The sequence below is a fragment of the Thunnus maccoyii genome, chromosome 13, assembly GCF_910596095.1.
Source record: "Thunnus maccoyii chromosome 13, fThuMac1.1, whole genome shotgun sequence".
Classification (NCBI taxonomy): domain Eukaryota; kingdom Metazoa; phylum Chordata; class Actinopteri; order Scombriformes; family Scombridae; genus Thunnus; species Thunnus maccoyii.
Window position 1 is genome coordinate 9,136,011 of NC_056545.1, and position 144,179 is coordinate 9,280,189.

The 144,179-nt window shown below is 37.4% G+C and overlaps 3 protein-coding genes, 4 long non-coding RNA genes and 4 other non-coding genes across 25 annotated transcripts; 6 read left to right on the plus strand and 5 right to left on the minus strand.

Annotated features, from left to right (window-relative positions):
• Positions 1-7,166: 7,166 nt before the first annotated feature.
• Positions 7,167-45,087, minus strand: st6gal1 (ST6 beta-galactosamide alpha-2,6-sialyltranferase 1). Of its 5 annotated transcripts, XM_042430398.1 has the most exons (12): positions 45,006-45,087; positions 43,904-43,977; positions 36,644-36,730; positions 36,314-36,484; positions 35,759-35,836; positions 15,308-15,514; positions 14,460-14,822; positions 14,025-14,289; positions 13,550-13,647; positions 11,559-11,660; positions 9,922-10,096; positions 7,167-7,972 (listed from the first exon to the last, which is right to left on the minus strand). In XM_042430398.1, the coding sequence occupies exons 4-12, from the start codon at positions 36,332-36,334 to the stop codon at positions 7,686-7,688; spliced, it is 1,596 nt and encodes a 531-aa protein (XP_042286332.1). In that variant the 5' UTR covers positions 36,335-36,484; positions 36,644-36,730; positions 43,904-43,977; positions 45,006-45,087; the 3' UTR covers positions 7,167-7,685. The 5 variants fall into 5 exon arrangements, with proteins under 5 accessions (XP_042286332.1, XP_042286331.1, XP_042286334.1 ...); XM_042430397.1 differs by lacking the exons at positions 43,904-43,977; positions 45,006-45,087 and adding an exon at positions 41,481-42,024; XM_042430400.1 differs by lacking the exons at positions 35,759-35,836; positions 43,904-43,977; positions 45,006-45,087 and adding an exon at positions 41,481-42,020.
• trnae-cuc lies at positions 44,405-44,476 on the minus strand. The gene has a single exon. It is a non-coding gene; the product is annotated as a tRNA-Glu (tRNA).
• On the plus strand, positions 45,020-45,091 carry trnaw-cca. The gene has a single exon. It is a non-coding gene; the product is annotated as a tRNA-Trp (tRNA).
• Positions 45,092-45,886: 795 nt separating this feature from the next.
• ncf1 (neutrophil cytosolic factor 1) lies at positions 45,887-64,982 on the minus strand. Of its 7 annotated transcripts, none has more exons than XM_042430950.1 (12): positions 64,797-64,982; positions 61,304-61,394; positions 60,997-61,077; positions 57,939-58,014; positions 53,884-54,049; positions 53,665-53,723; positions 52,488-52,610; positions 50,901-51,008; positions 50,693-50,810; positions 50,018-50,122; positions 48,122-48,297; positions 45,887-47,958 (listed from the first exon to the last, which is right to left on the minus strand). In XM_042430950.1, exons 2-12 carry the CDS (start codon positions 61,373-61,375, stop codon positions 47,798-47,800), a joined length of 1,245 nt encoding a protein of 414 aa, XP_042286884.1. In that variant the 5' UTR covers positions 61,376-61,394; positions 64,797-64,982; the 3' UTR covers positions 45,887-47,797. The 7 variants fall into 7 exon arrangements, with proteins under 7 accessions (XP_042286884.1, XP_042286878.1, XP_042286883.1 ...); XM_042430944.1 differs by having other exon boundaries at positions 61,304-61,381; positions 64,797-64,981; XM_042430949.1 differs by lacking the exon at positions 64,797-64,982 and adding an exon at positions 64,586-64,724 and having other exon boundaries at positions 61,304-61,381.
• On the plus strand, positions 63,740-72,458 carry LOC121910033. Of its 2 annotated transcripts, XM_042430942.1 has the most exons (3): positions 63,740-63,893; positions 66,230-66,494; positions 69,492-72,458. In XM_042430942.1, exon 3 carries the CDS (start codon positions 69,614-69,616, stop codon positions 72,221-72,223), a length of 2,610 nt encoding a protein of 869 aa, XP_042286876.1. In that variant the 5' UTR covers positions 63,740-63,893; positions 66,230-66,494; positions 69,492-69,613; the 3' UTR covers positions 72,224-72,458. The 2 variants fall into 2 exon arrangements, with proteins under 2 accessions (XP_042286876.1, XP_042286877.1); XM_042430943.1 differs by lacking the exon at positions 66,230-66,494.
• trnav-cac lies at positions 65,258-65,330 on the plus strand. The gene has a single exon. It is a non-coding gene; the product is annotated as a tRNA-Val (tRNA).
• trnav-aac lies at positions 66,072-66,144 on the plus strand. Its single transcript has one exon. It is a non-coding gene; the product is annotated as a tRNA-Val (tRNA).
• A 1,253-nt stretch (positions 72,459-73,711) lies between the features above and the next one.
• On the plus strand, positions 73,712-80,089 carry LOC121910896. 3 transcript variants are annotated; one of them, XR_006099755.1, is made up of 3 exons: positions 73,712-75,266; positions 75,394-75,438; positions 79,210-80,089. It is a non-coding gene; the product is annotated as an uncharacterized LOC121910896 (long non-coding RNA). The 3 variants fall into 3 exon arrangements; XR_006099753.1 differs by having other exon boundaries at positions 73,712-75,438; XR_006099754.1 differs by lacking the exon at positions 75,394-75,438.
• LOC121910895 lies at positions 75,626-79,061 on the minus strand. The gene is made up of 2 exons (XR_006099752.1): positions 78,027-79,061; positions 75,626-77,813 (listed from the first exon to the last, which is right to left on the minus strand). It is a non-coding gene; the product is annotated as an uncharacterized LOC121910895 (long non-coding RNA).
• Positions 80,090-97,415: 17,326 nt separating the features above from the next.
• Positions 97,416-99,470, plus strand: LOC121909789. Its single transcript, XR_006099520.1, has 3 exons — positions 97,416-97,460; positions 98,353-98,496; positions 99,389-99,470. It is a non-coding gene; the product is annotated as an uncharacterized LOC121909789 (long non-coding RNA).
• Positions 99,471-103,617: 4,147 nt separating this feature from the next.
• LOC121909788 lies at positions 103,618-110,545 on the minus strand. 2 transcript variants are annotated; one of them, XR_006099518.1, is made up of 13 exons: positions 110,331-110,545; positions 109,773-109,792; positions 109,619-109,635; positions 109,439-109,496; positions 108,411-108,906; positions 107,446-107,465; positions 107,292-107,308; positions 107,112-107,169; positions 106,084-106,579; positions 105,119-105,138; positions 104,965-104,981; positions 104,785-104,842; positions 103,618-104,252 (listed from the first exon to the last, which is right to left on the minus strand). It is a non-coding gene; the product is annotated as an uncharacterized LOC121909788 (long non-coding RNA). The 2 variants fall into 2 exon arrangements; XR_006099519.1 differs by lacking the exon at positions 110,331-110,545 and adding an exon at positions 109,920-110,299.
• Positions 110,546-144,179: the final 33,634 nt, after the last annotated feature.

Genomic DNA, 144,179 nt, shown 5'->3' on the forward strand with positions numbered 1-144,179 from the left:
ATACAGTATATGTCTGTTTTTTCCAAATTTCCTCTGCAGGATAATAAAGACTGAACTGAAATGAATCTGACAGACCAGCAGGTGGCGTCCTCGTAGTTTAATCTGAAATGCTCAGATCAAGTTACATATGTGTAGGGTAGGAGTATTTTACATGGAGAGAAGCATTAAAACACTGATAAATTTTTAAAAAATTACAATTCTCTTTAAGGAAAACCTCCAGATCCTTTTAGTTGTCAGTTCTTTATTAACTGATGGCCTCAGTTTTAAATACAAGTATTTTCTTCATCCCAACATCACAACCTCCTGCTCACACACAGAGAAATGTCTGACGCAACATCTGAAACATAAAGTCATTAAACAAACATCAGGTAAACAATTCACTGACAGCATCCAGGAAGATATAAATCCTCCCTCAAACACAACGAGGAATCTCCAAAATACAACATTAATAATAATAATAATTCATCCAACAGAAGCAGATTTGAACATTTACAGTATTGGTTTTAGACTCTGAAACTGAGTCTGATGCATGCAGGGTTAAAAAATATAGTTATGAAACCAGAGAAGCAAATTAAAGCTACTTGTGACCCCATTACTGGTTAAACTGGTTCAAATCATGAGTCGTGTGCAACCACAGAGGGAGTTTTAGAGGCCTGAAGAGGTAAAGTAGCCAATATTTCAGTATAAAAAAGAAGAAAAAAAACCCCACATAAATATATTTTTCTTTCTTAACCCTTTAATCATCCTGAAGATCCTGACCGACAGTCATCACGTTGAAAAAATATCAAGTTTTTCATCATCTTTCACTTATACAAACTGTATATTTGGCATTCACACTTCGGTTCTTGATGCTTCCTGAAGAAAATGGGACCAGATGGCAGTGATGGGAATTCATGCTCTAAAAAAAAAAAAAAAAAACCCAACAAAACAACAAAACTAAACAAAAAAAATGTGTTTCAGTTGTGCTCTCAAAGGCCAGCTGTATGTTTGTAGGGCAGCTGAACAGATTCGTTTCTTTACTTTTTTTTTTTTTTTTTTGGTTCTCACAGCAAGTGAGCTCAAGAGTTTGTTGTTGGAAAAACTGGAAAAGAAAAACAAGAATACATTAAACCTCCACATGAAACCACAGTTAACAGCTCAACAACCAAACCCTCTCAGAAACCAAGAGGATGAAGGCAAAGCAGAAAAAGTGCATCTGTGAGCTAAAATAAAATGTCAAAAAAGGTGTCAAACAATCGTAGACTGATGACGGCTGAGATGAAACGAGCAGGAGTTGGGACGAGAGAGCGACTGCATAGAGAGAAAATGCTTTTAATCTGAAATGCAAATGACATCAATTATTCAAGTGTTTCCCTCCTGGGTAAACAAAGTCCGCAGTCGTGGCAAAAAAAAAACAACAACAACCCAACATAACCTGAAATGATCAGAAAAAACAACAGCGGGACTTTTGCTCACGCTCTGATTCACTCGGCTTCAGCGTGAGGTGAAACTCAATGTGCCAGCGTGTCTTTTAAAACATCAGCATGGCAGGCTTAACTGTTCCGGGGCCCCGAGGGTAAAACATTGGCTGCCGGGCCCCCCCGTTGACCCCTTTAGGGTCAATGCACACGGCAGCTTCATTAGCCTGTTGGCCCGAATATATGATGATTTTTTTTTTTTCTGAGAATTGCATCTGAAAAAGCAGGTTTGTATTATATTTGAGCACTAGACATTTATTATATATTCACATCATCGTTATATTCTTTTTGAATGCTGGTTTCTACAGAGAGTGTTGCATTATGGGTTGTTTGTAGCCTTCATGTTGCTGAGCTAGCAAGTTTCCTCAAGTCTGTTTGTGTGTGTCTTTTAGAGCACCGATTCCAAACTTTTATTATTCCCTCCAAGAGTTTTTTTTGTGATTATTGCAGCAAAAAATACTTTATTTTGTGCAGCAGCTTTTCTCAAAAACTAGGTTGATGTTTTATGTGCTCTTTTTGCAGTAAAACTGCGGGAATTAGGAAAAACCGCAAGCAAAGACAAATAATGTGATTTTCTTTTAGCTGCTACCAATGAAGAATCATATGTAAACACTTCCTGTGTGCTGCGATGACGCGAGTTACCACAATGCGAAATGTGACAGTTGGTCTAAATCACAAGCTGGTCTGTTGATTTGACCAATTTCGTGCAGAAAAGTTGTGGTGCAATTTCTTGCAGGGACTGTTTATGCAGTGAGATCCAGAAACTACTTCTTGTTCCCAGGTTTGTTTTCATGTATCAATTAGTTTCTTAATCAAAGAGTTTTAATTAGGAATATGCACCATGTGAGCACAATATATAGTAAATCAAAGTTTATTATTTTTAGCTAACAATGTAAACCGTTTACTTTTAGCTAATATGTGATGTTCAGGTGTTACGGTGAGTGTAACTCAGTATTTTAAATCAAATCAGAATTTCTATTTGACTGAATTTATCTTCACAGTCTATTTATAAACTCTCTGGCAACTGCAGAAGTTTCCTAGTGAGAAAGAAACTACATGCATGTAGGATTTATGTTACGTTTTAATGGAAATATTTCATGTTTCACCTTTTTTAAGAGTAAAATCTAAAATAAAGATGAGGACTCTCTTCTCTTTGGGCAAATAGTATCATGCAGAAACTTTCCCAACAGTCGGAAAGTGTTTTGTACGTTCAAAAAGTTTTCATCTTATAATCATCTTATGTATGGGCCAGTAAGATGTACGCAGTGAGATCCAGAAACTAACTGGACCTTGTTCCCTGTTAGTTTGTAGTAATTTGATGAAGTTTTATGTAGGAATATGCACCATGTGAGCACAATATGTAGTATTGTTACACGCAAAAAAAAAAAAAAGGCGGGAAAAGGATAACCTAATAATAAAGATGCAGGAGAAAATAGATTTTGACCACAACATTAAGCCGGGCTGACAATGAACCAAGCGGCAACATCCAGGGTTGACAAATGAAGCCAATGCGGAAGTGAAAAACTGAACTTCAACTTTACAGCAGAAATAAACATGTTTACAGCCTGGTACAAAAAACGGTTTTGGTCTCTATAGTTAATTTCCTCTTTCATGACAACTGTACGGGGGGTGAATTTTTTTTTATAACTCACCCGTTTAAATTTTATCAAGCCGTAAAGTTATCATAATGAAGGACATGGCTGCTTTGAGTGACAGGTCCGCTAGCCGCTAGGTGGCTTGTTTCAGCCATTCGGCCCGCCTCTTTGCCCATTTTTGATTGGCTGGGAGTTAGGCAGCGACACGCGCTGCCAAGATGGCGACGGCCGGCGCGGCTCGCTTTGAGCTTCAAAACCGCTCTTCAGAAACCAACGGGGGACGTCACGGTAACTACGTCCATATTTTTATACAGTCTATGCAATGAACAGATTAATATTTTCACTCTGAATTGGTCGCCTCTGGTTTATTTTGGTTAAACTGACTTTCTGCCAGACTGGTTGTCGTTTGATGTTTCGGGCTGAGTAACCGTCCTAACGGTCAACGATCTGCTTATCAGACGATCGTTTGGATTTCTGGCGGGTCTGAAATTTTGGTCGTAACTTTGTGCAGCTCCAGAGTCTGATTTCCCAACATGGTTGCAAGATCAATAGATCTGCTCTCAACTGTAGTGAGCCTGTTTTAGTAATATTGAAGTAATATTTTAAATGTTGTGGCTGACTGTAGTCTTTACAGAAACTGTGCGGAGATAGAAATACCAGTAAAATTTGCTGTAAAAACATCATGTTATCTGCATCTGCAGCTTTATATTCTTTATTGATTTTATTTTTAAGTAGCTGCCTTTCTCTTTTTTTGTCAACATTTTTATGTGGTTATCTTCAGTGTGACTGTGTGTTAGCAAAGAAGTCCTGTAAAGATGTTGTAGCCGTGCTGAAAGGAGATTAAACTATACGCTGCATTAGCTGACAATCCAGAAGATTAAAGATCCCCTCCAGACATAATTTACGATGTATATAAAAAAACTCTACTTTGAATAATAATGTCAATTATCTTGTTAAAATCCTTCAAATTACATCTACTAATCTATCTATGAATATGCAAATATATTTCACTCCCAAAAAGTTTTCCTGCTGGACAGAAGATGTCTCTACTTCACTGTCAAGTTCATTGTCAGAGAAACTTTCCACATTCAGCAGACGGATGTGAAAATAAACTCTGTACTCACGTCATTCTGCACAGAGAAGCTCAAACTGTAGGAACAAGAAGCAGGACTTTAGCTAATAACGCAGGACTTGTCTTAGTTGAAATTGTACTCAAGTGGTGCAAATTCCTTCACAAAAGTCCAATAATCGAATTACCAAAACATTTTAACTTGCAGTCAGCCTGGGGACGTTTGGGGCAGACATCAGTTAGTTTGTCCTGACAGGAAGCGGACAAATTTCAATTTCTCTGCTATGAAAAAGTATTCTGGAAACACATTAAAAAACCCCTCACAAGCTCACAGTCTGATCCAGGCTCACTGTCTTTGTTTGCATGCAAATGGCCTGTTTCAAATGTGATGACGCAAATGACAACGGACACGTGTTCGGTGAAGAGAAAAGCGATGGGAAAGCTGCATTCGTGCCATGCGGATATTTCTCTGTTTATCAGAGATGTTGTTTGTTTCTCCCGTTGCTACACTACATTAGAGAAACATTTACAGATGGTTCACATGCGTTGGTACCAATAGAATAAAAGGTCATAACGCCCTTGAGGCTGTTCTTTACTGTGATATTACTGAGAAACACAACAGCGATGCAGATGTGTGAACAGACTGGAGTTTTATAAAATGTTTATTGAGATAAAACTCTGTTCTGCTTCACGTAGCTGAGTCACAGAATCACACTAAAGCCCGTCCTCCTGGGTATTACTGCTATAATATATATATATATATATATACACACTCTTATAAAAAGATTATTGGGAATAAGGTGTTGCAGGTTTGACAACGTGGATACAAAATAGTTTCTAGTCAGTTTTAACTTGTAGGTTTTTTACTGGAGTATTGTTGGATCACTGGGAGGATAAATAAGAGTCCAGTCATCAGTGTCATGTGCTCAGGTGTGTGTGACAGTCATCTAGAGACATTCATCATAGAGGAGGAAGCCGTCTCTCGCTTTGTGACCACTTGACACACTCCAGAGGTTTCTTAAAAAGGAGCAGTCCAAATCTTCTTCTTCTTCTTCTCCTGAGAGTCAGATGAGAAGACGAGCATCATCTGGTTTCATCCTGTACGGAGTCTGTGTGTCGCAGCTCAGCGTAAAGAGTGGAAGTGGCTGTCTTATTTACATGTTGTGCCTTATCTAAGAGTTAACTGTGACCGTCGTGTCAAGATAAATCACAGATCCAGCTGGGGTTTTTTTTTTGAGTCATCTGGGTGTGGCTCAAGAGTTTATATAGTTAGATGAGTCAGCTTCTGGTTTTTGAAGACGTCTGATTCGTATTCTGCCAAACTCCGTCCGCACTAAACCGTCAAACTTGTAAAACGCTGTTGTTTCTGAATCATTTCTGTAAAGATCTCTGCACGCGATGAAAAACCTAACCTAGAAAAACTGCTAAATCTCTTCTTTTATCCACTCAAAAAAACTGTTTCTGTGTGAGAAAAACATCACTCCAGTGTGTACGGAGGGCTGAAATGAAGAGAAAAAGATGCGTTTTTTAAAATTTTATCCGGTTTAACGTGGACGCTCTCTTCTCTCTACTGTGTATTCACATTATTACGGAAAAACAACCTCTTCTGTTAACTTTCTTCATTATTGTGCATGTTTATGTTGAACTTTGACCCCGAGCTGGACTTTCTAAAATCTAATGACTTTCTGAATTTCCAGACCAATCACAAACTGGCTTCATATCTAGACCAAACCAAACCAAAAAAAAGGTATTTGCTTGGCAAAATATCAGCATGCGGATGTAGCTTCCAGCTTTGCGACAGAGTCTCTGAAACGTAGCGACATTAGCATCGTAGATTTTCAAGTCAGTCCAGCGGGAGATTAAGAGATTAAGTTGGAGCCTTTTAATGCAGAACGACGGAGAGTTTCAGAGAGGTAAATAATGGGATCCTTGTTTTTCTGCTGTAATGTGAATATACCTCAACTGTGACTTTCTGCTACTTAACTCTGCTGGTAAATAAACTTCTATCTACTCGCAGCCAAACACTATTTCAGTTGGAGGATGCTGCTGAGTTCAAGTCACAGCATCCTGCTGATTGAAGAAGTGCTTTTTTAAGCCCTGAAAATAGGGCAGTAAAACGTGAAACATGTCTGAAACTAAAGCAAAGCAGCAATATTTTCTGTCTTTTTTTTTTTTTTTATACACATACTGCAGGTGCCACATCTCTCTAATGGACACAAGCTGATTGTAAGTATTTAATGAACTCTTGAGACTCATTTCAAACAGCACTGAGTCACATTTGGTCCTCAGTGTGGTTTGATATTAAGGAAGCAGAATAAGAAACTGATCCAGATCTGTAAACTCAATCCTGCGTAACTTCGCTAGCAACTTCCTGTCTGACTCTACCATCAAAAAATGTCATCCAATCAACAAAGAAGAGCCTATTTATGATTGATTAAGACCATTTCTCACTTCCTCTGAAGGTCAGTTTAAGACTTTGGTTCGGTTAAGATTAGCATTACTGTTGATTTTTGCATGTTTCTCTCCACCACTAACTGTGTATATTTATGTGTTACTGATTTCCAGAGAGTGACATCCATTTGTAGACTTTCTTTACATGGGCGTCGCATTTAGAGCTGCAACGATTAGTCACTCATCAGAAAAATGACGTTTAGATCATGAAGTAATTACAGTAAACTCAGTATCTATCAGACAAAACACGACATTGTAGACGACATCTGGGAAATTCTAACGGCCGTTTTTCACTTTTTTGGACATTTTATAGACTAAATTAATCAATCAATTGAGAAAATAATCAGTAGATTAATCAATACTGAAAATAATTATTAGTTGCAGCCCTTATCAAATGTCCTGTTTACTGTGTGTTTTTGTGTATTTGTTGATGTTGGTGGTGAGCTGCTGCATACGATTCAATCAAAAATCACGTGACCGGAAACTAGCTAGCTCTAATTTACTGGAAGTGTTGGCGGAGTGAGATGAGACAGGAAATCAAGCTAAAACCAGACAACATACTGGTGGTAAATACTTCCACTTTATATTCTGGGATGTTATTGCTTGTTTTTAATTCCCATCGTTTATAGTCTTATAGCAAAGTTACTATATGTGTCACGCAGGCTGCTACGTATTATTGTTTATATAGTGTTACACTGTTCAGAAATACCATCATTTTGCACGAGTAGTACTACACATGCTCTAGAAAAAAAACAATTTAAATTTTGTAATCTTTTGTCTTTATGTGCTAAAGTTTTCAATCAAGCACCTTTAAAACCTTGAAGAACAGCTGTGCGGTCCTGTAAAGGTCGAGTTTTAGGGTTTTAGGGATGAATGTTGTACGTGTGTACAGCAGGCACATGTATCAGCTGATTGGACTCCCGTGTGTGTGTGAGATGTGTGTTTTCCAGTGTTTACAGCTCGTGGTGACAACATAATATTTACAGAGAGTGGCACGGCGTTCCTTTTAGAACGGCAGTGAGTTTTCATGCGTCGGTCCTCGTCGTCGTTGCGTGTTCTTCATGCAGGTTCTGCTTTGTATCATATGTGTGTTTATGTGTGTGTGTGTGTGCTTCACTGCTTTTTCCCATCAGCAGAGGCTAAACCTCCAGCAGCGTGGGTGCAGTTGAGTGTGCTGAACCCAGGCAGCGTGACGCGTCCGTGGGTGTAGATGTCGCGGTCGGGTCCCTGGTTCATCCGTTTGACCAGGTTCTTCTCGTACAGCAGGGGGTGGTAGGCGCCGAGCGTGCAGGCGGCGTCGTAGAAACGCTGGTAGTAATGGCAGAGCTCCGTCTTTCTCCGGGAAGGCAGGAACTCGTACACGTGCACCACCTCGCACAGCGACATCATCAGGACGGTGCCTGGTGGACAGGAAGAGAAGCAGAGGACGCTTTAGAGGACACAGTTATACTTCCTGTTTTCACTTCATTGAGGTTTTTTGATGGATACGTTTTAATTTTAAAAGCTTTTTTACTGTTCAACTGTTTGTTCTTTTATATAATGTATAATGTGTATTATATTCCATACATACAACAGGAAAGAAACAAGGATGGAAGGATGTCATGTTTACGTCTGAAACAGATCTGAGTTCAGTGATCTTGTGGTTTTAGGAAGCAAATTTTATGCAATTTCATTAACTGATAGTTGGACACGTTAATCAATAGTTGATTTATTGTTAACGATTTGAAATACAGTGGTTTTCCATAATAAAAGCTGTTTTAAGTGAACACCAAATTACCTTAATTATAAATGAAATAATACAAAATAGTTGTTAATATAAATAATACAAATAACAGCGCTCCCACCAGCAATATTTCTTCCCTGAACAGCACAGAGGTGAGTTTATTTGTGCAGCTTGTTCAGGCGGTCAGCAGATCTAACTTTCATTAAACGTTAATATATTTTTAATTGATGAAATTATTAATCGATTAATTAAAATAAATACTAGAGGTCAGAAACTCCACAGAGTTTTTGTCTAGTAACGTCTCCTGTGTGTCCCTCAAGCAAAACATTGAATCCTCTTCACACTCATTTATTTTAATGTTTAATGTTCATGAGATCATCAGCAGGACAACTGTATAAAAACACACTGTAGTAACATTATAAGTTTTCCAGTGTATCACCTCTCTGGGGCATTTCCATGTCAAAGTTTGAAATGAAAATTGAGGAAATAATAGATTTATCTTTTTTTCCCACTTTTATTATAAAAAAAAAAGGATGAATATTAAATCCTAAACGCAGCTGAATCAAACTGTAGCTTTAAGTTACAGAGTAAAGTGTCGTCACAGACGTATCTGTTTTTTTTTTTTTTTTATCTGATCGGGGATGTGAGGGCGCTGACCACTTCATTGTTAATGACCACATTGACTGTTAATGTATAAAATGCATGTTATGCAACAATAACATAACCATAACACTAGAAGACTTTGAAAAGACATTTAAAAGACTAAAAACTGACACACTCTCACATCTAAAGACAACGTGTCATCATTTTGCAATGACTGGGGATCTTGCAGGGTCAATATTCGCAAGACTACAACTAGATTCTTTTTGAGGTTATTTCCCAACCTGCTCCTGGTGGAAATTTACAAGAAGAAAAACTGTTGAATAATGGAAGCAGCTTTCAGCCACAGCTGCGCTTGTGTGTGCAGCCAAAAAGAAAAACAGAAGACAACACAGAAAGTGAACCCTGGCTGGAGCCCCCCGCCATGTTTACGATCGACCCACTTTGCTGCTTCCTGTTTGGTGCTGGAGAGAGTTATTTTGACATTTGAAATTTGCCTGCGACAGTGAAATCACTTGCAAAGTTGTTTGGTGTAAGTCTGGGATTAAATGACTTTATCTGTGATCAGTCAGCCAGGTTCCTGAAATGCCTTTTTTAGTTTGAACATCCACAATAAATGAAAAGATAACAGTAAAACAGTTTAATCTACACTTTATATCTATAAAAACATTTTAAGAGCACAGAGTGAACATTTTAAAGGACCAGTGTGTAGGATTTAGTGGCATCTAGTGGTGAGGTTGCAGATTGCAACCAAGTAGCAAAAAAAAACACAAAAGGCCCTCTCTACAGATAGTGGTATGGTTTGTCCGTTCTGGGCTACGGTAGAAACATGGCGGCCTCCGTGGAAGAGGACCGTGCACTCTATGTAGATATAAAGGGCTCATTCTAAAGTAACGAAAACACAACAATTCTTATTTTCAGGTGATTATACACTAATTAAAACATTATATTCCATTTCCGCTAATAGATCCTTACATAGCGGTCCTTTAACAGGAAGTGGAGAGACAGGCGATTTTTTTCACATACCAAGCAGGCCGGAGGAGGGCGGGTTCTTCTGGATGGGCTCGGCCATGTTGTCTTGTATTCGTTGCCAGACCTGCCACTCGACGCAAGGATGCAGGATGTAGAAAGGCTGCAGAGGATGGAGCCTCCTGTATCTCTGGTACTGGGTGAAGATGGGGTAGTCTGTCCTGTTGTACCACTGAGGGACGGACACACAGCGCTGTTAAAGCTCTCCGCAGATGCAGATGTGTAGCTTTCATGTGGTTTGTGTTTTGTCCTCTTTTCAAATGTAATGGTTGTATGGAGCTGTGTGCTAAAAATTACATTTGAATAGCACGTTTGGAGACAATCCAATCAGAGCTCAGTAGTCTTTTAATTTAGATTATTTGACACATTAGGCCTCATGCAGAAACGTCATCTTCTCTTAAACCTCTCTGACCTCTCTATGTGAGGTTGCTCATATGAGCGATCCAACAAACTCTTTTAACATCATAAACTTGCAGTAAATCTGTGGTTTCAGGCTGATGAACGTCACCTGTTCATGAGGAAGCTAAACGTTCCTGAGATTTCATTATCAGCATATAAGGCGACCTGTTCCGCTCCGGTTCATTCACACAAAAACGTTCCCAAAAAGAATGAAAAGAAGAATTTGAGGTTGCTGCTGTCAGAAACCAGCAGACACATTGATCAGTGTAAGTTGTCGTATTAGAGGAGCTGAAACTATCAGAAAATATGAATCCATCAGAGCAGCAGCCGCACCGTGATAGAAATAAAGAGGGAACGCTTTGACAAGAAGTCAGTGTCTTTCTAAAGCGAGGCGATCCGTGAGGAGGGATGCGACAGTGACTTGTACGTGCTGCTTGGGAACAAACAAGAGGCAGAACCTCAGGTCACACTTATTTACAAAATGTCAAATAGAACTGCTTAGTCGATCGCCAAAAAAACCTAATGGCAACTAATTTGATGATCGATTAATTGTTTAAGTAATTTTTCAAGCCAAAATATCAAAAGTTCTCTGGTTCCAGCTTCTTAGATGTGAAGATTTGCTGTTTTTCTTACACATATACATATGTACAACACAAAATATATATAACAATTTGAAAATCTTAAGTTTCTGGACTGTTGGTTGAACAAAACAAGTGAATTGAAGGCATCGCTGACAGCTTTTTCACAGTTTTTTAGCATTTCATAATGCTTAAATGAATCGTTAGTCAAGGTCCAGGTGTCTAGGCAACATCATACATCATACTACCATCAAATCTACACAATAAATACGATCTGTGTCATCTAGAGCTGAAATTATTATTGATAAGTCGATCAACAGAAAATTAATGTGCAACTATTTTAATAATCAAAGAGTTGCGTGAGCAATTTTTCAAGCAAAACCGAACGACAAACATCACGTGATTCCAGCTTCTCAGTTGGGAGAATTTGCTGGTTTCCTCTGTCTTACGTTATGGTGATTCACTAACAATTATGAATTTATTTTTCACAAAATGTTTTAAATATAAATATTTTACTTACTTTATTATGTATGTGCCGATATAGATAATACATATATGCAGTATATTGTGATGCAGACTTTCATCCATGCTATCAGTGATGAACATAAGCGCACGCTTTTTTGTTTTTTTTTTCTGAGTGAGGTATGTAAACGTCACCTGTGTGAGGTCAGCAGAGAAGGGGGCGGGGTCCCAAGCCACCAGAACGCCTGTGCTGTACAGAGAACTGGACAGGAAACGATGGTCATCAGACGCCATCACCTATAAGACGGGTATAGATTCATTTAAAAACAAATACATTATACCTACTGTATCTATATACAGAACAGTAAAAAAAGATGTGAAGCTGACACGAATCCCATTACATAAATTAATCTTCATCTTTATAAATAATTTTGAATAAAAACATGTTTCCACTGCAACCTGACAGTCCTGCAGGACAATCAATCATTTTTACATTTTCATAAACCATAAGAGGATTTGCAGCAGCTTGTAGTCGTAAAACCTGGAGCTGTTGGAGCTGTTGGAGCCTGGATATATCCTTGGCACATTGCAGTGCTTTCTCCTCACAGACTTTTCCGTTTAAGCCAAAAATAACCTCAGTTGTCCATGCAAGTATAAAAACATTGCACATTTCTTTTCACAGTATAAATTACACCTGTTGATATCCAAAGCTGCACAGTGATCATTATAAAAGTTAATCAACAATGTATTTTGATAAATAGAATAATAAATAAACTGCTTATTGTGTTTGAACTCTAAACTGGACATTGAAGCCACATTAATACAAATATATGATTATTTTCTTTCTTCTCCTCTAAGGGGATCTTCCTACCTGCACTCAAAATATAACTTTTATTTTCTTACTCTTAATATATTAACTTTTTCTATGTGTGACTATTTTCTTCCTTCCAATTTTTTTTCACTACTACAGTGGAAACTGCTTACAGTGATCACGTCTGTCTGGGTCAAATTAATCACTATAAGTGGATGATTATTATAACCAATTTTGCAGCGGCCCGCAGCAAGAAAGTTGAACCAGAATCAACTTTTGGAGAAAGACAACCTGCATTCTGTACAACCCTGCCATGAGGGAAGACAAAAACATTACTAGGAAGAGGGGAGGACATTAAAAAAGTAAAGTTAGAATTTTTAGATTTTGCGTTTACAATTAATCACACCCACACCCTGCATCTTGCACAACCCTGTGGAGGTGCACCGCAATGCCTGATAATGGTGCTGCAGCTGGTATATATACACATCATATGTGTACTATGGGAGTAAGGTAAAAAGAAAATAGAATTGCTGTAGTTTAATTTTTTTTTCCATATGTTTTCATGTATGAAAAGACCCCAAATGAACACAAGCGAATTATTTAAACAGCATTTGTACAGGAATGATTCTGTCCCAAGCTTTTTGATCCATATAAGTGGTTGATCACTGTAACCGTGATCACTATAAGCGGTTTCCACTGTAATTAATAGTGTGAATTCATGTGTATTGTGCTGCATTGACACTTCCCGTGGGATCAATATTTAAAGTTATCCGTCTTTCCTCTTTTACAGGCCGTATTTCTACTTGTCCAATTGCAATCCGGCTTTCTGACTACATGTCAATCAGGCTCGGTTCTAGTCCACTCCAGAGTGTGGTGGTAATACATCTGAAGCTGTTCGGTAACTGCCAAAAACACCAGAAGAAGAATTACCTTGTACACTTAAGCAGCATCTGATCAGGGATCACATTAACGCAACAACAGCTGGATTTAGTGGTCCTCTGTGTGATCGTATGTTTTCGCTGGAGGCAGGGAGATTGACTGCTAATTTCAGTGTGGTTATAGCTGCCGTTATCACAAGGCTAACAACCTTGTAAGGGGTACAAAGGGATTTAAACCATTTTAATACCTGGCTATAATGCTTCTAGAGTGCTTTTTTTTCTGATCAGCCCAAGACCCATGACGTGACTGAGTGTAAACACTGTCATAAATAATTTAGGAAGCTTTAATGTAGAATCATAATTCATTTTTATGGGCTCAATTTAAAGCATCAGCACTATAAAAAAATTCATCAGTAATATTTATTAAAGATGCTGTACAAGTATTAACAATGAAGCATGGAGTTTGTTTGCTGCCTGTAGCAGGCCAGTGTGTCTACCTGTGAGTTGATGAGGCGGATGGTGGTTTTAGAGCCAACGTCCTTCTCGTAGCCAGTGGTGGGTGCGGCATTGAAGCGCAGCACAGCATCATGAGAGTCTGTAATTTAAAAGAAGGTGAACTCTTTTAGAAGAAGAGAAACTTCTATAAAGCATTTTAGAAGTGAAACATGATTGAGTGATGCAAAACAAGCATCCATCTGTAATAACATGTTGGAAAAAAAACATGTTAAACTGCAGGCAACCATAGCAACAGTACTGATCCTTCAGGCTTCATCAGCAGTTAACTGACTGGTGAAACCAACTTGAACTGATACAAACACACTTGATACACAGCTGAGGATTTCAATACAGCTTCTCTTTGTACTTTTGTTAAGTTGTTATGGTATAAGAGATAAAATGGACTCAACCTTGTCCATTATTTTCCTATATTAGGAGAGTTATTTGTGCATTATTGTAAACATCCATGTATCGCACCTATCTCTTTGCCAAGTCCGGAGTAACGGAGCGACCCTGCAGACGACACCACCGCGCAGCTCTTGTACGGCCCGAGCTCAGAGGTCAACGGCTTCGGTGGAAGCTGGGAGGCCCAGGGCAGGGACGAGAAGGGCTGGAGGTCAGCGGTCAAAGTCGTGACCTCTACCTTGTCCTTCAGCTGGCAGAGAAGCTCTGGACCGTTCAGCTTTGGCCTGCTGGACACACCGCCGGGCCCAGAGAGCTCAACTCCGTATTTATTCATCGCCTAAGGACAAAACAAGAAATCATTTGTTCTGAGAAAAATGTCTGAATATAGACAAATATCAAAATTTTTCAGCACCAATACAACTTTTTTTTAGTTTAGGTTTTATTTTCAATTCCAAAATCTAAAGTCACCGTCCTGGCTCCATACAGGACAACTTAATAAAGCCTTACCTGATAATTCTGCACCACCTTCCTCAGCCTGTTTCCCAGCATGCTGCTGGACATCTCGTCATCCCACACCTCTCCCAGGAGCCCGTGAGGCCCGAAGAACTCCGCGTCCCCCCCTCTGCCGCTCAGCTCGCCCCTCCACCGGCCTCCGAACAGGGTCTCCAGCGCACGCGTGAAGGGCCGCGGCAGCAGGCGGGTGAAAAACCCAGAGGGTTCCCTCTCTTTCGGCTTCCGCTTTGACGCTGACTCTTCGTGGGTGTGGTTCGCAGAGGAGAGGACAGGGATTGGATGATGAGGGTCACCTGGGATGACACCTGGAAGCTTCTGAGGGTCGATGTGCACGGGCTTGGCTCCGCCTCGCAGCACCTGTGGGATTCAGAGGGATGTGTGCTTACAACTTACATTACCGACAGCCATTCCAGTCACAAGTGTTGCTGTAATCTTTGTAGTTTTTCCTTTTAGTGGTCTTACTGGTTACAGTTCATTTCATTAAAATCAACCTGTAGAGACCTGAAACTTGCTCACATAGCTAACGTGTGATAAAAAACACACGTCCGCACTGGTTTTTGTTAAAGTTACTTAACATGGGAGTTTTAATAGTGATAAAATAGTGAAGTGTGTCTGTGAATCCTCCCTGGTGGTGCATTCCGGTGCTTTAGTGAAGGTCTGCTATGATGTTTGGAAACTCAACAGGGAATATTTATCAGACATTACTATCATAAAAACTTAAAGAGTTACTTGCATTGAATGGCCTCTGTTGGGATGCGACTAACAATCCCAGAGCTTTTCATAAGTCTGTGTTACATAATTCAGCAAGAAAACCAACATGACAGAGAAACTCGTCGACAGACCTTGATGACAGAGTGTGTGCGAGGTTGAGCCCGGGTCCGTGCCCGGACGCCGAAGATGGCATCAGTAACGGGCACGCTGTTTTCAGCACAGATGGCGTAGAGAAGAGCCATGGAGATGCAGAAGAAGGCCATGCAGAGCGCTCCGCGGCGAGCCCGACGCCTCAGACGCCATAGCAGGCTGACTCTGTCCATCGCCGCCCCGGGGATCTGCAGAGGACACACAGGTAAGTTTATCCAAACTTGTGAAATGCAACAACTAAAATCAAGAAAGCAACAGTTTTCACAAGCACATAAATTATCAGCAATGACTTCACCTGTACGAAACGTATACTGTGTATAATTCTGGGTTTGTCAGGATTGTAACTGCACTGATGAAGGCTGATCAGAAACATTTATAGATAGATTGATCGATACTTTAATAATCCTGATACACCATACAGAGGAAATCACACAAGCTGTCAGAAGTAATATAAGTTAAAAAGGTTAATAGAAATAAAAACAAACACCAAAAACTGTTATTTCGTGAGGAACTTAATTCATTTAATGGAGTTTAAGACTCTTTCAATTTCAAGGTTACTGCACTCACGCCAAATAAATAACAGAACAAAGTGAGTCTCACTTGATTTACTAGAAGTTGGTTTACCCAAATTTTAAAATACATATTTCAGCACTTTCCTCTAGTGGTATTTAGCCATGACGATAGTTTTGGTTAGACTTATCCAAGTTTTGAGACATCTGTCTTTGTGATTTCTGACTCTACCTCAATACAATAGAGGAGAATGGAGTTTAAGCCCCTTTGTCAAGGTTCCACGAACTTAGGAACTGAACTCAGGAACTAAATTTGGAAATTAAAGTCCCTGTTGAGGAATCAGGTAGATCCTGCAGTATTAACACGAGGAAACAACAGAGTCATCCTGTTGTTCTTCTTATAGATGTATTGAATGAATGAAAAGGAGAAATGCAGAGAGCTTCCGTCTCCACAGTAAATCATCTGCTAAGTGTTTGATGGTTTTATTTCTGCTTTAGAATGAAATGACATGAAACAAATCAGAAAATAACGTTTTATTTCTCTGCTCTCTCTCTCTTTTTTTCTATCAGTCTTTTTTAAAACATGTCCAGAAGCTGACAACTATTTAACTTTACTTTTAAAGTTAACAAACAAAGAGAAACGTCCTCCCCTCATCCTAAATCAATACAAGAATATACAAATACTACTTCCTTGTTTCATGAATGTAGCGGTACACAATTTGAAACAACTGCGCTGTCCATGTTTGACCAATCAGCAATGGTCAACCCTGTGAACCCTGCCCCCAGAGTTCCTGTACTTTTGGAAAGGAACCCCTCACCCCTCAGCAGGGACTTTTGGGGGGTAGAACAATCTCCCTGGAACCTCATTTAGACCCTGGTCCCTCCAGTGGAAACACAGGTAAAAAAAAGGAAAATTCATGATAATATTTGAAAAAAAAAAAAAAAACACTTGAAAAATTCAACAGTAACATCTGTTTCTAAAGACAATGTATAATAACAACAATAATAATAATAATTATAATAATCCACAGACCAGAAACCAAGACTATCTGTACGGCTAGATATCACTAGCTGTACAGATACTTTTCATCATTTGAACCAAACCTTTAATGACTACTAACTGATTCAAGCACAAAATGACACAAACAAACAAAAAAACCCGTCCACAACAATAAATTAGAATAGATGGTTTTATCACTGAATCCCTGCCTCTAACACTGTACATGAGTGAAAGAACGAAGAAGACAAATGGTGAGGAAGCCTGCCGTGACTGCCCCGGGCGATGGGTGAAATGAGGGAGAAAGAGCAGAAGAGGAGGAAGAAGAGGAGGAGGAGGAGGAGGAGGAGGATGGCTTCATTCGTTAGAGGAAAGGCCAGACAGAAAGGAGAAGGCGAGATGAGAGATGGAGAGAGAAATGGCAGACAAAATAAATGAGTACCTGTTAAGAATATTAAGAGTCAAAATACATAGAAATGATTCAACATATGGAAGAAAATAACAAACTTTAGAGGTAAGATGTCTTTGAACAAAAAAAAAAAGCATGAACTGTTTATACTTGTTTTTATGTATTAAATCCTTTTGACTTCTTTTTTTATCTTTTTTGTTGTTGCCGTTTGACTGCAACGATAAGTTGATTAACCGATTACTTAACTATTTTGACAGTTGATGGATTGTTTAAGACATTTTTCAAGCGAAAATGCCAAATATTTCCTAGTTCCAACTTCTAGATTGTGAGAACAGTGAACTGAATATCTTAAGGTTCTGGACTGTCGGTGAAAGAAAACAACCAATTTGAAGATTCATCAATTAATTGAGAATATAATCGGCAGATTAATCAATAATGATCAGTATGGTGTATAAATGTAGGTTTCTCCATATTTTGTGTTAAACAAAAAAAAAAGATGGTATGGAATACATGAGGAGAAGAGGACAGAATTTATTATACTAAAATTTCAGCGAGTAACATTTCAACCTTGACAATAAACTCAATTAAACAAATTAAAATTAAATTTAGATCTGCATAAATGTGCTAACAGTGAGAGAAAGAACATAGCCTAATCACATTTGTTTGTGTTCACTCAGATTAGTTACTTTAAAATTAACCGCAGTTAAACAAACAGAGAGAGCAACAGCTGTAATATCTGTACTTTAGGAGAGATTTCTGTGGTACACCTCAATAATATAAAAAAACACTCCTGGTGATCAACAGCAAGCATTTCGTTGGTTTTAACTTAACTGTATATGTTGTTGTTCATAAACCTTGGTGCTGTGTTTCTCCTGCACAGGCTGCTGCTGTCAAAGTCACACAGAAGACATGCACATAACTATGCAGTGAGGATGCTAACCGGCTAGCGAGTTAGCTGGCAAACTGTACAAAACATGTCACAGTCGCTGTTTTCCACCCAGGAGGATTGTTGCTTCCATGACAGTAGGAAGCTCCTCTTTCTTTTCATAGCCTCGTAAGTTTCTTTGGCTGAAATTTTTTTTGAGTACTGGTGTTACACCGTATTTGGTGACCCATCAGATTCACCGTTAAGAAGGTAGTGGGCTAAGAGCCCCATGTGTATTTCAGCAAATCACGATGCATTTCATCAGTCACGTGTCTTGAAAACGATGACATGTCCTAAAGCGCCCTCACATCACAGACTCTGATTGGCCAATCAACTTTCTCCTGTTTGAATTTCTACTGGTCCCGGGTCATCGGGCCCTGGGTTATGTTGAACCCTGTATTGTTAATAGTTATTTTTTCAATAGTAAGGATGAATGTCTTTGGGGAAATATCAGAAATGTGTCAGTGTCTGTGTTTGATTGACATTAGCTGGCAGGCTAATGTAAACAAACTGCTGTAGCTACAAGTCATGGACAGACAGTGTGTCGCTAACAGGGATTTTGAAGAGCGACGACCAAAACAGCATCTAATGGGTCCGAAGTGATATTTGCAGATATGTTTACATGCTATTTAATGTGCTGCAGCTGAGCAGCTAATCAGATAAGTAGCCTGCTGACTGATGTTAGCGGTGCGTTTTCCCCCGGTGAATGTTTGTTTGGTGGCTCGTTCAACAGGCTAAACTGCAGGACAAGTCGTGTGTTCATGTTTGTATGTCAGATAAGAAGGAGACTTTAGCAGGAAAGCTAATGTGGGTTGTTGTTGAGAGTCTGTGGCTCTTGTGTTGTGTAGCAGGATGCAGTCAGGCTCAGTGTGACCGTCTGCTCTGACTATGATAAAACGACACGTTATCACTTTATGAAAAGATTTGATTTGCTGTATTGAAATAAGGACTCCAGCTATGTGAGCAGATGATTAAATCTGTCTTAAATTGAAACAGGGGGCGCCATCATGGAATCTAAGAATTTAAATTATACATTTTAGAGCTTCAATGATCAGTCGATCGACAAAATATAACCTGCAACTATTTTGATCGTTGATTAATAATTTTTTCTCTTGATCTAGCTTCTTAAACATCAGTATTTTCTGGTTTCTTTAATCTTCTATGATAATAAACTGAATATCTTTGAGTTGTGAACTCTTGATCGGGACAAAACAAGACATTTCAGATTGTGTCTTGGACTTTGGGAAACATCATTTCCTGACATGTTTTTTTTAGACCAAACTACTAATTAAAATAACCAACAGATTAATCGATAATTAAAATGGTTTGGTTTGTGTACATGCACACAAAAGCCGAAAAATAAACAGATTTATAAATCTGTACGCACACACAAATGCATGTATTTTTCCCTTTAAAAATTGAAAATGTGCACATGTGGACAAACCTCATATCCCACCCCTTTCACTCCCACAATTAACCTAAAATGGTCAATGCAAAAGCCCTCATGAATACTGATGTACATGTTGTTCCCGTGGAGAACAGCAGCATTATTAAAAAACAAAAGACAGTGTGAGAAGCTGACGGCTGCAGCAGCTGTCAATGCAAACGAAACAATTCCCGAAATTAATCAAAGTGGTCAGACACGGACTAGTGGAGCTCACCACTTGGTATTTTGTTAAGCATCCACAGCATAGACACTAGATGACTGATGAGATCACACACTCGATATGTAAAACACACCGTTTCTCTAATTTACACGGTCCATACATGAGTGCAGGTGTTGAAGATGTGCTGGTGAGCTGTCTGTCGTGTTCACAGCAGCGATTTTACACACAAAAACTATATGAAGACTAAAATTGTACTTGGCGATATATGTTAAGTATCAGAGGATATTAATAAAAATCTATTAGCGCTCTGTTCTGCAATTTTTTTTAAAGCTATTTGATGTCATCTTGGATTTTGTACAACCAATGATCAGTTAGTTATAACGCGGTCGAGGTGAAATATCAGGGAAAGGGAAGCCAGACACCTGCCACATCCTGGCATTTCAGCAGCTGCGGCGCTGCTCCACAACTGACCGCGAGTAGTAAGTAGCAGACAGTCCGGTCCTCTCTTCCGCTGTTCGAGGGTGGGGAATGTGATGTGTTGAGACAGCGCTGATGAAATATTGAGCGGAATTTGATTTGAGATTTGAGTTGACTCATAGCTTTTAAAATTGAAAGGCGCTCATGAAATAGTTACGGCTCACTAGCACAAGCACAAGTAACACGGCTGGCTTGAATGTTTATGATAAAGTAGATAAAGTGGCTTCAATTCACCACCTCATCATCTGCCTGTCTCCAAAATGTCAAGCCTCATTTTGTGCCCCAGTGGTTATAAATATGGCCCAAGATATGTTGCTGTAGCAGACAAATGGAAGGCAGTTTAATTTCAGTTTAAACAAAAAATCTGAATCAGTTTCCACATGAAAAGAGAGATGACCTTGACCTGGATACACATCATATCCAAAATGGATGAAGAAATGGAGAATCTGAACCAGGATTTAATTAAAAATTGTGCAATATCACCATGGATTCAATGTCATAAATGTCTCCTGTGGTCTGTTTACGCAGGTTTTTGTAGCACATCAGCCAAATGGACCATATTCAGTTAGAGGACAAAGAGCAGAAATGACCTTAACATGAACCAGAGGAAAAAATGAATCAATTGAATATATCACTCAGGACTGACCATGTTGCTGCATACAAAAGGCAGAGAACTTATAAAATCAATATGCTCCTGCAGTGTTATTTCTATACATACGACAGCTGGTTTGTACAAAGCCGGAGGCAGAAAACTCCACACTGTACAGTTAGGAACAGAACAACATGACAGCAGTTCGATGTAAATAAAAGTCACAGTGGTAGTAAGTAGTGGTTCAACAATTATATGTTTGCAGAGGTTGGTTTAGATGCATTTTATTCATCTATATCACTTCATTCAGATAGGACTGGAGGTAATATCAAGTGGATATCTGACACATTTACAGTCTTTTTAGCATCAAATTCCCTCTTTGTGTTTCCCTGTTGAGCTGCAGTGGAAGTATAGCAACAAAAAGAGGGACTCTGACACTAATACAGAAGGAGGACTGTGGATTTTGTCCTCCATCACTTCCATTGTAAGTGCATCATGAAGGGATCCTCTAATGGTCAGTATGAACAGGACGAATGATTACAGCAAGAAAAACAATCAATTCAATGTTCACTGGGGCTGCAAGTGATTATTTTCATTATCGATTAATCAGTTAATAGTTTGGTCAATAGAATAAAGTCCACCTCCACTCAAAAATGTGATTCATGGCGTTTGTTTTCACATTTATCTGCTGAAGGAAAGTTTCTCTGAGCTCACCTTAAATCTCAGTTTGTACCTATGAGCATGATGTGTGACATCACAACTAGTCTGGAGCCAATCATGCTCCAGTATTCAACTTACACGAGTGTGATGTGGAAACTTGAAGCCTCCAGTTGCACAAACACTGAAAATGAACCTTACAGTGAAGGAGGAGACATCTGGTGTCCTGCAGTTAAACTGTTTAAATTAACAATATTTACATATTCAGAGTGAATGAAAGTCTTTTGGGAAACTATCCCGCTCAGTATGTTGAATAGACACAGACTGTTTTCCAGTATGGTTATTAAATGTTGTCATCACACCAGTTAACACTCTCCACTTGTTGGTTGGTGTATGGCTAAATGAACACTCTTGTTATCTCGATTAGTAGCAATAGAAAATATGAACTATTAATGTGAAATAAATGCAGCCTTCTTAAACACACAATATGTAATTTCAGCCGCTAGGGGTCTCAATCAAAACAATAACAAAAGATGGAGTGTAATGATGGTGTGAAGTAGCAAGGGATCATGGGAGTTGTTGTCTTCGTTGTTAAATAACCAGCTTCACCGGGATAGGATTACTCCAGTGTTCATCATTCGGGATGTTTTTACCCGCAGAGGTCTCCTCCTCTCCAGAACAAACGGACCCGGTGATTACAGGTAAAAACACTGAATAAAGCTGTTTCACCTCAAAAATCAGTGTTTCTCCGACGATGTACGGCGACCACCGGACGTCCGGTACGGGCTGTTAGCCGAGCTGCTGCTAACACTTGTTCGGTTTATTTCTCTTATAACTTTAGATCCAGACGTTCGGTCGGTTTCTTCCGGGAGCCGAATTATCCGCAGAGGTCTCCTCCTCTCCAAAAACAAACGTACACGCAGATTAAAATCGTTAAAATACTAATTAAAGCTGTTTCACCTAAAAAAATCAATATTTCTCCGACGATGTTCGGCGACCACCGGACTTCCTGGAGGGGCTGTTAGCCGAGCTGCTGCTAACGTTTGCCCAGTTTATTTCTCTGATAACTTAAGATCCAGACGTCCAATGACTAAAATCCTTCTTCTGGCTAAAAGATATAGTTAAAATTGACCTAAATTTATCATGAAAATGTGGCTTAAAACTGAATAAAAGTCAATTTATAACAGTTTATGTGGAACAACCACAACACCGATGTATTATCTTGTATGTGTGTAAGTTACTCTTTGGTAGACGCCATTGTAGCGGACAAACACAGCGCCGCCGTATGCATCTTGTGCGTGTTTAGTCTTTGGTAGAGGAGGTATGACGCCATTGACAGGCGACCAAATGAAACGGTCCGTTACTTTGATTAAATTACAGATTTCTCTGGGTTTGAAAATTGTTGGAAACATTTGAGATAATGTAAGTACACAACTCAACAACATATATAACATAGGTCTAGTTGTTTCTAGACATTTTAATGTGGAATAATTACATATTATACCTTTAAACATACACATTAAATGTCTCCTCTCAAATGTTGGTAGTGATGAGTTCAGAAGTGTAAGAACAGCTCAGAGTAGAACAACAGAAGCTGCATCATATGTATCATATTATCAAAGCTCCTCCATACTTGTGTTCTCAGATAACAATGGTCCAAACTCTGCATCACTGTAACACCAGTACGTTCATGTAAAGTACCTCGAGTCAAACTGGTGCCATGTTGTGTAACAGTCTTCTACACATCCGGTCGTCAGGTCAGAACAGATTTATAATGAAATCTGCGATGACATCATTACTTTAGCTGTCAAACTGGGCGTTATTATTTTTTATTTCTTAGAATTTGATGATGTGTTTTTTGGATTTCATGATTGTATCGTTTCGTTTAAATGTTGAATGTTTTGTGCTTCTTAATGTTTCTTTGTCTTTTAACATCTTGGGACCATGTTGGAAAGTGTTTTCACTTTAACTTTATCCCTTGGATTTTTGGTTTTGTGTCTGTAATCCATAAATAAATCATGTCGTCATACTTAAAACTACAATACTAATCCGTGAGGAGCAGCATACTAAACATTGTTGGCTTTCCAAGAACAGATAATTAAACACATGTTTACTGGTAGAAGAGTTTGGCACTTACAAATAGCTGCACGCACACACACACACACACGACAGCAACAAGCAGCTTCTTAAACTCTAAATGAACCTTCTCTTCAACAGGCTCGGCCCCTCTGCTCGTTGAACACATGTTCGTTAACGATCTCACAGAGCTACCTCAGTGAACTAAGACTCCTGGAAATGATCCAATCTGATTGGCTGTCACTGATTGGAGGTTATTAAGAGTGACAGGTAAGAGGCCAGTGAATGTCCACATCAGGGAATCTAGGAGCCTTTTTCCACACAGAGATTGTGGATTTGTAGCAGTAAGTGTCATGTTTTAACGAGGTAAATCAACATTTTTTTGTAGAAAGACACAGTTTATTATTCCAAGCAGATTATTTTTATATGTCCTAAAACATTCCTGGTGGGGAAATTTAAGACTGAGGTGTATGTTCAGTCCAACCAACAGTCCAAAACCCAAAGACCAGAGCTGCAACAAATAGTCGATTAATCGATTAGTTGCTAACTGTTAAATTAAAGGACCAGTGTGTAGGATTTAGTGGCATCTAGTGGTGAGGTTGCAGATTGCAACCAACTGAATTACCCCCTCCCCCCAAACACACACATAAACACACTATTCTGGCAAGATTTCAGCGGTTTTCTCTCTTGACATTATTGAAATGAATCCACTGAGTCCGGCTCAGTGTGTGTGAACGGATCATCTGCACTTCCAGCTGAAATAAAACAAAAGTGACGGAAGAGATGGAAAATATTTCACTGATTGACCTCAGGGAGAAAATAAAAAAAAAAAGGCTTTTTGAAGAAACAGCTGCTTCCACTTCACTTCAGTCTTAGGAAGAAACTGTCTACATCCTCTTTCTCTCTTTCTGTGTGTGTGTTTTATGAACATCAGCACACATTTATATCAATAAAAAGATCTTTGGATGAATGTCTTTATGTCATACCTTAGCTTTATATAACTTCACTCAACATCCGCTCTGTGTCATGTCATCACAACATGACATGTTAGAGCCTAATCTATTCATTAAAAAAATGAAACATTGGTAGTTTAATTAATAATGAAAATAATCAGTTGCAGCCTTGATTCCGGTATGTTTTCCTATAATATTCTGTATCAAGTCTCACAGCTCCACTTTACATTTACAAACGTTTTGTTCGTCATAGAACTTCTCGGTCAATATGACGCTGTATTACAAGTAAATACTTCTGGACTCTCCCTGACGTGACGCTGAAGCTGCTCAGCGGTCTCTCTCTCTCTCTCTCTCTCTCTCTCATCTGTAATGCTAATGGATTCTTCATGTGGATCATCTGTTTTTACAGTCAGGTGACCCGTTTCATCCTCATCGCCTTCGACCTCGCTGCTGCCTTTCTAAATCTTCCTGACTGGTTCTTATAAAACTGTTCAGTATCATTCACCACTTTGGTATTTTTGTTTCATTTTCAAAGTGACTCTGTGGTGATGTCACTGAGTTGTACTGATTCAAATATTAATAAAAATTTAATTGTTTTGTTTTGTTTAATTCTTATCATAGTCGTTGACATGTTGCCAGGTGGGGCCCCACTGGACTGCGAGCCCCCCCCCTGCCTCGGGGGTTTACTTTACAGCCCAGGATGTAGACAGATGAGCATCAGTGTGGATCTGTTGTGGCAGGAACCAACAGCAGCAGTTTACAGATGTGTACCACCTGCAACATACTACTGAAACAACTTTTAAAGAGCTTCAGAAACAGCCTGCTGGAGGACTGAGAGGAATCTGGGCTGAGAGGAAAGATGGATTTAGAGAAATCTAAACAACTTCTGGTGAAAAAAATGTCGATATGTTTAAAATAGTTCAGTATTTGTAAGCATTAGTCAAAAAAGGGTCTTAATGCCAGATCTTTAAAAGGAACCGCAGCTGCTTCTCACACAGCTGTGACCCTCCAACATGGCCGGCAGAGGATGTGACGCCTGGCGATGAATGAATGGATGAATGTAACGCCTGCAGAGCTGCAGACAGATGGTGGTGTCACGCGATATCTGCTTAAAGATGTCAGCCTAAATCCCCTGCTTTCACACACACATACACACACATACACGGCCAGAGGTGTGTGTGTGTGTGTGTGTTTGTGTTTAATCTGGCCAAACTGAATGAGAGGGAGTTAGATGTTTGTGTGTGTGTGTGTGTTTGCTTTAATCTGTCTGAGCTGAATGAGAGGGATTTAGGTGTGTGTGTGTGTGTGTGTGTGTGTGTATGTGTGTGTCAGCAGCAGTAAAGCTCTGAATCAAACCAGAGACGTTGATTGGTTGGTTGCTGTGAAAGTTACACTTCGGCCCGTCAGAGAACAAAATCTAGCTGCACGACTGAAGATATTTTTCTCCCTTTATGACAGAAAATGATGAATTATGAACAGAGACAGAAAATCTTCATACAGCCGGACGACAGCTCAAGAGCAACGTTTCCTCTACGAGATTGAAAATGACGATATAATTCTGCTTTTTAAAAATTTACTGAAACATACACTCAGTTCATTACTGTAGGTACACCTACCTAAAGCTAATGTCTAATGCAGGCTGATGGGAATGTCATTTGTTTTGGTCATAAACTAAAGTTGCTGCAACTAACAACTATTTTCATTATTGGTCGATCTGCCAATGATTGAGTTCATTAAACAGTTAATTGTCAGAGAATAGTGAAAATGCCTGTTTTAATTTCCCAAAGTCAAAGGTGACGTCTTTAAATATCTTTTTTTTTTTTTTTTTTTTGGACTAACAGATCAAAAGTCAAATATATTCAGATTACCATCATGAATGACAAAGAAAAGCATCACATTTGAGCTGCTGAAACCAGTAAACTTTTTTGCATTTTTGCTTAAAAAATGGCTAAACTCATTATTTGATTATCAAAACAGTTGCAGATCAATTTTCTGTCACTCAACTAAGCAGTTAATCGTTGCAGCTCTGAAACCAAGTATTTAATTTGTTCATTGTGTAAACAAACATAAAGGTTAAAACGATAATGTGTAATTTTGGTTGTAGTAACGGTACTTCTGTTGCTCCAACACGTAACTCCCAAGCAGCAACCTCTGGGGCTGTAAAATGAAGCCAATGCTGAAGTACCAAAAACTGCAGTTCCTTGAATGGCCACTTGAGGCTCCAAAAGCGAGTCATTCCCCATAGACCCTCATGTTAAAACGCCCAACTTTACAGCAGAAATAAACATGTTTACAGCCTGGTACAAAAAATCGTTTAGGTCTCTAGAGCTAATTTCCTCTTTCATGACAACTGTACAGGGGTGGATGTTTTTATAACTCACCCGTTTAAATTTTATCAAGCTGTAAAGTTTTGCATAATGAAGGACATGGCTGCTTTGAGTGACAGGTCCGCCAGCCACTAGGTGGCTTGTTTCAGCCATTCGGCCCGCCTCTTTGCCCATTTTTGATTGGCTGGGAGTTAGGCAGAGTCACGCACTGCCAAGATGGCAACGGCTGGAGAGGCTCACTTTGAGCTTCAAAACTGCTCTTCAGAAACCAACGGGTGACGTCACGGTAACTACGTCCATATTTTTATACAGTCTATGGTAACTCCCCTAAAACAACAAACTGTTGTTCTTACATGTTTGTGTTCAGTTAAACAGATGAAATACCACATATTTTACGAGCTGATACGTGTATTTTTATACTCACACAGAGCCAGCTCCATATTTAACACACAGACATCATCTATAAACTCAGAAAGAATGCAAATAAGCACATTTCCAAAATGCAAAGCATGTTCTTTTAAGGGGTTCAACAAATACAAATGTTCCCTTAAGTACATATAAAACAAGCAATTACAGCACAGTTGGTACAAGTGGATCAAAAGTTTGATCAAATCCAATTTCTTTAATGGTTTTAATGGTGGAAATTGTGAAAACATAAGAAAAAAAACACTTCTGTATCTCATAATTATGTGAACTATAACTCAACTTTTTGAGATCCATATTTTTTAATTATGAGTTCTCATTAGTAATTTTAAAATACAGAGGAAACCTATAATTCTTAGTATCTGTATGTCAACATTATGAAAAATTATCTCATAGTGAAGATTTACCATCTCTTTTTTATGAGAAACGATTTTATTATTGTTACATGGTACTTTCTGCAGTGTATTATATTATAAAACCAGTTTTACTTCACTCAGTCAACAAGCTGTTTATCTGATTATTATTTGACAGAATTAGATATTGACAGAAATCTGTAAACTTGACAGTTTATCGCCTCCATTTTCTGCAGAGACGCAGGATCTACTGTAATCTCAATCTGATGGGAGATTTTTTTCCCGTATGCCAGCAGATGAACACTCACTCTCAACACAGATTAAATCTACTTTTAAATCTGCAAACAACTTGAGTCAGAAGATGTTCTTTATGAAGTTTTCTCTGCTGATGCCTTCAAAAAGGCGATTTACAGACTGATCATATGTCAGACATAGTTGCCTGATCTCATCAATCTGCTTCAGACATCTTAAACATACTGTATCTCTACATGTCTGATATTATAACTACATGTCTGTGTGATTTGGACGTCACTGCTTTGTGTCACTCTTCTTTAAAGTTCACAGGAACAGACGATAAATATATGTTTCCATTCATTAGTAATTCAATGTTTCTAACTGAATGACGCAAACAGATGTGGAGGAAAAAAAAGATTTGTGTACTGAGTTACTGTATTAATACTTTGATGATCATTAATCCAGTGTATAAGTGCATGTAAAAGAACATGATGCACTCTTCTATTAACCTTTCATATGCTGTAACCACATTGTTCTATTTTAAGTAAGATGTCTTGTCGAGATCTTTCACAACTTGTTTGTGTAGATGAAATGAGTCTCTTGTCTACTAAAGAAGAAATATAAAAGGTTATCTGAGGTGTTTGATACATAATGATCTCGATTCTAAGGAAATGATCATTGGAAATGGGAACGAAAGGGGAACTAAATGCAAGAACTGGCAGCTATACAAGACAGGCATGACACCGTGTACGGGATTGTTGTTGATTAAACTTACAGGAAACGGGTGTTTTGCTGCAGACACACGAGATGCGACTGCACACGAAATGCTTGTGTTGGCGGACGTGTTGGCGGATGCTGAAAGTATAAAGTGTTTAAAGTGTGAATTGTTCAATGTGCTCCTCTCTTGCTGCAAAGCTCAGGGAGCTTGTGTGCAGTTTAGTGGTTTATTAAAAAGGTATTTAGTCGTCTTTCTCACCTAAATAGACAACAACAGAGAAAAAAAGGTGATAGAAAATACAGAATGATTTAACATTTTATCGAGATCATAGCTACTTGATCTCTGAGAGTACCTACATTTAAAAAATAAAGATGATGATGAAGATAACCTATGACACACATTTGTTCACTAAGCTGTTTAGAGAACTAGAGGACGGCTGCTACCCTGACGCAGCCTCTACAATAGTATGCATCTATGACTCAGAGACAGCATGCTAAAACTGCGTCAAAGAAGAGCAGCATTTCTACACAGTCTTTCGTTCACTTTCATTTTATATCCTCAGTTCTTCGCACTGTCCTTTCACATAGAAACCAGAACCATGGAGCGCAGAGGTCACAAGAGGTTGACTTCTGAGTAACAACACAGTTAATTTTACATGCTGAGGCAGTGTTTCCCACAGGATTTTGTGAGACTGTGGTGGGTGGACCTCAGAGCCTCTAGGGGAGTCCGGGCACACGCTTCCCAGGAGGAAAATTTAGTCCATTTAGTACAAAGTTTAAATGCCTCAATCTGGTGCACTTTGAGAGCAAAATTAAGAGGTTAGATCTATGAAGAAAGAGCTTCTGAGCAATTTAATAATAAACACACTGGTTGTATAGATATGAATTATAACTTACTTTTGTGTTCACTACTTATTAAAAATTAGAGCTGCAATGATTAATTGATGTTACATCCCCTGACCAACCATAACTGATATATGCTGGGAACTGTTAAAAAAGGTAATTGGCTCAGAAACTGGTCATATCACGAAAGAGAGGAAGACATCTGGTCTTTATTCCCTGATTAAGTCCTGTTTTCCTTCCTCTGGTTGCACGAAAGCCAACTGTTTATTTTCCCCTAATGGCTTCATATGAGAGTGAGCCAGTAAACAAAAAGGGATTAAAGCCAGACTTACATCACAAATAAGAAATGCAAAAGACAGGAAAGTCTAAGAAACTCATCGATGCTGTCTGGTGAAAGAATTGTTTACTAAACTCATTAAACTGTTCCACCCACAGAGGACTGTACTACCTTTACAGTCAATTAAAAACACAAAAATCTGTTAATTAAAGAACTGAGGATATAAAATGAAAGTGAATGAAATCACGATTCAATTTGACTTTTGATTTTAAGGTCACGATTCCATTATCGATTTAAACATTTTTTTTCAGCAGCTCGGCCGTCGTTAGACTATCGAGTCTTGATTGTAAAGATCAAAAGATCATTGTTTTATGACAACTGTCATTTCAGTCAGGAACACTCTCGTCATAGATTAAACCATTTATTGCAACAAACGGAAATACAGTTTAGCTTGGCGCCGCTCCGAGATGCTCCCTGGATTAGACAAGCAGCATGCTAAGCTAAACCAGGGATTGCAATGCAGAAACTCCCCGGGGATACAAGAGCGGGCCCGAGCAAAACTACCTTGAGCCATGATAAGAACTGTAATCAAAAAGGTGGAGGCAAAGCTTTGCCAGCAACAGCGTAGTGTGGCAGCACTGGTGTAGCAGGGATCAGTGTAGGAAGGAGTCATATTTAAATGGACCACCTCGTCAAGAGAATCTGAGGCTGTGATTGGTAGTGACTGATTGGAAACACTGATTCAATCAGCAGACGTATGACTTCCATGTCCTGCATGAACTAACGCACTTAGGGTTAGGGTTTAGGGTTAGGGGTTAGGGGTTGGGGTTAGGGGTTAGGGGTTAGGGTTAGGGGTTGGGGGTTAGGGGTTAGGGGTTAGGGGTTAGGTGTTGGGGTTAGGGTTTAGGGTTGGGGTTAGGGGTTGGGGTTAGGGGTTGGGGTTAGGGTTAGGGGTTGGGGTTAGGGGTTGGGGTTAGGTGTTGGGGTTAGGGTTTAGGGTTAGGGGTTAGGTGTTGGGGTTAGGGTTTAGGGTTAGGGTTAGCGGTTGGGGTTAGGGTTAGGGTTAGGGGTTGGGGTTAGGGTTAGGGGTTGGGGTTGGGGTTAGGGGTTGGGGTTAGGGTTAGGGGTTGGGGTTGGGGTTAGGTATTGGGGTTAGGGTTTAGGGTTAGGGTTAGGGGTTGGGGTTAGGGTTAGGGGTTGGGGGTTAGGGTTAGGGACGCTTCCCGATTTTTCTTTAAAAAGACAGGCCACATGGTATCAAATGTGATATAACTGCCATATTTTTTTTAAATTTACCACACTTATGATCATATGGTCAAATTTAACTTATTTATTTAAAATATAACATTAATTTATTTCACTAGTCAAGTTATTATTTAATTATTGTACATAATTTGTAAACATAGACATAACATGCATACATTATTTGCATGTATGCAGCAGTCAAACAGACAAAAATGTGAAGGATGCAGTGAAATGAAAATTCTTGATACAAATAACTATTGATTATTTACAAAAATATGTGCAGATGCCACTACTGTTAGTTGGTCATTTATGCCTGTTTGTCCATTTGTCTTTCACCTGCCTAAACACAGATTACCAAGGAACACAATTTCACTCCAGCTACACACTAACCTCCCACTACTGCTGTATTTATATAGTTTCTACTGTTCACACCTCCACAATAATCAAACTGTAAGCCAATTTGATTTCTGAAAATATGATTTTCAGCTCATTTGAAAAGATGATGACAATGTAGCTGTAAAACCCCAAACCAGCCTAAACAGACGAGTTTGTAGCTATGATGAAATCAATATTTTAGAGCTGGTTAATACAACAGTTCTCATTATAGGAAGGATATAACTTCATGGTATGATGACCTAATAACAATACAGGCTGAATATGAACATGACTGTTGAAACTGTAGTCATCACTTCCCTCCTTACATATTGGACTTTCAGTGAGGGGTTGTTCCCTTGAAATTTTCCTGGAGTAGGCAAAGTTATAGACTACAGTGCCAACACACACACACACACACACACACACACACACACACACACATAGTTTAGAGTGACAAATCGTACCAGCGTACCTTGATGTCAAAATGCGTACAGGATGGCAAGTCTGCAAAGGTCTAATTTGAAAAGTCATTTCGATTGATTTTCAATTTAGAATGAAAATGGTGACATCCCTAATTTTGATATATGATATAATTCCTTTTGGAAGATGAATGTTGGTGTCACAGATGAAATCTAACAGCTGCCACATTAGTTTGTCTGAATGTAAAGTGAAGCTCCATGTTTTTACTGGACAGAACAACAGCGCTGCCCCCGGGGCTCTATATGTACAGATATCACCACATTTACATAAATGTAAATGTATTAAAATGAACAGATCAGTCTTCATAACAGTTTGGATGAATAACATAATTTACTGCATCTCTCTGTCAATGAGGTTATTTTTTTGTGAGAGGAAAAGTGTTTGTGGAGCTTTGAGTTGAGATTATTTTCTCATTATACAGTCAGGTAGGTGAGCTGTCAGCAAGTACGCTGCTGTTCCAACTGCAGAAAAATCGTACTGCGTCTTCCCGTCCTCTAAAACCAGAGAGAGAGAGAGAGAGAGAGAGAGAGAGAGAGAGAGGATGAGCTTCTTCAGCTCACGAAGGAAGACATGAGGTTGCAGAGAGAGGAGAGGAGAGGGAGAACAGACAGGCTCTTCTCTCTACGCGAGAGATTAGTCGACACATAAAAGATACTGAATGAATGAATTAAAATAAAATACTGGTTAAATACATTGTTTGACTCATTTACAGCCATCTTTACAACCATTTGCAGGTCCTTAAAAAGTCTTGAATTCAGTTTTATAAATATGAGGCCTTAGAGAATGTGTTTCTGTATATTTAGGTTCAGCTGAGTCCCCGGTGGTGCTGCTGGACCTGGATGGGCTGCTACAATAATCAAATTAAAATTTCTGGCTCCATTTCCACTAGCTGTGTCCCGATCAACTGCAGCTGTCAAGGTTGCTAGGCGACAGGAGCGGCGCTTCGTGATGCAAGGGTAAGGGCGTGAACAGCTGGTGACGCAAACAGGAAAACCTCCATAGAGCAGACCGTCTCATTTATCAACGCTCGGTCCTGCCTTTGCCATCTACGACGGACACCGGACACGCCTTTGTAGACCGCGTCCTTTGAAGAATGCGGCCCTTAAATTGGGACACAGACAAAAATTACATCATTACGTCTCTTGTGTCGAGCGTGAAAGAGGGTGCAACACGTATGTCTGCAGTGTCCAAAACAGCATCGGTCATGCGAGGAGGAACCGAATCGCAATCCTTCAACACTACAAACCGAACTGCCCATCTGAAGAGCCGCCACCCCGATCATTACGACGATTTCTAGAAGAACAAAGAAAAACAGGCACCAGCGAAAAAAACCTGTCAGCAGCCTCTTCTTCTTCTTCTTCTTCTTCTTTCAGTCGTTTAATAAAGCCAAAAAATATATAACCACGACCAGCTCGGGGCGAAAGGCATCACTCAGAAACTCATGGAGTGTATCGCTCTGGACAACCAACCAGAATAGAAACTAGACATTAATAAAAAGATAACGTGATTTATTGTGTTTACTGTCCAATAGAACCAACCAACCCTGTTACACGGCAATGACATCACTCCAAAATGGTGGCTCGCTAGCTAGATAGCTTGGTAGAAATTATGAAAATAAATTGGTCGTTTCGGTGGTTTTAACAACTTTTTAAAACCTGATTTTGGGCGAGGTGTTTTCCTACTATATTTGGGCACTATCAGTGCCAGAACTGATCCAGTTTCTGGACAAGTTGACGCTCTATGGAGAACGATGCCAAACCTTCTAACCTCTCCTGAGACCTGTAGAGCGTAAGTAGTTTTTTTATGAGCTTCGTTTTACTGAAGGCTCGCTCGCCTCCAGCCACAGTTGCAGGCAGAGACACGAAAATACACAGAAGGACTCACAGATCTCCATAAATGCTCGGTAGCTCCATACTGTACATGGTACTGTACATTTAGTAGCCCCAGATGTTCAAGGTCATCTTAAAAAGTTGCACTGTATATTTTATTTAATCTGTGAGATCAATCACATATTTCCCACTGCCCTGACATCATCCTTTGGCATATTTCTGAATTTCCATAGGATGCAGAACTCGCCGCTTATCGTCTGTCTCATCTCCAACTTGGGTTCGATGCCCATGGAACTCCATCAGAAAACTGTCCCATGATCTCTTCCTCCAGGGCCTTTATACATCGGCAGCCTGCACATCAAAGGAAATGTCTGAGGACTGGATGACGAGGTTTCTATCCTCTACGCGCTGTAACACCCCGACCCAAAACGTGAGGAGGTCTTTAACCCCTGTTCCTCGGATCTGGCTTCACTGGTGAGGTTACGTGTTGCGACAAGATTGTCTAATGCATGGATCACGTCAGGCGAATGCTTTGCCACTGGGAGCACTGTCTCTATATGTGTCAGACAAGCGGTGCAGAAAACAGCTCAAAAGCTTCCCATTGGTGAGGGCTCGCACTGAATGGCTTGTATTGTTGATTGATGAAGCCGAAGAATGTGTCTATTTCTGGGTGGGCCTGGACTGCATGAACTCCAACTAGCTGTGAAGTGTGAGACACACACACACAGGATATATGTGGCGACGGGATTTTTACTCATTATGCAGGCTTTCACACAACTTTTCCTGCCATGTTAGCTCCGTTGTCATAGCGCTGACCTCTGCGGCATCAGTTCCACGTTCACGCAATGATTCTTCCACCATTGCTGCAATTTCCCTAAATTCCTAAAGTCTTACAGCATAATTCACCAACAGTACTGTTTGCTCCATGTTTGAGACATCCGTGGTTGCATCACACGTTATAGTATAATAGTATGCTGCCTCTTGACTTTCACTCAAAATAGTCTTTAAGACACGCCGAGCACAAAGATCAATTCATTCATTCTGGCTGTCAGGTGAAAGCTAACAGGCTCGGACTCTCTTTCACCGTTTCTCCTTAATGTTTTGTAAGTGATCATACAGGATGTTATCGTATTCTGCCAATAGTTTAATTAAATAGAAAATGTCCATTATCTGGCTCATCGAGTCTGTTTGTGTTGCCCCCGAATGACAGATTCCTGGAGGCTGAATACAGAGTAACATCCAACAGTCCGTAGTCGTGTTTTTTACCTCGATTTCTGACTCTATTACTTTTTGCTGTTTGCTGTCAATTCCACACCATTGTAGGGCAAAATGCTGCAGGTTCTTCCATTTCCAAGAACTGTTGTTTCTTGCTCTGGAATTTTTTTGTAAATCTTTCACCATTTGATATTGACGATTTTCATCCCATCTATGGAATTCAGTGACTTTTTCTCTAGTTCAAAAAGAGAACAGCAAGCAGTTTTAGAGCGGCTATATATTACCCAGTCCCTCTCCGTTTTCTCATGGCCATCAGGGGTAACTTGTGAGTGCTCTGCCTTCTGCATCAATTGGTATTTCTTTTGCAATCTCTGTGAAAGGTGCTCTCTTGGCCGTGACACGTACCAGGTTCACCCTGTCAACTAGTCTCTGATGCTATTTCGCTTGTGCTAGCATCATCCACCTGCTGCCGGCTGGGTCCCTCCTCCTCCTCCTCCTCCTCTCTGACGCAGCTACTTCCATCTCCAGACTGAGCTGTTTCTGTCAGAGGACGCGTTGTGTTCGGCTTTTATACAAGCTAATAACTGGACATTAAAAGTTAAAGCTAGGTGGTAGCTATTAGTGGCTGTGAATTGCCTTGTTGTTGAAATGTGCGACACAAATAAACTTGCCTCGCCTTTACATCTCTGCTATCATTTTATCTTTTTCATTTCTCTTTTTTTTCTGGCCATTTTGAAAGTTTACTGGAAGAAGTGGGAGCGTGGGGAGGGGCGGGCTAGATGTTAAAAAACATTTTTTGCATTTTAGGGAAGCAAAGTAAGATTGTGTTCAACCACTGTGAAAATTAGGAAGATAACAAATAACATGCTTTTATGTGACTCACAAATACTATATCAAGTTTTCAAAAATACGTACTTTTGACAAATTATTCCAGCAGATTAAAAGGTTAAAGGTTGACCCAGCTGACCCGGTGTTTCCCTGGTATCTGCGGCTCTGGTTGCAATGGACAAAGTGCACAAGACAGAAAAACAGCTACGTGTGTAATTTGTGTTTACATGACAAAATGAAGACTCTAATAGCATAGAGAGACTAACAAATTGGAAAATATAGAGCAATACAGCAAAGATATGATTTTTGAGCACTTTTTTCTAATATTTGGGTACAAAAACAACAAAACAAAACTTAAAAAGAAGTCTGAAAATCTCCACAACACTGCAATTTACTCACTCCTGCCAGAAACTTGGTTTGTCAATAAGTAATACCAATGGTATTAGTCTGTAGTCCAAAGTATTAAAATGAGTCACAGCTTTGTAATAAATCATTTTAGCTCAATAATCAGGAAAAGTAAATAATTAAGAGCAGGAACGTTACACAGAATGAGAAGCAAATGAAGGAAAATGTGAATAAAGATGAGAACTTGAGGGAAGAAGTCTAAACGTGTCAAGGAGCTGAGAGTTTTCAGTAACTGACCTTGAAAAGGACGTGATGCATCTCAGATTTAAAATATCCCACTGCTGCTCTCTGCGCTCTTACAGTGCTTCTCTTTTCCCTTGTAGGACGGTCTCTGTAAGCTCAGTAAAATGACCCCCCCCCCCCCACCCAGGACAGGAGGCGGCAGACAGCTTTATCTATATTTGTTACCTGTTATCAGCCAACGAGAAGCAGAAATGGAGAAGATGAAACCAGCAAAGAGCTCAAAGCGCCGATTTTGAGGAAACCATGTTTTTAAATGAACACTTGTGTTTCCTGTTTTAGCTGTTTCCTGTGCCATTGCACGTGTGTGAACAGAGGGGTTATTACCTTGTAGCCCATGGTGTGTGGTGCTGCAGTGTGTTGCTGTTGCTTAGAAACGGGCTGCTGCCTTCAGGTTTCCCGTCTTCATCGCCTCTGTGGAGAGATATATTTATACACACAGTCAGCTTTCTGCATGAGACTAACACTAACTTTATGATTTAAGTTACAGGGATTTGCTTGCTTTTTGTCCCCAAAAGAGAGTAAAAACAGGGCTGATAGGTATCAAACGTAAAATGGCGTATGCGTAGCTGCAACGATTAGTCAATTAATCAATTAGTTGCCAACTATTTTGATAATCGTTTTGAGTGATTCTTTGATTCCAACTTCTCAAATGTGAATATTTTCTGGTTTCTTTAGTCCTCTTTGCCTTTAAAACAGCAGCAGTTCTCCTCAGTGTTTCAGGTTCTCGGCAGGTCGGTTGTTTCCTGCGTCTTGGAGAAGTTGCCACAGTTCTTCTTCTTCTGTGGATTTAAAGCGTCTCAGCTGCTTCTATCTCTTCATGTTAATCCATGATGTTGAGATCAGAGACCATCTGTTGCAGGACTCCTCGTTCTTCTTGTTGCTGAAGATAGATCTTTATGACTCTGGCTGGATGTTCGGGCTCGTTTTCGTGCTGCAGAATAAATGTGGGACTGATCAGACGCCTCCCTGATGGTGTTGCATTAAGGAGAAGAATCTAAACATCTAAAGTGCCTTCAATCAAGTAAAATTAAGAAGGAACTGTGTGGGAGATGAAGCCCTTTTAACACCCAGTGCCCAAAGTTTAGGGGTTAAAAAGTAATTGGACAGAAACACATGAAGTCAAACAAAATCATCATATTTCATATTTTGTGGAAAATGTTTTGCAGTCTTACAGACATCAGCAGATGTTTCGTATCTTCCCTGCTGATGCTCCCCCTGTAGACACCTTCAGCTCGTTGTTGTGGACTCTCTCAGCCTTTAGTCTGGTCTTCAGCAGCTCAGCCGGACCGAGATCGGTTGACTGACTCGGCCAGTCGAGGATATTCCACCTCTTCACCCCGAACAGTCGCCGTGTGTTTATGGTGGTTGTCCTGCTGAATGGTGAATGACTTGTTGATGTATTTGTCTGAACGTGAGCTCAAAGAACGCTCTCGTACACATCTATACGTTCATCCTGTTGCTTCCGTCAGCGTGGAATCATCGATAAACACCCGATGTGACTTCCTCTTTCCATCATTTTGATAAAAGGTTGATTCTTGTTTCACCAGTCAACAGAAGTTTGTTCCACGAACTCACTTCCTCTTTTCCTCTTTGTAGGTTCTTGTGAGCTGCAGCGAGACCTTGAACCTGTTCTGGAGCTTTATCAGATATTTGCATGTTGTGGTCAATCTTCTGGTAATCAAGGCTTCTCTGAACAGTAAATGTTCAGAGAACTGAACAGAACAGTAAATGTCCTTCATTTACATGGTGAGCGACAACTCTCAACTGTGAGTGACGCCGGCAGCTTTTTTTGTGCTGAACTAATGTTGAAACGACACTGAGATGCCCAACAAACGTTCAGTAGCTGAGTGATCAATAATGTTTGACCCCTTAAACTTCGATGGTGAAACTTTGTGTTAAAAGGGTTATAACTCCCACACAGTCCTTATTTATATATAAACCTCCTCACATTAAAGGACGGGGTCACAATTTTTCAAGTCAGTCTTAAAACAACATTGAAACATGTTTTTCTTGCTGTAATCATTCCTCCTGTTCATACTGACCATTAGAAGATCCCTTCATAAGTGATGGAGGACAAAATCCACAGTCCTCCTTCTGTGCAAAAATGTGTTTAAAAGTTTATCTGAAGCTAATATGAAGCTTCAGCGTCCAAATGAGTCAAATCACGTAGATATCTTTCAACGTTACAGTCTTTTTAGTGCCAAAGTTCCTCTTTTTGTTACTATACTTGTAAAAACTTTGTGGTAGCTGAGCTTATTTAAAGAGCCTTTGCATTGGCACCACCGGTACAAGGACCAGAGATGAGAGCTGTTCAATAGTTGACCGTCATAGATGATTTAAAGGCTACAAAGGCAGATGAAACAATACTCAGCTAACAAAGGCACTCCGGTAAATCTTAATCAAAGCGATAATCGGTACACAAAAGGTGCTCTAATACTGTAAATCTTAATTAAAAACACTCATTTGGTAGATTAGACAAAGAAATTTCCTTAACTTACTCAAAAACTGCATCTGATGCACAGTCAACTAAAGACGATGGTCGGCATGCCGCAGCAGACAAAGGGAGAGACTGAGCCGGACTTCTTATCAGTTCAGGTGTGGCCTGTTAGAAAAAACTAAGTCCCGCCCACCTCGGTCTGGACAGGAAGGAGGATTTTCTACTATACTTCAATCTGATGCTAAAAAGACTGTAAATGTGTCAGATATCCACTTGATATGACTGACTCAGACTGCATGTATATATATATACTGTATATGTTGATTATTAGTCGTTTGGTCTATAAAATGTCAGTGAAGGTGAAAAAATATTGATCACTGATTTCCAAAGTTCCAACATCCTCAAATGTCTTGTCAGTTACTTGCTATTCAAAAATAACTGGTGATCAATTTTCTGCCTATCGACTAATCGATTAATTGACTGATTGTTGCAGCTGTAATGGAAAGAAAAAAAAAACATGAGTTGGTAGAACGAGTATGAACTTTTATAAGAGTAGAAACAGTGTTATGAGTAAAGGAGGACAAAAAAAAGAAAGGATGTGAGAGGATAAGAACTGAGGATGGAAAAGAGGAAGAAATGAGTTAAGTGTCGTTAAACAGGTGAAATGTGTAAATGTTGACGGGAAGCTGAAGGTTTTATTTTACAGATCGATCGTGAATTCACTGGTGAGCGGATTCTTTAGACGACAGTTTTAGCTGTTAAATCCATCATCGTAAATCTGGACTGTCCTGTATGTCTTCTGGTACAAAAAAAAGAGAGTTTATTGTGTTTGACGAGCACTTTTAATGTCCTCGATTGTTTAATTGTGTTTTTTATTAGACCTGCAGCGATGATCGAATTATCGTTTTTGTCATTTTTTTAAGCAAAAATGACAAAAATAAACTGGCTTAAGCTCGTCAAATATGATGATTTCATGTGTTTCTTTGTCAAACATGATGGTAAACTGAATATCTTTGAGTTTTGGACGGTTGGACAAAACACGTCACTCCATCATGTAGATCAGGACCGCAGATTATATAACATAAAACCAGTTAGACTGAAGTTTGCTGTGGGGAGACTGGGTTAAAGCTGTTTTACATTATAATACCCACTGTACCTACAAATGATATATATTTATTTTAGTCTAAAATACAAAATGTGCAATATTTCACTCACTACTGTGTATCTGAACAGGCTGTAAGTTATATACTGTACATAAACACCTACTATGCAGTATGTACTGTATATAAAGTAACGTCATTTTACCATTTACCATTACCTATGTTACATTAGGAGTTAAAAGAAAAGATCAAGTCTACACCAAGTTACTTAAATGATCAATTAAATAACACAAATGATGAATTTATTTAAAATTACGGAGTATTAAACACATCAAACAGCAACTTTCACAACTTCCAGCTTCACTAGAGGACGTTAATGAGATCAGATAAGATGTGTTGGACAAATCTAACAATGAAATAACATTAATATACTACTAATAATAATACTAATAACCTGTAACGTTATCAGAATCATCTTCACTGGCCAATTATGTTCACACATACAAGCAATTTGACTCCAGTTCAGTGGCTCTCGTGTTCTTACACAGAATAAATATACAACAATGTTCAGAAATAAACACAAGAAATGACTTTAAACAGGTGAAACCGTTTCTGTGGACTGTAAACAGGATTCAAATAGTGTAAAGAAGTGAAGAGTGCACAGATAAATATTCAATGGTAAAAAAAAAATGACGTTACTTCATGTACGTATAGTAGGTGGATATATACATTACATTAAGCCTGTTCATTCACCCTACAGGACACAATTAAACATCCATCTGCATGTTATTTTCTTTAATAATAAGGTGTTTAATTGACTTGCAGCTGTTACTGTCTGTCGCAGACCGTTATTTATGTCCATCATCAACAATAACATGAATCTTACTGTTGTTTATTCCATCATGTTTGATCTGTAACTCGGAACTATGAGCTAAAGTTGACCGATGCTCTGACTCTGTTTACAATATCCCTGCGCTGCCGGTGACACGCACACGCGCGCGCGCGCGCACGCTGTAAACAATCCCGTTGGCTCGTGAGTGGGACAATTTTGCGAAGAAACAACATCTGTCTGGATGCAGCTCTCACTGTTTTATTTACACCATCGAAATCCACGACATAGAGAATGAATGGGAAGTTATCGACACACACACACACACACACACACACACACACACACACACACACACACACACACACACACCATCTTTATTTTCTCCTCTGATCTCATAAATGGCCTTTATGGACTCAAAATGACGGGAATCCGTCGTGGTGATAAGTTTAATCCCTGAAAGCAAAAGGAAGAAGTGACGACCAGTAGAAGATAAGAAAAAGAGATGATGGGAGTATTTTAAGAAAAACATATTTTATACTTTATATCATAAAATAACTGTATTGCATATATATTATATACAGTAGAGATGCTGATTATTAGGGGAATTAATGCAGTAATGAGTAAATAGCTGCTACAGATTTGTTTCAGAAAGGCCATCAGCAGAGACCATGAAGTCACCACCGGATCATTACAAAAACAGAAGAACATGATCGGAATACTGAGATCGATAATATCTGTATTAGCTTATCCGTTAACCTAGCTTATCTAAGGTGTTAGCTGCTGTTCGTTGACCTGTGTTTAAGTGATGCTCCTCCGTTGCCAGCCCGCCAGCCGCGTCGTTCCTCTGATTTATCGACGCGTCGGTACCGAGCAAGCTGTTCTCCCCGCCGCCATGTTCCCGGTGAGTCCCGTGCGTCGCGGTCCCGCTGTCCGTCCGTCCGGTCCGAGGCCGCTGTCGGTGTCCGGTGGCATTTGGAGAGAGAGAGAGGGGTACGATCCGGAGCGCCGAGATTTACTGCGATCGAGTGCGCGAGCTGCGGCACCGAGCGGCAAGTGAGCGGCAACTACAGAAACGCGTTTCCGGCGACGCTTTCAGAATAAGACTTGAAGGGTGATGGTTTGTGTTGCTTCTTTTTTAGAGGCGCCTTCTGTAGAATTTAAAGGTGCAGTCTGTTTAATTTAAAGGTTTAATTAGTGTATAATCACCTGAAAATAAGAATCACTGTGTTTTCATTAACTTAGAATGAGCCCTTAATATTTTAGTAGGGAGTGTGTCCTCCAGCAAAAATTAGTTTTCCTAGGATGGTGAAGTCATGACTCACCCGACTCTACCTCTGATTGGCTCACCCTAATATTCTTACCCTAACCCTAACCAGTCTCACCCCTCATGCCTAAACCTAACCAACCCAACCAAAGAAGGCAACGAGTACTAGAGGTAGAGTGAGGCGGGTCATGACTTCTTCTACGGTAGCCCAGAACAGACAAACCAAACAGAGGCTCTAGAGAGGGCCTTTCGTGTTTTTCGCACGGCCACTATAGGTTCTCCTATACCAGTGGTTCTCAAAAAGGGGTCCAGGGTAAGGCTGTATTCAGACCAAATCGGCAGTGCGGCGAAAACGTCAGTCCTCCCATTCATTTGAATGGGGGTAGTGCATTTCGGCTGTGGGCGTTTTGGCCGCAGCAGCGCCGCACTGGCCTGCAGCCAGAAAGTTGAGCTAGAGTCAATTTTTGGAGAAACACAACCCAAAGTCACTGTAGCTACAATATTCTTTACATTTTATTTTCTGTAAAGCACATTGAATTGTCCTGGGTATGAAATGTGCTATATGAATGAAGTTGTCCTGTCTTTGTTGATGAATTGCTGTGTAGTTCCTTTTCAGTGGTGTAAAGAAAGAAAGTGGTCGATCAACAGAAGATTAATTGGCAACTATTTTAAGTACATTTTTGGGTCATTTTTTTAAAGCAAAAATGACAAAAAATAAGCTGGTCTAAACTTCCCAAATGTGATATTTAATGTGTTTGTCGAACATGATGGTAAACTGGACATCTTTGGATTTTGGACTGTTAATTAGACAAAACAAGACATTTGGAGACTTAACCTTGGGCTGTAGGGACCTTAATCGGATATTTTTCACTATTTTCTGACATTTTATGGACAAAACTATTTAATCAAGAAAATAATCAGTAGATTAATCAATAATTGTTAGTTGCAGCCCTGGTTTTTATGCTGCCTTGCTGCAAAAGTAATTCCCTTGAGAGACAATACAGATCTGAACTAGAGCTGCAACAATTAGTTGATTAACTGATTAGTTGCCAACTATTAAATTAATCGCCAATTATTTTGATAATAGATTAATTGTTTGGAGTCATTCATTAAGCAAAAAATATGTCCCATTTCTCTGGTTCTGTTTTCATCAAGGCTTTAAAAATGAGACTTGAAAGTTGATGCTTTGAGTTGCTCCATTGATGAATTACTGCTTAGTTACTTTTCAGTGGTGGAAAGAAACAAAGTACAATTACTCAAGTAATGTGCTAAAATACAATTTTAAAGTTCTTGTGTAAAGCACAAGTAGTTTCTGTTGCTTTCTACATCACATCACTACATTTCAGAGAGAAATATTGTACTTTTTACTGTGTACCAGAATTTTGTTTTTATTCTTCAAGCATATTAATCATTTTACAACACCACAGATTTATTTCATCAAGATGACCGTGACATGACCTTGAGATAATGTGCCTAAAAAACATCCTGATGTTGTTGTGCATGTTGTAAATAAAACATATACTGAATGTCAACTTTGGGCCTCTGTATAGTTGTTTTTTATTGTTCAATGTGACTCAATCTACAGAATGTTGAAATCAATGGTTTTTCCAAACAAGCTAAATATAATATGATTCCCATGAGCATTTCCCATTTCCGTTAATCTATATGTAGTTCCATTCTTTAAGTCATCATTTTTTATTTTGATTTATTCATATTTTTACTACTTAAAAATTAAATGAGGTACTCAATAATCAGTGCTCACTATGGTGCGTTTGCAATACAAATGATTAATTACTTGAGTATCTGCTGCGTACACTTCAGTAGTTGTAATTTCACGTCATATAAAATATAATCACTCACTGCAGTTTTAAAAAGGGGCATTTCCACATGAACATTTTTGTCTTTAGAAGTGACATACCACTTGTTAATTTCATTTTGAAAGAATGATCACCTGACGTCCGGTTCGTTCCTGTCTAACTGGATATATCTTGACAAACCTTTCTGCAGCAGCCAAGACGGCAATCTCTGCAGAGAAGGAGGGAGGATAAAGATCCAGCGAGAGAGACAGCGGACATCAATACACATCAGTAATCATAATTGATTTCAAAATTTAATCATCACTGTCACCACAGCTGCCACAATACATCAGAGTATTACTGTAAATATATATATAATATTTAAAAGATCATGCAATATTATTCTTATTTCAGTTTAGGCCTGTATCATCTACTGGTAGCCTATACGGAATTTGTATTATGCTCTACAGTACTACATTACATATTACCTGTGCAAAATAACACTTTATTGATCCCAAAAGGGGAATTTACGTTACGGTAGTACAAGAAACAGGTAGGAAACAGAAATACATCTATTTAAAATAATAAATACAACAAAAGAAGACATTAAATAAATGACATTCAAAAACTAAATACATTTCTGAACAAAAAAGTAGTTCCCTGACCGGGAATCGAACCCGGGCCGCGGCGGTGAGAGCGCCGAATCCTAACCACTAGACCACCAGGGAGAGATGCTAAGAAATGACATCATCATTGTATTTATTTAACGCAATATGCGGTGTATTGCTTCACAACTAGTTCATGTAGGCTGTGCAGTTTTCACCACATGAGCCCTTACCGTACCGTAACGGTTAGGCGCGTGCTTATCATCATGTCAGTAGCGGTTAACTACCGTTACTATGGCCCGAAGTCGTTAGTAACTAACGTTAGCTGAATGTAGTTAACGTTAACATATTACCGATAACTTACAGCACGTTGCACGTAGTTAGTTGGTTCGGGAAATTTAGATGTTAGTGGTACAAGTAAATTAACGATTATTCATTTTCTACACTGTTAAGAAATGACGTTCGTCCCTCATCCGATCATGTCAGCTCGCTAACTGCAGCTAGCTTGCAAGCTAGCAACTGTTAGCGGCTTTGTGCCATGCGAAGCTGCGGTTTCTAATGAATGGCTAATCGCACAGCAATAATATTAACACGAAATAAACTATGAGCGCTTCAAAACAACTGTGTAATGTTGATATACTCTCTTATTTACCTTGTGAGACGCAAGACCTCGTGGCGCAACGGTAGCGCGTCTGACTCCAGATCAGAAGGTTGCGTGTTCAAATCACGTCGGGGTCAAACTTTTCATTTTAACATTGACAGTTCTTTTATCCATCATTTTAGTAGATATTCAGAAATGCATAACCATTACTTAAAATTTTACTCATTTACACATTACTTACTATTAATGTAAAATAAGGCCATTCTTGGCTATTTTCTGACATTTTATAGACCAAACAATTACTCCATAAATGGAGAAAATAATCAACAAAATAATCAGTGACTAAAATAATCATTACTTACAGCCAGAGGGTGGAGGCATTGACAAATAAAACCAAAACTGCCTTACTGACTAGATACCTCTAATAATTGATATAACAACTGATCTTTAAATCAACTATAGATGGTCACAGATGTGTCTTTACTTGTCAGGTATTTTATTAGCTGCTCAGTCAGAGTGAAAACTGGAACCTCTGATGTTAAAATCGACTTTTTTGTCGATTTTAACATCCTCAGCCTCATTCCTAAATGTGCCGCAAGTTGTTGACGTTGAGGCTTTTTAAAGACAGACCTATTTCTCTGTGACCTACTTCTGTCCCACAGAACCTGGAAACCTTCGTCCACTTTGCTTCAGCAGGAGAAGTGCTGTTATGTTTATTCAGACGAATAAAAGTGAAGGGTTTCATTTCGAAAGGTTTAGTTCAACACACATTTTAATGAGTAAAAGTCCCACTAAATATCTCATAAACAGAGATCTTCAATACAAACCCAAACTGAGGTTTTCTGTCTGCATTGTTTCAGAGGAGGTGACACCGTTTTTTGCACAATTTAAGAATAATATGAGCAAACATAAATCACGAGAACCACATAAAGTAAAGCTTAAAGTTTTGTTTTATTATTGTATTGTAAACTTATCAAGCAAATAAATAAAAACAAAGCTCTACAGATTGCATGCTTGGGAATAGACCTGAATGCTTCCAGTCACAAACAGATTTTATTTTTGTTGTTATTCTTGACTTTTTCAAACAAAAAATGCAACTTAATACCTTCAGCTTTTACTAGGAAATGTAGCTTTTTCTTGACTTCTTGCAAATGTGAACACTAGTATCTAACAGCGAGGTAGAGCTGAACACATGAAACCAAAGCAAAACGGATATAAAGTCCTACTGGTTTGTTGGAGTGAAATCTAATTACAGTTTTTGGAAACTGCGGCTGTGGTTGCTTGTAATTTTTACTAGATTTGTTTTCTTTAGATCAACACTTCCAACATTCAGTGATTAAAATGTTTTCTGGAGATTTAAATATTGGGGTTTTTTTTGGTGATCAGGACTTAAATGTCTCATTATACCTCGACATAGCTGACTTTCACCTTCATCACAGAGCTTATTATTCTGGGCAAGATAATGATTAGCAACTAGTTAGGCTTTGTTATTGTAATATCAAACATCAACACTGAGCTGGCAGGAAAGTTTCAGCGTCTTTCAAGTTACTATGTGGAGAATTTCTACGTGATTGCAGCAGATGTCTAATTAATCTGATGGAAAAAGGTTTTGTTTGTGTAACTTGGTGAAGCCTTTGTGTTGCTGTCTGTGTCTATGAGGGGTTGTTGCAGCGTGAATTGATGTCTGTCACATTGCTGTTTGTTGATTTGACCACAAGATGGAGCCAAAGTACCTTTTAAAACTCTACACAAACTGACTTAAGGGACACGTTTGATGATATTCTATATTTTTCTTATAGTTAACAAATCCTATAAAAAGACCAAAGACTGATATATCTTTTATATATATTCCTCTGTGCCGTTAACCTCCAAAAACTACTAAAAACACGTCAATGAGTCTCACAGCTGCACAGGGTGACATGTTTATCACCATGAACACATACACAACATCCTGCTGCCAGAAAAACTCACTAGAGCACCAAATGTGGATCAATCCGCCGCTGAAAATAGTCCCCAGCAAATTAAAGCTGCAAGGATTAGTATTTTAGTTGTTGGCAACAACTTTGATAGTTCATTTATCTCTTTAAGAATTTTTTTTCAAAGCAAAAATGGCAAAAATTCAACGGTTCCAGCTTCTATTTTCTTTGGTTTTCTTTGTATTCTGTGACAGTAAACTGAGTATTCTGGGATTTTGGACCGTTGGGCGGACAAAACAAGACATTTTAAGACATCAACCTGGACTTGTGACTCACAATTTTTTGACATTTTATAGACTAAATGATTAATTGAGAAGATAATCAGTACATGAATCTTGAATGAGAATAATTGTTGGTTGCAGTCTTTCAAAATATACACAATTGGATCCTGTTTGTTTGCTAAAACTATAGTGGTTTTACAGTTTTAGGAAATACCTGAGCCTTTTAAAAAGTGAAATAATATATCTATGGGCTGTTTTTGAATATTTAAATCTTCATGAGGAAGTGACAATCAGGAGAGAAGCCAAACTATTGAAAGACATTGTTGGTTTGGGTCTTTTCATGAGATTTGTTGACAGTAAGAAAAATACAGAATAACACTAGACTTATCTTTTTAAGTCACATTTATATGAAACAATAAAAATAGGATTTTTTTGGAAACTTTCCAAGCCTGATAATGTATTGTAATGTAACGCCAATTTTCTGACCACCTTCCTTTCTCCCTCTTAACTGATCCCTCATTGGTTTGCACTTCTTGAACAATCTCTTACATCCAGTATCAACATAAATATATCAAATGAAGGAAGAAAAAAGCTCTCAAAAGGCAACTTTCACTGCGACTTTTAAGACATATGATGCATGTCCATACTAGCCGGTGGAGCCAGACTGTGACTTGATGCTGATTCTCTTGCAGGTGTTGTCTGTGCAGCGCTCCAGGATGAGCTCCGGACTCGGCCGAGGAGGGATGACCGGAGTGTCCTTCTTCAGCTCGCCCTCTGAACTGGAGCCAGGCTGCTCTGGAATGTTGTCTGTTGGTGAGAAGTGGTTTTATGGGTACATTTTGTGCGGGTATTTGTTTTCCATCATTCTGCACTCAAAAGTTTAGAAATTAAGTTTTTATTAAGCAAAAAAATCTTGCCACAGATGTGACAAACTGATCTGCGCTGATCTGAACTGATATGCTTTCGTTACCTTGGTTCTTCCTCTCCCTCAGCGGTGACTTGGCGCCATTGTTGGAGTCCTTCTGCAACATGGAGCTGCGGCTGCTTCTCTGCTGGAGGTAGCGGCGGCTGTTCCTGCGGTAGGAGTCTTGGCTGAGCCGCCGCGGAGCTCTGTTGTGGATGCTCTTGGCGTTTCGGATGGTTGACCTGAGAGCGAAAATGAACACATAGGAGTTGTATCTGTAAGTAGAGGTGGTGTGTGTCGAACTTAAAGGACGGGTTCATAACTTTTCAAGTTAAAACAACAGTCAGGTGTCCATATGAGCAGTGAAAGAGGGTTTTCCTCGCTGTAATCATTCCTCCTGTTCATACTGGATATTAAAAGATCCTTCAAATGTGTTTTCAATGGAAGTGATGGAGGCCAAAATCCACAGTGTGTCCACACAGTCATTTAAAAGTTGATGTGAAGTTTATATGAGTCTTCAGCAGTCTGAGTTAGTCATATCAAGTGGATATCTGACACATTTACAGTCTTTTTAGCATCAAATTCCCTCTTTGTGTTTCCTCGGACAGTGTTTCCTGTTGAGCTGCAGGTGGAAGTATAGTAACAAAAAGAGGGACTTTGGCACTAAAAAGACTGTAACGTTGAAAGATATCAACTTGATTTGACTCATTTGGACGCTGAAGCTTCATATTAGCTTCAGATAAACTTTTAAATCCATTTTTGCACAGAAGGAGGACTGTGGATTTTGTCCTCCATCACTTATGAAGGGATGTTCTGATGGTCAGTATGAACAGGAGGAATGATTACAGCAAGAAAAACAGCTTAAATGTTCATTTGGGCTCCTGACTGTTGTTTTAAGACACAGACAGACTTGAAAAATGTGGAATCTGTCCTTTAACATTTGTTTGTTGATTTTGTTTCCTCCCAGCTCACCGATGAGTTTATGAACATCAACAGAGATTGAAACTAGGAGAAAGTCTTTTAAAATGTGTTATACTGTAAGAAGGTAAAGCCAGTAAGGAAGCAACACACTTATTTTCAGTTATCAGTAGTAAAATGTGCCAAAAGTTGGGTGAGCATTCCTCTGGAACCCCAGTATTCATTTTATGATGTTTTGACCTGTCATCAGACCCTGTACTGGGTATCAGCTGCCTTTAAATCCAACTCTCACCCAAGCAAAGAGCAGCTTGACCCGGCTTCATATCTATCTTGCATCTGCTCAGGCTAAACTGCATCTCTACTACTGAACAGTGTAATAAAAACACCATCTGGTAGAAATAATCTGCCCACAAGAACACATATATAACACATATATAAAGGAACATACAATAGTAAATCTAACATAATAAACTTCTGTCATCAAACAGACCAGAACTGTGTTTATAGGAAATATCTTTTATAAAAATGATACGTCTTCAGAGAGAGAAAGAAGGAAAGTGTCTGTTTAGACACAGAAAGAGAGTTGAGTTCGCTGCAGTCTACAGCAAACAGAAATGAAATCACAAACTGTGGTGCAACAAAAGGAGAAATTGTAAAACAACACACTTCCTTTCGTCTGAAATGAGGCAACATAACGCTGAATTAACACACACGAGATGCTACGTGCAAACCTGCACATCTGTATGTATCACCATTTGAAAACAAGGTAGCAACTACTTTTTAAAACAGTTTTAATAGTACTAACTAAACTGTTCATATAGATAATCTATTAATTACTTGTAAAATGGTAATCAAATTCCTGAAATGTGCAGGAGATTTGTTTTTTACAAATTGCAGCTTGTAAATTATACAGTTTCAAGGACTTATTATCTTTTCTTTAGGGATGAAAAGGGTGATTCTGATCATATATTTCCAGCTGTAGTGTTTGACTTTCTTCTATGTGATAAAAACATGTGAATCCATCCTGTGTGATCTGTAACGTACCTGCGAGGCGGTGGTTTCTGTCCCTGCACGTTCATTCTTGCCACTTCTCCCTTCCCGGATTTCTGCAGGAACATGGAGGGGAAATGACCGGTCTCGTCTCCTTTCCTGTACAAAACAATAAATACAAGAGTGATTTAAAAATTTTGATTTTAATAGTTTTAAGTACGTTTTTTTAAGGAAAAACGATAAAATTCTCCGGTTCCAGCTTCTTTAATGTGAATATTTTCTGGTTTCTTCAGTCCTCTCTGACAGTTAACTGAATATATTTTGGTTGAAGACATTTTAAGTTGCATCTTTGGCTTTTGGAAACATTTTTCACCATTTTTCTGACATTTTATAGATCAAACAACTAATTGATTAATCAAGAAAATAATCGACACGTTAATCGATATGATTACCGTTGTAAATATAACATGATAAACGCTTATTGCACATGTGAAGTTTATGATTCATTTCAATACAGTTTTATTTATCCCTGCAAGAACAACTATATGCAGCAGCTCGACTATGATGCTATAAGCTTGAAAATAATGTAGAATTGGTAATAAATACATTAATGAATAAATAAATATAAATATACAAAGATATCTAAAAAAGAATAAAAATGACTGTGACATCCAAACATGCAGCACATGCAAAGGAGACTCTGTGAAAGGTTAAAGGTCATCATCATACCTGACGACCCACCAGCCGTCCAGCAACTTGTGAATGACCTCGATGGTTTCTCCAAGGTCCAGAGAAACCTCGTCCTCCTGCTCCGCCTTGTAGGCTTTGATGGTGACGTACAGCTCTCCTGCAGGGACACACAACATTGTTAAAAAAAATACCTGAAAATGCATTTAATATAAAAAAACCCCCCCTAAAAACAACGTGAACAGCTTGCCTTCGTAGTTTGGATCAGCGTCCTCAGCCTCCTCCGGTCCGTCCAGAGGCTCCAGGTAGGTCGAAGGAATCCAGCCTCGTTTACTGTCACACTGACAGAACCACCAACCTGAACACAGCAGCAGCTCAGAACCAAAGATGCAGGGACCTGTGCCTTTCTAGTTATGTTTGTCACATTAACCTACAGCTTCAGCCCCATTTGAACAGGATAAACATTACTGGGGGAGGTGGGGAATAAAACATTCACTGTGTAATTGAGCTCATTGTCCCGAACAACACTTTAACTATTGTGAGGTTATATTCTTGGACATAAACTCGCTAACATGCTAATTCTCCAGTCGGTGCTATTAAACCGTTGCAGAAGAAGAAGACACAACGAGATGACGTCATTGAAAGAGCGACAAAGAGCTCAAAGGAACCATGTGGAAAACGTGATGGAAATATGACATTTGTGTTTGTCTCATGTATTCATTCGAGGAAGGTTACAGTCTCCTCATCGCTCCACACAAATCTGATGTTTTCGTCTCCTCAGTGACGTTTAAGTCAGTACGTCATCATTTATTCACTCAGTCTGTTTCAGTTGCACTTTGCTCTGTTTTACTTTCATTGATTCAACAACTTTTCCACCTCAGACAAGAGTAAAAACATTTGTGCGATATTTAGAGTCTTTTTTGAATTTTCAACGTTCCCACTCAGGTTTTTTTATGCGCAAATTGAAAATGTGACTAAAACCAGGTGGATGGAAACCCTATCTATTGTTTCAAAACATATTTTTGGCATTTCTGTACTTTTAATTTCCTGTAATTTATTGGCTGACATATACGCGTTTACTATCAGGCTCTACTAGCTTCTTGTAGTTCATCACAACAGCTTTGATGATCTTAAAGGTTTTATTTTGTTGTCATATTGGTTCCCAAATAGGCCTCTATGTTGCTGTTAACATGTTGCTGTGTGGAAAAAATGTCGCTGCAAGAATTAAATGATGTTCTATTAGTACTCAGTCCGAATGGGGTTATAATACCAACAAACTTCATAGAATACTGTTGGTGATGGTTCTTGGCCAAACTGTAAATGTTTTAATGCTGTTTTCAAATTTTTAAGAATGAACGAGAAAGTTCAGGTTCAGCTGGAAGGTTTAATGGATGTTTATTACAGATACTTTCTCAATGCAGTGACAGATGCTTGTTTAAAACCTGAGTCACTGCTAATGTTTTGTGCCCTAATAAACTCATTAAGTTGTGTCTTACTGCCCTCCTGTTTCTTTATAATTAACTTGTTAATCAGATCTAAGTATTTTAACATTTTAACATTCAGTTTTCCTGTTTTATTTTCCCTTAAGTAGTTTTAAGGTTGTAAAAATCATCTTATTCCACAATATGAGAGTATCACATATATTCTGTATAATTCATTGAAGCTTTATGATGTTTATACTGAGTCAAATATTCAAACCCAAGATGTTATTTGTAGCTGCACAATTCCATAAAAGGGAAATATTCTGCATCATTTTAGACACATGTCCACAAAATTTAGCCTGACTAAGTCTCCCGGAATCTAAAATAAGGAGATTAAAGTGTTGAACTCTTCTCACCGTTCTGATTTTTCTCCACAATTTCCACGAGGTCATCGGTGTGCAGAGTGATCTCATGTTTGGTTGTCTTGGTGTAGTCGGCGACAACTCTGTAGGTGTCCAATATGATGGGTCCAGAAATCACTGAGAGGTAAAACACAATCTCTGTTAGTTTCAGGATACACCTGCGACATTAAGAGGAATCTGATTTGGAGCGTTTCATAATGAATCGCGAATGTTTCTAAAACTCTTTGCTGGAATTAAAGTGAAGCCATGAAGATTATAACTGAAGTTATAATCAGTGAGATTATAACTGAAGTTATAATCTCACTGGAGACATTTACTGATAAAAGCATGGATTTGATTTAAGAAGAGAGGGGTAATCTAGTTGTTGTTTTTCCGTAAGTTTAGAAAAATAATTTGATCAGATTATCTGTGTAATTAACACTAAACTTATAAATTATATTTAATGTCACTGATCTGAGACAGAGATGAGGCTGTACTTACATCTCTAAACACAAACTACAAATAATAAAATAAAGAGAGAGTGCAAAGACTTAAGGACTGAAATATATAGTTTTAGTTTTTAAAAATCATTTTATTTTCTCAGGAACACTGTCCTTCGTTGCTTTAACTTTATTTTATAGTCAATTGTAGCATCTTTTTTATTAGAATAATATAATTACACAGTGTCTCTGGTACATCGAAATTTAAATTTAATTATTTCCCCCCCAAAAAAAAACATGTAGAAGAAGGTGGTAGTTTTTCAGCCCTGGGTAGTGTCTGCAGATCTTCGCCTGAGAGGTAAAACTCGGGGCTGTAAAAGGTTTTTTTCACAACATCTTGTCATTGCTCACAAAGACTAATATTACTGTGAGTGCACAAACATCTGGATTTTTACAGCTGGGCAGTGAGAGATTTTAGAGAGTAAATAAAAACTAAAATTTGATTTTAAAAAGTGAATCCCAGTGGAAACTGCAGCCCTGACTTACAAAATAGCAGATACATGTAAACATAAACCTGTACAATTTGAATAATCCGGCAAACTATTGAGGAGCATGCAAAGAAATGAGTACAAAATAACCTTTATTCTTTGTTTTAGTTAAGTAACCAGGCTGTGAATGATTTTTTTATCTGTTCTCTCAAAGAGAAAACTCTTTCGTTAGTAGATGTAGTTGCAGTTTAAACGGCTTCTTACCGGATGTGTTGCCTCTGGCCAACTCTCTGGACTCCACAAAGGTCTCCTCTCTTTTCAGCCTGAAGAGAAAATGATCATTTTTCACAGGTATGAGCTCCACAGGAAACATGCACAGGTCATTTCTAGAGCTTGCCTGTTATTAATCATTTATTTATTTTTAATTATTTATTTCTGTTCAGCTATAAAGGCAGCAGATGTGTGTGTGTGTGATGTACTGACGTGTTTGGGGCAGGCGGGTTTTCGTCCTCGGGTCGAACCTTGAAGAAGCTGGTGAGGAGTTTGCAGCGGGAGATGTGAGGCGGCAGGTTGATGAGTGAGTGGCAGTACCCGGCCAACGTGGTCTGCCCTTTTTCTGTCGACTTCTGGGTGTTCACCCACCGCGGCGCTGAGGACACAAACACAAACACATCAGCTGGGCGGCAGAGTCAACAGGAAGAACATGAGACAATGAAGGGCAAGTAAAACATGGTCATCATGGTAAAAGGTAAAGTATAATAGAGCTTCAATGGATATATGCAAACAACAGGACAAAAATAAGAAAAGCAGATAAAGACACATAAAAGAGGGAAAAACTAAAGGATATTTGATTTTTTAAAACCTTTTAAATACCACATAGAATGCAATTTAATACATTTTTACCATCATACAGGTCAAAGAATGATGGAAAACCAGTAGAGACAATAAGGCTACAATTACTGATTGAAGGATGAGTTCACAGTTTCTCCAGTGTGTCTTAAACCAGCAGTCAGGTGTACGTATGAACAGTGACAGAGGTTTTCCTCACTGTAATCATTCCTCCTGTTCATACTGGATATTAAAAGATCCTTCAAATGTGCTTTTAATGTAAGTGATGGAGGCCAAAATCCACAGTGTGTCCACACAGTCATTTAAAAGTTGATGTTGAGCTGATATGAGGCTTCAGCAGTCTGAGTTATTCATATCAAGTGGATATCTGACACATTTACAGTCTTTTTAGCATCAAATGTTGAGCTGCGGTGGAAGTATAGAAACAAAAAGAGGGACTTTGGCACTAAAAAGACTGTAACGTTGAAAGATATCTACTTGATTTGACTCATTTAGACGCTGAAACTTCATATTAGCTTCAGATAAACTTTTAAATCCATTTTTGCACAGAAGGAGGACTGTGGATTTTGTCCTCCATCACTTCCATTGTAAGTGCATTATGAAGGGATCTTCTAATGGTCAGTATGAACAGGAGGAATGATTACAGCAAGAAAAACATGTTTCAATGTTGTTTTAAGACTGACTTGAAAAACTGAGAACCCATCTTTTAAGTACACACATTTATTAACATTGATATCACAATTTTGTCCTGACTTCCCAGATGTATATAACAAGAACTCCAAGTCATTTAATAAATTAACATGACCTGGACCCAGATATGTGGCAGAAAATTGATAGATGGATTAACCGACTACAAAATAATGAATGTAAGTTTTTTCTCAACGCTTGACTTATCCACAGTGAGTGGAGGAACTTCCTCGTTACTGTAGCTGCAGCAGTAACAGTGTTTGTTGCAGGTCTGACGGGGCTGAAACTCCACAAAAAAAAGGATTAAACAGCTTCCTGTTGCACCAGTCTCACTAGAGGTTTATAGATGTAGAGCGTCTCCCGACACAAACATATACAAAAAAACTTACAACTGATGTTAAAGCAGGAAAGATTGATATTCAAATCTTTTGTAAGTAAAATTTATGACTTTTTAATATCTTTTTGAGGAAGTAGTAAAAGTATTTCTTCCACCGCTGACCTGCCCATCTAAGTTTCAAGAAATGGAAATTTCCAGACCGGCATGTTGGTGGGCTGTTGCTTCAGGTTCGAGGTTTTCATACTTTGCTTCCGTTTCTCCACATTGCAAAGAAACGTTTTGTAATAAAGGTTTCACAAAGGGGAAGGTGAACCTTTCTGTGAGTTCTGTTTTCATGAAAACTGTCTGCAAACATCTGAAGAGGAACAGAAAAGATCCGGTGAAAACACAGATCTGCTCATTGCTTTATGACGTCTGGTTGTTGCTCAAAAGCAAAAGGAAGAAGTCTACTTCAGCTAAAAAGAAAAGTCAAACTGCCTTCACACAAAAGGGAAATGCCCCAAATATTTTCACGATATATTTTTACAGCAGTGCTAATTAGCAGTTGATTTCACTTCTGCTAATGTGTGTCTGACACTACTTCCATGTTTTTGTACTGTTGAGGTCACAGTGGAGGAAAAAGTACTCAGATATTTTACTTTACTCAACTAAAAGTACCAAAAAAGAAATGTAAAAAAACTCTATTACAAGTAAAAGTCCTGCATTCAAAATCCCACTACAGTAGTAGTTCAGTAAAAGTACTATACAGTACAGTAAAGTATTATGAGCTTGATGTAGTTAAAGTATTGCAGTAAAAGTACATAAGTATTATGAGCTTAATGTAGTTAAAGTATTGCAGTAAAAGTACATAAGTATTATGAGCTTGATGTAGTTAAAGTATTGCAGTAAAAGTACATAAGTATTATGAGCTTGATGTAGTTAAAGTATTGCAGTAAAAGTAGTGGTTTGGTCCCTCTGACTGATATATTATTATATATGACATCATTAGATTATTAATAGTGAAGCATCAGTGTTAGAGCAGCATGTTACTGTTGTAGCTGCTGGAGGTGGAGCTAGTTTACACTACTTTATATACAGTTAGCTAGTTTAGTCCAGTGGTTCCCAACCTAGGGGTCGGGCCCCTCCAAAGGGTCAGCAGATAAATCTGAGGGGTCGTGAGATGATTAATGGGAGAGGAAAGAAGAAAAAACAAAGTTCTGATACACAAATCTGTATGAATTTTATGGACTTCTGTCTAATCTTTGTTTGTTTTTTTATTTGTGAATTATTGAATGATTTTACCTGTTTTGACATTGAACAGTTATTGAAATTAAGCCATGTGAAACTTCTGAAATGTTACAAGGTGCCACAACTATAAAGGTGCATTTAAATTCAGAGCATGTTAACATGCATATACATGCTAACTCTAGAAATGTTAAGACATGCTAACATTAACACATCAAACCTGCATCAACATGTGCACTAGTTTTCATCGGAAACAAGTAATGAACACTTGTTCACACTGACATATTATCAGATTTTAAGCTAATATGTTGAAGTTGTTGGCAAACAGTTGCTTATTTCCACATCCAGCAGTTACGGAGCAACATTATCATTCATGTGGAGTCGTGTTTCTGTCCACCTGGTGAATGTAAGTCCAATATTCACTCTCTTTTAGTTCTGTTTTTGCTCTCTACCAACTCCTGAGGGAAATATCTGGCTCTTTAGCTGCTAAATGCTCCACTATGTTCACCAGCTAGTCTACAGCTAACTGTGTCTGTTTACTGTGTGGTGCTGAGCAGGTAGTGTACAGTAGCTTTTTAAAGCTTTTTCTTTGAAAACAGCTGTCTGCTGTGGCCAGAAACGATGCTATGAGAGCGCTGAGAGTGAACCAGAACAGTAAAGTTGCAGCTGGACAGATAAACAATGAGCTGAAACTCACTATAAAACTCCATAAGGCCGAGGGGAGCTGCAGAGTCTCTGATAATTCTCTGTAGGTTCATCACTACGAGCCAAGACCAACACATTACACACTGACAGATCGTACATTGGAGTTATAAAGCACCCAGGATGTAGTCATGTCTCATTTTGTCTTGTCTTAAGCTGCTGCTCACAGCTGCCAAAAGTCTGAGCACTTTTTGATTTCAGCCTTTGTAGCCTTTAGCTCAATTGCTTCAACAAACAGAAAAATGAGAAGTGGATTTGCACACATGTGGTTCTGACAATCACAGGTGCTTCCTGAAAGAGCATTACAGCATATAAAAAAGATTTGACTGGAAATGAGTTGGTCAAATTTCCCCTGATATTTAAAATGCCTCATCTATGTCACACTTACAGTATTTGTTTTGTCTTTCCTTTGTCTTAAAATGTGAAGCTCTTCTGTCCTAGAGAGGTGCTATATGAATACATTTTACTTACTTATTTGGATAATCTTCTAATACTAGTTTGTGCTTAGATGTGTATTTCATAGTGTTGTATTCAGTTTGACGTTTCCACTCTGCGGCTTGTCTAATTACAGCCAACGAAACCAAAATGTAGAAACAAGAGTTGAGGAGGATTAACAAAAAACAAAACGCCCTGATGGCAGGAAACTAAAGTATGTGTATTTAAAGATAGAATGTAAGTGAGAGAATCTGTACTCTGTTAAATACAAACAGCTTTAATATAGAGAAAATAATGTTTTTACCTGGTAATGAAGGGATGATTCTGTCTTTCTTTTCTATTTTTCCAGACTCGATGGGAAACATCTCCTTCAGCGATTTCTGCGACCAAATCATAAAACATGTCTTAACATGCATTCAAAAACTGCATTTGGTTAACTTTTATACTGGGGGTCAGTCTTGCACATATACAACATTATTGCACATTAAGCACACTTACAGTATGTATGATAGCTTCCTATTTCAATTTGTTGTACAGTTTGTTCTCTACTTTTTTGTATCTGTATATTTGAATTCTAGGTGGTTTTCTCCATTTTTATATTTCCAATTCTTCTACTTGCTCTAGTGTTAAAGAAGTGTTGGGCAGACATTCTTTGTGATGTAATAAGTCAATAATTCAGACCCTGATTATTGTTGTATTGCAAGAAATACGCGTTTTGCAATTTTTAGAAGTAAATGACAACGGGGAAACTGATCCACTGAATTTATGGGAAACTATGAAAGCTTATTTGCGGGGTATGATAACATCCTACTGTGTGGCCAGAAAGAGGAAAATGATTAAAAGACAGAGAAGACTTATGTTAAAGCTGCAAGATGCTGAGTTGGAGCATAAATGCACTTTAACTAAGGAAAGCTGGAACAAAGTCTTGATAGCTTGACCTGCACTTAATATGCTGCAATCCCATAAAGCGGGAAAAGGCTCTATGTCTACAGAAGCATAAGAGGTATGAATATGGAAATAAACCAGGGCAATATCTGGCTAAATTATTCAATAATAATAAAAACTTAGCAATGCAATTGCAAAATTGAAAGATAAAAATGAAAAATTGGTGTAAACATCCTCAGAGATCTCAAATGTCTTCAAAGATTTCAGAGAATTCAGGAATAGAGGACAGGATGAATATTTCTTTCAAAGGGTTTGTGATGTTGATAGGAACTTGATACTGGAATCACAACTGAGGAAGTTGATAGAACTATCACTTCCTTAAAAAATGCCAAGGCTTGCGGTCTGGATGGCTTTCCATCTGAAGACTTTTTAATCACTTTTTGCACCTGCATACAAAAATGTTCCACCGTTCTTTTACGGTTATGAAACTACCTAAATCAATGTAGTTAGCCATTATCAAGGTAATACCTAAACACCAGAAAGACCCAGAGATTCCTTCATCATATAGACCTTTATCAAATCACAATACAGTACAGTACAATACAGAAACAAAAATATTAGCCAATATACTGGCAACACGTCTTAACTCAGCTAGTGGCCTCTGATCAAACTGGATTTGTTCGAAACCTCCATTCTTACTCAAATATATGCTGTATGCTGGGCACAATAAGGATAATGTGGATAATGTGGTTACTTTAGATGCAGAACAAGCATTTGACTGAGTAGAATGGAAATATTTATGGTAATATTTATTTAGAACACTTGATGAATTTTTCTTTGGTAAAATTTTTATTGATTCAGTAAAATTGCTTTATGCATCTCCACGAGCTGCTGTATCTGTAAATGGTGACACCTCAGATATTTTCAATAGAGAGAAGCACAAAACAGTCTCCTTTACTTTTTGCTTGAGTCATAGAGCCTCTAGCTGAAACTATGAGAAGTGATCAAGTAAGGGGAATTCAAACAAATACCAGAAGTCATAAATCTCATTATATGCAGATGATGTACTTTTATTAATGCAAAATCCATCCAAATGTATACCAGCATTAATCAAGATCATTTTTTTCAGGAAACAAGATAGATAATGACAAATCCCTTTCCTTGCCTCTTGGAAAGAGTAGCAAAAAGATGCAAGCTAAATTGAAAGATAATTTTGTAGTTACAAATGTTTACAAGTTATTGAACTGCTAACGAAAATACTCTGGAATTAGCCAATATTTATTCTTGGCACCTGTTGCCAACAATCCTGACTATGAATATACTTGTACAGATGTAGAATTTAGAGCATTGAAGGTTGCTGGCATAACAAAAATCCATGAGATATATATATATCTGGACAATGCATTTCAGCAAATACAGGAAGAATTCCATATTCTTTGAATGCATTTTTACCATTATCTGCAAATCAGGAGTTATCTGAACCCAATTCTGTACTATAAAAGTGGCAGTAAATTTAATATTCTTGATAATCTTATTATTATTAAAGCAGCAACACTTAATAACAAAGTGATGACCTACACACACAATCATCACTCATAAATGATAAGACTGCAATGAATATTAAACACAGCTGAGAACAGGATTTAGGGCATCAACTACATGACCAGACATGTCACGAAGCTATATACAATGCCATAAAAAATGAAAAGATCAGACACATCACATGAAACAAACATAAGATTATTAATAAACTACATGTGACTCCTGAAATACAAGGTAAATATGATGCATCATGCTCTGCAGAGTGTGAAAAGTACCCAAAAACATGTTGGCACATATTTTCATTTAATTTGGTCATGCCCATTGATCACAGCATTCTGGTCTTATGTTCAAACAGAGATTGAGAAACTTCTTGGTATTGAAATAGCAATGGATCCAAAATTATGTGTTTTTGGTGTTAGCTCCTTGTCTGGTCAAAAGGCAAAGTTACGTATTATAAATATTATGTTGTATGCTGCACGTCTCTCAATGTTATAATGCACATCCACCTGCTTTGTCAGTATGGTATGATAAATTACTATCAATTGTTCCATATGAGAGGTTATTCAATGTATTGCAAAGAACCTTAGATGACTTTGTAAAAGAATGGTCACCCCTCAGCATGTATTTTGGTTGTGAGTGGTCTGCCATTATCTGTAGTGGAGTAGATTGATTTTATTGTGCTTACCATGTATACTCTTTTACTGTGAATCTTTGAATTTCTCCCTATGACTGTGTGGGTGTTTTTGTTTTGTTTTGATTTGTTTTGGTGATTTGTGTATATGTGCAAGTAAATAGTGCATTTAATTTGATTATAAGTGTGCACTGCTCCCTTGACATGTTCTGTTATTTCAGAATAATAAAAAAGAGAGAAAGAAAAAGGAGAAGTGTTGTGAAAAGTGAAAAAGTGTTGAAGCGTTATCTTAACCTCAACTCACATGGAAGGTGTGCATTTCAGGATACTTCCGGTAGATCAGCTTCTCAGTGAGGTCGCTCCACTTCACCATCATCATGTACACCTTAAAAAAAAGAAAATCAAATTATACTCGAGCACTGTGAGTAATATTTTCAAAACACTAAACTCATGATTTTCTGTTTAGATTTTCACTCATGCAGATCAGAAGCTGAACTTTGACACGGGAGTATTGGTTATTTCAATATAAATATCTCTAAATTGAAATATATTCAGAGGAGCCTCTTTGGCAGAATTGTGTGAGTGTGCAAAATAAAAATTATGAGGCTTACATAGTGCTGACTTGGGTAGAAGCGTTTCTCGAAGCCCAGAAGCTCCACATGCCTGACGTACTTTTCCTCCATGTTGAGCTACAGTGGAGTCCAATGTAGATAAAAAACAGCAGAACAGGAGGCTTATATACTCTGTGTGTGTGTGTGCGCATGTGTGTACAGTATGTCATCAATATACCACAAGAGTTGGTTCCTCTTTACATGTGTTTGAAAGTCATGTCACTTCATCACAGAGAAAAAGGAACAACAAAATACTGTTGCTTTCACTTTCAACTGCTGTAATAAAAATGAAATTATTATTTTATAATAAATTTATAATAATAATTATAAATATAATTTTATAATTATTATTATTTTAGCTAAATTGTGCTAACAGCACAGGTATCGTAATCAAGTGACATTGAACTTAGTGAAATATTGTGACAATAGTCCGACTCAGTGCGAGTCCTGGAGCCAGGGAGAGCAGCAGGTGAGCCAACTGTCAATCATAGCTGTCAATCAACACCCACACGGCAGACATCAGAGCTACTATAAGCCTTAAAATCTTATTGATGGAGCAATAATTTCCAAAATGAACACCAGCACACTTATTAGAGGGACTGAATTTAGAGATTGAGACCAGAATGACTCGTTGAAAAAAATGACTGACAATTTTTCAATGGAAGTCTTTTGGAGCCAGCATCTAGCGGTCGTTGGTGGCACTTAAAGGTACTTTCTAAGCTTCAGCTTCAAGCCGTGGTGGTTCCCGCTTGAGTTGTACCAGTGGTGGTAGTATTATTTTAGGAACATTAGCAGTTGCATTGTCATTTCATTTGACCATTTGATTAACAGTAAATGGTCAAATTTGGTCAAATGTGAAAAAAACCTTGCAAGTTAAGAATTCCCCTCTCCGCCCTTCCACACACAAAAACACATTTTTTATTTCTCCAGCAACCGTTTTTTGTGTCACTCATGTGGGCTTTCAGGGGAGCTTTCAGCTGGACTTGTGACTTCCAAAAGTTTTGCAAGAGGAACAAAAACAATGTAAAAAGAAACAAAACATGGATAAACTTCCTACATTACAACCTCATACCTCTAAGAAGAAAAAGTCAGTGAGGCAAGTAGTTTTAGTTTGCATTTAGATGTCTTCTTTTCAAATTAAATCTTAATTGGTCACCAATGATGATAAGTGAGATTTTAGAATACATGTTTTAGAAATAACTGATATCTAATACAAAAAGAGGTCAAGTAAATTAAACTACTGTGTATGTCATGTTTTGCAGTGAAGGTGTTTATATTTAGAGAAAGCAGATGACTTCCTTCCATGGCTCATGAGACACCCAGACTCACATTTCTGTCACCAAGGGAGCAGCTAATGACCCAGAACATCCACACACACACACACACTCGCCTGGAGCCTGTTTCACAAAGCAAGTTCAACACTTAGTCGAACTGAACTTCCATGAGCCTAATGTTGGTGATTCTGGTTCACCAGTATCATGAAGCTGGTTATCAGCTCAGCTAGTTTAGAAAATAATTCCCATCATGACCTTTCTTGGGCTCCATAGAAACATCTACAACACCTATCTGATGTCATGAAACAGGCAAAATATATGTAAACTCACCGTTGTCATCTGTTTGATGTTTTCTGTCATATTTTATTCAATAAGGGTTACTTACCAAAAACTGTCTTAGTGCGTGGATGCACTAATATATATGGAGATAGGACTAATTAGTCATTTGTTAATAAGGCTCATAGTAACCCCTTATTACTTCTATAAACTCTTTCATGAATTAGGGATGAATTATGACAGTGATCTTGAAGGCTGAAATCAGTCATGATCAAACGAACCAGGCACTCATTTTCGAGTTCTCCATAATTAACCTGTTATCACGAGAAAACAAGGTTTGTTAAGTTGAGATAACGAGATAATTAACTAGTGATCTCTATATACGACTTGAGAAACTTTTAGAAACATTTGATCAATTGTCTGGGATTGTCTCGGTTTCAAGCTCGGTGTCCTGAGCATATAGATCCTGACTCCTGACCATATACATCCATGGTCCTGACAAATCCAAACAGGTAGTTCCGGGTCTGAAAAGTGAAGCTAATGCGAAAGTGACTTAAACCTGCATTGTCTCTAATGGCCAGCAGGGGGCGACTCCACTGGCTCCGAAAAGAAGTCTGATTATATAGACGTCTATGAGAAAATGACCCTAATTGTTATTTGATTTATTACCCCAGTAAACAGTTTCCTTATGAGTTTATGGTCTCAATCGCTAGTTTCAAGTCTTCTTCAATTAGTTACGATGTTTATTTTGTAAATTATTTTGTAAATGTTTTGTAAAATTATTTTGTAAATGTAAACCATTTAATTTAAATTTGATAATAAAGCAGGGCATGCTTTAGGGCGTGGCTACGTTGTGATTGACAAGTCGTTACCATGGCGACAACCTTGGTAGGTATGGTAACGATGGTTTAACCTCAGATTCACGGAGTAGGCGTAACAATTAACCGTCACCACTTCAGTGTGTTTTATCTTGAGTTCACGAAAGTTGGTGATGGTTGCACTAAAAGACCCTCTAAGGATCTGGATGTTCAGTTTTTCCGGTAAGTACACTTTGTTTTAATGGCTTTAAGTTTGTTTTTCGCTAGCTAAAATTAGCATTAGCATGATCAGAGTTGTGAATGCACTGTGCTAACCAAGCTAGCAGCTAGCGTCGTGGTCAGCTCCACACTCTCATCTAAATGTATGGACACGTCTGGCTCCAAAAATCAAAGATGGCGACCGTCAAAATGCAAACTCAATGCTTCGAAACGAGAGTCTACACTACGTCCATTATTTTTATACAGTCTATGTGTCTTATAGACACACCTTACCTGTCAGTATGCTAACGGTTAGCTATTATGCCAAAGAGAGAGTCCGTCTTTTCTAAAGATCTCCAGGTTTACTTCTTCCTTCGTGAAGTACCCAGCAACGAAAATGCTGCGTTCTGCAAACACTGCAACATTTTCGTTATCGAATAAAAGATCATATTAAGACGGCCAAACAGAGCCGAGACCTCCAGAAAAGAAACTCTAAGTAACGTTAAGAAGAAAAAGCGTAAAGTAGCTTACCGTGAATCCTCTTACAGGTAACTTTTTTAAAAAGCTTTTTCTTGGTTGTTGTTATTAACGAGGTGCAATTGTGATTAATATTTTAATCTTTGTAAACTCTCGACCAGCTCGTGGCATAGCGTTGTGAAGATGTAAGTTAAAAGTTATTTTTATAGTATGTTGTAGCCTGTAAATGAGATTTGTACCTTGTTTTTTTTTCAAAGCAGGCAGAGATTGTGTTACAGTCGGCCATTTAGCTGGCAGCCTGCGCACACTGACAAAACATCATGGTGGATTTTGGGAGGCAAACATAATTTTTCGTCTGCTAAGGTGTTGTCCATGGTGTTGAAAGGTGCGCTCGGTAGGTGTGCTGAGCGCTGAAGTACCTATTAGTATTATCAATAATAGTCCTCCTACCTGGTGAAAACGCCTTTGGTGCGTGCACAAGCTCATACATGTGCGCGTGCATGAACGTGCGGTACATTTAAGGGTTCCGGCCGATTTGGGGGTTTGAAAATATAGTAAATATGAAGCAAACTGTGTTGAAAACGGTTCACTGGCTGTGTCGAAGCGTTTTGATACCCTCGAAATGGCGTCATCTGCTGGGCAACTGTTGGTATTGATTTTATATGAATGAATTAAATCTGAGACGCATCAAACAGTTTAGTCATAACAGTCTCAATTCTTTAATTATTGTTATGCTGTTCAATAAACTGCAAAGATGGGTCGTTTTTAAATAGCTCAAAGTGGCTTTGTATATGTTTCATGTTTTCCATCACTTTCTCAATTATATTTTACTTTGAAAAACAAAACAAAACATGAAACTCAGATTTGTATTATACATTTATTGATATACGTCATCACTTTGAGACACGGTGGTTTCCGTAGTGTAGTGGTTATCACGTTCGCCTCACACGCGAAAGGTCCCCGGTTCGAAACCGGGCGGAAACATTGTTTTTTCCCGCTTTAGACACTTTCACAAATCAACACTACACTTAAAAATGTGATGTTTTTATACGACTACCATTCGTCATCATACAGTAGATAGGCAAATATTTACTCTCATAGTTATTTTTGATTTACTTTAGTTAACTATTATCATATTTTGTGTTATATAAATCTGATAACAGCAATAATAGACAGAAATGAATGAAAAATTAGTCTTGTCCAAATTAACTTTTTTCAGATCATTTCCAATTTTTTTTTTTTAAAAAACACCCACACAGTAAAATTGTGTTCTGCAAAATATAGAGGACTGCTCTGACTTGAATCTAATGCAGTCTGATCATGAAACAGTTATGACATTCACTATTTAAAGACAATATTCTTATTGTTAGAAATTAATTCATTTTCCATTTAATCCTTATATAACCAGGAAAGCCTCAATGGTGCAGCAGCGTGGCTCATTGATGTGTTTTTAATAGTTTTTGGACAACAGCGGAGGTCCACGCAGTTTTTGATCTACTGAGTTGCGCAGTACTTGGATTATAGCATTATTATTATGTTGCTATGTTTTAACTGTGTTGCTCATTGTTAAACGTATGTCTCCTCTTTTTATGAGCCATATTTCTTTAAAAAATGTAAAACAACAAAAATGAAAAAAGGTGTTTTACTCTACTGGATAATGAAAAACCGCACATACTGAGACACGACACATATTTATGGGGTGTTCCTGAACGCACCATTCAGCGGGTTTCCGTAGTGTAGTGGTTATCACGTTCGCCTAACACGCGAAAGGTCCCCGGTTCGAAACCGGGCGGAAACATCATTTGCTTTTCGCTCGTGATCATATTTATGTTTACTAACGGCTCAAATTAATCTGCTAATCGTAATATCTCATTTATTCGCAGCCTCATGATGGGCAGCTTGGATATCTGACTGTTACTGATATTCTGCAAAAGAGGAGACTAATGAAAGTAGCTGGTGAAAGCGCAATTTCCGATGCTCCCTGGACGCATCCATGCAGGGAAGTTTACATGTGTGCTGCTGGTGTTTGGCGGTGTGTTGCAAGCGCTGCAGCGCCTCATGAAGACTAAAATTCTTAACAACTACAACGCCGCATACTGTACCAACCTATTCAACCACTGGGGTGACTGTGTTTTGCTCCAGTCTTTGGTAAGTGCTCGTATTTAACCCCTCTGTGCTACCTCAGACCTGGTAGATGCTTCTGTCCGCCTGCTGTGCTAACCTAGCCTTAGCTTTCCTTTGAGAGGCTAACGTTAGCAGCAACGCCGATGATGCTGTTTTTGTAGCTTCGCAAACAGGTCAATATGTCTCGTTATAGCAGACAACATTAAGAGGGCCAGTAAACAGTTTCACCAGCTATCATGCACGAAGTATCATAATAAATGTCTGCTTTGACAGAGAAGTTGTGCTTATATTGAGATCTTCAGAGAAATGCTGCGTCCAGGTTCTGTTGGTAAAAACGAGACGTGAACTTTGTTTTTGTAACGCAAACGTTACTCCGACGTAAAGTAAAGTACTTCATTAAAACATGTCACTCTCAGTTTTATAAGTAGAAACAGTTGAACATGATAATAACACAATAGCAGTGTGATAAAAGTACATATGTGCTGCACGCAGCGGTGGAAAGTAACTAAGTACATTTACTCAATTACTGTACTTAAGTACAATTTTGTGGTACTTGTACTTTACTTGAGTATTTCCATGTGACGCTACTTTTAAATATTGTACTTTCTTCTCCACTACATTTATTTGACAGCTTTAGTTACTTTTCAGATGGAGGTTTGACACAATGGATAATATAACAAGCTTTTAAAATACAACACATTGTTAAAGATGAAACCAGTGGTTTTCAACCTTTTTGGCTTTTGACGTCTTACAAAAAGCAGTGTGTAGTCGGGGTCACATTTCACATGTCTATGAGTTGTTAACAGCTCCACCAAATAGTGATTTTTCCCTCTAAACTTCTCACATGCTTTCATTTCAAGAAATGTTCAAATGATCCAATATTTCAGCAAAAATCAAAGATTAGAGAAAAAGTCCAAAAACTGAAAACAGATTTGTGTATCAGAACTTTGTTTTTTCTTCTTTCCTCTCCCATTAATCATCTCACAACCCCTCAGATTTATCTGCTGACCCTTTGGAGGGGCCCGACCCCTAGGTTGGGAACCACTGGACTAAACTAGCTAACTGTATATAAAGTAGTGTAAACTAGCTCCACCTCCAGCAGCTACAACAGTAACATGCTGCTCTAACACTGATGCTTCACTATTAATAATCTAATGATGTCATATATAATAATATATCAGTCAGAGGGACCAAACCACTACTTTTACTGCAATACTTTAACTACATCAAGCTCATAATACTTATGTACTTTTACTGTAATACTTTAACTACATCAAGCTCATAATACTTATGTACTTTTACTGCAATACTTTAACTACATCAAGCTCATAATACTTATGTACTTTTACTGCAATACTTAAACTACATCAAGTTCATAATACTCATGTACTTTTACTTAAATAAAGGATTTGAATACTTCTTCCACCACTGGCTACACGTAACAAAAAACATAAAGATTAGCGCTTAAATGATTAGTTGATTAATTGATTAGTTGCCAACTATTAAATTAATCGCCAGCTATTTTGATAATCGACTAATTGTTTTGAGTCATTTTTTAAGATAAGATAAACCTTTATTAAACCGTGGAGGGAAATTCAGGTGTCATAGCAGCAACAGCAATGAGAATGAAACACAGGAGAGGTTCAGGTAAGAGTCCAGAGGCAAACCAAGATAATAAGAATAAAGAATAAAAATATAAATGAATAAGAGTGCCAGAGTCCATGTAGGATTCAGTAGTTAAAAGACAAGCTGCTGCCTCCTGGGGATGAGTGGGGGGCACCGGCGCTGGTGAGTGGGGACCCAGGCTGCCCTGCTGAGCTCATGGGGGTTTGGTGGTTAAACCTGTTGAAAAACGGGTTCAGCTCATTTGCACATTCCAGAAATATAACTGGCTACACCAGAGCTGTGTGCCTCCTTAACATTGGCATACAGCAGGTCCAGAAAAAGAAAGAGTTTCAGCTTCTCAAATGTTAATATTTTCTGTGTTGCTGTTTTTTTTTCTTTTAGTCCTCTATGACAGTAAACTGAATATCTTTGGGTTTTGGACATTGCAGCAAAAATGAATTAAATTATGAATAGAAACTTTTTACAGGAAATAACGGAGAAGAGTATAAAAGTATACAAACACATTGTATCTTCAATATATTTTTTACATAGCTGATGAAAATTCTGATAATAAGGCATCTCTCCTGTTAAATTTAGATTTATAAATGTTCTCTTTAAAGAAGCATCATGAGATTAATCAGATCAGTTCAACCAAGAACAACATCTTCAAACCTCAAGGATGTGAGAATATACAAGAAACAATGTCACATGTCACAATCTCTTTGTATGATTTAAGTTGAAGCACAGATTTAGGTTGAAGTGTGTGATAACATGACTTGTAATTAGCAACAGTGCAACCTGTAATCAGCAGGTTTTTATCAGGTAAAAATAGCTTTTTATTTGCAAACCAATTTTCTCAGAAGGTTTGACAAAGACAGTTGTGTTAACTTCGACATTTCATAGACCAAACGATTTAATTAATTGAGAAAATAATCAGTAGATCAATGAAAATGCAACAATAATCATTAGTTGCAGCTCTGTTGACAGGTGTAAACTAGCTCCACCTCCAGCAGCTACAACAGTAACATGCTGCTCTAACACTGATGCTTCACTATTAATAATCTAATGATGTCATATATAATAATATATCAGTCAGAGGGACCAAACCACTACTTTTACTGCAATACTTTAACTACATCAAGCTCATAATACTTATGTACTTTTACTGTAATACTTTAACTACATCAAGCTCATAATACTTATGTACTTTTACTGCAATACTTTAACTACATCAAGCTCATATCAATGAGATTTAGGTATAATTTTATGTGAACCATGAATGGAAAATCCTGTGGGAAAGCAAGCATCAGAGATCTAGCAGAGTCTCCCACAGCTTAAGTATTTCAAGCTTTTTGGATTTCAAATTGTACAAACATGTTACCAACTCTTAACTCCATGTTCTGTCTTCACTCACAGACGAAGAAGATGTCACAGTAACACAGCAACAGAAGAGGATGTCTACAACTTGGAGTGTTTTTGGATCCTGAGATATTGATGTTATACTGAACTTCTGACATTTTGGGGGTTTTGATGTCAATATGGACAGCATTGATGACGACTACATCTGGCAGCGCCGCATCCACCATGGGATTAGGTATCAGAAAGGAGCAGTTCCCTTCCCAGAGTCGGTTGAAATTGGTTTGGAGTTCAACGCGGCGTTAGAAAGGAAGGAAAAGTTAGATCTGAGCCTGCTGACAAACGGTGTGATGCTGGAGCTTTGTAGCTTTGCCAAAACGGTGACCAAATCTTGGAAGTATTTCATGTTTGAAATGCTGGAGTTCAACTTTGATCTCGGCATGGACATGGACAATGACATGCAGTGCTATGATTATGCAACGCGTATTCACAATAAGGTAAAAATATTAAAGGAACACATCAAGTTGAGACCTAATAGATGGAAAGAAGCATTTACACTACCAGAGCTGCATACTGTGATGGGGTCCAAAGAGTCAGAGCTGTCAGGACGATACTACCCTAAAAGGAACAAAATCTTGGATAGTTCAGTTCTCACTGATGGCAGCAAGAAAAGCCAGACTTCAGAAAACCAGAGTAACGGAGCCACAAGGAGTACGTTTCTTATAAAAAAGCCAGGCGGAGTGAGAATTAAAGATAATGCTTACCCTTTCTGTAAAGAACTTGGTGTATCTCTGGCTGTTCGACCGAACAACACACCCAAACAGAAACTCCATCCAAGTCTGATTACCAACGGAGTGATGATAGAACTGCTGGACTTCTCCAAAGTGCTTTGTGGAGGCCAAACTCAGATGGTTAACGACTTGGTCAAGCAAAACTTTGGTCATGAGTTGGATAAATTACAGTTCCGCCTGCAACTTGCCAAGCTGTTGGAGAGAAAGTACGCCTGCCTAACAGGTGAGAGCAGGGACAGTTTCCGAAAGGAGCCTTTTCAACTCCAGACCAGTGAACGGAGGCGTTACAAAAAGAGAAAAGACCGTGACACAGATTACGAAGAACTGCAAAGACTAACACTGTCCACTAAGAGAAGGGTAACGCTGAGGCACACAAACAGCGATGTGAAAGAAATTTGTCAGGAAAATGACCTGTCATACATGTGTCCAGTTGATTTTGAGACAGAAATACAGTCGGGTACACAGGCCAGACCAGAAACAAAGCTGGCAGTGACACTGGATGTAAAGAAGGAAGAGGAGGAGGTTTTCATTTCCCCAGTGCAGCGTCGGACTAACGGCCACAACACTCGGTTGTTTAAGCGCTGTCCGACTCAAAAATCAATCTCAGATCTGTTTTCTGAAGACAAAAACCAGGACATGAATGTAAAAACATCAAAACAGAAGGTGTGGCTGAGGCGAGCGACTCGCTCTAAAGAAATCCTGAAGTCAAGCAGGGTGAACGACATCTTTGCCAGCTGCAGAGAGATAGGTTTAGACTTTAATGTCGGCTCTGGCAATAAACAGAACATGGATCTACAACTGCTCACCAACTGTGTGTTGTGGGAAGTTTATAGATTTGCATCTGCGATGACAAAGAGTATGCGCAGTTTCCTGTTTGACATTTTGAACAAGAACTTCAGCCTTGTCTTCCAAGATGAACTGCACGAGCGCAATTTTCTGTATTACATCATGACAAAGGAAAAGATTCTTCAGAACCACCCTTCGAGGAGGAACATGGAGTTTCTCACCAGTGCTTTTCAGTTCCCTGAAGTTTACAACATGGTTGATGTGACAAGTGATTTTCAAGCTGAACAGGAAGTTAAGACGGAGCCGCAGACAAATTGGGATTCATCAGCCTTGGATACAAGCCAGCAGACAGATGTGGAACCACATCCGTTCTGTAAAAAGTTAGGTCTTGACCTTTGGTCGATGGAAGAACGTCCAGCAAGCACCAAGCTGGATTTGACTGTCCTTTCCATTGGTGCTGTCCTGGAAATATTCAGCCTTATCAGAGAACTTTGTGGAACAGTGCGCAAAATGGTGAACGATGTGCTTGAGCACAATTTTGATCTTGATCTGCAAAGTGGTTCAACTGAGGCCGCACAGGTGATCCAGAGATGGTACGCGACGCAGAAAAGCTTAATGAAAAAGCAAAACACATCGGCCCGGATAAATCAGTGGCTAAACGCAGCTGTCTACAGTGCAGAGCTGCAAACTGACAACAGTCTGGATACAGGAGCATTAAATGTGGGCAGAGAAGCTTTCAAAGGAAACACGCAACAAGTGAAAAGTATCGACGGCTATCACATCTGCAAAGAAATAGGACTGGACCTCGACGTCAGATACAAATCTGAAACAAAAACAAAACTTGATTTGCAAGTGCTGACGAGGGGAGTCCTCTTCGAGCTGCACCAGTATGTAGAACAAAACTGCAACCGGTACGTTCCTTCTCTGTACGAGATCCTGGAGTATAACTTTGATCTGAGCTCCCAGAACCATCGGAAGGTGGAGTTCGCCTGGTCCATCGCATCTCAGGTCATAGCCATGTCAGGAAAAAACAGCAGAAAGGAAAATTATCTGAACAAAGTGTTCGAGCTGCCCTTCGAAGTGTCTGAGTTGTCCCAAATTATCTGCAAAGAGGAGCCGGAAGACGGCTTCAACGAACTGGACCCTGATGATTATGACGACATCATGTTTGTCCGAGAACTGAAGCCTGTTGACATAGAAGTAGAACTAGAATAGAGTCTATTTTCAGTAATCATGTCGGGCTGCAACTAACAGCTATTTTCATGGTTGATCTATTTGCTGCTGATTATCAAAAATGTCTAAAAAGAAATATAAACCTGTAAAAAAAAAAAATGAGGTGATGTCTCCAGATCTCTTGTTTTGTACCACCAACTCTTAATTAATGATTAATTATGTGGCCTTTATAACATGAGAAAACAGTAAAAACAAATCTGTAGCTATTTCCCAGAGCCCAAGGTGAATGTCTTGTTTTGTTTGACCAAAAATCCAAAATCCCAAAATATTCAATTAACTACAATGTTAAGACAAAGTAAACAGCAGATTTTCACATTTGAGAAGCTGAAATTAAAAAGTTTGGATTCTTGGATTTAGAAATCCCATGTATTACTATCCAGGATCAGGTAATCCATTTTACTTTTGTGCCGGTTTTTCAAAGCAACATTGGATTGGATCACCCTGATCCAGATACAAACTTTTCAAGATTACCAAATAGGGATTAGCAGTGCTCTAAATGGGACTACATATCACAATGTAGTTAAAGTGTTTTATTTGAAGAAAACAGCACAATAAATCAATACAAGCATCCGCTTCCATTTTCAATTTCTTTTTAACAGTCAGACCCACAACAAATAAATCAAAACAATCAAATGTTATTCATAAATAATGAGGGACTGACTGGATGTGCAATCAGGGATGCAGTTGTTAGAAACTAATTTTTTACTGGTTCATGTCTGATGATTGTGTCATTGTAATTAATATACAGTGATAAATGACTGAAAACTTAAAATTAAATATATTATTTTTGTTTGATATTGACAGCTGTTCAGGGGATTATTTATGGGGACAAAAACTTTGTTTTTTTTACTTCACTGAAAGGCTCAATGGTAGCCACACTTTACCTACCTTATCACTGTAAAGGTTAAACAAATCAAGTACAAAATATAAAATGTATATATACTACATGGTACCAATTAAAAGTTTTATTTTTAATTGGTGAAATTCTGCTGGGATCAGTATAATCCAGATTATTTTTAGGTCAAAGGTATCCTGATCCTACTAAAAAGTTTTCAACACATGCTGAAGGTTTGATCCAGATCAAAAGTAAGACTGGATTCGTGATCCAATTTCAGAATCCTATTTTTCCTTTGAGCAACCCGTTTTCAAGATTTGATCCAATCCGATGAAATCTGATCAGATTATTTATGAACAACTGGGCCCAGGAGTCACCTGACGCTAGTTTAGTTCAGAGTTGGAAGGTTTGTGAATCGTGCAGCTGAGGTCAGGACTTTCCCCACATAAATTCACCAGGTGTAATCATGTTTTTCTAAAGCAAGGTGGATGTGATGAGGTGGATATTACAAATAAGATGAGAGAATGTTTAGTAAAACATTGTTTTAGTTGATAACAAGCCGCACTGGTTGTGTGATTTTTGTTGTGTTTATACAGAGATTTGTAAAATGCGTTTATTAAGGTAACATTAATTATTTTTGTGACTAATTTCATCATTCTTTTCATTTACCTTGGAGTCAACATTTTATTTTGCTGTTTTCCTTTTATTTCATCCTTAGTTGTGATGCACCTTGTAGAGTCGTTTTAGATACGAGCTACTAACAAATCATTGATGACGTTTCTGAGATATCACTGCTGATGGTTTATGGGTCCATGTGATGAGTTAATAATATCAACGGTTTAAACTGCCGCGCGTAATGACAGCTGTTGAGGGCGTCTACATCCATTTATGGCTAATTATGGGTGTGGAAATGAGGGTTGTGCATGTGCGCCATGTTCCTCCATGACTTGAGATTTATAAAACAGAAGGATATGTACGCACGGTTTACAAATCTGACCAGAATAATGCGTCTGCATGTTTCTGTCTTTATGCATTTGGCCCCCGGAGTGCTGAGTGCAGTCACTGAGGTTACGTTAACTAGCTGTTTGATGGTCATTAAATCATTCCAAACTGTATCCTGCCTACTTGTTTAAACCACAGACATCTCATTTCATGTTTCTAAATACAAAAGATTGGTGTTAAAAGGAAACTTTGACGGAGCTGACGGCTTAGTAACAAAAGCAAAGTAAAAATAATGAAAAGTTTTGTTGATAATGCTAATTTACTTCTACCTAAGCAGAGTATTTTCACAGTGTGGTATTAATATTTGCTTTGTTAATTAGTCAAAAGATCTGTGTACTTCCCTTTTACCACTGCAAAGAGAAATGATTAAAATAAGGCAAACTGGAGGCTGCATGAGTTAAATCATTAAATCCACCGCTGGTCCTGGGACGTCTCTCCTCCTCGGCTGTTGGTGCCTCATTTCCATACTTAAAGATAAACCAGGCAGAACAACCACACTTGGGGAATAACAAGTGTGGTTGGCTGGGCATGGAGGGAAAAACAACTAATTTGTTTTCTCAGTACAACTGTTCCCCTCTAACATTTCCCCTGTAATGTCAAGTGACTGATCCAAACTGGATCCAAGGAAGGAATCCAAGAATCCATATGTGGTTTTCTTACTTTTACTTGTAAGACCAGAATGGTCGAGGACCTCTGATCGGATCTCTGTTCTCCAGAGGTCAGACTCACTGCACCTCATTATGCGTTATTAGTTTTATCATTGAAATATTGATTTCCTTTATATTTACAAGCCTTCCTCTGAGGATCTGGCTTTTCCAGTTCTGGAGATTCATCTTAACATACATGTCCCTCTGTGATGTGGCATCATTGACATGCTGACAGTTTCTTCACTTGGTTGTGTAGAGAAGAAATGAACATCAGCTGCTTTTATTCTATTCTCCTCTTCAGATCCTGCTGTACCTCATCTGGCCACTAGATGTGTTCATCCAGCTTTACTTTCACTGTTAATCATCCGATGCAACAACCTTTCTACACAGATGCCTCATTAGCCTCCCAGTACAGCAGGTTACCTTTGTTATTTGACTCACTGTTTTTCTAAGAGGGAAGTTTAGATTCTGAGCTGGTGATTTTCTGTTTGGTGGCAAACTTGTGGAAATTGTGGAGGGTCAGTAAACGCCACTGGAACAGGTCAGTCATGTTTTCATTTAAATATGGTGATTTGTCATAAATGATAGAGCATGAAGTTGCTGGTGTATTTGTAACATGTCTGACATTATTTTTGATGTTTCTCTTCCTCTCCATTGAGCCCATGAAGCATCTTATGAAGTTATCATGTGATCTTTGGAAGACCTCTTGTATGGTAATTGTCTTACAAATAATACTGTGCTTCTCTATTTATCCTCCCTCTGCTGTTGCAGTTACCTACATTATCCACATAGGATCTCTACATGTTCATTTAACATCATGTCCTTTATCAGAAATTAATGCTAAAACACTGATATTCCTCATTTGTAAGTACTGTTCAACCAACATACATCACACAGCGATCAACTCAGGACTCTGCTTTATTAAATATTCTGGTCATGAAGAGAACAAACATGTCTGACAGGTGTTGGAGTTACAGAAATCTCATATATTTGTTGATCCTTCAAAGCCGAGAAGCTTCAGCTCTGCAAACATCAACAGAGAATGTTGTTAACATCGACTCTCAGAACAAACCTTAATTAAATGGACTCCAAGTTTGGGGTTTGGATACAATACTCGCTGTGCTCTCTAAACTTCCCAGGTCCTGTTAGATAGACAGGCACCAGCAGAGGTTTCCTGTTTAAAAATGACACCAAATAAATCACAAAGTTGAACAGAACAGGCTTAGGACCAATTTTCCAATTACTCATTTTTGTGCGTGAAAAAACATTCTACTCATGATTTTTTGAAGGGAAAATACAGTGAAAATCAAAATTGAACATATACTGTTTACCTTGTGTGAGGCCGGCGTGAGAACCACAACACTACTCTGCCCTCCAGAAACTATGGTGTCCATATATTTACAGAAGTTTGGATATTTCAAATAATGACATGATTCACAATGCGTATATATATATATATATATACATATATGTGTGTGTAGATATATACCTGTTTAGCATGTTAGCATGCTGATGTTAGCATTTAGCACAGTGCTGTGACTGGGTACAGCCACACAGAGCTGCTAGCATGGCTGTATACTCTTTTTTTTGTTTGTTTTAGCCCAAACTTCACAACAATAAATTGAGTCTCATGAACACACAAATAAGAAAAATTTTAAAATAATTTCTTAGAATTTTAGCTACCGAATGTTTACCATAATTATCAAGATGTATATTATATTAAAAACAGAACATATTCAACAATTTAATGTCCATACCCCTCCTGACAAAGTGATTATAGAATGATGGATCAGCATTAAAAATTAGAGTAACTGAAAGAAAAGCAGTTTTTCTCATTAACATTTAAAGCATGTGCAGCATGTTGCTCTAAAACATTTGATTACATGTCAGATATTCTGTAGATGGTGTTATGGTGACATAATGTCCCATATACCACGAAGCAGTATCTAAAAATCATATAACGGATAATAAATGTGAGCAAACAACAAAGCAGCTTCAGCCACCAAGTTGTCTCTCATATAAGAGATAAAATGCAGTGATTCAAGTTGAAATTTAAAGCCCTAAATGTTAATTTAAAAGAAAAGACCTATAAGATAAAACGCCATGCAATGAAACTTAAAACTGAGTGTCAATGCATCGTGTTTGTTGGGCTTTTCTATGATTATACAAGGATTTGTACTGGACAAAATTAATCCTGCGGAGGTCCTTGTAGTTTCGTTGTTTGTTTTGTATATTTGAGCACAAACCTGGTTGAAAAGTAAACAGAATCAATATTGATATGGGTTTACGGGGATGGTGCGGAACTCACAGATCACTGATACAAAAGCAGGATTGTTCTCTTAAGTTTAATGACACTCTGTAATATGGTGACAATCAGTGTGTGTCAGTGATTGTCAGGAACTTGTGTCCTGCTCTGTGTGTTGCTACAATAGTTCAGATTGAGGGACTTAAATAGATATCTGATTTGAGTGCTTATGTATTTGCTGCTGTTGACCTGCAGAACTGTGTAAAAGCCTTAAAGATTGGTAAAATCTATATACTGCAAACACAAACTGTGCATAACGATGGGTTAGTCTGCTGAACTCGTCATAAATATCATGTTCCTACACTACTGGACACAAAGCAGCATAGAAACACATAGAAAACACTCTCAGTGAATTTGGTGCAGAAGGTGCAGAGCTGACTGATTGTGTTAACGTTAGGGGAGTCCAGTTAAGCCAGTCCAGATATACTCCAACTGGTTTGCAGCCAGCAGGGGGAACGGACTCGGTCGGTTGTTCCAGAGAGGTAATTGGTTTTTTTGCCAAAATACCAGGATATGGGGTTAGATCCAAGCCCAGTAAGCAGATTATCTCCTTTCTTGGCAGTTCCTTCATATATATAACACCTACACCATTTAAATAACCCTCACTCAACTGTACTTCCCAGTAACAACGCCCAGTCAGGGCCCCTCTCTGCCCAGCGCCTGAGGAGGACAGTCAAACCTCTCTCTGGGTCTGCCAATCTCCACATGTCGCCTTTTTGTTTCCCTCAGGAAGAGCGAGGTAGCCATTTGTTGTGTTTGGGTCCAGCGTGAGATCACAGGCATCTGATGGAGAGACCAAAATACAATCTGTCACCAGTATTCTTCATCGCCATCTATTGCCATTCACAAGAACATTCAACCGTAGTAAATGGGACTGTGTTTGGTTTGATTTATATGCTATAATGGTTCATTCATTTAAATAGCTTCAATGTTCATCAGCATGTGTGTAAGAAATGCTCAGAGTGGAGCCTGTGATGCAAACGCATTAAAATGTACTTAAACCAGATGAGATCACTGTTGTCACTTATGGTCTCCACAGGAAGGAGGTCAGGCTGTGAAATGGTAGATGCTTCCTCTTGTATTTTCTCATTTTCTAAAGCTGCTGTAAAGAAAGAGACTCTGCTGCTCTTCAGGGCTTTGAAAAGACGCGCTGTGTTGTTTGAGTGACGATCTCGGGCCTTTTTAAGTCGTGTGAATGTAGGTTGTTGCTCAACTCATTAAGGAAGGGTTCAGCAGTTCCCAGGGAGGTGAAAGTGAAGCACAGAGTGCTCTACACCTGGAGCAAGAACCTTTGCATCCAACGATGTTTATATTCTCCTTTAAACCCCACACAGCTCCTAATGACATTAATTTCTCTCTCTTTATCAGACATCCACTCGCTTAATCTTTCATGACTCAATGGTGACTCGTCTCTTATCATCAAAGAGTTTTTCCACCAAGCTTTCATCTTCTTCACCTTGCTCCGATAGAAGGAACTTTCTCTTTCATGGTTTCCTGGAGTTCAGATGCGTCATCATTGCACAGACTTTTTGAAACTGCTTATCTTTTTTCTTGATCTGTGAGAATTTCCCTACCATTTTTTTATTCCAGAGGATCATTGCATCTCATTTCTATTTCCCCTCACATCTTCTAGGGCCTTTTTCAGCTTTTCTGATGAGTCCAGTGCAGATGTCACTTTTCAGCTCTGCAGCCTTGGAATCCAAATTCTTTAATGGCCTCCCAGAGTTTCATTGGAACAGATCTCCCTTCACTTTTAATGCAGTAGTCTTGGAAGTTGCTGGCGGGTCTTCACCGACTCTTCAAAAGTTGTTGGGTTGCTTTCAAGGATAAAGTCCCCATAAAATTGGCAGGACAGATTTTTGACCAGGGATTTTTCTGTATCACTCAGTGTGAAAGAGGCTTTCCCCTCCACACTGAGAGAACGATTCTCCTTTAACGCAGCTTCAAAATTAACCCTGGATGTCCTGAATGTTGCCAGACTGTAACCTGTCACTGTCAAATACAAAGAAAGCATTCAGCCCATAAAGGATCGCTATGTTGCCGAGCTCTTCAAAATCTCATCCACTACTTGCATGTTCTTGGCTTCCAGAGGACTCGTGGACAAATGTTTGAAGGTGGTTGTAGCTTTGTCCTGAAGTGTTAATCTGTTTTGAATCTTGAATTTCTTCTTGTCATTCAGATACTTCGCAGATCCTCCGACTTCAACCGGTCCACTCAGGAAACCGGCTTTCATAGAGGCTTCAACATCCAACACAGAAGACTTTTGTTCTTGGGAATCAGATGTAGTCATTAGAAACTCACTGCTTTATTGTTTTACTATCCCACAGTACGGTATCTACAGACAAATGGAAAGAATAAATATAATCTGTTAACAAAAAAACAACAACAATTCTGTAACATTTGCAATGCATTGTTGAATTTGATTTGAGGAAGTCTGCAAGATGAATAACAAGACACTTGACATATCGTGTTTCTGTCCAATAGAATCTTTTGATAATGTCCATAATCCCAGCATTTGCTGTGGCAATCCAGATGTTAGTGTGTTTAAAATATTCCAACTTTTTTAAGGTAGTTATACTTGTTTTTGTTTTTTTACCAACGCACACACATAGACAACAGCTGCGATTCCAGCGTAATTATTTTCATTCTTGCTGGTATACTTTGTGTGTACTTGGAGGATTAAAAAGGATATTCATTCATATTCATATTATTCCCTGGTTGACCCTGGAATGTCTTCCTTGTGAGCTTCGACTTTTGCACGACATAAACAGAAACCATGTAGCCATGATGCACGCGCAAACACGTAGTTGAAAGCAGGTATATCAGCTGGCTAATTTTGACTAGTGTATTATCACCTGCACGTTGGCCAAAAAAATCTCTCCAATGTCTGTAATCTGCACAACAGTGTCTTTGTATATGGTGACAATGTGGTGTTTATATGTTTATATACTGATGTCAAAATGTGAGTTTGACCTTTTGATTTGTTTTCATCGCTCTCATTATCGGTGATCAGATGAAGAAGCCAAATGTGCAGGAGAATAAACAATTTGGATTATGTATATCTGTTGATTCTGTGCTTAAGATATCCTGAATATGAGCAAAAGTAAGAAAATATCCCTGGGATGTTTGTGTGCATGTAAACTCTGTGTGCTCAGGGGACAAATAGAACTAATGCAGTATGCTTTTTATTGACGGAAGTGATTACGTATGAGTCTTCATTGGTATTTTTTTTATTTTTTAAATCACATTATTTTCCTTTGCTTTCAATTTCTCCCCAATTCCCACCATTTTACCACTAAAAAAGAACATAAAACATTGCAAATTGTATTGCAACTTTTGATAAAAGGTGCTGCAAAATCAAGTATTTTTGGCCACAATTATCACAAAAAACCATCCATCAATACATCTGGATACTCATTGCTAAAATTAAGATGGATTGATTTTATACTTCCTGTACACACTGCTGTGAGCAGAGATGTTGACAAGTGATTACAGATTTTCCCTGTATTGTGGTTTACGTCACACATTACCTGTGATGTCATCATTTCGAGCGTCGTACGGTTTCCGTAAGGCGAACTGTCGGCCCGGCGCAGACACCACCATGTAATCTGATTCTTCAACCTAAAGGAACATTTTCAAAAACAGGGTTTAAACAAACAACACAGCATTTGATAGATTGATAGATATTTATTAGAAAACATTAGAAAATATCACTTTGGGCTTTGGGAAACAGTGACTGACATTTTTCACCATTTTCTGACATTTTATAGACCAAACAACTAATTGATTAATGGAGAAAATAATCAACAGATGAAATGATAATGAAAATAATTGCCCTATACAGCATATCCACCTTCTCATAAACTGAGTGTCTCTTTTGCTCAAGGAGAACGTTTGATATGGTGAAAAATATGAAAAATAAAATAATCATTATTAACTAGCTTCTACTTTGAATCTAATTAGTGGAGGCTGCGTAATAATTAAAGACTTTTTTAGTGGCTTATCATAATTGATTACATAACTAATACATTTAAAGAATTAAAGCTGATGAGTTGAATTAGCATTTAAATGGTTTTTAATTTAAATGATTAAATGAGCCAATTGTTAATCAGCTTTCATTAGTCTGTCTTCAAATGATGAATGAATAAATTAATTTTTTAATAAAGCATTTTGTTACTATTTGAATTTCCCTGATTATGTCAATGTGCAAACTGCAGCGGAGATGATTTCAGTCTGTTTGTAGCAAACTAAACAGGTGTCACTGATAAACACTAAGAAACTGACATCAGATTAGAAAACATGAAGAAATTGGAGTCAGTAACTGGGAGTCACCACCAGATAGAGCCAGAGCTTCATTACAGATGTTCTAATGAGAACTGTTCACCGTTTATTGGCACAACAACCTTTGATTCATTAACCAGTGGAGTCTGGTCATTATAACAATCCTCTGTACACATTTCACTACGTTTATTTGGTTCCATTGTGCCAAAAGTGAAGCTGAACACAGGTTGTGTCAAATCAGTACAATGTAAAAGTTCAACTTATAGTGTAAAAATAATAATAAAGTTTATTTTTTAACACTTGCCAAAATGAGCAATTACAAAATGCTTTATAAGAGCAAACATGAAGAGAACAAAAGACAAAATAAAATACCAAATACACAAATACACTCACAAAGTACTTTATTAAGAACCAATACAGCAGCTCTGCCATAAATTCTACTTTTAAGAAGCTTATATATTGTTGGTTTTTGTTGACAATGTCAGAAAGGTGATAATTCTACTTTATGCTTATTATTGAGGTAAAAGTGGGTGGTGGTGTACTTCAGTGCATTATACTGAAAAGTGTTCCTAATATTTTGTCCGCCCCATTAACAGACATGAAGGGGGTGAAATATTAGTCATATAAAGTCAGTTTTATTTATAAATCACAACAGAAGTTATCTCAGAGCACTTTTCACATACAGCAGGTCTAGACTTAAATCTACAGAGACCCAACAATCCTCCATGAGTGACGCTTCCCCCTTTAACAGCAAGAAACCTCAAACAGAACCGGACTCTAGGTGGACGAACATCTGCCTTGACCGGGTGGGTTGAGAGAGACACAGAGAAGCACAATAACAACAATAATATGAATAGAAATATGAAATATTTAATATTACTAAACTAGCTAACTGTATATAAAGTAGTGTAAACTAGCTCCACCTCCAGCAGCTACAACAGTAACATGTACAAAAACATGGAAGTAGTGTCAGACACACATTAGCAGAAGTGAAATCAACTGCTAATTAGCGCTGCTGTAAAAATATATCGTGAAAATATTTGGGGCATTTCTCTTTTGTCTGAAGGCAGTTTGACTTTTCTTTTTAGCTGAAGTAGACTTCTTCCTTTTGCTTTTTAGCAACAACCAGCCGTCATAAAGCAACGAGCAGATCTGTGTTTTCACCGGATCTTTTCTGTTCCTCTTCAGATGTTTGCAGACAGTTTTCATGAAAACAGAACTCACAGAAAGGTTCACCTTCCCCTTTGTGAAACCTTTATTACAAAGCGTTTCTTTGCAATGTGGAGAAACGGAAGCAAAGTATGAAAACCTCGATCCTGAAGCAACAGCCCACCAACATGCCGGTCTGGAAATTTCCATTTCTTGAAACTTAGATGGGCAGGTCAGCGGTGGAAGAAATACTTTTACTTCTTCCTCAAAACAATATTAAAAAGTCATAAATTTTACTTACAAAAGATTTGAATATCAATCTCTCCTGCTTTAACATCAGTTGTAAGTTTTTTTGTATATGTTTGTGTCGGGAGACGCTCTACATCTATAAACCTCTAGTGAGACTGGTGCAACAGGAAGCTGTTTAATCCTTTTTTTGTGTGGAGTTTCAGCCCCGTCAGACCTGCAACAAACACTGTTACTGCTGCAGCTACAGTAACGAGGAAGCTCCTCCACTCACTGTGGACAAGTCAAGCGTTGAGAAAAAACTTACATTCATTATTTTGTAGTCGGTTAATCCATCTATCAATTTTCTGCCACACATCTGGGTCCAGGTCATGTTAATTTATTAAATGACTTGGAGTTCTTGTTGTAACTACATCAAGCTCATAATACTTATGAACTTTTACTGTTTTACTTGTAATGGAGTATTTTTTACACTGCTGTATTTTACTAAAGTAAAGGATCTGAATACTTCCTCCACCACTGCTGCCAGGTTAGTTTCTCTGTGATGGATCTTGTGTTTCCTCACAGTTTATTACGAGCCTTAAAGGGCTTCATCTCCCTCGTCGCTCTTTTCTGCTTCTGTTTCTTTCCCCCTGATGGTCTCTCTCCCTCCATCCAGCCTTTAATTCAGTCTGTTTTATGGGCAGGACGTTACCTTCAGCGGTTTCACTAAAGCCTTAAACACGAGGGACTGCTTTAAAGAGAAGCAAAATCACAGTAAATACCTGCCTCTCTGTGTCTCTCTGCTCACTGTGAGTCACCCCACTCAGACTGGCAGAGTGCTGCCCTTGTTATCCCTCTTCACACACTTGTTTAACACACACACACAGTTTATTTCTAAAGCAAACCATTTACTTTTATGCACAGCGCAGAGAAGATTTTTAATAATCGATGACGTTTTGGCACCTCTGCACTTCTTCCTGCGGTGCAGCATCAGTCAATGTCGCTGTTAGCCGTCGCTACGGGCCTCCGCTCCGGCAGAAAGAGCCAAAAATAAAGATAAAAATAATGGCTGACAGAAAAGTGTGGACGGAGGAGATTCATGGGTATAAAAACACTGTTATATTACAGTATGTGGGAAGCAGCAGTGAAATGTTGCCAAGTTTCTGTCAAAGAAAAGTTACTTTTGTTGTATTTTTGTGAATGTGAATAAATGTGATTCTGCTTAGCTTAAGAATATTCACATTAGTTGGTGGAAACACATTTATTACATTACTTTACATTCTTCTACAATCTGTTACTAGATTAGGTGGTTCCTCAACTTTTTGTTTAATCTGGCAGGTAAAAAAATGTAAATATTGTAAATCAGCTCCTCTTCTCATATATTCCAAAGTGCAGTTGAAAATAAGCTAGCAGGCTAACACTGACATATTTACAGAAATGTTGATTAATGTGAGTTGTCCTTATAAATAAATAAATGGAAATAAAAGTGAAATTGACAGTGACTCATGTTTCCTTCGTGTCATATCTGTTAACATTCAAGTCGCTATTTCGACTGGGAGACTCTGAAAGCTTAATAATTCAGCTACAGAGCTGCCTGATACAAACATGGACGCCTCACGTCAACCAAAGACTGATGATCATTTAATGGATATGCTTTTATTTTGTCAATGAAGTGTTTAAATCTTCACACAATCATCTGTGTGATCAACTGACCAAGCAGGAGCCGCAGTAAAGAGTTTGTCAAAGGTCAGTGGTCTTATTGATTAGATTAGTTTCATAATCATTGAACAAAATCTGCCAAGAATCAATTAAAACAAACAGAAACATTAAACTGAAAGTGAACAATTTGAAACCAAAAAAACGACCTAAAAGGCAAAAACTTTGTGCGACATTTGATTACAATATTCTCCACTTTTCTCTTTTTCAATTCAAGTTTTCTGTCATATATAGCAAAAGAAAAACAGATTTGAGAAGCTGGAACCAGAAAACATTTGGCATTTCTGCTTGAAAAATGACTGAAATGATAAATTGATCATCAAAATAGTTGATAGCAGCTCTGATAACTATAAAAAAAGTTTAATACCATGATGCTGTCGTCACTACAAGCGGATATTGTGCTGCGAGATTGGATATTTTGAAGGAAAAAACACTGATATGTTCAGTATCAACATGTCTGCGACTTCCCAGATACATTAATAAAATGAGATGCTGTGTGTGAACCAGTTGGATCCTTTATTGATCAGCATCTGACTGTTTAAAGATAAACCTGACAGCGATCAAACACAGGGAATCTGATCAGTTCGCTCCTTTTGTTTTTTTAATGTAATCCCCTAATAAGATAGTGTCTATCTTAGTATCCTAGTGTCATCAGCTGGCGACCAGGATACCCGGCGTATCTTCATCTGTTTTATTTCCTTATTAAGCTTCATTTATACTCCTGAGCGGACGCATATATGGATACACAGCTGCGGACGGGTAGTTGTTCTGTTTATTCTACTTTCTGGAATCTGCTTGGAGGACACGTTCCTCACATGCGCAGTAGATCAGCGTCTACAGGAAGACAGGTTTGTGACCACACGGAAGCCCCCAGGAACAGCGCCGGGCTGTGAACATGGACATATAAAGAGAACTGGATACAGGAAGAGCGCCAGGCTTTGAAGCAAATTTGACATAGCGGCCAATCCGTGTAATTACAACGTCAAGTGACGAGACGTCTGTAAATCAGTGGATACATTTTTCTGAGCATCACACCCCCGCGAAATGACTTGTCTCACTATCAGAATTAAATCCTGTTCGGTCCGATCACATTTCAAAAGCCTAGAAGAGCCGCATGATTGAATTGTTTTAGCCCCATTCAAGTTAGCCGGAGGGCTAAATCGGAAGTAGCCGACTCGGCCGGCGAAAGTCACTAGTGCGCATGCTCTATGGGCCGCACGATGCGGAAGATGCGGGTACTTTCATACCAGGACTTTTTATTGCTTCATGCTCCACTGAGCAGCTTTCACAGGAATGAACGGGGCCCCGCCTCTGACCCTGCATCCAGTTCTCTTTACACATCCGTGGTGCAGGTACGCGGATGTCCACACAGATTCTACACCGTCTGATGATCAAATTGACCTCACACGGACTCGGAAAGTATAATTTCAGCTTTATGTTTACAGAAGTGTAATTCAGGAGGCATCAAACCTTCCTTCAAAACATATTTACTATTGTAGTTTAGTCGTCCTGTATATAAATGTAACATCTAGGAGACACTGTTGTCACTGTTGTCACAGTGTGACTGTGTCCTGTCGGAGCAACACAACATTAACACACATGACGAGTCCAGTACTTGTATGTGAAAGTGTGTCGGTGATATCAGTGCAGAAGGAATATTGTGTATCTGATGTACAGTACAAACTGACACTCGCACAGAAAACTTAACTCCCCAGGCAGCGACACACTCAGTCCCCGAGAGCCTCATCTGCGCTGACATATGGACACACACACTCATCACCTCTGCAGCTCCGCACAGCTGCTCTCCCGCACATATCCAACTCGTTTTCACCCCGATTCATAATCTGCTCAGAGACTCGCAGCAGAGCTCCGACATAATCCAGTGGGACCAATGTCTGTCACTGCAGCACGTCCAAATATTTAAATAAAACTTTATTCACGCCAGGATGGAGAGCTGCAGGGCTTTCTGCTTCAACATTACCTGCGTGTAGAGCTCATGGGATTCAGGGAATAAAATATACCGTCCAAATCCTGAGATTATCTCCAGATATGAATGAAAGGCAACATGTGCTTTGCTGTCTGATCCCTGCTCACAATAACAAACACCAACACTCAGCCAACAGTTACACAAGCCTCTTGAATTTGCTTCCAAAATAAAGCTTTCATTCATCATTTCAACCTCAGCCTCTATGAATTGTGACTCAGAGGAGGAAAGAAAAATGGTTTTATCAGCTTGATGTTGTTTAAGTATTGCAGTAAAAGTAGTGGTTTATATTTTTATTTTTTATTCTTATTATCTTGGTTTGCCCCTGGACTCTCCTGTGTTTCATTCTCACACCTGAATTTCCCTCCAGGGTTTAATAAACGTCTGTCTTAAAAAATGGCTCAAAACGATTAGTTGATTATCAAATAGCTGGCGATTAATTTAATAGTTTGCAACTAATCAATTAATCGTTGCAGCTCTAATCTTTATATTTTTTGTTACAGGTATGAAAGAAGTACTGAGATCGTTTACTGCAGTAAAAGTACCAATACAACAATGTAAAAATACTCCATTACGAGTTCAAGTCCTGCATGAAAAATCCTACTACAGTAAAAGTACATAAGTATTATGAGCTTGATGTAGTTAAAGTATTGCAGTAAAAGTACATAAGTATTATGAGCTTGATGTAGTTAAAGTATTGCAGTAAAAGTACATAAGTATTATGAGCTTGATGTAGTTAAAGTATTGCAGTAAAAGTACATAAGTATTATGATCTTGATGTAGTTAAAGTATTGCAGTAAAAGTAGTGGTTTGGTCCCTCTGACTGATATATTATTATATATGACATCATTAGATTATTAATAGTGAAGCATCAGTGTTAGAGCAGCATGTTACTGTTGTAGCTGCTGGAGGTGGAGCTAGTTTACACTACTTTATATATAGTTAGCTAGTTTAGTCCAGTGGTTCCCAACCTAGGGGTCGGGGCCCTCCAAAGGGTCAGCAGATAAATCTGAGGGGTTGTGAGATGATTAATGGGGGAGGAAAGAAGAAAAAACAAAGTTCTGATACACAAATCTGTTTTCAGTTTTTGGACTTTTTCTCTAATCTTTGATTTTTGAACATACAGTATAATGTTTTTTGGGCGTTTGCTAAAACAACTGATGCTGTTGGTTTTCTTGAAAGGACAGTCTGCAGTTATATATTGATCTCATGTCTGTGTCTTAAGTACAGAGTTAAGTTCAGATAACCACATGCTGACTCAGCTCCGTATTTAACACACAGACGTGACACTGATACTGATCGTCTGACTTCACTCTCAAAAAGGAAGCCATGATTTATCAATGATCGGTTTATCTTCTGATTATTTTGTCAATTAATTGGACAGTCAGTTGACATCTTATATGATGAAGAAAAGCAACAAATCTTCACATCTGAGAAGCTTTAACTGAAACCATGAATAAAGTATCAAAAGAGTTTCCAATTAGTTTGTGTTGATTGACAAATTATTTCACCTCTAGTAGATATTATATACATTATATTATTGCATTATTATTTCTGCATTAACATGTATTTCCATTTTATTGCTGATTGTTGTAGCTAATTTGAATTATTTTCATATATCGTTGGGCAAAAATAACATGTTTAGTATTTAAATGTTTAAACCGCAAATAGTAGTAGTGGATTAAAAGTACAGTATTTTTCTTTGAAGTGTAGTGGAGCAGAAATAAAAGCGTACATTTGAAAGTACTATTCTTAGTAATCTTAGTATACCCACCTCTGCAGACTACGGTCATGACAGATTATTTTTGGATTAACAACACAGATGACCTCTGCGGTTAAATCACAGTAGGTTTGCTCGTACTGCTCCGCGAAGAAAGGAGCTTTCTAATATCTATAGTGACATGAAGGGAGAGTTACAGTAGAAGAGGCTTCATTTCCTCGATGACCGCCATGGCGAGCGGCCTCTAAGGAGGTCAGAGAGTCAGAGTCTGTCACCGCGTCCCTGACAATATTCTTTTAAATGATCAGAAAGAGGAACTACAGACAGAAAAAAAAGACAAATGAGGAGAATGTTTTTCATCTAATGATCCAACTCATTAAATCTGCATTTTTGTGTCCTCAGGCTGCTAGTTACTGTGGTTATGGATAGTTGGCTGATGTTGTCCCTCTTAATCTAAGTTTATCATCTTTGTTGCAGTCATTGAAACTGGACTAAAGGCAACACAGAGGGAGGGGAAAAAAACAAGAGGAAAATCTTTCATCTGGGGCTCACAGTTAATGGCACAGTACAATATTTTGTGCTTGTTAAATTTCTGCCTCAGAGTCAGAAGAGAATCAGTTTCATCTGTCCAGGATGTGTTTAGCCAACGTAACCTTAAAATGCCACCGACAGCCACAAGATGCTCCGACTGACACCCGTTCAGAAAGCCTCAATGAGTCATTCTGGTCTCAATCTCTAAATTCAGGTCTTCTAATAAGTGTGCTGGCTGCCATTTTGGAAATTATTGCTCCATTGAGAAGATTTGAAGACTTGATTGACAGCTGTGATTGACAGTTGGCTCCATTGGCTCAAGGAATCACACTGAGTCGGACTATTGTTGCAATATGTCACCAAGTTTAATGTTGTTTACGATACCTGCCCTGTTAGCGCAATTTAGCTAAAGTAGCTAATATTAGCCCAGGTGTGCAGCATTCGGTGCAGCTAGTGGGAAGGTCCTGACTGAGGAGGGTTTTTAGAGCTTTTTCTCTGAAAACAGCTGCCTTCCGTGGCCAAAAATGACGCTATGAAAGCGCTGAGAGTGAACTAAAACAGTAAAGTTGCAGCCGGACAGATAAACCGTGACTATAAATCTCTGTAAAGCCGAGAGGAGCTGCAGAGTCGCTGATGATTCTCTGTAGGTTCATCACTACGAGCCACAACCAACACTTTACACACTGACACATCAGACAATATGGATTATAGCTGTTAAAACAAACACTGACAAACAAAAGCTGTTATTAAACTTATTAAAGTCATTTTTCAAGTTATCAGATTATTAAATTAATTCAATATTCCACAGTCTGGAGGTGATGAAAGCACACAATGACAATCACACTTCTACTAGTATTTTAACCCTTTCATGCATGGCGTCCACTACAGCGGACAGATATTTGGAAGCCATCGTGAACCATTTAAGTTGTAACTACCAGGTGTTGAACCCCCAAAGTGTCGTCTATGATATTCCATCTGAAAACCATTTTTGACTCTCTGTGATTTTGTGATATTGAATCATAAATTCAAAATGGCGGAGGGTGGAGGAAATGCACCAAGTAGCTCAGGAATATCTGTTAAATACTTTTATTCTCTGAGAGAAAAACAGGTAAAAAGTATATTTTTCAAATAAAATGAGATGTTTGAAAAACCTTTATCAAGTTTTTAATAATATTTTTCTTGTACATTATTTTCTGTGACTGAAAATACATCAGTGGACGTCATGCAACAAAAGGTACATTCTGTCTCTTGGGCCTAGGTCTTGTTTTTCAAATATCCTCTCTATTGTTGTTGTTATCTAATGTTCCTATGTGTATTCATACCATTCGCTCTTAGTAATAAAATAATATATATATATAAACATATATATATATATATATATATATATATATATATATATATATATATATTGCCTATATTGATTTCCATAAATCACTTTTTACTCTGTTGACACATTTCAAAATATATTAAAAAAAAGTTACTGACATGATTTTTCACGTTTAAGAGTAAAAATAAACGATAACATTTTTTTTACTCTGTGATTTAATAATTCATGCATGAAAGGGTTAACACACAGACTCACACTCAACAAATACATGCAGATTCTTCAAAAGGATTTATTGTATCAGTATTGATTTAAACAGCTCTATATTTGTGTGATTGCTGGAAGCAATCACACATTGTTCTTCTCACTCTTTATTCTTATTCCGTCTTCTGTACGTTTTTTGCCGCGTTTCAACTGCTGCATACTTTGTGCTATAAAAACCATTCAAACATCAATCTGTGCAACTCATTCAGCAGATGTGTGCTTGTATTTTTCTGAAATGTAACATGTTTCAGCTATTTTATATAATTTTTATTAAAATTTATAATGGCAGTCTATGGGACGAACCGTCCAACTGATTTGGGACCTTGGTCACTTTGACACTCAACTGCTCGGACGTCCCTTATCGCACAGATGCCATTCAAACTGTAAAAAGTTCACAAAACTTTGAACTTTCAATGGTATCAGATTGTTTAGTGATATCTTTTGTAGTTTTTCAGCAATTTAAGCCCAAAGTCAGGAGTGTTTCAGACTTTTGCAGGTCTCAAAGCACATATCTTGCCTCAGTACGTTGCCATAAGCCTCCTCTCTCTCAAAATGTAAATACATTTCACATAGGACTTATAGTTTTTGAGATCTGAACCTTAATTGATAGAGAGTCCCTGTCATGTTCTCATTGACTGCAAAACAGACTGCAGGATGTGTCTCCTCTCACTGCAGTTTCTTAAACTTACAGATTCTCTCTTCCTTCAAACACTTTTTACACATATCATTCATTCTCATGTTAAACCAGTCTTGCTTTCACTAATGATGTACAAATCTCTGTACAGCGGGCAAAATAGTGGACAAAGGAAGTGATGTTTATCTCCTTCTTGCACTGACTGAAAACAGCCTGGGTCTGAAGACATCTACATGCCCGTCACAGAAGCCCTTCGATTACGCCCGACGTGCGCAAAGGCCCGTTCAACGCTGCTCAAGTATGACTTTGCGCCAATTTTGGACCCTCAAGAAACGCTATCTCCTCCTAGAGCGTTAATGGTATTGGCTTCAAACTTAAATACATGACTTATGACACTGTGCTGAACAAAAGACGACTGTAAGTTTGTTCCTCATTTCTTTTGCTTTCTGTTTTTTTTCCCAGAGTAGATTTTAAACAGAGATGCGCAGATCTACTGACATGCAGCGTCTCAGTTTCACTTGGTGTGTGTGTTGAAAATACTTTTTTTAAAACTTATTTTTCAGGTACACCTCTCCACACAAACTTGGCATATTGATGGACTAAGTACTTATCATCAATTACTTCCCATTTTTGTCCCGATTATTCTACCATTTTACCTTATAACTCCACATTATGCTGCACAAACTGTTTTTACGTCAAGTTAATAATTTCAGTAAACATGAAACTAAACTTCAACTTTTGAAATGAACGGGACTTCTTTTTAATAGTTGTGTATAATGTTTTTATTATTTAAAGCATCACATAATACATGTTATCTTCTGACCTAACTATCCATTCAGTAAAATTCAACAAAGGCATTACACCATTCTAAAAAATGTAAACAGTGTAAACATTGTAAGAAAGCAAAATGAAAATAAAGATGCAAGAAAAGCAACACTTGAAATTCAAAATGGCTTTAGAGCGCTGTGCACTGTATCCCCCTGGTGAGATGTACCTCGCAGGGGTACATTTTTGGGTGCAGTTTTTGGTATTTATTCTGTGAAAAGAAAGAAACAGACGTGACTTAATTCTTCTCAGTGAACCTTTCTCATTTATTGAGATTTAAAAGTTGCAAATGTTGAATATCTGTCATGCCACAATAACAACTTATAGAATGCACACATTTTCATGACTGCTCCTGAAATGGAAATTATACTTGTTTTAATTCTGATCAATTTTAAGCACTGAGGCCACCAAGTGACTAATATTATATTTGTTCAATGTTCTTTACAATCATCCATCTCTGTACAACAACCTTCATGTCATCAGTTATGTAAACCTAAAATAATAACCTGCATAAAGCTTTTACATGTCTCCATTCATTTGCATTTTAACAAAATCCATAACCATTGGCAGTCACTTTTAAGTGTTTGATATGAAAAGTTAATTATTTGTGTTTTTTCATGTATTCATTAATTTAATTTGACCATAATGGTCATGATTAAGTAATCCATTAAATCGATTCCCCAACCTATTTTAAGAACCTTATACTTCATTCAGGTTAAGAAAAAGAGAAAATCAGCTCACCAATTTTGCATTTATAGGTGACTATACTGTGGGTCTCATCATAACCAGCCTGCAACATCTTAATTGAAATGATAAAGGAGAGGGAGAGAGAGTAACCTCATGTAAGACAACATGATTATGAAGGAAAACCTCTTAGCAGAAACTGAAGTTTTCAAATACCCATCCACTGTCGAGACTTACCATATAATCCCCGTTATCTGAAACAGAAACCAAAGCACACCTTAGTACACTTTAACAAACAGGTACAAATAAAATATACAGGCATAACACTGATCACTTTCATTGACATGATCATTACAGCGAATGCAAAAGAGAAAGAAACACTTTGATTTACCAGTGATGAAGGCTTTTGGGCTACATGAAAAAAATAAAAAAAAAGAGTTTTTGTTAGTGTCATTACAGAGGAAAGTAGTTACATATAAATGAAGAATGTAAAATCCAAAGAAATATATTGTGTTGGTTCTCCCAAACATCTCTGAATACCTGAACAGCTATCAGTATTTCATTCGTACACATCCTGGCTTAATTAATCATCATCTTATTGGCTATCAGCTGACTAGTAATATCCAGTCACATTCATACAAGTCTACAAGACATCCTTTAAATCCTGACAGCTCAGACGTCTGTGTGCTATAATGTATGTTTTCAGTGTGCTGGGGGTGTTAGTTTTACCAGCATAACCATAACTGCTCTGCTCTGTCTGATTAACTGAAAGACCAATGAAAGAACCTTCATCTCCATATCTAACAAGTTGAATAAAATGGTCAATGCCTTCATGTAAATGAAAAAAAAAAAGGTCCAATTGCTTTTGAGCGTGACACTTAATCTGCAACTGTTCCAGTGGAGCAGCTCAGAGGCTGGAGAAGAGGACTGTTTTGTTATAAGGGGTACATGATCCTCACAATGAATGTCTGAAACTATGAATTTAAAACTGGGCAACAATGATAAAGAAGACAACACCAACTTGATCAAGTTTAACTTGAGAATGTTTAAAAAACAAAGTTTCTTACCTCTTGAAAGCCAATTTTTCTAAAAAAGCAAAAAATTATGATCAAACACTGATTATTGAAATATATATTATCAGTTTATCTATAATTCTGTCATCCTGTTTTTCCATACTGTAATGTTATTATCTTGATCTATTCTCCACACAAAACATCTGTTGCATGTCTGTCCGTCCTGGAGGAGGAATCCCTCCTCTGTTGCTCTTTCTGAGGTTTCTTTAATTTTTTCTCCATTAAAGGGTCTTTTGAGGGTTTGTGTTTTTCTTTATCTGAATCGAAGGTCTGAGGAAAGAAGATGTTGTATTGCTGTACAGATTGTAAAAGCCCCCTGAGGCTGATTTGTCATTTATGATATTGGGCTGTATAAATGAACATGGACTTGACTTAATTTGACACTGCAAAATTGTAATAATCCCTAATGAAATGCAAAAGCTGGATAAAAGTCTTTATGTTTTTACTAAAAAAAAATAAACTTCCTTTACAGGAAACGTGAAGCCACATCAAAGATTTCCTACAACTGCAGTTGGGTTTTACAATAAGAATAAAGCATATATGTATTCCAGTTTAAGGCCAATATTTTTAGACAAACTGGTTAAATGAGACAAGGAAAAAATAGTTGTGATTTAAATCAGCGAGTTCTAACTTAGCAACTTTAAATAACATATCTCCATGCTAAAAAACATCACATCACATCTTGAACAGATTTGTTGGATCCTGAAATAAACTCTGTTGGGGTAAAAATTTTAAAGTCTTACCAATTCTGCTTTGAATGTAGCAATGTGCAAATACCACCAAGATGACACCCACACCTACTCCACAACCAGCCACAATCATTGTCAACTTTAAGTTCCCAATCAACATTCCTGTTTTGGAACAACAGAGGCCATAAACAAGTGTCATTGCAACTGATAGGAATTTAACGTGAATTAAGTTGTAAACATGATAAATCAGGTTGAGGATATCTTAACCATCATAATTATGCAATACAGGTTGTTTCACTGTGATACTACAGAGCAATAGCCTCCATAATGCTTAAACAGTCTGACCTGGTGAATAAAAATATATAATAATTCAAATACAATATTTTCCATAAGAAATATATATATTTTGTGTTTAACTTATCCACAAAGCCTGTAATTTCATTACCTCATGCTAGTTTTACAGGAGTTACAGGAGTGGAAGCACTGTTAACATTCAGACCAGATGAATAACAACACAAAGACCTTTAAAAACTTTAAAAAATAATAAATGTAAATTCAATTCATGATAATATTCTTCATTGCATTTCAGATTTATAGCATACTCTTGGTGATTTTGTTAATAGATTTGTGCCCGTCATTTAAATACATATTTGTGCCATTTGTATTATTTGTATATTTAACATTAAAATTGCTGAAATTAATATTTGTGTATCATCTGAGTTCAATGTGTGTGATACAAAGACAAGAATACCTGCATAAGCTCTGCGTGCAGGTGAATCTGTAATGGAAACGGAGGTTGTTAAATCAGTTTTTCTCTTATTGTTTTCTGCAGCACACACACAAAGAAATCACAACTGAAACTTTACATCACACTGTTGTTATCTTGTGCTGATACTTTGTCACCAAATCAGCTATAATAATATCAGATGATGGAATAATATTTGTATGGTGATGGAGGTTGTGTCACTGTGTGGACTCTCCACGTGTCACCAGTGAACTTACTTTCCCTTTAAGTGGAAGAGGTGCTGAAATTTTTGAAGTAAACATATTTTAATTTAATTAAATAACTGCATATTTCAAGTGTCACAGTCACAAGTTGTCATTTGTGTTTTGCTTGTTTGCCAACCTCAAGAAGGCTGATCTCACACGGTGTGAAATATAAGCAGGTCTTGTGTCAGAGCCTGCTCCCCCCTACAATAGTGTTTCTCTGCCTTTAAAATTGTGTTTCCTGTAGTGCAACCTCCACGGTTGAGGTTAGGTCTTACAGTTAGTCATTGTGATTTAATACAGAGACATTATAGAGCAAAAATATACTGTGTAAAATGTGTAAATATACTCAAATTAGTAAGATATAATTAACTTATACAGTGACAACAGCACAGCTGGACATGAAAGACAATAGGTCATTGACTGACCTTGTACTTGGATCTCATGAAAACAATCTGTTGGAAAAACAATGTGTTACAAGCTAAATAAAATGCAATAATAACTCATTAAGAACTTCAACAAGATTTAGACGGATTGAAACTTTACCTAACGAGTAATTCTATCAATCATGCTATGGTATATTAACATGCTCATACATATTAACATACATACGATGCTTATTAATTTAATGATTGGGTAATGCTTTAGGTTATGGCCCGCATCGTACAGCCTTGTTATTCCCAATTTACTAAGTAATCGTTTTTGCTGATAGTGTACCAGTACAGTACATACTGATGTAGGTACAAGAGAACAAGATGGGAAGTTAACAATTAAAGAGGGTAACAAATTTGGAACTTAAAAAGAATTTGTACTGTAGTTTTTTAACTGACAGGTATCTATTTTAAAATTGCGACGTATGTACGACTTGTTCTCGTTCTCACTTAGTGCAAAAAATTACACTGTAAATTTGGAATAATTACGCTGTACGCTGTGACGTGTAATCTAAAGAGTTTATCAATGTTTGCAAGTGTGAACCTGCGTTGGTTTGTATATTAGCCTAATGATGAAAGAATCAATAGAAGGTTTAACTTACGCATGAGGATGACAAACAACAGGAGTCCTGCCATGATGAAGCTGAAGACTACGACTGACCAGGACTCCTTTAAAGACTACACTTGTGTCTATGGTTAGACTTTCACAAACTGAAATGTCATTTTGCAGAACTCGCTCTCAGGAAAACTACAGCGAGCATCAGATGTGAATCACACTATTAAACAGGCCACGGAAATACACACATCAAACATCCTCTTCGAACTAACTACGTGTTTTATTACATCGGTGGCCAACCTCAGAAGAAAGACGACAGTAAGTTTGTTCCTCATTTCTTTTGCTGTCTGTTTTTTTCCCAGAGTAGCTTTTAAACAGAGATGGGCAGATCTACTGACATGCAGCGTCTCAGTTTCACTTGGTGTGTGTGTTTAAAATACTTACAGTTTTTAAAACTTATTTTTCAGGTACACCTCTCCACACAAACTTGGCATATTGATGGACTAAGTACTTATCATCAATTACTTCCCATTTTTGTCCCGATTATTTAACTTCAACAAGATTTAGACGGATTGAAACTTTACCTAATGAGTAATTCTATCAATCATGCTATGGTATAGTAACATGCTCATACATATTAACATACATCCGACGCTTATTAATTTAATGATTGGGTAATGCTTTAGGTTATGGCCCGCATCGCACAGCCTTGTTATTCCCAATTTACTAAGTAATCTTTTTTGCTGATAGTGTACCAGTACAGTACATACTGATGTTGGTACAAGAGAACAAGATGGGAAGTTAACAATTAAAGAGTAACAAAGATAACAAATTTGGAACTTAAAAAGAATTTGTACTGTAGGTAGTTTTTTAACTGACAGGTATCTATTTTAAAATTACGAGGTATGTACGACTTGTTCTCGTTCTCACTTAGTGCAAAAAATTACACTGTAAATTTGGAATAATTACGCTGTACGCTGTGAGCTGTAATCTAAAGAGTTAATCAATGTTTGCAAGTGTGAACCTGCGTTGGTTTGTATATTAGCCTAATGATGAAAGAATCAATAGAAGGTTTAACTTACGCATGAGGATGACAAACAACAGGAGTCCTGCCATGATGAAGCTGAAGACTACGACTGACCAGGACTCCTTTAAAGACTACACTTGTGTCTATGGTTAGACTTTCACAAACTGAAATGTCATTTTGCAGAACTCGCTCTCAGGAAAACTACAGCGAGCATCAGATGTGAATCACACTATTAAACAGGCCACGGAAATACACACATCAAACATCCTCTTCGAACTAACTACGTGTTTTATTACATCGGTGGCCAACCTCAGAAGAAAGACGACAGTAAGTTTGTTCCTCATTTCTTTTGCTGTCTGTTTTTTTCCCAGAGTAGCTTTTAAACAGAGATGGGCAGATCTACTGACATGCAGCGTCTCAGTTTCACTTGGTGTGTGTGTTTAAAATACTTACAGTTTTTAAAACTTATTTTTCAGGTACACCTCTCCACACAAACTTGGCATATTGATGGACTAAGTACTTATCATCAATTACTTCCCATTTTTGTCCCGATTATTTAACTTCAACAAGATTTAGACGGATTGAAACTTTACCTAATGAGTAATTCTATCAATCATGCTATGGTATAGTAACATGCTCATACATATTAACATACATCCGACGCTTATTAATTTAATGATTGGGTAATGCTTTAGGTTATGGCCCGCATCGCACAGCCTTGTTATTCCCAATTTACTAAGTAATCTTTTTTGCTGATAGTGTACCAGTACAGTACATACTGATGTTGGTACAAGAGAACAAGATGGGAAGTTAACAATTAAAGAGTAACAAAGATAACAAATTTGGAACTTAAAAAGAATTTGTACTGTAGGTAGTTTTTTAACTGACAGGTATCTATTTTAAAATTACGAGGTATGTACGACTTGTTCTCGTTCTCACTTAGTGCAAAAAATTACACTGTAAATTTGGAATAATTACGCTGTACGCTGTGAGCTGTAATCTAAAGAGTTAATCAATGTTTGCAAGTGTGAACCTGCGTTGGTTTGTATATTAGCCTAATGATGAAAGAATCAATAGAAGGTTTAACTTACGCATGAGGATGACAAACAACAGGAGTCCTGCCATGATGAAGCTGAAGACTACGACTGACCAGGACTCCTTTAAAGACTACACTTGTGTCTATGGTTAGACTTTCACAAACTGAAATGTCATTTTGCAGAACTCGCTCTCAGGAAAACTACAGCGAGCATCAGATGTGAATCACACTATTAAACAGGCCACGGAAATACACACATCAAACATCCTCTTCAAACTAACCACGTGTTTTATTACATCGGTGGCCAACCTCAGAAGAAAGACGACAGTAAGTTTGTTCCTCATTTCTTTTGCTGTCTGTTTTTTTCCCAGAGTAGATTTTAAACAGAGATGGGCAGATCTACTGACATGCAGCGTCTCAGTTTCACTTGGTGTGTGTGTTTAAAATACTTACAGTTTTTAAAACTTATTTTTCAGGTACACCTCTCCACACAAACTTGGCATATTGATGGACTAAGTACTTATCATCAATTACTTCCCATTTTTGTCCCGATTATTTAACTTCAACAAGATTTAGACGGATTGAAACTTTACCTAACGAGTAATTCTATCAATCATGCTATGGTATATTAACATGCTCATACATATTAACATACATACGATGCTTATTAATTTAATGATTGGGTAATGCTTTAGGTTATGGCCCGCATCGTACAGCCTAGTTATTCCCAATTTACTAAGTAATCTTTTTTGCTGATAGTGTACCAGTACAGTACATACTGATGTTGGTACAAGAGAACAAGATGGGAAGTTAACAATTAAAGAGTAACAAAGATAACAAATTTGGAACTTAAAAAGAATTTGTACTGTAGGTAGTTTTTTAACTGACAGGTATCTATTTTAAAATTGCGACGTATGTACGACTTGTTCTCGTTCTCACTTAGTGCAAAAAATTACACTGTAAATTTGGAATAATTACGCTGTACGCTGTGAGCTGTAATCTAAAGAGTTAATCAATGTTTGCAAGTGTGAACCTGCGTTGGTTTGTACATTAGCCTAATGATGAAAGAATCAATAGAAGGTTTAACTTACGCATGAGGATGACAAACAACAGGAGTCCTGCCATGATGAAGCTGAAGACTAAGACCGACCAGGACTCCTTTAAAGACTACACTTGTGTCTATGGTTAGACTTTCACAAACTGAAATGTCATTTTGCAGAACTCGCTCTCAGGAAAACTACAGCGAGCATCAGATGTGAATCACACTATTAAACAGGCCACGGAAATACACACACCAAACATCCTCTTCAAACCTCAGAAGAAAGACGACAGTAAGTTCGTTCCTCATTTCTTTTGCTTTCTGTTTTTTTCCCAGAGTAGCTTTTAAACAGAGATGGGCAGATCTACTGACATGCAGCGTCTCAGTTTCACTTGGTGTGTGTGTTTAAAATACTTACAGTTTTTAAAACTTATTTTTCAGGTACACCTCTCCACACAAACTTGGCATATTGATGGACTAAGTACTTATCATCAATTACTTCCCATTTTTGTCCCGATTATTTAACTTCAACAAGATTTAGACGGATTGAAACTTTACCTAACGAGTAATTCTATCAATCATGCTATGGTATATTAACATGCTCATACATATTAACATACATACGATGCTTATTAATTTAATGATTGGGTAATGCTTTAGGTTATGGCCCGCATCGTACAGCCTAGTTATTCCCAATTTACTAAGTAATCTTTTTTGCTGATAGTGTACCAGTACAGTACATACTGATGTTGGTACAAGAGAACAAGATGGGAAGTTAACAATTAAAGAGTAACAAAGATAACAAATTTGGAACTTAAAAAGAATTTGTACTGTAGGTAGTTTTTTAACTGACAGGTATCTATTTTAAAATTGCGACGTATGTACGACTTGTTCTCGTTCTCACTTAGTGCAAAAAATTACACTGTAAATTTGGAATAATTACGCTGTACGCTGTGAGCTGTAATCTAAAGAGTTAATCAATGTTTGCAAGTGTGAACCTGCGTTGGTTTGTATATTAGCCTAATGATGAAAGAATCGATAGAAGGTTTAACTTACGCATGAGGATGACAAACAACAGGAGTCCTGCCATGATGAAGCTGAAGACTACGACTGACCAGGACTCCTTTAAAGACTACACTTGTGTCTATGGTTAGACTTTCACAAACTGAAATGTCATTTTGCAGAACTCGCTCTCAGGAAAACTACAGCGAGCATCAGATGTGAATCGCACTATTAAACAGGCCACGGAAATACACACACCTCACGCCCCAAACATCCTCTTCAAACTAATCACGTGTTTTATTACATCGGTGGCCAACCTCAGAAGAAAGACGACAGTAAGTTTGTTCCTCATTTCTTTTGCTGTCTGTTTTTTTCCCAGAGTAGATTTTAAACAGAGATGGGCAGATCTACTGACATGCAGCGTCTCAGTTTCACTTGGTGTGTGTGTTTAAAATACTTACAGTTTTTAAAACTTATTTTTCAGGTACACCTCTCCACACAAACTTGGCATATTGATGGACTAAGTACTTATCATCAATTACTTCCCATTTTTGTCCCGATTATTTAACTTCAACAAGATTTAGACGGATTGAAACTTTACCTAACGAGTAATTCTATCAATCATGCTATGGTATATTAACATGCTCATACATATTAACATACATCCGACGCTTATTAATTTAATGATTGGGTAATGCTTTAGGTTATGGCCCGCATCGCACAGCCTTGTTATTCCCAATTTACTAAGTAATCTTTTTTGCTGATAGTGTACCAGTACAGTACATACTGATGTTGGTACAAGAGAACAAGATGGGAAGTTAACAATTAAAGAGTAACAAAGATAACAAATTTGGAACTTAAAAAGAATTTGTACTGTAGGTAGTTTTTTAACTGACAGGTATCTATTTTAAAATTACGAGGTATGTACGACTTGTTCTCGTTCTCACTTAGTGCAAAAAATTACACTGTAAATTTGGAATAATTACGCTGTACGCTGTGAGCTGTAATCTAAAGAGTTAATCAATGTTTGCAAGTGTGAACCTGCGTTGGTTTGTATATTAGCCTAATGATGAAAGAATCAATAGAAGGTTTAACTTACGCATGAGGATGACAAACAACAGGAGTCCTGCCATGATGAAGCTGAAGACTACGACTGACCAGGACTCCTTTAAAGACTACACTTGTGTCTATGGTTAGACTTTCACAAACTGAAATGTCATTTTGCAGAACTCGCTCTCAGGAAAACTACAGCGAGCATCAGATGTGAATCACACTATTAAACAGGCCACGGAAATACACACATCAAACATCCTCTTCAAACTAACCACGTGTTTTATTACATCGGTGGCCAACCTCAGAAGAAAGACGACAGTAAGTTTGTTCCTCATTTCTTTTGCTGTCTGTTTTTTTCCCAGAGTAGATTTTAAACAGAGATGGGCAGATCTACTGACATGCAGCGTCTCAGTTTCACTTGGTGTGTGTGTTTAAAATACTTACAGTTTTTAAAACTTATTTTTCAGGTACACCTCTCCACACAAACTTGGCATATTGATGGACTAAGTACTTATCATCAATTACTTCCCATTTTTGTCCCGATTATTTAACTTCAACAAGATTTAGACGGATTGAAACTTTACCTAACGAGTAATTCTATCAATCATGCTATGGTATATTAACATGCTCATACATATTAACATACATACGATGCTTATTAATTTAATGATTGGGTAATGCTTTAGGTTATGGCCCGCATCGTACAGCCTAGTTATTCCCAATTTACTAAGTAATCTTTTTTGCTGATAGTGTACCAGTACAGTACATACTGATGTTGGTACAAGAGAACAAGATGGGAAGTTAACAATTAAAGAGTAACAAAGATAACAAATTTGGAACTTAAAAAGAATTTGTACTGTAGGTAGTTTTTTAACTGACAGGTATCTATTTTAAAATTGCGACGTATGTACGACTTGTTCTCGTTCTCACTTAGTGCAAAAAATTACACTGTAAATTTGGAATAATTACGCTGTACGCTGTGAGCTGTAATCTAAAGAGTTAATCAATGTTTGCAAGTGTGAACCTGCGTTGGTTTGTACATTAGCCTAATGATGAAAGAATCAATAGAAGGTTTAACTTACGCATGAGGATGACAAACAACAGGAGTCCTGCCATGATGAAGCTGAAGACTAAGACCGACCAGGACTCCTTTAAAGACTACACTTGTGTCTATGGTTAGACTTTCACAAACTGAAATGTCATTTTGCAGAACTCGCTCTCAGGAAAACTACAGCGAGCATCAGATGTGAATCACACTATTAAACAGGCCACGGAAATACACACACCAAACATCCTCTTCAAACCTCAGAAGAAAGACGACAGTAAGTTCGTTCCTCATTTCTTTTGCTTTCTGTTTTTTTCCCAGAGTAGCTTTTAAACAGAGATGGGCAGATCTACTGACATGCAGCGTCTCAGTTTCACTTGGTGTGTGTGTTTAAAATACTTACAGTTTTTAAAACTTATTTTTCAGGTACACCTCTCCACACAAACTTGGCATATTGATGGACTAAGTACTTATCATCAATTACTTCCCATTTTTGTCCCGATTATTTAACTTCAACAAGATTTAGACGGATTGAAACTTTACCTAACGAGTAATTCTATCAATCATGCTATGGTATATTAACATGCTCATACATATTAACATACATACGATGCTTATTAATTTAATGATTGGGTAATGCTTTAGGTTATGGCCCGCATCGTACAGCCTAGTTATTCCCAATTTACTAAGTAATCTTTTTTGCTGATAGTGTACCAGTACAGTACATACTGATGTTGGTACAAGAGAACAAGATGGGAAGTTAACAATTAAAGAGTAACAAAGATAACAAATTTGGAACTTAAAAAGAATTTGTACTGTAGGTAGTTTTTTAACTGACAGGTATCTATTTTAAAATTGCGACGTATGTACGACTTGTTCTCGTTCTCACTTAGTGCAAAAAATTACACTGTAAATTTGGAATAATTACGCTGTACGCTGTGAGCTGTAATCTAAAGAGTTAATCAATGTTTGCAAGTGTGAACCTGCGTTGGTTTGTATATTAGCCTAATGATGAAAGAATCGATAGAAGGTTTAACTTACGCATGAGGATGACAAACAACAGGAGTCCTGCCATGATGAAGCTGAAGACTACGACTGACCAGGACTCCTTTAAAGACTACACTTGTGTCTATGGTTAGACTTTCACAAACTGAAATGTCATTTTGCAGAACTCGCTCTCAGGAAAACTACAGCGAGCATCAGATGTGAATCGCACTATTAAACAGGCCACGGAAATACACACACCTCACGCCCCAAACATCCTCTTCAAACTAATCACGTGTTTTATTACATCGGTGGCCAACCTCAGAAGAAAGACGACAGTAAGTTTGTTCCTCATTTCTTTTGCTGTCTGTTTTTTTCCCAGAGTAGATTTTAAACAGAGATGGGCAGATCTACTGACATGCAGCGTCTCAGTTTCACTTGGTGTGTGTGTTTAAAATACTTACAGTTTTTAAAACTTATTTTTCAGGTACACCTCTCCACACAAACTTGGCATATTGATGGACTAAGTACTTATCATCAATTACTTCCCATTTTTGTCCCGATTATTCTACCATTTTACCTTATAACTCCACATTATGCTGCACAAACTGTTTTTACGTCAAGTTAATAATTTCAGTAAACATGAAACTAAACTTCAACTTTTGAAATGAACAGGACTTCTTTTTAATAGTTGTGTATAATGTTTTTATTATTTAAAGCATCACATAATACATGTTATCTTCTGACCTAACTATCCATTCAGTAAAATTCAACAAAGGCATTACACCATTCTAAAAAATGTAAACAGTGTAAACATTGTAAGAAAGCAAAATGAAAATAAAGATGCAAGAAAAGCAACACTTGAAATTCAAAATGGCTTTAGAGCGCTGTGCACTGTATCCCCCTGGTGAGATGTACCTCGCAGGGGTACATTTTTGGGTGCAGTTTTTGGTATTTATTCTGTGAAAAGAAAGAAACAGACGTGACTTAATTCTTCTCAGTGAACCTTTCTCATTTATTGAGATTTAAAAGTTGCAAATGTTGAATATCTGTCATGCCACAATAACAACTTATAGAATTCACACATTTTCATGACTGCTCCTGAAATGGAAATTATACTTGTTTTAATTCTAGTCAATTTTAAGCACTGGGGCCACCAAGTGACTAATATTATATTTGTTCAGTGTTCTTTACAATCATCCATCTCTGTACAACAACCTTCATGTCATCAGTTATGTAAACCTAAAATAATAACCTGCATAAAGCTTTTACATGTCTCCATTCATTTGCATTTTAATAAAATCCATAATCATTGGCACAGTCACTTTTAAGTGTTTGATATGAAAAGTTAATTATTTGTGTTTTTTCATGTATTCATTAATTTAATTTGACCATAATGGTCATGATTAAGTAATCCATTAAATCGATTCCCCAACCTATTTTAAGAACCTTATACTTCATTCAGGTTAAGAAAAAGAGAAAATCAGCTCACCAATTTTGCATTTATAGTTGACTATACTGTGGGTCTCATCATAACCAGCCTGCAACATCTTAATTGAAATGATAAAGGAGAGGGAGAGAGAGTAACCTCATGTAAGACAACATGATTATGAAGGAAAACCTCTTAGCAGAAACTGAAGTTTTCAAATCCCCATCCACTGTCGAGACTTACCATATAATCCCCGTAATCTGAAACAGAAACCAAAGCACACCTTAGTACACTTTAACAAACAGGTACAAATAAAATATACAGGCATAACACTGATCACTTTCATTGACATGATCATTACAGCGAATGCAAAAGAGAAAGAAACACTTTGATTTACCAGTGATGATGGCTTTTGGTCTACATGAAAAAAATAAAAAAAGAGTTTTTGTTAGTGTCATTACAGAGGAAAGTAGTTACATATAAATGAAGAATGTAAAATCCAAAGAAATATATTGTGTTGGTTCTCCCAAACATCTCTGAATACCTGAACAGCTATCAGTATTTCATTCGTACACATCCTGGCTTAATTAATCATCATCTTATTGACTATCAGCTGACTAGTAATATCCAGTCACCAGTACAGTACATACTGATGTAGGTACAAGAGAACAAGATGGGAAGTTAACAATTAAAGAGGGTGACAAATTTGGAACTTAAAAAGAATTTGTACTGTAGGTAGTTTTTTAACTGACAGGTATCTATTTTAAAATTACAAGGTATGTACGACTTGTTCTCGTTCTCACTTAGTGCAAAAAATTACACTGTAAATTTGGAATAATTACGCTGTACGCTGTGAGCTGTAATCTAAAGAGTTAATCAATGTTTGCAAGTGTGAACCTGCGTTGGTTTGTACATTAGCCTAATGATGAAAGAATCGATAGAAGGTTTAACTTACGCATGAGGATGACAAACAACAGGAGTCCTGCCATGATGAAGCTGAAGACTACGACTGACCAGGACTCCTTTAAAGACTACACTTGTGTCTATGGTTAGACTTTCACAAACTGAAATGTCATTTTGCAGAACTCGCTCTCAGGAAAACTACAGCGAGCATCAGATGTGAATCGCACTATTAAACAGGCCACGGAAATACACACACCTCACGCCCCAAACATCCTCTTCAAACTAATCACGTGTTTTATTACATCGGTGGCCAACCTCAGAAGAAAGACGACAGTAAGTTTGTTCCTCATTTCTTTTGCTGTCTGTTTTTTTCCCAGAGTAGATTTTAAACAGAGATGGGCAGATCTACTGACATGCAGCGTCTCAGTTTCACTTGGTGTGTGTGTTTAAAATACTTACAGTTTTTAAAACTTATTTTTCAGGTACACCTCTCCACACAAACTTGGCATATTGATGGACTAAGTACTTATCATCAATTACTTCCCATTTTTGTCCCGATTATTCTACCATTTTACCTTATAACGCCACATTATGCTGCACAAACTGTTTTTACGTCAAGTTAATAATTTCAGTAAACATGAAACTAAACTTCAACTTTTGAAATGAACAGGACTTCTTTTTAATAGTTGTGTATAATGTTTTTATTATTTAAAGCATCACATAATACATGTTATCTTCTGACCTAACTATCCATTCAGTAAAATTCAACAAAGGCATTACACCATTCTAAAAAATGTAAACAGTGTAAACATTGTAAGAAAGCAAAATGAAAATAAAGATGCAAGAAAAGCAACACTTGAAATTCAAAATGGCTTTAGAGCGCTGTGCACTGTATCCCCCTGGTGAGATGTACCTCGCAGGGGTACATTTTTGGGTGCAGTTTTTGGTATTTATTCTGTGAAAAGAAAGAAACAGACGTGACTTAATTCTTCTCAGTGAACCTTTCTCATTTATTGAGATTTAAAAGTTGCAAATGTTGAATATCTGTCATGCCACAATAACAACTTATAGAATTCACACATTTTCATGACTGCTCCTGAAATGGAAATTATACTTGTTTTAATTCTAGTCAATTTTAAGCACTGGGGCCACCAAGTGACTAATATTATATTTGTTCAGTGTTCTTTACAATCATCCATCTCTGTACAACAACCTTCATGTCATCAGTTATGTAAACCTAAAATAATAACCTGCATAAAGCTTTTACATGTCTCCATTCATTTGCATTTTAATAAAATCCATAACCATTGGCACAGTCACTTTTAAGTGTTTGATATGAAAAGTTAATTATTTGTGTTTTTTCATGTATTCATTAATTTAATTTGACCATAATGGTCATGATTAAGTAATCCATTAAATCGATTCCCCAACCTATTTTAAGAACCTTATACTTCATTCAGGTTAAGAAAAAGAGAAAATCAGCTCACCAATTTTGCATTTATAGTTGACTATACTGTGGGTCTCATCATAACCAGCCTGCAACATCTTAATTGAAATGATAAAGGAGAGGGAGAGAGAGTAACCTCATGTAAGACAACATGATTATGAAGGAAAACCTCTTAGCAGAAACTGAAGTTTTCAAATCCCCATCCACTGTTGAGACTTACCATATAATCCCCGTAATCTGAAACAGAAACCAAAGCACACCTTAGTACACTTTAACAAACAGGTACAAATAAAATATACAGGCATAACACTGATCACTTTCATTGACATGATCATTACAGCGAATGCAAAAGAGAAAGAAACACTTTGATTTACCAGTGATGATGGCTTTTGGTCTACATGAAAAAAATAAAAAAAGAGTTTTTGTTAGTGTCATTACAGAGGAAAGTAGTTACATATAAATGAAGAATGTAAAATCCAAAGAAATATATTGTGTTGGTTCTCCCAAACATCTCTGAATACCTGAACAGCTATCAGTATTTCATTCGTACACATCCTGGCTTAATTAATCATCATCTTATTGACTATCAGCTGACTAGTAATATCCAGTCACCAGTACAGTACATACTGATGTAGGTACAAGAGAACAAGATGGGAAGTTAACAATTAAAGAGGGTGACAAATTTGGAACTTAAAAAGAATTTGTACTGTAGGTAGTTTTTTAACTGACAGGTATCTATTTTAAAATTACAAGGTATGTACGACTTGTTCTCGTTCTCACTTAGTGCAAAAAATTACACTGTAAATTTGGAATAATTACGCTGTACGCTGTGAGCTGTAATCTAAAGAGTTAATCAATGTTTGCAAGTGTGAACCTGCGTTGGTTTGTATATTAGCCTAATGATGAAAGAATCGATAGAAGGTTTAACTTACGCATGAGGATGACAAACAACAGGAGTCCTGCCATGATGAAGCTGAAGACTACGACTGACCAGGACTCCTTTAAAGACTACACTTGTGTCTATGGTTAGACTTTCACAAACTGAAATGTCATTTTGCAGAACTCGCTCTCAGGAAAACTACAGCGAGCATCAGATGTGAATCGCACTATTAAACAGGCCACGGAAATACACACACCTCACGCCCCAAACATCCTCTTCAAACTAATCACGTGTTTTATTACATCGGTGGCCAACCTCAGAAGAAAGACGACAGTAAGTTTGTTCCTCATTTCTTTTGCTGTCTGTTTTTTTCCCAGAGTAGATTTTAAACAGAGATGGGCAGATCTACTGACATGCAGCGTCTCAGTTTCACTTGGTGTGTGTGTTTAAAATACTTACAGTTTTTAAAACTTATTTTTCAGGTACACCTCTCCACACAAACTTGGCATATTGATGGACTAAGTACTTATCATCAATTACTTCCCATTTTTGTCCCGATTATTCTACCATTTTACCTTATAACTCCACATTATGCTGCACAAACTGTTTTTACGTCAAGTTAATAATTTCAGTAAACATGAAACTAAACTTCAACTTTTGAAATGAACAGGACTTCTTTTTAATAGTTGTGTATAATGTTTTTATTATTTAAAGCATCACATAATACATGTTATCTTCTGACCTAACTATCCATTCAGTAAAATTCAACAAAGGCATTACACCATTCTAAAAAATGTAAACAGTGTAAACATTGTAAGAAAGCAAAATGAAAATAAAGATGCAAGAAAAGCAACACTTGAAATTCAAAATGGCTTTAGAGCGCTGTGCACTGTATCCCCCTGGTGAGATGTACCTCGCAGGGGTACATTTTTGGGTGCAGTTTTTGGTATTTATTCTGTGAAAAGAAAGAAACAGACGTGACTTAATTCTTCTCAGTGAACCTTTCTCATTTATTGAGATTTAAAAGTTGCAAATGTTGAATATCTGTCATGCCACAATAACAACTTATAGAATTCACACATTTTCATGACTGCTCCTGAAATGGAAATTATACTTGTTTTAATTCTAGTCAATTTTAAGCACTGGGGCCACCAAGTGACTAATATTATATTTGTTCAGTGTTCTTTACAATCATCCATCTCTGTACAACAACCTTCATGTCATCAGTTATGTAAACCTAAAATAATAACCTGCATAAAGCTTTTACATGTCTCCATTCATTTGCATTTTAATAAAATCCATAACCATTGGCACAGTCACTTTTAAGTGTTTGATATGAAAAGTTAATTATTTGTGTTTTTTCATGTATTCATTAATTTAATTTGACCATAATGGTCATGATTAAGTAATCCATTAAATCGATTCCCCAACCTATTTTAAGAACCTTATACTTCATTCAGGTTAAGAAAAAGAGAAAATCAGCTCACCAATTTTGCATTTATAGTTGACTATACTGTGGGTCTCATCATAACCAGCCTGCAACATCTTAATTGAAATGATAAAGGAGAGGGAGAGAGAGTAACCTCATGTAAGACAACATGATTATGAAGGAAAACCTCTTAGCAGAAACTGAAGTTTTCAAATCCCCATCCACTGTTGAGACTTACCATATAATCCCCGTAATCTGAAACAGAAACCAAAGCACACCTTAGTACACTTTAACAAACAGGTACAAATAAAATATACAGGCATAACACTGATCACTTTCATTGACATGATCATTACAGCGAATGCAAAAGAGAAAGAAACACTTTGATTTACCAGTGATGATGGCTTTTGGTCTACATGAAAAAAATAAAAAAAGAGTTTTTGTTAGTGTCATTACAGAGGAAAGTAGTTACATATAAATGAAGAATGTAAAATCCAAAGAAATATATTGTGTTGGTTCTCCCAAACATCTCTGAATACCTGAACAGCTATCAGTATTTCATTCGTACACATCCTGGCTTAATTAATCATCATCTTATTGACTATCAGCTGACTAGTAATATCCAGTCACCAGTACAGTACATACTGATGTAGGTACAAGAGAACAAGATGGGAAGTTAACAATTAAAGAGGGTGACAAATTTGGAACTTAAAAAGAATTTGTACTGTAGGTAGTTTTTTAACTGACAGGTATCTATTTTAAAATTACAAGGTATGTACGACTTGTTCTCGTTCTCACTTAGTGCAAAAAATTACACTGTAAATTTGGAATAATTACGCTGTACGCTGTGAGCTGTAATCTAAAGAGTTAATCAATGTTTGCAAGTGTGAACCTGCGTTGGTTTGTATATTAGCCTAATGATGAAAGAATCGATAGAAGGTTTAACTTACGCATGAGGATGACAAACAACAGGAGTCCTGCCATGATGAAGCTGAAGACTACGACTGACCAGGACTCCTTTAAAGACTACACTTGTGTCTATGGTTAGACTTTCACAAACTGAAATGTCATTTTGCAGAACTCGCTCTCAGGAAAACTACAGCGAGCATCAGATGTGAATCGCACTATTAAACAGGCCACGGAAATACACACACCTCACGCCCCAAACATCCTCTTCAAACTAATCACGTGTTTTATTACATCGGTGGCCAACCTCAGAAGAAAGACGACAGTAAGTTTGTTCCTCATTTCTTTTGCTGTCTGTTTTTTTCCCAGAGTAGATTTTAAACAGAGATGGGCAGATCTACTGACATGCAGCGTCTCAGTTTCACTTGGTGTGTGTGTTTAAAATACTTACAGTTTTTAAAACTTATTTTTCAGGTACACCTCTCCACACAAACTTGGCATATTGATGGACTAAGTACTTATCATCAATTACTTCCCATTTTTGTCCCGATTATTCTACCATTTTACCTTATAACTCCACATTATGCTGCACAAACTGTTTTTACGTCAAGTTAATAATTTCAGTAAACATGAAACTAAACTTCAACTTTTGAAATGAACAGGACTTCTTTTTAATAGTTGTGTATAATGTTTTTATTATTTAAAGCATCACATAATACATGTTATCTTCTGACCTAACTATCCATTCAGTAAAATTCAACAAAGGCATTACACCATTCTAAAAAATGTAAACAGTGTAAACATTGTAAGAAAGCAAAATGAAAATAAAGATGCAAGAAAAGCAACACTTGAAATTCAAAATGGCTTTAGAGCGCTGTGCACTGTATCCCCCTGGTGAGATGTACCTCGCAGGGGTACATTTTTGGGTGCAGTTTTTGGTATTTATTCTGTGAAAAGAAAGAAACAGACGTGACTTAATTCTTCTCAGTGAACCTTTCTCATTTATTGAGATTTAAAAGTTGCAAATGTTGAATATCTGTCATGCCACAATAACAACTTATAGAATTCACACATTTTCATGACTGCTCCTGAAATGGAAATTATACTTGTTTTAATTCTAGTCAATTTTAAGCACTGGGGCCACCAAGTGACTAATATTATATTTGTTCAGTGTTCTTTACAATCATCCATCTCTGTACAACAACCTTCATGTCATCAGTTATGTAAACCTAAAATAATAACCTGCATAAAGCTTTTACATGTCTCCATTCATTTGCATTTTAATAAAATCCATAACCATTGGCACAGTCACTTTTAAGTGTTTGATATGAAAAGTTAATTATTTGTGTTTTTTCATGTATTCATTAATTTAATTTGACCATAATGGTCATGATTAAGTAATCCATTAAATCGATTCCCCAACCTATTTTAAGAACCTTATACTTCATTCAGGTTAAGAAAAAGAGAAAATCAGCTCACCAATTTTGCATTTATAGTTGACTATACTGTGGGTCTCATCATAACCAGCCTGCAACATCTTAATTGAAATGATAAAGGAGAGGGAGAGAGAGTAACCTCATGTAAGACAACATGATTATGAAGGAAAACCTCTTAGCAGAAACTGAAGTTTTCAAATCCCCATCCACTGTTGAGACTTACCATATAATCCCCGTAATCTGAAACAGAAACCAAAGCACACCTTAGTACACTTTAACAAACAGGTACAAATAAAATATACAGGCATAACACTGATCACTTTCATTGACATGATCATTACAGCGAATGCAAAAGAGAAAGAAACACTTTGATTTACCAGTGATGATGGCTTTTGGTCTACATGAAAAAAATAAAAAAAGAGTTTTTGTTAGTGTCATTACAGAGGAAAGTAGTTACATATAAATGAAGAATGTAAAATCCAAAGAAATATATTGTGTTGGTTCTCCCAAACATCTCTGAATACCTGAACAGCTATCAGTATTTCATTCGTACACATCCTGGCTTAATTAATCATCATCTTATTGACTATCAGCTGACTAGTAATATCCAGTCACCAGTACAGTACATACTGATGTAGGTACAAGAGAACAAGATGGGAAGTTAACAATTAAAGAGGGTGACAAATTTGGAACTTAAAAAGAATTTGTACTGTAGGTAGTTTTTTAACTGACAGGTATCTATTTTAAAATTACAAGGTATGTACGACTTGTTCTCGTTCTCACTTAGTGCAAAAAATTACACTGTAAATTTGGAATAATTACGCTGTACGCTGTGAGCTGTAATCTAAAGAGTTAATCAATGTTTGCAAGTGTGAACCTGCGTTGGTTTGTATATTAGCCTAATGATGAAAGAATCGATAGAAGGTTTAACTTACGCATGAGGATGACAAACAACAGGAGTCCTGCCATGATGAAGCTGAAGACTACGACTGACCAGGACTCCTTTAAAGACTACACTTGTGTCTATGGTTAGACTTTCACAAACTGAAATGTCATTTTGCAGAACTCGCTCTCAGGAAAACTACAGCGAGCATCAGATGTGAATCGCACTATTAAACAGGCCACGGAAATACACACACCTCACGCCCCAAACATCCTCTTCAAACTAATCACGTGTTTTATTACATCGGTGGCCAACCTCAGAAGAAAGACGACAGTAAGTTTGTTCCTCATTTCTTTTGCTGTCTGTTTTTTTCCCAGAGTAGATTTTAAACAGAGATGGGCAGATCTACTGACATGCAGCGTCTCAGTTTCACTTGGTGTGTGTGTTTAAAATACTTACAGTTTTTAAAACTTATTTTTCAGGTACACCTCTCCACACAAACTTGGCATATTGATGGACTAAGTACTTATCATCAATTACTTCCCATTTTTGTCCCGATTATTCTACCATTTTACCTTATAACTCCACATTATGCTGCACAAACTGTTTTTACGTCAAGTTAATAATTTCAGTAAACATGAAACTAAACTTCAACTTTTGAAATGAACAGGACTTCTTTTTAATAGTTGTGTATAATGTTTTTATTATTTAAAGCATCACATAATACATGTTATCTTCTGACCTAACTATCCATTCAGTAAAATTCAACAAAGGCATTACACCATTCTAAAAAATGTAAACAGTGTAAACATTGTAAGAAAGCAAAATGAAAATAAAGATGCAAGAAAAGCAACACTTGAAATTCAAAATGGCTTTAGAGCGCTGTGCACTGTATCCCCCTGGTGAGATGTACCTCGCAGGGGTACATTTTTGGGTGCAGTTTTTGGTATTTATTCTGTGAAAAGAAAGAAACAGACGTGACTTAATTCTTCTCAGTGAACCTTTCTCATTTATTGAGATTTAAAAGTTGCAAATGTTGAATATCTGTCATGCCACAATAACAACTTATAGAATTCACACATTTTCATGACTGCTCCTGAAATGGAAATTATACTTGTTTTAATTCTAGTCAATTTTAAGCACTGGGGCCACCAAGTGACTAATATTATATTTGTTCAGTGTTCTTTACAATCATCCATCTCTGTACAACAACCTTCATGTCATCAGTTATGTAAACCTAAAATAATAACCTGCATAAAGCTTTTACATGTCTCCATTCATTTGCATTTTAATAAAATCCATAACCATTGGCACAGTCACTTTTAAGTGTTTGATATGAAAAGTTAATTATTTGTGTTTTTTCATGTATTCATTAATTTAATTTGACCATAATGGTCATGATTAAGTAATCCATTAAATCGATTCCCCAACCTATTTTAAGAACCTTATACTTCATTCAGGTTAAGAAAAAGAGAAAATCAGCTCACCAATTTTGCATTTATAGTTGACTATACTGTGGGTCTCATCATAACCAGCCTGCAACATCTTAATTGAAATGATAAAGGAGAGGGAGAGAGAGTAACCTCATGTAAGACAACATGATTATGAAGGAAAACCTCTTAGCAGAAACTGAAGTTTTCAAATCCCCATCCACTGTTGAGACTTACCATATAATCCCCGTAATCTGAAACAGAAACCAAAGCACACCTTAGTACACTTTAACAAACAGGTACAAATAAAATATACAGGCATAACACTGATCACTTTCATTGACATGATCATTACAGCGAATGCAAAAGAGAAAGAAACACTTTGATTTACCAGTGATGATGGCTTTTGGTCTACATGAAAAAAATAAAAAAAGAGTTTTTGTTAGTGTCATTACAGAGGAAAGTAGTTACATATAAATGAAGAATGTAAAATCCAAAGAAATATATTGTGTTGGTTCTCCCAAACATCTCTGAATACCTGAACAGCTATCAGTATTTCATTCGTACACATCCTGGCTTAATTAATCATCATCTTATTGACTATCAGCTGACTAGTAATATCCAGTCACCAGTACAGTACATACTGATGTAGGTACAAGAGAACAAGATGGGAAGTTAACAATTAAAGAGGGTGACAAATTTGGAACTTAAAAAGAATTTGTACTGTAGGTAGTTTTTTAACTGACAGGTATCTATTTTAAAATTACAAGGTATGTACGACTTGTTCTCGTTCTCACTTAGTGCAAAAAATTACACTGTAAATTTGGAATAATTACGCTGTACGCTGTGAGCTGTAATCTAAAGAGTTAATCAATGTTTGCAAGTGTGAACCTGCGTTGGTTTGTATATTAGCCTAATGATGAAAGAATCGATAGAAGGTTTAACTTACGCATGAGGATGACAAACAACAGGAGTCCTGCCATGATGAAGCTGAAGACTACGACTGACCAGGACTCCTTTAAAGACTACACTTGTGTCTATGGTTAGACTTTCACAAACTGAAATGTCATTTTGCAGAACTCGCTCTCAGGAAAACTACAGCGAGCATCAGATGTGAATCGCACTATTAAACAGGCCACGGAAATACACACACCTCACGCCCCAAACATCCTCTTCAAACTAATCACGTGTTTTATTACATCGGTGGCCAACCTCAGAAGAAAGACGACAGTAAGTTTGTTCCTCATTTCTTTTGCTGTCTGTTTTTTTCCCAGAGTAGATTTTAAACAGAGATGGGCAGATCTACTGACATGCAGCGTCTCAGTTTCACTTGGTGTGTGTGTTTAAAATACTTACAGTTTTTAAAACTTATTTTTCAGGTACACCTCTCCACACAAACTTGGCATATTGATGGACTAAGTACTTATCATCAATTACTTCCCATTTTTGTCCCGATTATTCTACCATTTTACCTTATAACTCCACATTATGCTGCACAAACTGTTTTTACGTCAAGTTAATAATTTCAGTAAACATGAAACTAAACTTCAACTTTTGAAATGAACAGGACTTCTTTTTAATAGTTGTGTATAATGTTTTTATTATTTAAAGCATCACATAATACATGTTATCTTCTGACCTAACTATCCATTCAGTAAAATTCAACAAAGGCATTACACCATTCTAAAAAATGTAAACAGTGTAAACATTGTAAGAAAGCAAAATGAAAATAAAGATGCAAGAAAAGCAACACTTGAAATTCAAAATGGCTTTAGAGCGCTGTGCACTGTATCCCCCTGGTGAGATGTACCTCGCAGGGGTACATTTTTGGGTGCAGTTTTTGGTATTTATTCTGTGAAAAGAAAGAAACAGACGTGACTTAATTCTTCTCAGTGAACCTTTCTCATTTATTGAGATTTAAAAGTTGCAAATGTTGAATATCTGTCATGCCACAATAACAACTTATAGAATTCACACATTTTCATGACTGCTCCTGAAATGGAAATTATACTTGTTTTAATTCTAGTCAATTTTAAGCACTGGGGCCACCAAGTGACTAATATTATATTTGTTCAGTGTTCTTTACAATCATCCATCTCTGTACAACAACCTTCATGTCATCAGTTATGTAAACCTAAAATAATAACCTGCATAAAGCTTTTACATGTCTCCATTCATTTGCATTTTAATAAAATCCATAACCATTGGCACAGTCACTTTTAAGTGTTTGATATGAAAAGTTAATTATTTGTGTTTTTTCATGTATTCATTAATTTAATTTGACCATAATGGTCATGATTAAGTAATCCATTAAATCGATTCCCCAACCTATTTTAAGAACCTTATACTTCATTCAGGTTAAGAAAAAGAGAAAATCAGCTCACCAATTTTGCATTTATAGTTGACTATACTGTGGGTCTCATCATAACCAGCCTGCAACATCTTAATTGAAATGATAAAGGAGAGGGAGAGAGAGTAACCTCATGTAAGACAACATGATTATGAAGGAAAACCTCTTAGCAGAAACTGAAGTTTTCAAATCCCCATCCACTGTTGAGACTTACCATATAATCCCCGTAATCTGAAACAGAAACCAAAGCACACCTTAGTACACTTTAACAAACAGGTACAAATAAAATATACAGGCATAACACTGATCACTTTCATTGACATGATCATTACAGCGAATGCAAAAGAGAAAGAAACACTTTGATTTACCAGTGATGATGGCTTTTGGTCTACATGAAAAAAATAAAAAAAGAGTTTTTGTTAGTGTCATTACAGAGGAAAGTAGTTACATATAAATGAAGAATGTAAAATCCAAAGAAATATATTGTGTTGGTTCTCCCAAACATCTCTGAATACCTGAACAGCTATCAGTATTTCATTCGTACACATCCTGGCTTAATTAATCATCATCTTATTGACTATCAGCTGACTAGTAATATCCAGTCACCAGTACAGTACATACTGATGTAGGTACAAGAGAACAAGATGGGAAGTTAACAATTAAAGAGGGTGACAAATTTGGAACTTAAAAAGAATTTGTACTGTAGGTAGTTTTTTAACTGACAGGTATCTATTTTAAAATTACAAGGTATGTACGACTTGTTCTCGTTCTCACTTAGTGCAAAAAATTACACTGTAAATTTGGAATAATTACGCTGTACGCTGTGAGCTGTAATCTAAAGAGTTAATCAATGTTTGCAAGTGTGAACCTGCGTTGGTTTGTATATTAGCCTAATGATGAAAGAATCGATAGAAGGTTTAACTTACGCATGAGGATGACAAACAACAGGAGTCCTGCCATGATGAAGCTGAAGACTACGACTGACCAGGACTCCTTTAAAGACTACACTTGTGTCTATGGTTAGACTTTCACAAACTGAAATGTCATTTTGCAGAACTCGCTCTCAGGAAAACTACAGCGAGCATCAGATGTGAATCGCACTATTAAACAGGCCACGGAAATACACACACCTCACGCCCCAAACATCCTCTTCAAACTAATCACGTGTTTTATTACATCGGTGGCCAACCTCAGAAGAAAGACGACAGTAAGTTTGTTCCTCATTTCTTTTGCTGTCTGTTTTTTTCCCAGAGTAGATTTTAAACAGAGATGGGCAGATCTACTGACATGCAGCGTCTCAGTTTCACTTGGTGTGTGTGTTTAAAATACTTACAGTTTTTAAAACTTATTTTTCAGGTACACCTCTCCACACAAACTTGGCATATTGATGGACTAAGTACTTATCATCAATTACTTCCCATTTTTGTCCCGATTATTCTACCATTTTACCTTATAACTCCACATTATGCTGCACAAACTGTTTTTACGTCAAGTTAATAATTTCAGTAAACATGAAACTAAACTTCAACTTTTGAAATGAACAGGACTTCTTTTTAATAGTTGTGTATAATGTTTTTATTATTTAAAGCATCACATAATACATGTTATCTTCTGACCTAACTATCCATTCAGTAAAATTCAACAAAGGCATTACACCATTCTAAAAAATGTAAACAGTGTAAACATTGTAAGAAAGCAAAATGAAAATAAAGATGCAAGAAAAGCAACACTTGAAATTCAAAATGGCTTTAGAGCGCTGTGCACTGTATCCCCCTGGTGAGATGTACCTCGCAGGGGTACATTTTTGGGTGCAGTTTTTGGTATTTATTCTGTGAAAAGAAAGAAACAGACGTGACTTAATTCTTCTCAGTGAACCTTTCTCATTTATTGAGATTTAAAAGTTGCAAATGTTGAATATCTGTCATGCCACAATAACAACTTATAGAATTCACACATTTTCATGACTGCTCCTGAAATGGAAATTATACTTGTTTTAATTCTAGTCAATTTTAAGCACTGGGGCCACCAAGTGACTAATATTATATTTGTTCAGTGTTCTTTACAATCATCCATCTCTGTACAACAACCTTCATGTCATCAGTTATGTAAACCTAAAATAATAACCTGCATAAAGCTTTTACATGTCTCCATTCATTTGCATTTTAATAAAATCCATAACCATTGGCACAGTCACTTTTAAGTGTTTGATATGAAAAGTTAATTATTTGTGTTTTTTCATGTATTCATTAATTTAATTTGACCATAATGGTCATGATTAAGTAATCCATTAAATCGATTCCCCAACCTATTTTAAGAACCTTATACTTCATTCAGGTTAAGAAAAAGAGAAAATCAGCTCACCAATTTTGCATTTATAGTTGACTATACTGTGGGTCTCATCATAACCAGCCTGCAACATCTTAATTGAAATGATAAAGGAGAGGGAGAGAGAGTAACCTCATGTAAGACAACATGATTATGAAGGAAAACCTCTTAGCAGAAACTGAAGTTTTCAAATCCCCATCCACTGTTGAGACTTACCATATAATCCCCGTAATCTGAAACAGAAACCAAAGCACACCTTAGTACACTTTAACAAACAGGTACAAATAAAATATACAGGCATAACACTGATCACTTTCATTGACATGATCATTACAGCGAATGCAAAAGAGAAAGAAACACTTTGATTTACCAGTGATGATGGCTTTTGGTCTACATGAAAAAAATAAAAAAAGAGTTTTTGTTAGTGTCATTACAGAGGAAAGTAGTTACATATAAATGAAGAATGTAAAATCCAAAGAAATATATTGTGTTGGTTCTCCCAAACATCTCTGAATACCTGAACAGCTATCAGTATGTCATTCGTACACATCCTGGCTTAATTAATCATCATCTTATTGACTATAAGCTGACTAGTAATATCCAGTCACCAGTACAGTACATACTGATGTAGGTACAAGAGAACAAGATGGGAAGTTAACAATTAAAGAGGGTGACAAATTTGGAACTTAAAAAGAATTTGTACTGTAGGTAGTTTTTTAACTGACAGGTATCTATTTTAAAATTACAAGGTATGTACGACTTGTTCTCGTTCTCACTTAGTGCAAAAAATTACACTGTAAATTTGGAATAATTACGCTGTACGCTGTGAGCTGTAATCTAAAGAGTTAATCAATGTTTGCAAGTGTGAACCTGCGTTGGTTTGTACATTAGCCTAATGATGAAAGAATCGATAGAAGGTTTAACTTACGCATGAGGATGACAAACAACAGGAGTCCTGCCATGATGAAGCTGAAGACTACGACTGACCAGGACTCCTTTAAAGACTACACTTGTGTCTATGGTTAGACTTTCACAAACTGAAATGTCATTTTGCAGAACTCGCTCTCAGGAAAACTACAGCGAGCATCAGATGTGAATCGCACTATTAAACAGGCCACGGAAATACACACACCTCACGCCCCAAACATCCTCTTCAAACTAATCACGTGTTTTATTACATCGGTGGCCAACCTCAGAAGAAAGACGACAGTAAGTTTGTTCCTCATTTCTTTTGCTGTCTGTTTTTTTCCCAGAGTAGATTTTAAACAGAGATGGGCAGATCTACTGACATGCAGCGTCTCAGTTTCACTTGGTGTGTGTGTTTAAAATACTTACAGTTTTTAAAACTTATTTTTCAGGTACACCTCTCCACACAAACTTGGCATATTGATGGACTAAGTACTTATCATCAATTACTTCCCATTTTTGTCCCGATTATTCTACCATTTTACCTTATAACTCCACATTATGCTGCACAAACTGTTTTTACGTCAAGTTAATAATTTCAGTAAACATGAAACTAAACTTCAACTTTTGAAATGAACAGGACTTCTTTTTAATAGTTGTGTATAATGTTTTTATTATTTAAAGCATCACATAATACATGTTATCTTCTGACCTAACTATCCATTCAGTAAAATTCAACAAAGGCATTACACCATTCTAAAAAATGTAAACAGTGTAAACATTGTAAGAAAGCAAAATGAAAATAAAGATGCAAGAAAAGCAACACTTGAAATTCAAAATGGCTTTAGAGCGCTGTGCACTGTATCCCCCTGGTGAGATGTACCTCGCAGGGGTACATTTTTGGGTGCAGTTTTTGGTATTTATTCTGTGAAAAGAAAGAAACAGACGTGACTTAATTCTTCTCAGTGAACCTTTCTCATTTATTGAGATTTAAAAGTTGCAAATGTTGAATATCTGTCATGCCACAATAACAACTTATAGAATTCACACATTTTCATGACTGCTCCTGAAATGGAAATTATACTTGTTTTAATTCTAGTCAATTTTAAGCACTGAGGCCACCAAGTGACTAATATTATATTTGTTCAATGTTCTTTACAATCATCCATCTCTGTACAACAACCTTCATGTCATCAGTTATGTAAACCTAAAATAATAACCTGCATAAAGCTTTTACATGTCTCCATTCATTTGCATTTTAACAAAATTCATAACCATTGGCACAATCACTTTTAAGTGTTTGATATGAAAAGTTAATTATTTGTGTTTTTTCATGTATTCATTAATTTAATTTGACCATAATGGTCATGATTAAGTAATCCATTAAATCGATTCCCCAACCTATTTTAACAAGCTTATACTTCATTCAGGTTAAGAAAAAGAGAAAATCAGCTCACCAATTTTGCATTTATAGGTGATTATACTGTAGGTCTCATCATAACCAGCCTGCAAGATCTTAACTGAAATGATAAAGGAGAGGGAGAGAGAGTAACCTCATGTAAGACAACATGATCATGAAGGAAAACCTCTTAGCAGAAACTGAAGTTTTCAAATCCCCATCCACTGTCGAGACTTACCATATAATCCCCGTAATCTGAAACAGAAACCAAAGCACACCTTAGTACACTTTAACAAACAGGTACAAACAGACGTGACTTAATTCTTCTCAGTGAACCTTTCTCATTTATTGAGATTTAAAAGTTGCAAATGTTGAATATCTGTCATGCCACAATAACAACTTATAGAATTCACACATTTTCATGACTGCTCCTGAAATGGATATTATACTTGTTTTAATTCTAGTCAATTTTAAGCACTGAGGCCACCAAGTGACTAATATTATATTTGTTCAATGTGCTTTACAATCATCCATCTCTGTACAACAACCTTCATGTCATCAGTTATGTAAACCTAAAATAATAACCTGCATAAAGCTTTTACATGTCTCCATTCAATCCATAAAATCCATAACCATTGGCACAGTCACTTTTAAGTGTTTGATATGAAAAGTTAATTATTATTAATTGTTATTTGTGCCATTTGTATTATTTGTATATTTCACATTAAAATTGCTGAAATTAATATTTGTGTATCATCTGAGTTCAATGTGTGTGATACAAAGACAAGAATACCTGCATAAGCTCTGCGTGCAGGTGAATCTGTAATGGAAACGGAGGTTGTTAAATCAGTTTTTCTCTTATTGTTTTCTGCAGCACACACACAAAGAAATCACAACTGAAACTTTACATCACACTGTTGTTATCTTGTGCTGATACTTTGTCACCAAATCAGCTATAATAATATCAGATGATGGAATAATATTTGTATGGTGATGGAGGTTGTGTCACTGTGTGGACTCTCCACGTGTCACCAGTGAATTCACTTTCCCTTTAAGTGGAAGAGGTGCTGAAATTTTTGAAATAAACATATTTTAATTTAATTAAATAACTGCATATTTCAAGTGTCACAGTCACAAGTTGTCATTTGTGTTTTGCTTGTTTGCCAACCTCAAGAAGGCTGATCTCACACGGTGTGAAATATAAGCAGGTCTTGTGTCAGAGTCTGCTCCCCCCTACAATAGTGTTTCTCTGCCTTTAAAATTGTGTTTCCTGTAGTGCAACCTCCACGGTTGAGGTTAGGTCTTACAGTTAGTCATTGTGATTTAATATAGAGAATTATAGAGCAAAATATACTGTGTAAAATGTGTAAATATACTCCAATTAATAAGATATAATTAACTTATACAGTGACAACAGCACAGCTGGACATGAAAGACAATAGGTCATTGACTGACCTTGTACTTGGATCTCATGAAAACAATCTGTTGGAAAAACAATGTGTTACAAGCTAAATAAAATGCAATAATAACTCATTAAGAACTTCAACAAGATTTAGACGGATTGAAACTTTACCTAACGAGTAATTCTATCAATCATGCTATGGTATATTAACATGCTCATACATATTAACATACATACGATGCTTATTAATTTAATGATTGGGTAATGCTTTAGGTTATGGCCCGCATCGTACAGCCTTGTTATTCCCAATTTACTAAGTAATCTTTTTTGCTGATAGTGTACCAGTACAGTACATACTGATGTAGGTACAAGAGAACAAGATGGGAAGTTAACAATTAAAGAGTAACAAAGGTAACAAATTTGGAACTTAAAAAGAATTTGTACTGTAGGTAGTTTTTTAACTGACAGGTATCTATTTTAAAATTACAAGGTATGTACGACTTGTTCTCGTTCTCACTTAGTGCAAAAAATTACACTGTAAATTTGGAATAATTACGCTGTACGCTGTGAGCTGTAATCTAAAGAGTTAATCAATGTTTGCAAGTGTGAACCTGCGTTGGTTTGTACATTAGCCTAATGATGAAAGAATCGATAGAAGGTTTAACTTACGCATGAGGATGACAAACAACAGGAGTCCTGCCATGATGAAGCTGAAGACTACGACTGACCAGGACTCCTTTAAAGACTACACTTGTGTCTATGGTTAGACTTTCACAAACTGAAATGTCATTTTGCAGAACTCGCTCTCAGGAAAACTACAGCGAGCATCAGATGTGAATCACACTATACAACAGGCCACGGAAATACACACACACAAACATCCTCTTCAAACTAACCACGTGTTTTATCACATCGGCGGCCAACCTCAGAAGAAAGACGACAGTAAGTTTGTTTCTCATTTCTTTTGCTGTCTGTTTTTTTCCCAGAGTAGCTTTTAAACAGAGATGCGCAGATCTACTGACATGCAGCATCTCAGTTTCACTTTAGTGTGTGTTTAAAATACTTACAGTTTTTAAAACTTATTTTTCAGGTACACCTCTCCACACAAACTTGGCATATTGATGGACTAAGTACTTATCATCAATTACTTCCCATTTTTGTCCCGATTATTCTACCATTTTACCTTATAACTCCACATTATGCTGCACAAACTGTTTTTACATCAAGTTAATAATTTCAGTAAACATGAAACTAAACTTCAACTTTTGAAATGAACAGGACTTCTTTTTAATAGTTGTGTATAATGTTTTTATTATTTAAAGCATCACATAATACATGTTATCTTCTGACCTAACTATCCATTCAGTAAAATTCAACAAAGGCATTACACCATTCTAAAAAATGTAAACAGTGTAAACATTGTAAGAAAGCAAAATGAAAATAAAGATGCAAGAAAAGCAACACTTGAAATTCAAAATGGCTTTAGAGCGCTGTGCACTGTATCCCCCTGGTGAGATGTACCTCGCAGGGGTACATTTTTGGGTGCAGTTTTTGGTATTTATTCTGTGAAAAGAAAGAAACAGACGTGACTTAATTCTTCTCAGTGAACCTTTCTCATTTATTGAGATTTAAAAGTTGCAAATGTTGAATATCTGTCATGCCACAATAACAACTTATAGAATTCACACATTTTCATGACTGCTCCTGAAATGGAAATTATACTTGTTTTAATTCTGATCAATTTTAAGCACTGAGGCCACCAAGTGACTAATATTATATTTGTTCAATGTTCTTTACAATCATCCATCTCTGTACAACAACCTTCATGTCATCAGTTATGTAAACCTAAAATAATAACCTGCATAAAGCTTTTACATGTCTCCATTCATTTGCATTTTAATAAAATTCATAACCATTGGCACAGTCACTTTTAAGTGTTTGATATGAAAAGTTAATTATTTGTGTTTTTTCATGTATTCATTAATTTAATTTGACCATAATGGTCATGATTAAGTAATCCATTAAATCGATTCTCCAACCTATTTTAAGAACCTTATACTTCATTCAGGTTAAGAAAAAGAGAAAATCAGCTCACCAATTTTGCATTTATAGGTGATTATACTGTAGGTCTCATCATAACCAGCCTGCAAGATCTTAACTGAAATGATAAAGGAGAGGGAGAGAGAGTAACCTCATGTAAGACAACATGATTATGAAGGAAAACCTCTTAGCAGAAACTGAAGTTTTCAAATCCCCATCCACTGTTGAGACTTACCATATAATCCCCGTAATCTGAAACAGAAACCAAAGCACACCTGAGTACACTTTAACAAACAGGTACAAACAGACGTGACTTAATTCTTCTCAGTGAACCTTTCTCATTTATTGAGATTTAAAAGTTGCAAATGTTGAATATCTGTCATGCCACAATAACAACTTATAGAATTCACACATTTTCATGACTGCTCCTGAAATGGAAATTATACTTGTTTTAATTCTAGTCAATTTTAAGCACTGGGGCCACCAAGTGACTAATATTATATTTGTTCAGTGTTCTTTACAATCATCCATCTCTGTACAACAACCTTCATGTCATCAGTTATGTAAACCTAAAATAATAACCTGCATAAAGCTTTTACATGTCTCCATTCAATCCATAAAATCCATAACCATTGGCACAGTCACTTTTAAGTGTTTGATATGAAAAGTTAATTATTTGTGTTTTTTCATGTATTCATTAATTTAATTTTGACCATAATGGTCATGATTAAGTAATCCATTAAATCGATTCCCCAACCTATTTTAAGAACCTTATACTTCATTCAGGTTAAGAAAAAGAGAAAATCAGCTCACCAATTTTGCATTTGTAGGTGACTATACTGTAGGTCTCATCATAACCAGCCTGCAAGATCTTAATTGAAATGATAAAGGAGAGGGAGAGAGAGTAACCTCATGTAAGACAACATGATTATGAAGGAAAACCTCTTAGCAGAAACTGAAGTTTTCAAATCCCCATCCACTGTTGAGACTTACCATATAATCCCTGTTATCTGAAACAGAAACCAAAGCACACCTTAGTACACTTTAACAAACAGGTACAAATAAAATATACAGGCATAACACTGATCACTTTCATTGACATGATCATTACAGCGAATGCAAAAGAGAAAGAAACACTTTGATTTACCAGTGATGATGGCTTTTGGTCTACATGAAAAAAATAAAAAAAGAGTTTTTGTTAGTGTCATTACAGAGGAAAGTAGTTACATATAAATGAAGAATGTAAAATCCAAAGAAATATATTGTGTTGGTTCTCCCAAACATCTCTGAATACCTGAACAGCTATCAGTATTTCATTCGTACACATCCTGGCTTAATTAATCATCTTATTGGCTATCAGCTGACTAGTAATATCCAGTCACATTCATACAAGTCTACAAGACATCCTTTAAATCCTGACAGCTCAGACGTCTGTGTGCTATAATGTATGTTTTCAGTGTGCTGGGGGTGTTAGTTTTACCAGCATAACCATAACTGCTCTGCTCTGTCTGATTAACTGAAAGACCAATGAAAGAACCTTCATCTCCATATCTAACAAGTTGAATAAAATGGTCAATGCCTTCATGTAAATGAAAAAAAAAAAGGTCCAATTGCTTTTGAGCGTGACACTTAATCTGCAACTGTTCCAGTGGAGCAGCTCAGAGGCTGGAGAAGAGGACTGTTTTGTTATACGGGGTACATGATCCTCACAATGAATGTCTGAAACTATGAATTTAAAACAACAATGATAAAGAAGACGACACCAACTTGATCAAGTTTAACCTGAGAATGTTTAAAAAACAAAGTTTCTTACCTCTTGAAAGCCAATTTTTCTAAAAAAGCAAAAAATTATAATCAAACACTGATTATTGAAATATATATTATCAGTTTATCTATAATTCTGTCATCCTGTTTTTCCATACTGTAATGTTATTATCTTGATCTATTCTCCACACAAAACATCTGTTCATCTTAGCACAAAACATCTTAGCAACTTTAAATAACATATCTCCATGCTAAAAGAACATCACATCACATCTTGAACAGATTTGTTGGATCCTGAAATAAACTCTGTTGGGGTAAAAATTTTAAAGTCTTACCAATTCTGCTTTCAATGTAGCAATGTGCAAATACCACCAAGATGACACCCACACCTACTCCACAACCAGCCACAATCACTGTCAACTTTAAGTTCCAAATCAACGTTCTTGTTTCTAACAACAGAGGCCATAAACAAGTGTCATTGCAACTAATAGGAATTTAACGTGAATTAAGTTGTAAACATGATAAATCAGGTTGAGGATATCTTAACCATCATAATTATGCAATACAGGTTGTTTCACTGTGATACTACAGAGCAATAGCCTCCATAATGCTTAAACAGTCTGACCTGGTGAATAAAAATATATAATAATTCAAATACAATATTTTCCATAAGAAATATATATATTTTGTGTTTAACTTATCCACAAAGCCTGTAATTTCATTACCTCATGCTAGTTTTACAGGAGTTACAGGAGTGGAAGCACTGTTAACATTCAGACCAGATGAATAACAACACAAAGACCTTTAAAAACTTTAAAAAATAATAAATGTAAATTCAATTCATGATAATATTCTTCATTGCATTTCAGATTTATAGCATACTCTTGGTGATTTTGTTAATAGATTTGTGCCCGTCATTTAAATACATATTTGTGCCATTTGTATTATTTGTATATTTAACATTAAAATTGCTGAAATTAATATTTGTGTATCATCTGAGTTCAATGTGTGTGATACAAAGACAAGAATACCTGCATAAGCTCTGCTTAAAGGTGAATCTGTAATGGAAACGGAGGTTGTTAAATCAGTTTTTCTCTTATTGTTTTCTGCAGCACACACAAAGAAATCACAACTGAAACTTTACATCACACTGTTGTTATCTTGTGCTGATACTTTGTCACCAAATCAGCTATAATAATATCAGATAATGGAATAATATTTGTATGGTGATGGAGGTTGTGTCACTGTGTGGACTCTCCACGTGTCACCAGTGAACTCACTTTCCCTTTAAGTGGAAGAGGTGCTGAAATTTTTGAAATAAACATATTTTAATTTAATTAAATAACTGCATATTTCAAGTGTCACAGTCACAAGTTGTCATTTGTGTTTTGCTTGTTTGCCAACCTCAAGAAGGCTGATCTCACACGGTGTGAAATATAAGCAGGTCTTGTGTCAGAGTCTGCTCCCCCCTAGAACAGTGTTTCTCTGCCTTTAAAATTGTGTTTCCTGTAGTGCAACCTCCACAGTTGAGGTAAGGTCTTACAGTTAGTCATTGTGATTTAATATAGAGCAATTATAGAGCAAAATATACTGTGTAAAATGTGTAAATATACTCCAATTAATAAGATATAATTAACTTATACAGTGACAACAGCACAGCTGGACATGAAAGACAATAGGTCATAGACTGACCTTGTACTTGGATCTCATGAAAACAATCTGTTGGAAAAACAATGTGTTACAAGCTAAATAAAATGCAATAATAACTCATTAAGAACTTCAACAAGATTTAGACGGATTGAAACTTTACCTAACGAGTAATTCTATCAATCATGCTATGGTATATTAACATGCTCATACATATTAACATACATACGATGCTTATTAATTTAATGATTGGGTAATGCTTTAGGTTATGGCCCGCATCGTACAGCCTTGTTATTCCCAATTTACTAAGTAATCTTTTTTGCTGATAGTGTACCAGTACAGTACATACTGATGTAAATACAAGAGAACAAGATGGGAAGTTAACAATTAAAGAGTAACAAAGGTAACAAATTTGGAACTTAAAAAGAATTTGTACTGTAGTTTTTTAACTGACAGGTATCTATTTTAAAATTACAAGGTATGTACGACTTGTTCTCGTTCTCACTTAGTGCAAAAAATTACACTGTAAATTTGGAATAATTACGCTGTACGCTGTGAGCTGTAATCTAAAGAGTTAATCAATGTTTGCAAGTGTGAACCTGCGTTGGTTTGTACATTAGCCTAATGATGAAAGAATCGATAGAAGGTTTAACTTACGCATGAGGATGACAAACAACAGGAGTCCTGCCATGATGAAGCTGAAGACTAAGACCGACCAGGACTCCTTTAAAGACTACACTTGTGTCTATGGTTAGACTTTCACAAACTGAAATGTCATTTTGCAGAACTCGCTCTCAGGAAAACCACAGCAGAAGATGTGAATCACACTATTAAACAGGCTGCGTAAAAACACACACCTCACGCCCCACACATCTTCTTCGAACTAACTACGTGTTTTATCACATCGGTGGCCAACCTCAGAAGAAAGATGACAGTAAGTTTGTTTCTCATTTCTTTTGCTGTCTGTTTTTTCCCACAGTAGCTTTTAAACAGAGATGCGCAGATCTACTGACATGCAGCGTCTCAGTTTCACTTGAATGTCGGTTGGCTTAGTGGTTTAGAACATTGCTCTCATGATCAACAATACCTTAGATGACAAGGTTGTGTGTTTGATACCTGCTCACTGCAGTGCTCCTCATAATATTGCTCTCATGTACAAAGTTGCTTCACATCTTTATCCTGTACCATAATTCAATTCCTCTCTAGCTCACCTTAACACTATTACCTAAAATGTGGATTGATATGCTTGTTAACGACATCTTTTCCTGTGCAACATAGCATATCTGAATAGTTCAGTGGTTTAAGCTCATGTCATTTCTGACCTCCTTTTAGATCCAAAGGTTGTGAGTTTGAGCCCTGCTTAGGGCAGAACTCAGTAGAGTTGAAGGATGAAGGAGTCCAGGTGATGTCAATCTGCTTAATGAGCTGAACTGCTTTTTTTGTCCATTTCAGGCAAGTGACAGGCTAAATACCAGAATCTTGCCTGGTATTGCTGTGTGACATGTTAGCTCAGCACATAGCATGTCTGTCTTACAAACATGAGGGTGTAGGTTCAGTTCAACCCATTGCTGATTTTAATCTTGCTAGATTTTTCAATAGTGTTTAGCTTCCAGTTATGCAATCTAAATTCGCTTTCAGCAATCACACGCAATTTCTACAGAAATTGCATTTTCTAGTTTATATTTAGATGCTTTTTAAAAAAATATTATTCAAACTCATCCATTCATCTTGTCAATACGCCTGTTTTTAATATGGTCAGATTGCAGACTGGGCCTCCTCCTGGGCTGACTGATCACATCCTAAGCCAAGACAAACAGATGTATACTGTCATTTTTGATAACGATAACTCAGGCGAGATCAACTGAACTTAATGTTTAAAGCCATGAAAATGTCCTTCACAAGCACATTATCTCCTACTAAAGTTAAGGAGAAATTTTGGTGTTTCTGTGTCCAATAGTCTCACTGGTTTGAAGTGGGTGGAGCTGTACTGGAAAAAAGGTGATGTCAGTTCTTCAATTTACGAATCAGCAGTGTTTCTGACCAGCTGAATGAAAGTTTAATCAAAAGTCTGAGTGTAATGTCAACATTATCCTCTAAACTCACCGTTTTTTGTTTGGCTGTAGCTACCATCTCTACTAAACTCCATTCAGACAGGATGAACATCACAGGGGGGGAGGTCAGGTCCAACTTCTTTGAGTCATAACTCAGTGAGATCTGAACACACAGACATGAAACACATATTGATATCATTGAGTGTGACTCACGCTTCCTGAGGATACAATTATCTCTGATGTCCATCGCCAATAAACCTCCATAAAGCCACTTAGAAACCAGAGAAAAAAAGAGTCTGCAGAGCTGAGAATCATCAGTTTTCTTCAGTACAAAACTCATCCAGTGATAATTATCTGTACATCCATGTTACACTGCAAACAGAGACTGCTAACAGCTGATTCACATGACTTTTAATATTTGACAAAATAGTGTTAAAACGTGTCTGAAAGAGCACAGCAGCACCTGCGTTTCGGCATGTGGGTCATCATAAAACACATTACAAACACCATTTAAATTAAGTAACTTGGGTGTGAAAAAAGATTAAAAAAAAGTTTAAAAAAATATATAAAAGACCACCAATCATATACATCCAGACACATATCAGGCAATGGGGTGTCTACAAAGATGGGTTGGATATATGGTCATGTGACTTCAGGCCAATCATTGTCCAAGAAGGGACATGGGTGACGCCATATTTGATCCATTAACTAGAAAGGTGCAACTAGAGGTTGGTACTTGGGTTTTTGTTAATCTAAAAATGTGCCTATTAGATATGACATACATTAGAAACACTTTGATTAGGATAATAACAATAATAATAATAATAGTAGTAATAGTAAAGATAAAAGGCTTAATAAAGTGCTGTGTATAGAGAGAGCAGAAAGATGCATCATACAACCATATAAATTGATTAAAAACATCATATTGTTTATATTGGTTCCCAAACAGGCCCGCCATGTTTCCATCTGTCAGATTAGCAAAAACATTGTTGTAGTACAAAGAAAAAACTCAGAGATCCACCTTAAAATACGAGGACGTCGAGATTTAAATGACAGGAGGAGCGGCGAGTTCACTGAAAAACACTGCGGAGGGAGGATTAACCACATATGACCACGGCAGGTAATCTGAAAATCACCCCACCTCCTCTAGAGAAATGAAATCCCCTCCAAACGGGGCTTAACACTGTAACTGAAGCAAGCCAAACTTTATTTATAGAGCACATTTCATTCCAGTTGGAAACACACAACGTGCTTCACCACAAAACGGACGTCAATAATATATATTAAAATAAAACAACAGACATAAATAAACAGTTAAAAAAGACAAATAAATATATAATAGGCCAGTTAAAAAACATTAAAAATGTTAAACTAATTAAAATAAATGCACATTTTAAGTTTAGTTTTAAAAGTTAGTCACCAGAAATGGCCAAGAAATTGAGTTGGTATCTACTTTTAGATACTTAAGGTTTTTAAATGATAAACACTTTTACTAGTATTTTCACCGACTGTACGTATATAAAGTAGTATATCACTTTTTTTACCCAGACAATATATATCTCATCTCTCCAGTTGTATCACACCTTTGTCAGATCCAAGAAGTGCCTCCTTGTTTGTTTTTTTATTATTTGCAACAACAAACTGTTTCAGCTGAAAAAAACACATCGACATCCTCGTGTGACTGAACAAAACCGACCGGATCCGCTCGATTTAATTATTCAGCTCTGAATGTTAAATATCAGCGTGTGTGTATGAGGTGAAATTAAAGATTGGAGTTACTGGGTTGTTTCCGTATTCCTCTGTGTGTGTGTGTGTGTGTGTGTGTGTGTGTGTGTGTGTGTGTGTGTGTGTGTGTACGTGTTAGATGGTTGGAGGGTTGTTGAATGATGCGGAAAGCAAATGTGCTTTGGGAACAAAAACACACCACAACACACACCGGGGAATAGAGAGAGTGTGAGGGAGACAGGCGGGGGAATACAGTGTGTTGGAAAGTTGAAAGATTTCCCCGTGGAAGAACACACACACACACACACACACACACACACACACACACACACAAACACAAACACACACACAAACACACACAACAAATAAAGACAATTAACAACCTTTTTGCCACATGACTGATCCTGAGGTTCGTTATGTCTTGTGCAGACTTCAGTCACGCTTTGACTGTTCCAGACAAATGTTTAAGATCTGAGACGTGACCTCATCGTCAACTCGTCCCCGACACAACAAGTTCTACAAGTTAAACAAGCAGATACGTTGTTTAATCATGTGACACAGAGAAGCGTTTTCTAAGCTGGCGCCTCTATCAGCAGTAATCAGCAGGACGACATCATCTGTCTGTGTTTTATAAAACTGTTAAACAATAATAATGTTTTATGATGTGACGACGCTGTGGTTAGGCCACCTTCATCGTCATGGCTACAATAACAACCACGGGATTAAGGTTAGGGGACGATCGTAGTTACGTTTTTTTAATGACTTGTTTAGCTCATTTATATACTGTCAAAGTTCCAAACTTGAGGTGAACGTATGTAAAAATGTGCCCTGAAAGTCAAGAGTCAGGGCTTGAAGCTGCTCTGTTTCATTTGCAAAGTTCCCTCTACTTACCTTACGTGTCCTAACTGAATGCGACGCGAGCGAGCGTCAGTGACAAAATCAGTTTGATTGCTTTGTTTTCTATTGGAATGTCTTAACTGGCCGTTGCTGCGCTGCATAGCGTGATGCCCTGTTTCTATTTACTTCCTGTTGCTCATGTTGAAAGCACTATAGGACACATGCTGTGTCTCAAATCGCATACTTCTGTACTTACACTTAACATTTTAAGTGCATAAGTGCGTTCACACTGAGAAGTATGGAAAAATGCACCGTGAGAATCCGGATGGTGCACTCAAAACAGTTAAAAAGTTGAGTGTAGACCAATGGACACTTCTCGCCCTCAATGGTCGCCATCTTGGCTACATAGCGGAAGGGGAGGGACTGATTTTCAAACTGGAAATTGCGGCCGAGGACGTTGTTACTACGGTGAACATCGCCGCATTATCCAAATATAAGTTATACATGTGTTTTTTAGCACTAAGCACCACTATACTGTTGTTGGATATAAGCCATCAGTATGTTTTTTGGGTTAATTTAGCAGTCTGTAATGATTTGGTAGCGCGAACGATAACGTGAATGCTAACGCTAGCTAATGCTAATTTGCGACTGTCATTTCCGGTAAGTGCACAACGGCTGTGTTTGATTTGAGACAACACTACCCTGTCAAAATTTGCACACCATGCCAGTAAGTACATAGTGTACACAGTGTACTACATGAAAGTGTACTAATGGAAGAGTGTGATTTGTGACACACTGACGGTTTCATGAACGGCTGATTTGTTTAGTTAAAATGAGGAGTTATTTCTATGATACCTCCTCATCTCACTACAAAAACCTAAATATAGTGGCAGCTGGCTGGAGGGAGATCACCAGGGAGCTGGAAGTTTCTGGTTAAGTTGCATCTAAATATCACAATATAAAATGGTGTGTTTTCTGTGTAAAAAGTACAAACGTAGGAACATATCAAGTACTCACCCGTCTTTTACTTGAGTGGTTAAGTCTCCAGTCTGATCGTGAGTGCATAGCTGATAGGTACGTGGTTTGTTTACGTGACGTAACAGAAGTGCATATTTAACTGAGTCAGTGTGGACAGAAGCATCCGATATTACGTGAAACAACGTGGTAGTCGGACACTCTCTCGCTGTCAGGACACGGTGTCAGTTGTCATGATGACATCAGATTGTTTGTGCCTACAAATGGCCGTGTGTTCATAGTGTTCGTTGCTGAGGTTGTCATTAAGGTTTTTCCACATGATCTGATTCAGCTTGAAAAGTTTATATTTTGAAATCCTAAAAAAGAAGTGAAATCCTACTACTACAGTGTGTTTACGTAGCCTCTGGACTACGGATGTATTAAGGGAGCTAACATGCCATTTTTCCTAGTGGCCACTTGCGGTATTGCAGTGAAAAAATACCCTTCAGCTCAAAATGATGAGACGTCTGTTAAACTGGTGACATGACATCTCCAACTGCAAATGTCATCAATTATTACTCTTTGTATTATGAATTTTTAATCACTGAAGATTTTATATTTGTAAAACTTTCCTCAAGCTTAGAAAAGCAAACCTGGAAGCTAGCAACCTTCTGTGGCTCATGCGCCAGGCGAGCAATTTTCATTTGAATGAATAGGCGCCATCTTTGAGTCCAACAATACATCCAATGCTCCGGAGCCGGAGGAAGCTTCCTGGAGCTGACCAATCAGAACAGAGTGGCTCATCAGGAGGCGGGCCTTAAAGAGACAGGAGCTAAAACAGCCTGTTTCAGACAGAGGCTGAACTGAAGGGCTGCATAAAGGACCAGTAGAAGATAAATAAGGAGTTTTTAACTGGAAATCATGCCACGATATTCCAGTAGAGCTCCAGAATATAAACATGGAAATGTGCAGAACATGTCCTCTTTAATAGTGAAAATACTGTTAAGCTAGAAGATTGGAAATCTACTCGCCACATTGGCCAGTTTCAAGCCCGCCATATTGTTCATGTAACATATATACACACATTTCACTGATCAGCATCTTTGTGCTCTAAATTCAGCCAGAACTGCTCTGAGGCTTTACACACACACACACACACACACACACACACACACACACACACACACACACACACACACACTCTGAAGCCTGTAGGAGATTTAGCTGCGACTCCAGATGACTCGGGCAGATTTAGGGAATCAGAGACAGGTGGTGTGTGAGTGTGTGTGTGTGTGTGTTTGTGTCTGTCATATACTACTTTCAGGGACAAATTTGAGACTAAAGACCAGTTAATTGGGGACAGCTTGTCCAATTAGGGAAAAAGCTGATTTTGGGCTCAGTGTTTAAGGTTAGAGTGGGGTTATGGTGAGTAGTGGTTAGGGTAAGTCTCCAGGAAATTAATGTAAGTCTATGTAATGTTCCCAAAAGTGACCTAGGACAATGTGTGTGTGTGTGTGTGTGTGTGTGTGTGTGTGTTAAATGGGATTCGTTCCAGTGTGGTTAAATGGGAGGATGGCGGATAAAGGAGGCTGCAGGTCTGAAGGAAGAAAGATGGAGGGAGGAGGATTCACACGTTGAGTCTGCAGTCTGAAATAATCTGATCGGTTGAGTTAAAACTCACTGATCCAGTTTTTCTGGCTGTCGATGACATCATTTCATTTTTTTTTTTATCTGCATGTCCCTTGTGTGAGGTTTACCTGTTGTTATACTGTTACTATGACGACATGTTCAGATGCTTTATTCGACACTCGTTCCTGGTTTAGAGTTATCAGCAGCTCAAATGTAGAAAATGTGGGAACTTTTATTAAAGCATCATAACACAAATATGTTTGTCGTTGCACTTTTTCTGCAGCAGGTGGATGTTTTAGAGATTCTCTGTCATGTGACTTGACAGCCTCACATCCAACACAGATACTTTGTGTTACTGTAGCTGTTTCTATGGTGATGCTAACACATCAGTACCATGATGCAGATTTTTACTTAATATAATATAGTATTTTATTAAGTTATCAACATTATTTGCATTCTTTACAATTGACCACTAAACCAGATGGTTTTATGACTTTTTTGGTCTGTTATCTGATTTATCAACATAATTAAAACATCTTTTATTGATGATATAAGTTGAAATAATGAGCTTGTTACATAATAAGAAGCTCACGTCATGTGAAACTGGACTCTGCAGTGAAACTAACCTAATGAGTCACTTTGCACTCTGTGTTTTAGATGAAATATTGTTTTGAAGACTAGAAGCTGTAAGACTCTCTGGATCTTATTTTGCTGAACGTTAACATTTTCTTATCCTTAGCCTTGCTCTTGTTTAAAATAAATGAATAAATGAATAACAATAATAATAATAAGAACTTTATTTGTATAGCACCTTTCATACAAGAAATGCAGCTCAAAGTGTTTTACAACAAAAATGACATGACAAGGACATAAAAGCATATATAAAAAAAAATATTGATGTAACATAAGATGGAAAATAAAATTAAAAGTAAAACCCACTTGATAAAAATACATAGAATGCATAATAATCAATGAACCAAATATGATAAGAACAGGTTAAAGCATAGAATGTATAAAATGAATTAACATATAACATTTTAAAAGTGCAGCAACTGTAAAGCTATTTAAATGCTACTTATTTTAGCTCATTTAACCCAATAAAATATATTTTATGAGTGTTTAAAATCTTTTTTTTAAAATAAAATAACCCAACATAAAATACATTTGTGTTTAATATGAATTTAACACAAACAGAAAGAGAAATTTGCCAAAAAATAAAATAATTTAAAAAGAAATCATAACTTATATTGTAGAAATATCTGTTCAAAGAATAAAAATAAGACTTTCTGAGCAAAATCCAGAATTATGTTGTTAATATTTAGACTGTGTGGGTTCAAATCAACCAATAAGGATGTTTTTATCTGCGAGTAATATTTTTATAAAACGAACCTGCGATTGAGAGGAAGAGAGATGTAGAGGATGAAAGGATGAAGGGAAAGAAAAAGGTGAGTAGACGCTGCTGTTATCTGACTGGATGGAGGTGTGTGTGTGTGTGTGTGTGTGTGTGTGTGTGTGTGTGTGTGTGTGTGTGTGTGTTGGCTGGTAAAGAGCTTAGTGAGCATGAAGCAGCTGGACAGACCTGATAACTGGCCCACTACCTGCCAAACACACACACACACACACAGTTAGAGTATATACTCTGTAGGTTAACATGTAAACACACTCATATGAACACATATCTCATGTATGTGCGGTGAAGTGGGAGAGGGATATACATGGATTTATGTTTAACGTGTGTGTGGTCTCTGCAAATGCAATCTCTCCAGACTGAGGTGGTTTTAGTAGAGATGTCAGTCCGCAGAGAAACACCTGAACACCACAGAATGTCTAAAACAATTTCTCTCTCCTCAGTCGACACGACAGCCAAATCACTATTTTATGGTTGCGACTGTAACATCATGAGGAAAGTCACTAAATGCTTCACGCTAGCAAAGCACGGTCTCAACAACACCACACTGGCGTGGCAGACCACACGGCAGCCCTGCAACACACACGCCTCGACACACTTCTCACTCAACTAGCAAATATAAGCATGAGAAGAAATTTACAGCTCGAAAACTTTACACGTTTATAAGTAACATTTACAGCAAAAACAGCGAAAGTACAGAGCAAAGAACATCCGTACCTTCCTGCAACAACACCACACGACTACACATCATCATCTGACCAACATATAAACATAAATACAGGTTAATGACAACAGCTGTGCTCTGTCGGCGGTTATATTGACATTTCAAATAGGCTTGTTTGAGTGATCTGAGCTGATTGGTTTAGGTGTTTCATGAACAACATGACGTTTTGTCTCCGTCGCTAACCGGGCCTTTTAACTAAACATCCCAAAACCATGACGCCATCGATCAAAAGACAGACAAAATTCCCAAATCTATAAACACAACCCTCCTGTTTCACTCATGTGCTCGTTTAGAAAGCGCTGACGTTCAACATCATTAACTCATCACAGCTGGAGCCCAGTTAACACACAGCTCAGCAGGTGGAAAAGCTAAAAGTCAAAGTTGTTCACACACCAATGAGAAGCTCAGGTTCCTACTTTGTGTTTGCTTTTGATTCTGTGGTTGCTCGTTTGTTTATTTTTGTGGATCACATGACTTTTGTATTTGCTTATAATGAGTAATGAGATGAGATTTACTACCATAAGCCTCTAGCGGTTTTCTAAATCTCAACTGCACAATTTGTTTCTTTTGTTGTGTTTATGCTGCTTTGTTTTTACTGTGCAATTAAAAAAATAAAACAATTAAATTAATAACAAGGTGATGGGTCTGAGAGGGAATAAATGTGGTTTATATTGGTTAAATACATGGAAATGATTTTACTGTATTCTACATTTTTTACAGTATCAGTTGCATATTTTATTTACTTTTTAACTCAATTTCAGTTTATTTTACTACAGTATATTGAGGAATTACATTTTTTTGAAAATGTATAAATGTGTCTTTATATCGTGTTCATCATGTAAAGAGATTGTTCTGGGTGGAAAAACATAAACACCATTATTCATTACAGTAACGGGGTTTTACAGCAGTGTTTTCAATTGTAATTGTTTTGTAGTGTTTGCGTATTTGTGGCTGTCGTGTGATGTCTGAAAGTTGGTTTAGATGTCAGATTAAATGGTGAATGTGCAGTTATCGGAGATGGAGCAGAAATTCAAGAAATGTGTCTTAGTGATCAAGAAAAACACTAATTATAAAGATTTGGATTTTATTAGTCTGATATTGTGTAATAAAGTTTCATAATACAAAAAAGTTACAATCATACAATATAATTTATGTTTCAACAACAGCTGGACTGTTCATTTTACTGTCCCGTCAGGTCAGCTGATCAATTAATAAATACATTCTGATCAAAATGCTGTCATCCAATTAAAAAAACATCTACATAGGATGCAGCTGTGGTTCTCTGCTGGTGAGAGAAACTAGGAGTAATCACCAAACCCCCAAACTTTAAAGGATAGTTTTAGGGTTTTTTTCCTTCCATCCTGTTTCTAATTTTCATGATATATAAGCTGGTTAACAGAGTCAGTGTTGATCCCAATTCACAACTCACAGTTTTAAAATTACACAAGATTAAAAAGCGACAGAATATAAAGAAATTAAAGAAATGTCGTTGGCAGATCCCAGAAAACTGATCTGGTCACTTGTGCTCTGCATGGCGGACAGCTGCTGTGTGAGTCTACTGATGGATGTTGAGCACATCATGTGTCACATATTAACCTCGCCGAACAACGAACGAAGAGATGACGATCAATAAATCCAAGAACAGACGGAGAAAATATTATCTATTGAGCATCTTTCTTTCCTTCATTCCTAGAAGTTAATCTTCATACGGATACAGTTTTTTCTTGTCTTCCTCCTCGAGTTGGTATTTTGCCAAAAGCAACAGAGTGAATTAATCCTGACAGACGTGAGCCGGTGGATCCTGTCGTCCACAGGTTAGCTGAAGGCTAATCAGTAAATTCAAACTGACTGCCGGGAAGAGATGGAGATACACTGCAAAAGGAGAGAGAGAGAGAGAGAGGAAGAGGGAGACTCATTCAAGACACCTTGTTTTAACAGAGTATTATCTGTCTTATCACTTAAATTTTCCATACAACAAGTCCTCCAAATTAAACGACCAAATACGCGGTTTGACGATGTGACTCCAGAACGACGCCGTGGTTCAGGTCTGGTCATGTTTAGGGAAAGATGATGGTTTGGGTTAAACTGATCACTTTGTTAAGGTTAGAGAAACATCCTTAAAGTTAGACCACCTTCGTCGTCACGGCTACAATAATAACCACGGGATTAACGTTAGAGGATGATTGTAGTTACGCTTTTAAAAAAAAAAAACAGGAAATGTCTCCTGTGGCAAAGTCCACTGTTGGGTTAAAGCCTCCATCCAACCTCCTCCTCTGAATGAGGAAATGCATCCACACATATATCATGTGACACAGTAACCACGGCCGCAAGATGGCAGCTGTCAACTAACTATAGGTGGTACTTGGGCGACTGACATTATGACCTGTTGTGTCGTTTTTCTCGGGAGGAAAAGTCTCACCTTTTAATGAGTCGGAGTGAAAATAAGAAGAAATCTGGTGTGACTCAACGACGGTCGTTGCTTCTGTAAGAGGCCGTGACTGTCAGGAGATCAGATAAAATACCTGAAAGCAGATATGACCAATCAGACGCAGGTTGAAAAAAAGTACTCCAGACAGCAATATTTCAACATGAACATGTAAACTACAGAACAAAATACTGGAGGTTGTCTGTAAATCAACTTAACATTTAACATTTGTTCAGTTCATATAACGGTTTATTGATCTGCCACCTTTATAATAAAAGTTTGATTAGGTTTAAACACAGTCGACTAAGATCATGGTTAAAAGAAAGTCAACTGTAGCCCAAAATCACAAGTCACAAATTTGCCTCAAAGGGATTTGCAATCTCTAAAATATAAAATACTAGAACTGCAACGATTAGTCGATTGACTATTGAACTATTTTCACTATTTTAATGCCGACAATTTGCTGGTTGAAGCTTCTCAAATGTGATGATTTAATGGTTTTCTTTGTCATACTTGACAGTAAACTGAATATCTTTGAGTTTTGGATTCTGACATTTTATAGACCCAATGATTCATTGATTTGCAGCTCTACAAAACACCCTTCATCCTTTGACTCCCAACTAAAAAAACTTTAATGGAGGAACTGAAGCCCGCAGATTACTCTGTCATATTGTTGTTTTTGTGCACGTTAAACAAACGAGATATAATATGTTAATCAGTGAGCTTTAGAGGTTTTAAATGTTCTGTTTGTTGGATTTTGTTACTTTCAGAAAGAGCCAGGCTAGCTGTTTCCCCCTGTTTCCAGTCTTTATGCTAAGCTAAGCTAACTGGCCGCTGGCTCCAGCTTCATATTTACTGTACAGTGAGTGGTATCAATCTCCTCATCTAACTCTTGGCTGTATATGTATTTTTATTTCCCAAAATGCCAAACTGTCTATATATATAATATCTCCAAAATCAAACAGTTGTTGTGCTCCAGCTGTTTAGTTTGTTTGATGAGAAAGTGGAGAGCTACAGGCAACCTCAGCCCAGAACTGCACAATAATAAAAAAACATACAGATTGAAGTTAGACAGCCAACTTCAGATTAGATTTAGATTTAAACTAATAGTTTTGTCCCCTTTCTGAGGCCACTTCGTTTAAATTCAGCACTTCTAGACTGAATCTGTCATGACAGGTCATCGTGCACCAGGCTGTTCTTTTGCCTGTATTTGAAAGACGTAACTAGTGTATTATTTTGTCTTCTATATCCCAAAATCCACTGTGTGCAAATCACTTATCAGATGGTGCATTTGTGTAGATTTTTCCCTGAAAATATAGTTGATTTTTGTGTTTTGGTGGTTGTTTGCCTCATCATGATCAGTGACTGAGGGTCGGAGGTCGTCGTGCTTCTTTATTCACAGCTGCAGGCGGCGAGGAGAGGAGGATAAAGATGCAGAAAGGTTCATCAAACAGGAAGTGAAGACTGGAATAACTGCAGAATAACACATGTGACCTTAGGGAAGTGAAGAATGGATGAAATGAAAAAAGATCAGCAGAGAAAGAGAAAGAGAAAGAGGTGAAAAAAGAAAAGAGAGGGGGCGAGTTGGAGTCCTTGTTCCAGTAATGCAGATGATCTAATGACTCAACCTCAGGCCACAGAGAGTCAGTGTGTGTGTAGTTGGATATAGTGATTTATGTGTTTTTTTTCTCTGGGAATCATCAGTAACAGAAGTACAAACTCACGTGTGAGGTGAAATTTTAAACCTGACAGAGTTCCCTCAGAGATGCTACTATCAAAAAAAATCTAATTCTGCTTTCTGTCCGGTTAAATCCTCTCTACTGACAAGAAATAACCAATTCAAACTTAAAAGCAGGTGTGTGGGGATAAAAGTGCATGTAAAGATGCTCCAAAACTTGCTAAAACATTGCTAACATCACCTTGGACACCAACAATGGCAGTTTTGCTGCACATGTCTGATTATTCAGAGAGTTCAGAGAATGAATTTTCTAAAATTGCTGCTTTTCTATGGAGCTAATGTGCATCAATGTTGGCGAATAAGAGTGCAAAGTATCTCAACAGGAAGTCATTCACCTCATCAAGAAACTGTCCTGAACTTAACATCCCATAAAACCACAAATGATTGTTTCTAGAGTTCGATTTTGTGCAGCTGATGTGATGAGACACAGCAGGGGTTATTACGAGGGGTTTGGATAAGGTGTCATCTTCTGCTGAGGGCACTGAACAGTAGGTTTTCATTAGTGTTGCTTAATAAAACAGAAACTCAGGACATCCAAACATGTGACCCGGTTACAGTGTTGAGATTCGTTTTTTTTTTTCCGGTAGACTTCTTCACACTTTGTCTTCCCTCCTTCCAGCTAAACTTACTCGTCTGTGTTTGTAAACGGCCGTGAACTCAAACAAGGATTTAGCAGAAGACAGTTTTTAGTTCCTGTCCACCGCAGTTCAACTTCCTTCCTGTAATATATATATATATATATATATATATATATATATAGTTTTCTTTTTTTAGCCCAATTATCAGAGGAGGATCCAGAAACCAGTCAGGCCTAACAGCACTGCCCAGCAGAGCATCGCAGCCAGACGGACAGATTGGACACAACGGGAGACAAATGAGCAGAGACTCGTGGGTAATTTGGTGTGATGATATGATTTGATGCAACGTCTGCGACCATTTTGTTCTTTTTTACCGAGTCTCTGCCTCTATCTGTCCACTCTTTAATCAGGGGGGCAGTAGTCTCTCTGGATGGATGGATGGATGGATGGATGGATGGAGGGAGGGAAGAGAAAAGAAGGGTGGTTGATGGAAAGAAAGATGGATTGATAAATGGAAAGAGGGAGGGTCTGATTTCATGTACGAATAAATGAATGGCGTGATGGATGAAATGCTGAATGAGTGGAGGGATAGATGGATGGATAAATATATGAAAAGACGGATGGATGGAAGACTGGCTGTTTAGAGGAATAAACAACTTCCCAACTTGATGGATGGACAGATGGATGGATGAATGAATAATAAATGAATGAAGGAATGAATGACAGGCTGGTCGGATAGATGGATGGATAAATATATGAAAAGATGGATGGAAGTCTGAATGGACAAAACACTACCTAGTTGGATGGATAAATGAGTGAACAAATGAGTGAATGGATGGATGGATGGTTGGATGAAAAGCTTGGTTTATGAATGATAGATGATTAGCTGGCAGGAAGGATGGATGGATGGATGGATAAAAAACTGAATAAATGACTACATGGATTGATGGATGGATGAAAGACTGGCTGTTTGGAGGAATAAACAACCTCCCAACTTAATGGATGGATGAATGAATAATAAATGAATGAAGGAATGAATGAGATGCTGGTCGGATAGATGGATGGATAAATATATGAAAAGATGGATGGATAGAAGTCTGAATGGACAAAACGCTACCTAGTTGGATGGATAAACGAGTGAACAAATGAGTGAATGGATGGATGGATGGTTGGATGAAAGACTGGCTGGAAAAAAACAACTTCCCAAATTGATGGATGGATAAATGGCAGCATGGATGGATGAATGAATAATAAATAAATGGAGGAATGAATGAGAGGCTGGTTGGATAGATGGATGGAAGAATGGATTGATGAATAGATGATAAAAGAAAGAATGAATGGATGGATGCATAAAACACTAGCTGACCTACTGGATGAATGAATGGATGAATAAATGATTGTCTAGATGAATGAAAATAAAAGACGGACAGACAGATAAACGGCTGACTGGCAGGAGGGATGGATGGACGAAAGACTGAATAGATGAATAAATGACTACATGGATTGATGGATGGACAGAGAGTTGGATGGATGAAAGACTGAATAGATGAATAAATGACTACGTGGATTGATGGATGGATAGAGAGATGGATGGGTGAAAGACTGGCTGTTTGGAGGAATAAACAACTTCCCAAATTAGGCAGAATGGCAGCATGGATGGATGAATGAATAATAAATGAATGGAGGAATGAATGAGAGGCTGGTTGGATAGATGGATGGAAGAATGGATTGATGATACAAGAAAGAATGAATGAATGGATGAATAAACGATTGTCTAGATGGATGAAAATAAAGGACGGACAGACAAACAGCTGACTGGCAGAAGGGACGGACGGATGGATGATTAGATGGTAGATAAAAGGCTGGATGGGTAGATGGATGGATGAACGAATGGATGGATAAACAACTGCCCAGCTCCATGTGCAGAAGGATGGATGGATGAATCGTATTACTCACGCTGAGGCGTGGCTTCCTGGTACGGAGGGAGACACGAACCCTGAAGGCATTTCCACAAATATCTCACCCGAGTAAAACAAAAACTCTCCCTGACAAACAGAAACACAAATGATTTCCAGACTCAATAACGAGGAGAAATGTGTAAATAAAAAGTAGAGATATAACATATAACAGAAGTGGGCACGCTGTCGCAGGCGTGTGAGTGTGAAGGAGTGTGTTTATTCAAAAGGAAAACGCAGATAGTGAATGTTGTGTTATGATTATTCATTCTGCCTGCGGGGTGGTT

Coding starts and splice junctions, on each gene's coding strand:
- ncf1 (XM_042430944.1), bottom strand. CDS start 64,832: ATGAGCTTGTGCACGCACCAAAGGCGTTTTCACCAG. Junction 54,050..57,938: donor AATCATCCCTTCATTACCAG/GTAAAAACATTA, acceptor TTGTGTCCTCAG/CGCCGCGGTGGGTGAACACC. Junction 50,811..50,900: donor CGCTGATCCAAACTACGAAG/GCAAGCTGTTCA, acceptor GTGTCCCTGCAG/GAGAGCTGTACGTCACCATC.
- st6gal1 (XM_042430398.1), bottom strand. CDS start 36,334: ATGCATCACGTCCTTTTCAAG. Junction 35,837..36,313: donor TGCATCACGTCCTTTTCAAG/GTCAGTTACTGA, acceptor CATTGCAACCAG/AGCCGCAGATACCAGGGAAA. Junction 14,823..15,307: donor GCACACACTCTGTCATCAAG/GTCTGTCGACGA, acceptor TGAATCCCACAG/GTGCTGCGAGGCGGAGCCAA.
- LOC121910033 (XM_042430942.1), top strand. CDS start 69,614: ATGGACAGCATTGATGACGACTACATCTGGCAGCGCCGCATCCACCAT.